A 130,763-nucleotide genomic window follows, 5' to 3' on the forward strand; every position below is an offset into this window, starting at 1 on the left:
GGTGGATCTGAACATCTTCAATTTATGGATGATGGAGGCCATTGTGCTCATTGGGACCTTCAAAGCAGCAGAAATGTTTCTATACCCTTCCCCTGATTTGTGCCTCGAGACAATCCTGTCTCAGAAGTCTACAGACAATTCATTTGACTTTGCTTGGTTTGAATGAATGAATGAATTTATTCGGCACACACAGGTCAGAACAACAAAAAAACTTAAAAAGAAAGAAAGAAAATAATCCCACAGTGCACCCATGCGCCCAAAAGGGCGTAGGCAGAAGCAAAAGCTTGTGAACACCTACCGCTTTAACGAAAAATAAAAATTATACATATGTATATAAAATTATTTATTATTAATTTTATTTCTCCGTGTTTCAGACCAAAGTATCACCTCAAAATATAAGATCCAAGTATCACAAAGTATTATCTCAATGTGTCAGACCAAAGAATCATTTCAAAGTGTCAGACCAAAGTATCATCTCAATGTGTCAGAGCAAAGTATCATTTCAAAGTGTCAGACCAAAGTATTATCTCAATGTGTCAGACCAAAGAATCATTTCAAATGGCAGACCAAAGTATCATCTCAATGTGTCAGAGCAAAGTATCATTTCAAAGTGTCAGACCAAAGAATCATTTCAAAGTGTCAGACCAAAGAATCATTTCAAAGTGTCAGACCAAAGTATCATCTCAATGTGTCAGACCAAAGAATCATTTCAAAGTGTCAGACCAAAGTATTATCTCAATGTGTCAGACCAAAGAATCATCTCAATGTGTCAGACCAAAGAATCATTTCAAAGTGTCAGACCAAAGAATCATTTCAAAGTGTCAGACCAAAGTATCATCTCAATGTGTCAGACCAAAGTATCATCTCAATGTGTCAGACCAAAGTATCAGCTCAACGTGTCAGAGTATCAGCTGCTCAGCCCTTATTTCACGTGTTGAGGAACACATCAGCTGTGTTTGTTGTTTTTAGTTTGGGATAATGATGCTGCTGCACATGAAGCAGGATAATGAAGTGGTTAGTCTGTTGTGCTGTTTGGGGTTTTTGTCAGTCTGAGTCCTGCACATCACATTACCACTGACTGAGAACATTGTGCTTGTTGATGTCACCTCTTAATGATCATCATTCGTGAGTTTGTGCAAATGTGACTTAAAAGTTTCTTTCTAGAGCAACAAAAGAGGATTCAGAGTAAACTGGTCTCTGTGACCCCGTGACTATGAATCACGTTCCGTCAGAGTGAACTCTATGTGATCGATGTACCAACCCAAATACAATACACACCTAATCCTTTGATCCTGATTGATCTGTAATTCCATTTGTGCACTATTTAACTTTGACTTTTTACCTTGGTTGTTGATCTGTGAACCTGATAACCAAGCTCTCGTGCTTGTAACGGAACTCTGACCCGGTCTTTTAATAATGGCCGTTGATCTTTGATCTTGAGCATTGACCTCTGAGTCTGATTAGTGAACTTTGATCCTGATAAGTACACCTTGCTAGTCACCGAACTTTGGTCCTGACCTTTAATTATATGCATTGATCTCTGACCTCTGATTACTTGTCTTTGATGTACAGTTTTGAAATTTGATCCTGTTCTTTGAATGTGAGTTTTGGCATTTGATACTAATTGTTGAACTTTGATCCTGTTATTTAATACTGACTGGTGATCTTTGACCTCTGATTCGGATTGCTTGTCTTTGTCTGGGGAACTGAACTTTAATGTACATTCTTGAACTTTGATCCTGTCTGTTGATTGTGAGCCTTTGATTGTGAGTTTCGGCTTATATATATATATTGCCAGTGGGGATCCACAGGCTCTAGATTGGGTAGTGTTCATAAAACAGGTAACTGACATTTTTCAAAGGTGGTAACAGTTTTTAGAAGCGGAACTCAACCCTTTTATTTCCTGTTAATTATGTCATTTTTAATGTTAATTTACTGTCTTAATGTATTCACAAATTGTTCAGGTTGTTATCATGTACACACTATTATTATTATTATTATCATTATTCTTATTTTGAATGTATTTACAATGATATTATGTACTTACATTGAACTTACTAAATAAAATTACATATGCACTCATGCTTTTAATATAACAATGATTTACCACCCCCTGCTGCAATGACATGTGAGTCCAGAATGTAGTTTTCAGCATCCATTGTTCACTGTTGTTAGCTAATATCCGTAGCGTCTCCAAAAATATTAGTCCTATCAGTGTTCTGTTTAATTCACCCTTGGCCCAAAATACATAAACATACCGAACAGCAAATGTCAACTGTCCTGTTTCTCCATGATCAGTTACACAAATGCACACGCATGCATGCATGCATGCATTATGCTGCAACCAGGTGATTCTAATTTTAGGCATGCACAGAGATGGTGGTGGAAGACATCAAATGCAATAAACTTCTCAGTCATGGTATCAGCAATATGAGACTTAACTAAACTGACTAAGCCAATTGAACTACAAAAACAGGTTGGGTTTGGGGGGTGTTTATGGGATTAGGTCTGTGGGTGAGTGAGTGTGTGTGTGTATCCATGGGTGGCTACAGTATGTGTGGCCCAGGGGAAGAGGCTGTTGGTAAGCCTACTGGTGTGATCCTGTTTTTGATCAAGAGTGTTGGCCTCTGGTTGTGATTAGTTAACCTACATTTTGGTGCTAATTCTTGAATGTTGATCCTGTGGCTGATTGTGTACCTTGTTCTTTGATCATGAGTTTTTGATTTTAATTTTTATTAATGCTCTTTGATCCCATTTGTGTAACTTTGATTCTGACGTTTGAGCATGTGCATTGATCTTTGATCGTATGTTTTGACTTCTGATTGCTAATCTTTCTTCCCGAATGCTGATCTTTGGTCCTGATTGACCACTTCTGGTAACCTGATTACAGGTAATCCTTTCATTCTTATTACAAAATCAAAACATTCAGAATCACAGTCCATCATTAACAAAGTTAGGATCCGCTTCTTGATCCAGATTGAAATTTAAGGAGCCCCAATTTAACGCGCGTCTGTCTTCTTCCTCTCAGGGATTTCTGCTTGGTTTTAATTTTCTGAAATTTTATACAGATTTACCAATACTAATATATACTTTACACTCATTTTATATAAGGTTATACTAATAACATTACATAACTTTATACAAATATATTTATACAGATTTTAATTTTATACAATGTGCACTTTTCTGTGTAATCTGAAGCATTTCCACATTAACATTCAGTTGAACATTTTCTCTCGTAAATGCTTTAACCTTTGACCTCACTTTTGTTCTGTGCTTGTGACTCGTGCACGGTCTCTGGTTGAGTCTGTGGGGCACTGGTTTTGAGACTATGGAACAATGTTTCAAAAACATTTGGTTTTAAAATGTTGATCAAAATATACTAAATATACAAGACTATAATTAGAAAGACTGTGTGTGTCATGCTGGACAATTTGATCAGGATATGAAGCTGCTTTTATCTTTTCAGTGCTTTTATCAACGGATGATTTTTTTAATATTTTATATTCTTTAATATTCTGCTTTTATTGAGCAGCTGTGTTACCATGACAACCCCCTGGACAGGAGATGCTGCTTCATCATGTCACATATTTTGAATTACTGTAATTAATGAAGAAAACTGTCCCACGCAGCTTTTTCTCCACACAGATTTATTCAAAGAAATGCAGCATTTCAGAAAAACAGGTTATACTTTGTAAAAACAAAACAACTTGCATTTGGTCATAAAACCAGTGTTTGCATCTGTTCCACTGGAAATGTCAGCCCGCTGCAGTGCATTCACGGTAACAAAAAGCTTTGCTCAACAGTGCATTAAAAAATGTTTTATTAGCTGATGTGGGTCCTGTTTAATAGCATTTTTTGGACACGAGTTACACATTAGCATCAATCACACATTGAATATGCATGTTTTTTTTTTATTCAAAACAAAAATAAATATTCCCTTTTTAACTGTTAAAATATCTCCTTGTATATGACAATATCAAAAACATAAAGGCTGCAGTTTACAGATAAACTAATCAAACATTGACTATATGATCAGTCGACGTTCTTGGGGCTCTCCAACGGATCCGCTGACTCGGCTCCTTTTCTTTTCTAATTTTTGCTTCCCAGTAAATTGAGCTGGAGACAGAGTTTCAGCCGTGTCTGGCAGGATGTTGTCGTGAAACAAGTTAATGTGAGGTTAAAGTACAGTTTTAATGCCACATTATTGACAGTTGTATTGTGTAGTGTGGGAATTACAACACTTTCTGTATCAGTTCCAGTCCTTTAAAAAGGCCAAATGTATCATTTTTTTAAAACTGTTGCAAATTCTGTGTCCTGAGACTGAAGTCTGAACCCAAAAACATCACCATGGTTGCACATCTTGAGAAAACCTCTTGGATGGTTCTTGGGTTATTGTGCAGGTCATCATGCACTGCCAGTGAGGTTTAAGTCACGTAGCTGAACGTGAGAAGAAAACGCCTCAGAACTGAGCCTCATCAAACGCCAGTGAACCCGACTTTGATTCATCTGGATTTAAGTCTGAAGGTCATCTCCAGACTGCAGAAGTATAACTCCACATGAGGGTGGAGACTAGTTTGGTCTTAAGGTGTCTTCCAGCTGACGTGCCCGGTTAGATTTCTGGTTGCTTAAGCCTGGTTCACACAACAGGATTTTAAAATTATCTTTATGTTTCCAAAACCTGAGAGACCACACACGTGAAGATAAAAAATCATGGATCAAACAGGTTTGGTCGTACAGTGTATGGTGTGCAGCCATACGGTAAGGACAACAACACCACACACAAACAGATTTCACACACGAACATTTACAGCTCAGACAGGAAATCTCACAAAATCTCTCGAGATTAAAGGTGACTTCAGAGTAAATAAACGGAGGTACTTTGTGGACTATTTAAAACAGGAAAAACGATACAAAAAGAAAAGGTGCTCTTTAAAGGAGTGGAGACAATGCGACCACCGGACTTTCTGGTAAGTCAGAACAGCTGTTTTGATTTTATTTTCCGCTCCCTACGTCTGTCACCTCACTTTCTGATTGGCTGCACATCACATTCAGCAGGCTGCTTGCTCGTTTGTGGTCGGAGGACACCACACACGCTGCGATATCGGGCCAAAAAAAATCCAACATGTTGAATATCCTCGATTTGCGATCGGAGCGCTCCTGACGCCCATCCGAGCAGATCAGAACGCTCTTAACACACCACACGACAGGAATATCTGATAAGATTATCTTTAGTGTCATCATGACTGTCGGGGTGCCCTTAAGATTGTCGGAAGGGGAAGATCGGGTCCGATATCGGCCTAATTATCCTGCCGTGTGAACCCGGCCTTAGTTGAAATTTTTCTGTTATTGCAGATTCTAACTGCATTTCTATCGTGATTTTCCTGTTCAACAGGAATTCAAACCAAGGATCTTCTAGACCATCACCTCCATTCTGACAGTTCAGTGTTCTATTTTATTTTGGTCTGGCCAAAGCAGATGGTCACCCCACTGAGCCTGGCCTGGTTGAAGTTTCTTCCCGTTTCTCTCTGAGGCGTTTTTTTTTTTTTTTTTTTTTCTCTCCTTACAATTGCCCTTGCCCATAGAGTAGGTAAGGTCTAGACCTTTCTCTGGTCTAGTACCTTGGGGCGACGTGTTATGATTTGGCGTTGTACACAGTAAATTTTGCAGAGTAAAATTTTCTCTGCTGCGTTAACATTTGGTCCCAGTCCAAATAGAGTTAAATGTGCTCTATCACAGTGCAAAATCAACTCTTACTGGAGTAGAAACACTTGATTTGACAAGACGGTAGAGCTGATTTCACTCTATAATAGAGTGTTTTTACTCTATTTAGACTGGGACCAAATGTTATCCCAGCAGAGTTCATTTTACTCTGCAAAATTTACTGTGTACCTTCTCTGGCCTTCTTGCTTTTTAAACTTACCAGTAGTTAATCCATGGGCTTCTCTTGATGGACCACATCCCGCAGGATGTTCTTGATCTGGCCCACTGTTATGAAAGGACTTTTCTTCACCAGAGATAGAATTCTGTCGTCTGTGTTTGTTAACCCTCCAGGTGTCTTGCTGATCACTGCAGTCTTTCATTTTAAAAACATACTATAACGCTGGTGTAACCACACCTGATGGAATTTAAGCCTAATGATGGTTCGCCTCAGTAGGATCAACAGACAAAAGGAGGAGCCGTGTACAAAAAGTGTTTTAATTCTTGCACAATTTACCCAATAAGGATGGAAACGCCATCAGATGAAAGTCTGAACTTTGGAGTCACAATCTGCCTTTGATTTCATTTTGCTGTGCTAAATGGGCTGCAGCGCTTTACAATGATGCCTCACATTTTACTCTCTCACACTGTCGGCGTACTGCCATGTAAGATGCTCGCTGCACAACATGACACATAATTTTGTCAGCATCCAAATATTTGCAAACCAAACTGCATCTCATGACCATAAGAAAATGTGTAGGCTCAACACTTTGGATAATCTCGTAGCACCATGTAGTAAAAAGATACCAAAAATAATAATTAGGATAAAAAATATGTACAAAGCACTACGTACAGTGCGTAATTGGCTGAACGTGGATTTGGAACAATGAGGACGTTAGCATGATTGACTGCTTGGGATTTGTCTTTGTCCAGTGTAGTGTGTGTTTGCATGTTTCTATCTCCTGGTGTGACCGCCGGCGCTGTTCTCGATGCACAGCACGATGTAGGAGCCCGAGCAGCTGCTGGGACTCTGCTGGAGCAGAGAGCCGCTCTGCAGGGACGAGGTCATACCGGTCAGCGTCTGCTCACCCACACGCCACGTCTCACAGTAGTTGTCCACCTGCCGCTGCCCCACACTGGTGGAACCATGCCATATTATCTTCTCCGGCCTGGAGTAAAACAGCAGTGGCCAAATGGAATGTTGAAAGTGTTCCATCATGGATTGGATTTTTCGTGGATGTGAGAGTTAAATATTTTTTAGCTCACCACACGCTGTCGGTCAAGACATTCCTGCCGTCAAACGAGTAGATCGGGACGTTGTCCTTCATTCTGGCATCAGTGAAGATGTTTTCCCAGCTGTCAAAAAGAACCTCATCCTGACGAAGAAACAACAATCAGTACAAAATGTCTGACAACAAAATAGAGAATTTATACTCAAATCAAAAAAGATGACAGGGGGGAAAAAACGAAAGCAAACATAAGCAAGCATAAACTGACTGGTAAATCAAGAGCCTCGCCTGCTGGCTCTTCAACACAACAAGTCTGAGAACAGTTTCAGACCTCAGATGCAGCACTGGTCCATCTGTTGATCTCACAGTATAAATGAACTGGATTTCTTGCAAATGCAGACTTGAGGTTTATTGGTTACCTTCAGGTTGACGATTGGCAAACGGTCCCTGTCGACTTTCCGTACAATACTATAGAGATCTTGGAGCTTGGCGGACAGGAAGGCCCTGAATGTCCCTTTCAACCCAATGGATTGAGCCTGGGTGAAGCAGAGGAAATCTGCCCCGTGTATGCCCCGCATCGATCCGGTCTGAGGGCTGTTGAGGGCGATCAAATGCAGCTGTGGAGGGATGGGACAACAACATGTCAGTAAAACGTATTGTACCTTCTGTTGGCAGTGTATTGATTGAAAGTGGCTTTTCTTACCGCTGGACCCAAAGTGTGATGGTGAACTGGTAATTGGGGTTCAGGGGGAGGTGGTCGCCTTTGAGGGGTAACTGGGTAACGGCTATCTGGGTAGACTGGGTGTTCCTGGGCTGGATGCGTGTAATATCTGCCATCTGGTTGATCTATCCGTTCAGAGTAACTTGGATATCTTGGATCTGTTGGTGGTGGGTAATGCGGGTCTGGCTGAACAGGGTAGTGTGTCTCAGGTTGGTATCGAAAATCAGGGTGGTGTCTGTCAGGGTGGTGTCGGGAATCTGGGTGGTGTTTGTCGGGTTGGTGTCGGGAATCTGGGTGGTGTGTGTCGGGTTGGTGTCGGGAATCTGGGTGGTGTGTGTCGGGTTGGTGTCGGGAATCTGGGTAGTGTGTGTCGGGTTGGTATCTGGGATCAGGGTGATGTGGGTAATGAGGATCGTAGTGAGCTGGATGAACTGGTTCATGGTGTGTTGTATGATGGGGGTCAGGATCAGAAGGTTTCCCTGAGCTGGGGTGAGACGCAGGTGGCCTTTGGGAGTCATGCCGATCCGGGGAGTAGTGGACAACTGGTGGAGGTTCCACAGCTGCTATCTCATTATCCTAAAAATAATTAACATGATACAGTCTATATTAAAACATGACACATTTCAACATACAAAAATACACAAGAGTTAAAAACAGACTCACATCTACAGCCGGTAAAGCGATGTAACCTCCAAGCTAACAAAGGAAGCGGGGAAAAATGTGTAACATCAGCAAACTGTGCTCCAGATTTACATTTCCAAAAAAGAAAAATGTCTCACCTGGACTTGACGGACTCCTCCTCGGACCCGTAGGTAGAGATCTGTTTGATCTATAACGTAGACCAAAGAGCCTACAGGTTGTCTTGAAGCTGTGGCAGCCATGATGTCATATGACCTCAGCACTGTCAACTACACACAAGAAACACACTCAGACTGAGGCAAACATACTGATTTTCCAGAGTATAAATCACAGCTGTCAAAAAAGCACCTCTTGAAAAGGAAAAAAAAAAAAAAAACATAAGTTGCACCTTTTTAACTTTTTTTTTTCCTGTACATTCAACTCACTTTTTAACAGTGTTTCCCTGGGAGCCAGTTTAAAAATGGACAGGAACTTGTGCACATGTGCACATGACAGCATGCACTGTTACTTAAAATAAGGACTTTAAAATTCCAAAAATAAATCAAATCAAATCAAATTAATTTTATTTATATAGCGCCAAATCACAACAACAGTTGCCCCAAGGCGCTTTATATTGCAAGGCAAAAGCCATACAATAATCACAGAAAAACCCCAACGGTCAAAACGACCCCCTATGAGCAAGCACTTGGCGACAATGGGAAGGAAAAACTCCCTTTTAACAGGAAGAAACCTCCAGCAGAACCAGGCCCAGGGAGGGGCAGTCCTCTGCTGGGACTGATTGGGGCTGAGGGGAGAAAATCAGGAAAAAGACATGCTGTGGAAGACAGCAGAGATCAATCACTAATGATTAAATGCAGAGTGGTGCATACAGAGCAAAAAGAGAAAGAAACACAGTGCATCATGGGAACCCCCCAGCAGTCTAAGTCTATAGCAGCATAACTAAGGGATGGTTCAGGGTCACCTGATCCAGCCCTAACTATAAGCTTTAGCAAAAAGGAAAGTTTTAAGTCTAATCTTAAAAGTAGAGAGGGTGTCTGTCTCCCTGATCCGAATTGGGAGCTGGTTCCACAGGAGAGGAGCCTGAAAGCTGAAGGCTCTGCCTCCCATTCTACTCTTAAAAACCCTAGGAACTACAAGTAAGCCTGCAGTCTGAGAGCGAAGCACTCTATTGGGGTGATGTGGTACTATGAGGTCCCTAAGATAAGATGGGACCTGATTATTCAAAACCTTATAAGTAAGAAGAAGAATTTTAAATTATATTCTAGAATTAACAGGAAGCCAATGAAGAGAGGCCAATATGGGTGAGATATGCTCTCTCCTTCTAGTCCCCATCAGTACTCTAGCTGCAGCATTTTGAATTAACTGAAGGCTTTTCAGGGAACTTTTAGGACAACCTGATAATAATGAATTACAATAGTCCAGCCTAGAGGAAATAAATGCATGAATTAGTTTTTTAGCATCACTCTGAGACAAGACCTTTCTAATTTTAGAGATATTGCGCAAATGTAAAAAAGCAGTCCTACGTATTTGCTTAATATGCGCATTGAAGGACATATCCTGATCAAAAATGACTCCAAGATTTCTCACAGTATTACTAGAGGTCAGGGTAATGCCATCCAGAGTAAGGATCTGGTTAGACACCATGTTTCTAAGATTTGTGGGGCCAAGTACAATAACTTCAGTTTTATCTGAATTTAAAAGCAGGAAATTAGAGGTCATCCATGTCTTTATGTCTGTAAGACATTCCTGCAGTTTAACTAATTGGTGTGTGTCCTCTGGCTTCATGGATAGATAAAGCTGGGTATCATCTGCGTAACAATGAAAATTTAAGCAATGCTGTCTAATAATACTGCCTAAGGGAAGCATGTATAAAATGAATAAAATTGGTCCTAGCACAGAACCTTGTGGAACTCCATAATTAACCTTAGTCTGTGAAGAAGACTCCCCATTTACATGAACAAATTGTAATCTATTAGATAAATATGATTCAAACCACCGCAGCGCAGTGCCTTTAATACCTATGGCATGCTCTAATCTCTGTAATAAAATTTTATGGTCAACAGTATCAAAAGCTGCACTGAGGTCTAACAGGACAAGCACAGAGATGAGTCCACTGTCCATTTGTGAGAATCTACTGAATCTACTGGTACCTTGTTTCCCATGCAACAATAAGAAATATACTCAAAACCTGGATTAATCTTCTTATTCACATAGCACTACTATTATTCTGAACACTACTGTATTATTTTATTTGTGGATGATGGGATAATTTCCTCTCGTTCAGAGAGGATAGCCCGTTGCCTGTGCTAAATAAGCCATTAATGAATGAGGTGCAGTGAACCAACTTCTAGTGCAAAATGCAGCTCATGGAAACGAGCGGAGGGTCTGAACGCAGCGCCACAGCGATTCCACAAACGGATTACCCCATAGCGGACCGAGACACTTAAACACCCACACCAAGGGCTGAAACTCACAACCTCTTGGACAATCTCTGCCGCTGAAGACCTGATCTGAGTTCTGATGGAGGAACTGCAGTGCAAAGTGCCAAAGTCACAGAGGAACTTTTTTTTTCCCAGCCACACAAGGAATATTTTTTCAGTATTTTCAGTGTGTTCTGTTCCAAACTCAGGAGGCTTTGTGTGGATTATTCATCAGGATCGTATGATGATGAATTCCACAAACAGATAAGACTTTTTATTTAATGTGTGTGAATTTTATCCGCGTGATGGACCGCAGCTCTCAGCCAATTAATGGACAGCATTGACGGATGTATTTTGACTTAGTACGAAAATTTCAGGGCATGAGCATGAAAATCCCACATTGAAAGGTTGACATCACGCTGCTGTAAAGCGGTATCGGGTCATGGAGTATCTGACACGTTTTATGATTACAAGTACGAGTAAATGAATATGTGATCAGGCCGATACCCGATATTGGTATCGGTATCAGTGCATCCCTAATTGGCACATGTATAAACACCAGTTTGTGTTTGGGAAAAGGTGCACATTATGGCAGACATTCAACACATTATGGTCACTGTGGACATAATTCACCATACTATGTGTGTTTCCTGTTTGGTATGTGATAACCAGTGATGCCGGTAAAATGTGGTCAGATTAGAGTAACGCGTTACTCTAATCTGACCACTTTTATTAGTAACGAGTAATCTAATGCGTTAATCTTTCCAAATCAGTAATCAGATTAAAGTTACTTCTCCATGTCACTGTGCGTTACTATTATTTTTGCATTGTGGGTCGACAGCAGCATTAAACTTGGTCTGTGGGCAGGAGGTCGGGGTTTGACTGAACTGCCCACTTTAAGCGAGCTGTGAGCTTTTCATCCACGGTTTTTTGCAGCTGCTCGACTCGCCCTCACCTCTTAAAGCGCGGTGATCAGCACACCTGCACTGAGCTTACAAAGAATTTTTATAACTTTTTCCTCCTTTATTTAGAATTCTGAGCTGAGCTGCTTCCGTATCGTCTCGTTAAAAACAGCTGATGCTCCGCGACGTGTCAACAACTAACACTATTTTCCACTCAAATGCACCTAAACTCTCTTCTGAGAACCACATGATGTGAAAACGCAATAAAATTTTCTTACCTGTAAATCTGGTCCTGTTTCTACATAATAAATGTTATCCATTCTTTGTGCTCAAACGCCAAAGCAGGGGCGAATCCAGATGGAATGGGGGCGTGGGGCAGGGATGTGCCCCCCCCACAACACCCCTAGATTAAAGGTCAGTTTGAAGCCGTTTTTTACTACAACTACTAATATTGCTTAAAATAATAATTTCGACAAGTAAAATGTTTAGAGAGTTAGAATTTAATAGTTACATTTCTAAACAATGTAGGTTTGAAATTGCAAGTTTTACTGTTACAGTGCTGTCAACAGTTAAATATGAGGTCAAGAAAGAGGTCTTTATTTTACTTTTTATAAAACAAGTATTTATTTCATTGAAGTCAAGAAAGGGTGACTATAAAGTGAGTTGTTGTCGGCAGCTGGGGAAGGTAACTAAAAAAGTAACTAGTAATCTAACTTAGTTACTTTTACAATTGAGTAATCAGTAATCAGTAATTGGATTACTTTTTCAAAGTAACTGTGGCAACACTGGTGATAACATGCCCAAATGTGTGAAGCACATATGAAAGTGACGCCGCTTGTAGTTAGAGTGTGTTCCCTGTGTTGCCTTTTTAATTCTGGGCATCTTGGTGAGAAGCACCCATAGATGCTCACTTAGCCTCGTCAAGAAACAGGTGGAATATGCCAGAAAGCTATGCATGATGGCAAAGCCACAAACGGAGGAAGAAGGGAGACAAAATTTCCTTCCATAAGTAAAGTGTTTTGGTTATTCTTGTCACTTTGTCCGTGACATTTGGTCGATAAACAGGTGTATGTTGCCTGCCGTACCTGTGTCATCCGAAGACACGGACCATTAACTCTTCACTAATGTGTAGTTGATATTTTCCCCTGCTAGACCGAGTCTAGTTAAAATACTTGTTCGTGATTAAAATTGTTTGACAAGACCGGCGATTTTTTGGGATATTTGGGAATGTGTGTGTGTCAGAGTAAGTTTAATACTTCCTTACATGATTTAATGTAAATTAATTTTACTGACTCGATATCCAGGTGAAAATGATATTTTAACACATATTTTGCGAGCGTTTTTCTGAATGTGTTCAGTCGTGAATCCGCATTAAACATGCATTAACATCTGGGCACTTCGTCAATATTTTGCCCGGTTAGGAGGCGTCATGTCGCTGTCCATGAAGGGACAGCATTGGGAGTGCAGACTGTAGCACTCATTTATAGCCTCTTTGGTCGGTTGCATTTGATAAACACGCTGTGATAAAGACTCGACCTTGCCGACAGGGTGAAGCTGTGAAAAAGTTTACTCACCCCAGAAGAGTGTCCAGGTAGTCCTGGTGCACCAGGGGGTCCTGGGGGTCCAGGAATGCTAATAGCTGTCAATAAAAGGCTGGAATGAGCTTGAATAATAAGTAAGTGTCAGAATTGTATTTGTGAAGATATCTCACTGTGTGTGCCTCGGTGTGGTCCCGTCAGAGCTGGTCCTGGAGGTCCAGGAGGCCCCGGTGGTCCAGGGGGCCCATCATAGCCTCGTCCCGGAGGTCCAGGTGGTCCCTGAGGACCAGAAGGGCCAACAATGGAGTCTCCTTTAGGGCCCTGACAGAATACAGACAGAAACCTGTTGTTGGTGACCGTGAAGCTGTAATGAATTCTGATTGTCTCATGGTACCTCCACCCAAGAGATCACGTGACCACCAGCATTTGTGTCGATAAGATATATTTAAAGCTTCACATCAGTCACCAAAGAAACTCTGGATCTGCATCAAAATCTAACCAGTTATTCAAGAAGCTCTACCTCTATGTAGACTTTCATTCATTCTGTTCATAGCTTCTTGAAATATACCTCTGATAAACATCAAAAAATGCTAATGGGGAAACTGTCCAGCTTTGGCAGAGGTATGCACTCTGTGAATGATTCCAAATGACTAAATGTGAAATCAGACATTTCTGGACTGGAATCTTACTGGAGGTCCTGGAGGTCCAAAGCCACCCGTTCCATAGCGAGGATCGTAATATCCTCCACTCGGCTCTCCCTTTTCTCCTTTTAGACCAGGACTTCCCATTTCACCTTTCAACTCGTTCTGTACAGAAGAAAAGTTTAAACACATTAGTCACAGGTTCCATTTATCATGTACGTCATCAGCGTAGTGACCTACCTTAAAGGTCTGAATGTCAAAGTCTGTGGAGAGACCTGAAGCAGAAAAGACGTTTGTCTTTAACTACTTACTAAAAACAGTTCAACTAGATAACTTTCTGGAAGTCTCGGGTGTGGAAGAACATCTACCTGGTAAACCCGAGATGCCTGGTGTTCCACGATCACCTTTCTCTCCTTTAGAACCTGTAAGAAGACCAATGACGTTAACCACATTTCAAATTTTAACCTTTAATTTACAATAAGATGTGAACTCACCAGAGTAAAACCTGAAAGGATCGTCGTAACCCTAAAATAAGAAAGTTTACTTCTTCACAAAGAACTTTTTTTTTTTTTACCAAGTCAATGTTTTATTTTTTCTACAAAAAAACTTTGCAAAAATTCAAAACTACTTACATATAATTAATAAATTCAATACAGTAAATACAGTGAATAAAAACAATGAGTAGCAAGTAATTTTTTGATGCTTTATGGCAAGTCTGTGCCTTTGTTACATCATAAAACTAGAACAAAAACAGAGACATTCTCTTGCAGATTGTCAGTTTTTCTGATTCTATGATGGCATGTAGCCAGTGATTGGCTACATGATTGGCGGGGGGAAAAACCTTACATGGTAATAATCAGTGGTGGGCACAGCTAACCAAAAAGTTAGCTTTGATAACAGTTAATCCGCTAACTGAAAAGTTATCTTTTATGAAGCTAAATTGCTAAACCCCAAACAAAATTTAGTGGAAGTTACAGATAAAAGCTAAACTGATAACTTTCAGTATTGATTTCAGTACACTAGGAGCTACTGACACAACAACGAGCCAATGCTTCTGTGTCAGATTATCTTTCTCTCAGCCAAAGAGACCTAGTGACTGAGGAGGAGGAGGAGAAAAAAATAAAAACAATTTCTCTTTACACCATAATGACTTGCCGGCATATCACGCAAGTCATCAACAGGCATACAGTTTTAACTTATGGTTAAAACTCAGCCACATGGGGTGTGCAGCCAGTACATTCTGAGTGTCGGTCCCAAGCCTGGATAAATGAGGAGGGTTCCGTCAGGAAGGGCAACAAGCCAACCAACTATGCAGAATAAGAATCGAATTTCCATACTGGATCGGTCGCAGCCCGGGTTAACAACGTCCACCACCGGTGCTGTTGCCCAACAGGGTGCCGGTGGAAATTGGGCTACTGCTGGGCAAAGACAAAGAAGAAGAGGAGGAGAACGTTTCCACAAACAGCGGGAGAAGAAGAAAACTAGAAGGGTGGAAATGAGAGTGGGGACTTTGAATGTTGGTAGTATGTCTGGTAAAGGGAGAGAGCTGGCTGATATGATGGAGAGGAGAAAGGTAGACATATTGTGTGTGCAAGAGACCAAGTAGAAGGGAAGTAAGAGCAGGAGCATCGGCGGTGGGTACAAGTTGATGTACCATGGTGAGGACAGGAAGAGAAATGGTGTTGAGGTCATTTTAAAGGAAGAGTATGTTAAAAGTGTGTTGGAGGTTAAGCGAGTGTCTGACAGGGTGATGAGTGTGAAGTTGGAAATTGAAGGGGTGATGATGAATATCATCAGTGCATATGCCCCACAGGTTGGTTGTGAGATGAAGGAGAAAGAAGATTTCTGGAGTGTGTTAGATGAGGTGGTGGAGAGTGTGCCCAAGCATGAAAGAGTGGTGATAGGAGCAGACTTCAATGGGCATGTTGGTGAAGGGAACAGAGGTGATGAGGAAGTAATGGGTAGATATGGTATCAAGGATAGGAATGGGGAAGGACAGATGGTAGTTGATTTTGCAAAAAGGATGGAAATGGCTGTGGTGAATACCTACTTTAAGAAAAGGGAGGAGCACAGGGTAACATATAAGAGTGGAGGAAGGTGCACACAGGTGGACTACATTCTTTATAGGAGATGCAAGCTAAAAGAAATCAGAGACTGTAAGGTGGTGGCAGGCGACAGTGTCGTTAGACAGCATAGGATGGTTGTTTGTAGGATGATTTTAGAGGTGAAGAAGAAGAAGAAAGTGAGAGCTCAAGAAAGGATCAGATGGTGGAAGCTGAAGGAGGAAGACTGTTGTGTGAAATTTAGCGAGCAGGTGAGAGAAGCACTGGCTGGAGGGGAAGCAGTTTTGGACAACTGGAAAAGTACTGCAGATGTGGTGAGGGAGACAGCTAGGGCAGTACTGGGTATGACATCTGGACAGTGGAAGGAAGACAAGGAGACTTGGTGGTGGACTGAAAAGGTCCAGGAAAGCATAAGGAGAAAGAGGTTGGCGAAAAAGTTTTGGGATAGTTGGAGAGATAAAGAAAGTAGACAGGAGTACAAGGAGATGCGGCATAAGGCGAAAATAGAAGAGGCAAAAGCGAAGGAAAAGGCATATTGCGAGCTGTACAAGAAGTTGAATAGTAAGGAAGGAGAAAAGGACTTGTGCCAATTGGCCAGACAAAGGGACAGAGCTGGAAAGGAGGTGCAGCAGGTTAGAGTGGTAAAAGATGCACATGGTAATGTGCTGACAATTGAGGAGTGTGTGCTGAGAAGGTGGAGGGAATATTTTGAAGAGCTGATGAATAAAGAAATGAGCAAGAGAAAAGGCTGGATGATGTGGTGAGAGTAAATCAGGAAGTACAAGAGATTAGTAAGGAAGAAGTGAGGGCTGGTATGAAGAGGATGAAGAGTGGAAAGGCAGTTGGTCCAGATGGCATTCCAGTGGAGGCATGGAAATGTCTAGGAGAGACGGCAGTAGAGTTTCTAACCAGATTGTTTAATAAAATCTTGGAAAGTGAGAGGATGCCCGAGGAGTGGAGACGAAGTGTGCTGGTTCCTATTTTCAAGAACAAGGGTGATGTGCAGAGCTGCAGTAACTACAGAGGCATAACGTCGATCAGCCACAGCATGAAGTTATGGGAAACAGTAGTAGAAGCTAGGCTTAGAAAACAGGTGAAGATCTGTGAGCAGCAATATGGTTTCATGTCGAGAAAGAGCACTACAGATGCAATGTTTGCTCTGAGAATACTGTTGGAAAAGTACAGAGAAGGCCAGAATGAGTTACATTGTGTGTTTGTGGACTTAGAAAAAGCTTATGATAGGGTGCCAAGAGAAGAGCTGTGGTATTGTATGAGGAAGTCTGGAGTGGCAGTGAAGTATGATAGGGTAGTGCAGGACATGTACAAGAATAGTGTGACAGCGGTGAGATGCGCAGTCAGAATGACAGACTCATTCAAGGTGGAGGTGGGATTACACCAAGGATCAGCTCTGAGTCCTTTCTTGTTTGCAGTGGTGATGGACAGGTTGACGGATGAGATCAGACAGGAGTCCCCATGGACTATGATGTTTGCAAATGACATTGTGATCTGTCGTGAGAGTAGAGAGCAAGTTGAGTCTAGTCTGGAGAGGTGGAGATATGCTCTGGAGAGTAGAGGAATGAAAGTCAGTAGAAGCAAGACTGAGTACATGTGTGTGAATGGGAGGGAGCCCAGTGGAATAGTGCAGTTACAAGGAGCAGAAGTGGTGAAAGTAGATGAGTTTAAATATTTGGGGTCAACTGTTCAAAGTAATGGAGAGTGTGGTAGAGAGTTGAAGAGGCAGGCAGGGTGGAGTGGGTGGAGAAAGGTGGCAGGAGTGATTTCTGACTGAAGAATAGGTGGTTGGTGTGACAGAGGAAGATGCAGAGGACAGGGTGAGATAGAAACGATTGATCTGCTGTGGTGACCCCTAACGGGAACAGCCAAAAGACGAAGAAAAAGAAGAATATATTCACGAGAGTTTTGGGCACAACCCTAACCCATACAAAGAGTTTAATGCAGTTGTCCATGTGCAGCAGTTAAAGTGCAGCCTGTTCAGAGCATCTCAATACAGTTCTCCTGTCGTGAAAGGTTATCCATAATGCACTGCAGCATGTGTGGTCCAAACACTAAAACCTTCAAAATTAGTGCATTACTTTAAAACATATCATTGATATTTTCACTTTATAAATAAATATAAATAATTTAAATAACTTGTCTGGAATTAGTTTGGTTAAAATTTTAACCATAAGTTAAAACTGTATGCCTGTTGATGACTGGCATGACTGGTGTGATATGCCAGTGAGTCTATATGGTGTTAAGAGAAATTATGTTTTCTCTCTCACTGCCTTTCTCTTCTGTAACCAGCTCTGTCTGTTAGGAAACATTTAACAGGTAGGTGCTAAAATGTTTGGCTTCAGACTTAACAAATGTTTTTAGCTGTTAAACTTTATTCGCTATGCCTGCAAAAATATGTTAGCGGTCTAAAAATGATCACACCTAAATTTATCGGAAGCTAATTGTTCCGCTGATGGTTTTCAAAGTTATCTGAAAAGCTAATCCGATAATGAAAACATTAGCTTGGATAATTAGCGATTAGCAGCTTAGCAGAACTCTGCCCACAAGTGGTAGTAATCCTGCTATTTGTGTAAGAAGTTGCATAATTTGTTTTTATCTGAAAATGTCACAGTGGTATCTTGCTGCAAAGTGCATTGTTTGTTAAAAATAAAATTTAAGCCGTGACTCACTCTGAATCTGTCAAGTGGAGAAGGTGGTCCGGGGGGTCCAGGTGGGCCCGGAGGACCTGGAAGACCCTGGGACATGACAAATTTTACTCACTATGAGTTGATGTGCAGACTTTATAATTGTTTATCATTTTAAAGTTGTCAGTGTGCATTACTGACGGGGTGTCCGTATCCTGATCCGCTGCCCGATTCTCCTTTTTCTCCTTTGGCGCCGTTCAGTCCTGGTCGACCCTACAAACAGACACGCATTCAGATTTTTGTGATGAGTTTTATTCTCTTCACATGAAGTACTCGAGAAAATGTAAAGCGTTATTGTACATATTAAAACATTTACGACTTCTGATCCACATTTCAATGTTGTCTTTTTTTTTTCTTATTGTTTTAAATATTTCTTTTGAATTACTATAGAGGGAAGGGGGGAAAATAAAAAATAAGAAAATGTTTTTTCACTTGCATGAACTAAATACATACTCCTGACCAAGGTTGGGTAGGATTATTTTGAAAGAATACATGTGGATTACATGTATGTATGTACATACATACATTTGGATTACTTGTAATCTGATTACTTTGGATTACATTTCCAAGTAATCCTACCCAACCCTGCTCCTGACATTTGATCACATCTAACTTAGCTTATGAAAAGTCACTTCTAACAGAACTTTGACCTTAAAAATTTTGTCCAAGGTAAAATGTTTTGGAACTGGGAACCAGTGTTGGCAGAGGTTTGCACTCTACGAGCATGGCGCCCTAGTTTCCATTGTGATCCATTTAAAAATCAAATGAGAAAATAGAAGTAATATAATAATAATAATAATAATAATAATAATAATAATAGTGTGTCTATGATATCAAGATCCAAACAATTTATAGATACATTAAGACAGTAATTTAACATAAAAAATGACATAATTAACAGTACGTAACAGGGTTGAGTTCTTCTATTGAGGTCTAAGGTTCTAAAAACATTCTGGACTCACACACACACAGGCTTTTTAGTTTTTCTCAGTCACTTGGTCGGTACAAATGTGTTTTCTTAATATGGGTGCATGACAGAAATTAACTGTTTTTTATTGTCTCTTATGCTCCTGATAAAACAGATTAATAATAATAATAATAACAACCAATACCAATAATATAACACTATTTAGAACATGTATGGTAAACAAATCCAGTATTTGCCTCACCGGTCTGCCTGGAAGACCGATCTCTCCCTTCTGACCCTGTAGACCAGTCTGACCCTGGAGGAAAAAGGTTGATAAAAGCTTGTTGTTGTTCTGATGTCATTCTGTTAGCTAATAAACACAAGCATGACACTCCAAAAGTGAGAAGATAAACACATGCTTACCGGAGGTCCTACAGGGCCAGGAGGTCCAATCTCACCCTGTGGAAACAAAATATTAACCAAACTCCTTTAAATCATTCACTCAATCAAATAATGGATCAGTATTTATCACTGTTTATGAAAATAAAGTGTAAATGAAGTGTGTGAGTTCTGGAGCTTTTCACCGGCTGTCCTGCCAGTCCACCCAGGTACATCGGCCTGCCATCAGCCCCTAGGATGATACCAGGCTCTCCTTTCTGACCCTGAACACAAAACCCATAGAAAATGAAAGCATTGCACAAAACAAGATTTGTGACCGGTATCTCAATTCTTTTTCAGGACCTAAGTAATTAATTTGATCTCCTGAATCGAGGTCATTTGAGGGTCAAAGTCAAAACAAAAAGTAAACACAAAGCCACAGACCTTCCCATGACATTTGGTACCCAGATCTTATTTTGTATCACGCACGGAATGAAGGAGTCGTGTTAACTAAAATACCAACCCATTTCCTCAAAATTGCACATCTTAATGTCCCACATCAAAGTCATTTTGAAGGTCAAAACAAAATGTGAGGCACAAAACTACAGACAAAGTAACAATATTGCTTTTGTATCTGTAGCCATCTGGGATGGAGTCACATGAAAATATGACACAGAACGACAAACTGACACACCCCAATCCTCCAACTCCCACACTGTGTTCCTGTGTAAGATAATTACAGTGAATTATCTTACCTTAGCTGCATAACCTGGAATACCTCCATCTCCTTTTTCTCCCTTTGGTCCCATAGGTCCCTGCATCAGCAGAAATGACCATGTAGCTTCTTTACAGTTTGTTGCATTGGTTGGATTTCATTACAGCTGCGCTACATACCGGGAATCCTGCTCTGCCTGGAATACCAACTGCTCCCTAAAGAAAAGAAAATGACATAAGAAATTAAAAACTCAAATGTTCAGCGTCGACATTAAATCAGTTTGCTCCGTGAGGTTGCAGCAGCAAATTTTCCACATGCACTGACAGACGTGTTATTTCTTGCAATCTTCGTTATATACAACCCCTGGCAAAAATTATGGAATCACCGGCCTCGGAGGATGTTCATTCAGTTGTTTAATTTTGTAGAAAAAAAGCAGATCACAGACATGACACAAAACTAAAGTCATTTCAAATGGCAACTTTCTGGCTTTAAGAAACACTATAAGAAATCAGGAAAAAAAAAAAAAAAATTACGGCAGTCAGTAATGGTTACTTTTTTAGACCAAGCAGAGGGAAAAAATATGGAATCAATTCTGAGGAAAAAATTATGGAATCATGAAAAACAAAAGAACGCTCCAACACATCACTAGTATTTTGTTGCACCACCTCTGGGTTTTATAACAGCTTGCAGTCTCTGAGGCATGGACTTAATGAGTGACAAACAGTACTCTTCATCAATCTGGCTCCAACTTTCTCTGATTGCTGTTGCCAGATCAGCTTTGCAGGTTGGAGCTTTGTCATGGACCATTTTCTTCAACTTCCACCAAAGATTTTCAATTGGATTGAGATCCGGACTATTTGCAGGCCATGATATTGACCCTATGTGTCTTTTTGCAAGGAATGTTTTCATAGTTTTTGCTCTATGGCAAGATGCATTATCATCTTGAAAAATGATTTCATCATCCCCAAACATCCTTTCAATTGATGGGATAAGAAAAGTGTCCAAAATATCAACGTAAACTTGTGCATTTATTGATGATGTAATGACAGCCATCTCCCCAGTGCCTTTACCTGACATGCAGCCCCATATCATCAATGACTGTGGAAATTTACATGTTCTCTTCAGGCAGTCATCTTTATAAATCTCATTGGAACGGCACCAAACAAAAGTTCCAGCATCATCACCTTACCCAATGCAGATTCGAGATTCATCACTGAATATAACTTTCATCCAATCATCCACAGTCCACGATTGCTTTTCCTTAGCCCATTGTAACCTTGTTTTTTTCTGTTTAAGTGTTAATGATGGCTTTCGTTTAGCTTTTCTGTATGTAAATCCCATTTCCTTTAGGCAGTTTCTTACAGTTCAGTCACAGACGTTGACTCCAGTTTCCTCCCATTCGTTCCTCATTTATTTTGTTGTGCATTTTCGATTTTTGAGACATATTGCTTTAAGTTTTCTGTCTTGACGCTTTGATGTCTTCCTTGGTCTACCAGTATGTTTGCCTTTAACAACCTTCCCATGTTGTTTGTATTTGGTTCAGAGTTTAGACAGAGTCTGACTGTGAACAACCAACATCTTTTGCAACATTGCGTGATGATTTACCCTCTTTTAAGAGTTTGATAATCCTCTCCTTTGTTTCAATTGACATGTCTCATGTTGGAGCCATGATTCATGTCAGTCCACTTGGTGCAACAGCTCTCCGAGGTGTGATTACTCCTTTTTAGATGCAGACTAACGAGCAGATCTGATTTGATGCAGGTGTTAGTTTTGGGGATGAAAATTTACAGGGTGATTCCATAATTTATTCCTCAGAATTGAGTGATTCCATATTTTTTTTCCCTCTGCTTGGTCTAAAAAAGTAACCGTTACTGACTGCCACAATTTTTTTTCCTGATTTCTTATAGTGTTTCTTAAAGCCAGAAATGACTTTAGTTTTGTGTCATGTCTGTGAGCTGCTTTTTTTTCTACAAAATTAAACTACTGAATGAACATCCTCCGAGGCCGGTGATTCCATAATTTTTGCCAGGGGTGGCATCACTGATATGAAAAAGTTGCTCCGTGTTTATTCTCGCTCTGAATCATGATATACGTATATACTGCACAGCTTTGTTCTTCCAGATTTAAGTGAGGGAAAACCTTTTGGATGAGCTTCATAGAATTTGACAGAAAGCGACACTGTGAAGATGTGACAACATTTCAGACTGCGTTCCGATTTGGTAGCGCAAGCTAAAATATTGAAAAATAGGAACGGCCCATCTCATTTAAAATCCTCCGGAACAAAACAAAACCATGTTAATTTGGTTACTTTGCAAAGAAATGCAAGATGCACAGCGCGGAGGTGAGCAGAGATGCTCTAGCAGGACATGAATATGACAAAAATCCAAACAAAACAAAGGTGTATAAATCTGTCCCGTCCTGTTTAAACTGGAAACCCAACGGATGGACTTCATTATAAACCCGTCCTGACAGTTTTTGTTTAGTTACTTGGGAAAGAAATGCAAAGGTGAGCAGAGATGCTCATGAATAACCATGGCAACAATCCAGACAAAATAAAACTGTATTCTTATTTCCAGCTTGACTTGTTTATGAATCTGTGCCATTCTGGTGCAGAAGAGAAGCTAACATGCACCAACATGACATAATGAAAGTGATCAGACAGGACGCACCTGTAACGATCCGTCCTGCTCCAATCTGGTGGAACCACATTTTAATCCAGTCTAAATTGGTTCGAAATATAGTTGCATCTAGTTTGGATAGAATCTCCCCCGGGTCCAAAAAAAATCTAATTCCCACTCTCACGTGGTTTAGACCTCGTGTGATTTCAGACTCTGTGTGATACATTTAGCAAATACAGAATCTGTTGCCAAGACGTGTGGAAATGTGAAAACTGTGCTGTTGCTGGTTCGACCTTCGGTAACCAGCTCCACATGGGTAAAGTGGTTAATGAGTTACCAGGGGGGTGTGTCCACTCACCTGCCCTTCATTCCAGTAAACGTCGTTGTACTATAGCAAGACAAAGTTAGCTTGTTAGTACGCAGGTGAACAAGTTATCCAGCAAGCAGTGACTTTTAATGAATGAGTAAATCAGAGAGACGTGATGAATGAGTGATTTAGTGAATGAAAGGTTAATTTTAGGCTGCACTGTGGGTTCATTTAAGTATGCATGTTCAGGATCTATGACATCATCTTCCACTCACGTCGCTTGTTGGTTGGTAAATGACTTGGCCTGGAGGTCCAGGAGGACCTGGAGGTCCAGGTAGCACACCATCACGACCTGGTAGACCCTGTGAAGACCCACAAAAAAAAAAAAACAAACATGCGTAGAGTAGTGAAATGTATCCTGATAAACTGAGAAAATTATATTTCTATAAGTTCTAGGTGCACCACAGGTAGCTCAGTGAGATAAGGAGGTTGGCTACCAATGTGTTGACTTGGGTTCAATTCCCAGTCACACCTCCTGTTTGTGTCCTTGGACGAGACACTTCATGTGCATTGTTTCAGTCCACCCAATAAAAGGGCACTGGCCTCACCTGTCTGAGTAAACGTGCATCAGACTGACATCCTGTCCTGGAGTCATACACTCTCCTCTGGTAAGGTTAGACCTTACTTGTGTGAAGCACCTTGAGGCAGGTTTGTTGTGATTTGGCACTGTGTAAATGAAATAAATTGAATTGAAATCTGCTTCATGCTATGGAGTCTTGGGACAAGCAATGTCTATGCAACACTTGTTCTTCTTCTTGTTGTAAGTGATTAAGGTGGTAACTGATGGTACAAGAAGAAGAGCTGTACAGTTTAGCTCTGAATGTTTACACAGTCCAACATCGACAATTTCTCTTGGTTTACTTGTCCAGATAAATGACCTTTGAAAGTCAACAATTCTTACAAAATTCTGATGTCCTTAAGTCGTTTCTACTCCAGTCTAAGTAGTTTTTTTTTTGTGGTGGCTATAGGGAACACTCTTACCCAATCTTGGTAAAGAAGTGGTTTGTCAAAGTCAAATAGGAGGTAGGGGTGATGGGGTGGGAGGCGGGGGGGTCTTCTCTTCACAAAGACCCGCCACTGTCACCATACAGAAGACTATTGGACATGTCCATGAAATCACCTTGGCCAAAACAGCAAAGCACCTGGAACGTATCTATGACATCTACCATGAATTCCAAATGAAACGACCAAACTGGATCTCAAAGTTTGTTGGATTGGCTCAAAAGCAGGTTCACATCACAAGGTAATCTTATCACTTTTGGGGTTGCTGCTGGTGGATGAACTGCAAAAAGATCACAGTTTTCTCTGGGGCACACTGCACTGCTCTCTTGAGAATGTTATGGCAGAAGAATTGGTGCAAAAAAAGTTCACTGATGCTGGTACTCTTCCACCAGGACAACGTTCTGACCTATGCACAAATCCACGGTACTTGCGGCCACCATCTGAGAATTACCTGAACTACAACCTGGCATGACACCCTAAAATGAATGTTGTCAATGTTTTTGTGGCATTTGTGACATAGATGGTGATGTCACTGATGATATAAATGCCTTTCTAGAAGCTCACAATGCCAACTTCTAGAACATAGAACATAGAGTTCTGTGTGCTCCCCGGCTGCTCGACTAAGTGTGCAAGAAGAAGTAAGTCCTATATAGACCCTGAGGTCCATTGGTGCCTGTGCTTATCTCTAGATTTTGTGGGTTGAAGTGGATGAGAGTCTATGACTCCCCCTGGACAGGACACCAGGCCAACACAGGTTACTTCCCCAGCCAAGGCCGGTACCCATTGACAGGTAGGTGGACTGAGACAATGTAACTTAAGTGCCTTGTCTAAGGACACAGACAGGTAGTGTGAACGGGATTCAAACCCAGATATACATATTAACAGGGCAACTTCCTGTCAACTCAGCTACCTGCTCTTGTACCCGCTTTGATGAGCATTAGAGAGAAACGGGGGAGACCTCCATGCCAAATGCTTTAAATAAAGTGTCTTATACCCCATCATGTTGCCCATGGGGATCCATGGGCTCTAAATTGGGTATTGGGTAGTTTTATAAAATAGGTAGCTGACATTTTTCAAGGGTGGAAATAAATTATGCAAAGATTTGAAGTGAAGGTAAAATGTCTAAAAAAAAAAAACACACAAAAAACACAAAAACTCACCATATCTCCTTTCTGTCCCCTTTCTCCCTTTTCACCCTTAAAAAAAGCAACATAAATGTTATTTTTTGACATATGCTTTTTCAAGAAACGTAACCACAAACAACACAGGTAACTTGGTGTCGTACTGGTGGTCCCGGTAACCCATCCAAGCCTGCGATTCCTTCCGGTCCCGGCGGTCCCTCTGCTCCTTTCTCTCCATCAACACCTGGGAGTCCTGGATTACCCTACGAATAACAATTGACCAAAAAACAGATTGTGGTAGTGCGGTTTGAGCTATTCTTAGCAGGATGACTCAAAGTCCAAATAGATACTAGATCTTTGCCTGAGTGATTCTGCTAAATGTCCACCAAGCAAGAAGATGTTGGGGGGGGGGGTACAGCTGAGCTACAATGTGACAACCTTTTACAGAGACGGCCAGGTCGTTCTAACATGGTACTCACCGGGAGGCCTGCAACACCAGGTGGACCCTGGAACAAATGATAGAGAAGAATGAGGCGGTGCACAAACACTGATGTGTCACAGGACTGGCTAACAGGGTACCTGTGGTCCAGGTGGACCTCTGAGGCCAGGTAAGCCATTGGGCACCTCATCATCCTCCTGGTCCCCCTGTGGACAGAGCAGCACAGGGTTTGAGATGAAGACCCGCCACAACAAAACCCGTCTGTCCCAACACCTTAGAGAAAAAAAACTCATCACTGTTGGTGACATATTCCACAACTCATCAGCAGGAAGGGAAGCAGGAGTGATTTCACAATGTAGGTGGGCGTGTCTCACAGAGCGAACGGGGGTTCTGATATGGAGTTCCATGACATATGTCACACAACTCCAATACAAGATGTTTGAGGTTGAAATTTTGTACACAGTAGAGGCATTTTTACATGCGCAGTTGAAGAACAGTGGGACAAGAAACTACAGTAACTCCACAAAGTAGAGTAAAACGTGACTTCACACAATATGACCCCTTTTAAAAAGGTCCTGTAAATTATTTCATGACACTAGATGTTGTATTTTAGGGCTGGTATCTCAGACTAAACCACTGGCTTCTGTTTGGATAGCTGGAGTCCTTATGTAGCTCAAAGGCCTCTCTGCATGTGGGAAAAACCAGACCTATGTTGCCTCCTGTTCAACCACATTTTTGGTCACAGGCATTTTTAGACTCTGAACGAGGTTTCTTGGGGGGTTTTGGTTTGTCGAACGTTGCTGCTGTCCACCGTCTTGCACAGTGCTGTGTGGACTCACATGCACTGATGATGAAAACAAGGAACAAAAAAGCTTGACTTCCACACATACAGAGGGAGTGTTGCAGCATTAAATCTTTAAAAAGAAAGTGGTTGTTGACTGCTACATTAACGATTAAAATGTTATGTATTACACCGTGAAACAAAACCATTGAGTGTTCTCGCTGTTGCAAGATAAACAAAATGTGATTTAAAAAGTATCGCTCTTGTACAAAGAACTGAATGAGGCATTGTGATGCAACATTAAAATCACGGCATATTTTCAGGATGAGATTTGCACTAAAAATCTCAAATGATGTTTTCATTTCCTGTGAATTTTAAAAAATGTAAATTCTTCTTACAGTGATGCTGAATATTAAATAAATGCAGTCAAAACACAACAAAATATGACGACCAAATTATTTTGTTGTTCATTTTTCTCACACTTTGTCTTTTGTGATAATACAACACTTGTACTGCCTTTGTGGTACTACTATGTCTTCTAATATTAAGTTTAATCACTGCAGTACTGTTATAGTCTCTGGGAGTTATAACCTTAAATATCGTAACACATTTTTCAGGGAAGTTTTACACCTATTCTTAAGAAACATGTCAAAAATCAAAAAATCACACAACACGCATGGGGAAAATTATAACCTTATTGCCTATAATGATGTAAGAAGTTTCTGATCCGTTCTCTGAACACATATGTATTGAGCCTGTACTCACGTAACCAACACGGTACGCTGGCCCTGGTGGTCCAGGAGGACCTGGGGGTCCAACAGGTCCCATCGGACCCGGCAGCCCTGCCAGCCCAGTCTGCCCCGGTTGACCTGGCTGTCCCTGATCACCCTGTGCACCCTGGGAAATGCAGAAAAGGTAGTGGTTCAGTTAAAATTAGGGCCTTATATATCTGGACATGAAGGGTTTTTTTTATGTTAGCAAAATAATCTGATGTGACAGAAAGTTAAAAGAATAAAAACTCAAAATGTGACATGCAGATGAGTGACAGTTGAGACATTGTGCTTAAAGTGAAAGGACACAAAAAATTGAAACCATCAGTATATAAGCAAATCATCTCTGACATGTTCATGCTTATTAAAAAACACACACACACAACTCATCATATTAAAACACTGTTAGTATTTAAGCCTTTGATTGTTGTATTCACCTTTGACAAATATGCAAATTTTTTTAATTGTGGGGAAAAAAATTCAAAAAATTTTTTATTTTGCAGAAAATTAATGAATAGGAGTCATCAGCGCAACTATTCAAGAGTTAAAAACAAAATCCATTGTACACTTAAAATTGTAACAAAACAATGGTGACAAACTTCTGTTCAAAATCAGTGGAACAGAACGTGAAGAAATTCAGCCACAAATGACTGATTGTTCCTGTCACTTTACTTAGCACGGATGTGCACTTAGTAAATACTCCCTATATTCAATTTATTAAAATATCATCAGATTATATGTTGTAAGCAAGGCTTAGAACCACTTCCAGACAGAAAAATGTAAATCAAACACAACTGTTACATCATCTAGAATGGGAACATCGCTCTGTCAGAGCTCCAGCTTTCCTCTGTGGTGAGAGGAGAACCTTCCAGAAGGACAACCATCTCTACAGCAATTCATCAATCAAGCCTGTATGGTAGAGTGGCCAGAGGGAAGCCACTCCTTAGTAAAAGACACATGGCAGCCCACCTGGAGTTTGCCAAAAGACACCTGAAGGACTCTCAAATCCATGTGAAACAAAATGAAACAAAGATTGGAATCTTTGGCATAAATGCCAGGTGCCATGTTTGGAGGAAACCAGACACCATCTCTACAGTGAAGCATGGTGGTAGCAGCATCATGCTGTGAGGATATTTTTCAGCAGCAGAAACTGGGAGACTAGTCAGGATTGAGGGAAAGATGAATGCAGCAATGTACAGAGACATTCTGGATGAAAACCTGCTTGAGAGAGCTCTTGACCTCAGAATGGGGTGATGGTTCATCTTTCAGCAGGACAATGACCCAAAACACACAGCCAAGATATCAAAGGAATGGCTTCAGGACAACTCTGTGAATGTCCTTGAGTGGTCCAGTCAGAGCCCAGACCTGAATCTGATTGAACATCTCTAGAGAGATCTGAAAATATCTGTGCACCGGCACTCCCCATCCAACCTGATGGAGCTAAATGGGCAAAACTGCCCAAATATAGGTCCACCAAGCTTGTGGCATCATATTCAAGAAGACTTCAGGCTGTAATTGGTGCCAAAGGTACATCAACAAAGTATTGAACAAAGGGTGTGAATACTTATGTACACGTGATTTCTTAGTTTTATTTTTAATAAATTAGCAAAATAATAATAATAATAATAATAATAATAATAATAATAATAATCTTTTTTCATGTTGTCATTATGGGGTGTTGTGAGTAGAATTTTGAATGAAAAAATGAATCAACTTCATTTTGGAATAAGGATGTAACATAACAAAATGTGGAAAAGTGTAGCGTTGTGAATACTTTTCGGATGCACAGTACCTCGTTCAGGAATGATCATTTTAAGGTGGAACCCAAAAGCAGAAAAAAAAAAATTCTACTTTGAAGTCCAGGTTGTGTTAATAGCTACATTCCAAACCTTAAAACTGCAGTTTGAGTTTGTTTATAGCTCAATCACAGGTGCCCCATTGATACCCATCGATTTCTTTTTCAACACTTTGTGGAAAAATGGATTTACTGCACAACAACAAGACTATCAAAGGTGAGTGCAGCACACAGTGTTTTAAAGATGTTAAAAAAAAGGTTAACTTGACTTTTTATCGTAGTAATCACAGCCAGACAGATGTACAAACAGGGTTAGTGAAGAAATGACAACCGAGGATAGAGAAATCACCAAAGCAGAGACCTAATACCTGCGACCCGTTACACACCGGAGGAGATGAAGTAAAGTAAGAGAAGAGGCCTGAGAAAAAATCTGAGTACTGCTGGAAGAAGAAAACATGAGAAAATATATCTGCATGTATTTCACACTTAGGCTGAGGAGCAAATATTATCTCCTGTCAAATATTTCAACACATAATTTTGGGTTTATATATATATATATATATATATATATATATATATATATAATAACATCTGACCTTTTGTCCAACTGCTCCAGGCAGACCGAGTTCACCACAGTCACCCTGGACAAAACGAGACGTTACATTGCCAACAATATAAAGCAGCCTGTGCTCACATACGAGAACCTACTCCCAGAAAGTACTGATATTTTTACTTTCCAAGTGATTTGAAGGGCTCGAGCTTTGTTCCACTTTTATTTACCATTTATAGTTAAATAGGTTTGAAATTTTGCATTAAACCTTGACAGTCCAACTTCTGTGACATACAGTTAGGAGCGTAGGTTTACATACACCTTGGCTAAAAACTTTCAAAGTCAACCGCACACTTCAGACGTTAACAAGTAATGTGTGTTAAATCTATTTTCGCATGAAGTTATTTAATGGTCATAGTTACACTATAGATTTATATCAGTGGGCCATCACTTTACATTCAATCCGGTTATGGATCACCTCCCAAATTCAGTGGAGTCTTCCATACCCTAATATCTATCTGTGGTGCAAATTTGGTGAGAATCTGTGAAGTAGTTAAATGGACTGCATTTATATAGTGCTTTTCCATCTGCATCAGATGCTCAAAGCGCTTTACAATGATGCCTCACATTCACCCCAAAGTCAGGCTGCTGCCAAGCAAGGTGCCCACTACACACCGGGAGCAAATCTGGTAAGAATCTGTGAAGTAGTTTTGACATAATCTTTCAAAGTCTATATAAAGTGAATTATTTATCCAGAATCCGGATCTGGATTACCTCCAAAATTTAATGGAGTCTTCCATGGCCTAATATCTATCTGTGGTAAAAAAATTGTCAAAATCCGTGCAGTAGTTTTGAAGTAATCCTGCTAACAGACAGACAGACAAATAAATAAACGCCAATAATTTTATTACGTCCTCCAAGGACGTAATTATTTGCAAAACCTTCTTAATGACTAACGGGCATAATTTAGGATTACTTGGGAACGGTTAGGTGAATCTAAGATCTTAACTATAGAACCAGTACATCCAGCGCTTAGGAATATCAAAAGAAGTTAGTCAAGAATTCTAGAGTAAATTTTAGATCTCAACAAGTCAAGCACCTTCTCAGAACCCATCTCAAAAAGACTCCTGGTGCCAAGAGTAACTATACAAACTATAGTACAAAAATATATAAAGCTTGAGACCATACAGACTTTACACTGTTGAGAAAGGAAACCTGACGCAACACCCAGGATCCACTGATGGAACTGGTAAAGCAGTTGGAGACATCAGATGGAAATGTGACATTGTCCACCTTAAACAGAGAGCTCCCTCACTAGGACCTAAAAGGCCGGTGACCAAAGAGGAAGCAATCAGTCCAAAACTAACACTAATAAAAGGTTTAGCCTTCATTCTGGTGATCCTCTCTAAACCTGTCAAGTTTTCTAATGTCTAATTCTGATTAATGGCTTCCTTCATAGTCAACAACCTTTTAGGCCGTGATGATGGAGCCTCCAACTCCATCAGTTCCTTACTTGTGATCCTGAGGTTCTGGTGTACCTTCAAAACAACAGTTCCCTAATTCCTAGGTGTTAATTTGAGACTCCTTCCTCAATGATGGAAAGTCTGTATGGTCACAAGGTTCTTGCATTTTGTGTAATAGATTGTACTTTTTTTGTGGTACCACCAGTCTTTTTGAGGTGGATTCTAAAGAGGAGCCTGACTTGTAAAGATCCAAAATTGAGCTCTGGAAGCCATTGCTTTTTTGGTTTGCCCCTGCTCTTGTTTTATTCAGTGAGGTCCTTAAGTACAAGTGCATCTAAAAAAAATTACAATGTCATGGAAAAAGTTCATTATTTTTTTGTAAGTTTTGTCAGAAAGTGAAAATTTAATATATTCTAGACAACACATATAAACTGATTCAAGTATTTAAAAAAAATAAAATTGTGGCCTTCAGCTCTAACAAGAAAGAATGAAAATAAAATAAAATCATACCGTAACTGAAAATTTCACAAGTTCAGTTTTAAAAAAAGATTTCTCAAACGTACAGAAATGCTGACTTTGTGAAAATGCACTCAGTACTTGGTTGAGGCTCCTTTTGCATGATTTATTGCATCAGTGCAATGTGGCGTGGAGGTGATCAGCCTGTGGCACTGTTGAGGTGTTATGGAAGCCTAGGTAGCCTTCTGAGAGGCCTTCAGTTCGTCTGTATTGTTGGGTCTGGTGTCTCCCATCTTCCTCTTGACAATACCCCATAGATTCTCTTTGGGGTTCAGGTCAGGCACGTTGGCTGGCCAATCGTGTGCAGCAACACCATGGTCAAAAAACCAAGTTACTAGTAGTTTTGTCATTGTGGACAGGTGGCAAGTCGTGCTGGAAAAGGAAATCAGCATCTCCGAAAAGCTTGTCAACAGATGGAAACATGAAGTGCTTTAACATCTCCTCATAGATGGCTGTGTTGACTTTGGACTTGATAAAACATAGTGGGCCAACTCCATCAGATGACATGGTGCCCCAAGTCATCACTGACTGTAGAAACTTCACACTGGACTGCAACTTGGATTCTGTGTCTCTCCACTCTTCCTCCAGACTCTGGGACCTTGATTACCTCCACCAACTTCATTTGTTTGTTGGTTTGTTTGTCTGTTTGTCTGTGAACAGCCTGGAGCCCACAATTTTTTGTATATCACCAATAATTTTTTTTACTGAAGATTGACATCCTGACAGGCAAGAATTGATTCAATTTTCAAGGTCAAAAATCAGAAAAATCTTGGAAAACTGGAAAAACCAAAATTTTTCCAAGTAGTTATCTGGAAGGTTTTATAATAATCCCATCAGTTTAAAATATGAGTAGTAACTATGTTTTTTGCCAAGGTGTATGCAAACGTATGTCCCAAACTGTATGTGACAGTTGATTATTTTATGCACTCATTAAATGTTAATTTTGAAACTATCCATTGACCAAACTGATAAAACCACAAAGTGTTTCAAAACCCCAGACTCATTCTTTGATCTCACCTTCTCTCCTCTGGAACCAAGTGGACCCGGTGGCCCACGGGGACCAGGAGGTCCCTATAGTAGTAGATAAGATGCACAAAAACTGATCAATATGTGGAAGACTGGAATCATTCTACACATTTACTGAGTGAAACAGCTCTCACTGGTAGACCAGGTGCTCCGTCCTGTCCAGGTGGTCCAGGAGGTCCAAAGGCTACTACACCATCAGATGTCAATGCCACTGAAGTACCAGGAGGTCCAGGAGGACCTGGGGGACCTGGAAGGCCTGGAGGACCCTATACAAGAAAACTCAAATTGATCAAGTTGTACAACGGCTGATTTTAACATGTTTTCGGACAACTCAGTGCATATACTGTACCCTGATTTTGTCTAAATCTGGGAATCCTGAGCCCTCCATGTCAACAAATGTCTGTAGTGATAAAGATCAACAAAGACCAGTCAGCTGTATGTCTTAACAAACTGAAAGATAACATTGTGTGAACTGTGGACCTACTGGATGGTCGCCACTGACATGTCCTGGAGGTCCTGGTGGACCTGGAGGGCCACGAGGGCCGGGTTGTCCCTCTCCACGCTCACCCTGGAAATAATCAGATGTAACACATTACTCTGCCATAACCAAGCAGTCCTCTGTCCTCAAAAGCGATGGTGGGGAGCTGTTTCAACAAACTATATATAACATGGCAACCAGTGGGACATACAGTGAGGAAAATAAGTACTTGAACACCCTGCGATTTTGCAAGTTCTCCCACTTAGAAATCATGGAGGGTTTGAAATTTTCATCTTAGGTACATGTCCACTGTGAGAGACATAATCTAAAAAAAATAAAAATAAAAAAATAAATCCATTAATCACAATGTATGATTTTATAATAATTTATTTGTATGTTACTGCTGCAAATAAGTATTTCAACACCTGTGGAAAATCAACGTTAATATTTGGTACAGTAGCCTTTGTTTCCAATTACAGATGTCAAATGTTTCCTGTAGTTCTTGACCAAGTTTTCACACTCTGCAGCAGGGATTTTGGTCCACTCCTCCATACAGATCTTCTCCAAATCTTTCAGGTTTGGAGTTTCAGCTCCCTCCAAAGATTTTCTATTGAGTTCAGGTCTGGAGACTGGCCAGGCCACTCCAGGACCTTGAAATGGTTCTTACGGAGCCCCTCCTTAGTTGCCCTGGCTGTGTGTTTGGGGTCACTGTCATGCTGGAAGACCCAGCCATGACCCATCTTCAATGCTCTTACTGAGGGAAGGAGGTTGTTTGCCAAAATCTCGCAATACATGACCCCATCCATCCTCCCTTCAATACAGTGCAGTCGTCCTTGTTGGGAAAGTGTAGGTACACGGACCCACAACAGGGGGCGCAAATGAACGGACAATGGAGGAAGTCAAATAACAACACTTTACTGTTGTGAATGGGCACAACAAACACAACAGATTACAACAATAGACAACAAGTCAAATCACAGAAGGTGTCGTGTGGGCAGGCTCGAAGATAGAAGACGTCTGTCCAAAGCAGAACCGGAACCACACGATTTCCTCCGCCACCAGACCCCGGGAATACTGGAGCCGCCAAGTCCCGAACTCCCAGGTGGCCACTGCCTCCGCGTGTCGGACCTGGTACTGCTGGCGAGGAACAAAAAAAAACAATTAAATGTGGGCGCGTTTACACCCAGCAATCCACACAGCAGGAAAACTACCTCCACCTCTCATTGGAAAGAGTCTGCTATATAATGCACAAAAGTCACAAAAGGTTACTGAAAAGATCTCACGGTCAGCTGAGAACGTTACCTTCCAGGTAGAACGATATCTCGGCAAAGAGGTGGAGACGTCGTCCTGCTGATGTACCCCTGCTGATCAGGTGATTGGTAACAGCTGTTGCAGGTGATGCGTGACAGCTGTCACCCTGGTTGCTCCTGTGAGGCGGCTGCGCCCTCTGGTGCCTGGAGCCCGCACTCCAGACAGGGCGCCCTCTGGTGGTGGGCCAGCAGTACCTCCTCTTCTGGCGGCCCACACAACAGGACCCCCCCCTCAACGGGCGCCTCCTGGCGCCCGACCAGGCTTGTCCGGGTGGCGGCGGTAGAAATCGGCCAGGAGGGCCGGGTCCAGGATGAAGCTCCTCTTCACCCAGGAGCGTTCTTCGGGACCGTACCCCTCCCAGTCCACCAAATACTGGAAGCCCCGGCCCATCCTACGGACATCCAAGAGCCGGCGTACAGTCCAAGCCGGCTCGCCATCGATGATCCGGGCAGGAGGCGGTGCCGGACCCAGAGTACAGAGGGGTGAGGTGTGATGCGGTTTGACACGGGATACATGAAACACAGGATGGATCCGCAGTGAGGCCGGAAGATGAAGCCTCACTGCGGCTGGACTGATGACCTTAAGGATCTTGAAGGGGCCGATGTAACGGTCCTGTAGCTTGGGGGAGTCCACTTTGAGGGGAATGTCCTTTGTGGATAACCACACCTCCTGCCCTGGCCGATACGCAGGGGCCGGGGTCCGCCGACGGTCTGCATGGGCTTTTGCCCTCATCCGGGCCTTTAGCAAAGCAGAACGGGCGGCACGCCACACCCGACGGCACTTCCGTAGGTGGGCCTGGACCGAGGGCACACCGACCTCTCCCTCAACCACCGGAAACAACGGGGGCTGATACCCCAGACACACCTCAAAAGGGGAGAGGCCGGTGGCTGAAGACACCTGGCTGTTATGGGCATACTCGATCCAGGCCAAATGGGTACTCCAGGCCGCCGGGTGCGCGGCAGTCACGCAGCGCAAGGCCTGTTCCACCTCCTGGTTTACCCGTTCTGCTTGCCCGTTGGTCTGAGGGTGGTACCCGGACGAGAGACTCACCGTGGCCCCCAGTTCCCGGCAGAAGCTCCTCCAGACTTGCGAGGAGAACTGGGGACCGCGATCGGAGACGATGTCTGTTGGAATCCCATGCAGCCGGACGACGTGGTGGACCAGGAGGTCCGCTGTCTCCTGGGCTGTTGGGAGCTTCGGGAGGGCCACGAAGTGGGCCGCCTTGGAGAATCGGTCCACTATCGTGAGGATGGTGGTGTTACCCTGGGACGGCGGGAGGCCCGTGACAAAATCCAGGCCGATGTGGGACCAGGGGCGATGAGGCACAGGCAGCGGCTGGAGTAGTCCTGATGCCCTGCGATGGTCAGCCTTGCCCCTGGCGCAGGTGGTGCAGGCTTGGATATAATCCCGGACGTCGGCCTCTAGGGATGCCCACCAGAAGTGCTGCCGGACAACTGCCACGGTTCTTCGCACCCCTGGATGACAGGAGAGCTTGGAGCCGTGACAGAAGTCCAGGACTGCAGCCCTAGCTTCTGGTGGGACGTATAGTTTGTTCTTCGGCCCAGTTCCAGGGTCCGGGCTTCGTGCCAGGGCCTCCTGGACGGTTCTCTCTACGTCCCAGGTGAGGGTGGCCACGATAGTGGACTCTGGGATGATGGGTTCCGGTGGATCCGACAACTCCGCTTTGACTTCATCTTCATGTACCCGGGACAAGGCATCCGATCTCTGGTTTTTGGTCCCGGGACGGTAGGTGATCCGGAAGTCAAAACGGCCGAAGAACAGTGACCAGCGGGCTTGCCTGGGGTTCAGCCGTTTGGCGGTCCTGATATACTCCAGGTTCTGGTGGTCAGTGAAAACCGTGAATGGCACGGACGTTCCCTCCAACAGATGTCTCCACTCTTCAAGAGCCTCTTTCACCGCAAGGAGTTCTCGATTGCCGACGTCATAGTTCTGTTTGGCCGGGGTCAACCTGCGGGAAAAATAGGCACACGGGTGAAGGACCTTATCGGTCTTCCCGCTCTGGGAAAGCACAGCTCCTATCCCTGAGTCCGAGGCGCCCACTTCAACCACTAACTGGCGACTAGGATCGGGCTGCACCAGAACGGGTGCAGACGAGAAGCGCCGTTTCAACTCCTTGAACGCGGCATCGCAACGATCCGACCAGGTGAAGGGGACTTTTGGTGAGGTCAGGGCTGTCAGGGGGCTAACTACCTGACTGTAGCCCTTAATGAACCTCCTGTAGAAATTTGCAAAGCCGAGGAACTGTTGCAGCTTCCTACGGCTAGTGGGTTGGGGCCAGTCTCTCACCGCCGCAACCTTGGCCGGATCAGGAGCGACGGAGTTGGGGGAGATGATAAACCCCAGGAAGGACAAAGATGTGCGGTGAAACTCACACTTCTCGCCCTTCACAAACAGCCGGTTCTCCAACAACCGCTGCAGGACCTGACGTACATGCCGGACATGAGTCTCAGGATCCGGAGAAAAGATGAGTATATCGTCTAGATATACGAAGATGAATTGGTGCAGGAAATCCCGCAAGACATCATTAACTAATGCTTGGAACGTCGCGGGGGCGTTTGTGAGGCCGAACGGCATGACCAGGTATTCAAAGTGACCTAATGGGTTGTTGAATGCCGTCTTCCATTCGTCTCCCTTCCGGATCCGAACCAGGTGATACGCATTTCTAAGATCCAGCTTAGTAAAGATTTTGGCTCCATGCAGGGGGGTGAACACGGAATCTAATAATGGCAACGGGTATCGGTTGCGAACCGTAATCTCATTCAGCCCCCTGTAATCAATACATGGACGAAGTCCGCCATCTTTCTTGCCCACAAAAAAGAAACCTGCCCCCATCGGGGAGGTGGAGTTCCGGATCAGCCCGGCAGCTAATGAGTCCCGGATGTAGGTCTCCATTGATTCGCGTTCAGGTCGTGAGAGGTTGTACAGCCTGCTGGACGGGAACTCAGCGCCTGGAACCAAATCAATGGCACAATCGTACGGACGGTGCGGGGGAAGGGTGAGTGCCAGATCCTTGCTGAAGACGTCAGCAAGATCGTGGTACTCAACCGGCACTGCCGTCAGATTGGGAGGGCCTTTGACCTCCTCCTTAGCCTGGGAACCGGGAGGAACCGAGGATCCTAAACACACCCGATGGCAGGTTTCGCTCCACTGAACCACCACCCCAGACGGCCAATCGATCCGGGGATTGTGCTTTAACATCCATGGGATGCCCAAAATCACGCGGGAGGTAGAAGGAGTTACAAAAAACTCAATCTCCTCCCGGTGGTTTCCAGACACCACCAGTTACTGGTTGTGTCTTGTGTGTGAGTAAAGAGAGGAGGGTGCCATCTAGTGCCCGCACCTGCAATGGCAAAGGAAGCGCCACCAGAGGGAGCCCTACCTCCTTTGCCCATCCGCTGTCTAGCAGATTCCCTTCTGACCCCGTGTCCACCAGTGCTCGGGCTTGAAGGGTTAAATCCCCGCTCAGGATTGTGACTGGGAGTCGTGTGGCAATTTGTGTGTGTCTCACTTGAATGTCTTGACCCCCCCTTAGCCCAGTCTCTAAGGGCGAGTGTTGACGTCTTGGCCGTTTGGGGCAGTCTCTCTGTGTGTGCTCTGTTGAGCTGCAGAGAAAACACTCTCCACGGATCAGCCTCCCCATTTTGGCCCTGTGCGTTTCCCTAACAACGTCAACAGGGGGAGCTGTTGCCCCACAAAGCGCTGCGGCTGTGGAGCGTGGGGAGGGCGGCCCCTTTTCGAACCCGGAAGGGAGAGGGGCGGCGCGTATCCGGTCACGTTCTTCGCCTCGCTCCCGACGGCGTTCCTCTAACCGATTGTCTAATCGTATAACGAGATCAATAAGTCCGTCCAAATCCCGCGGTTCGTCCTTAGCCACCAGGTGCTCCTTCAGGACCAATGATAGTCCGTTTACGAAGGCGGCGCGGAGGGCAGTGCTATTCCAGCCGGACCTCGCAGCCGCGATGCGGAAGTCGACTGCATAAGCAGCTGCGCTCCGGCGCCCCTGTCTCATTGACAGCAGCACGGCTGAAGCGGTCTCTCCTCTATTTGGGTGATCGAACACTGTTCTGAACTCCCTCACAAACCCATCATATGTCAGAAGGAGCCGTGAATTTTGCTCCCAGAGCGCTGTAGCCCAAGCGCGTGCCTTGCCGCGAAGCAGATTAATCACATAAGCTATCTTACTAGCATCAGTCGCGTACATGACGGGACGTTGTGCGAAGACGAGCGAACACTGCATAAGAAAGTCCGCGCATGTCTCCACACAACCCCCGTACGGTTCTGGAGGGCTTATGTATGCTTCAGGGGAAGGTGGGAGGGGTCGTTGAACGACCTGTGGAACGTCACTATTGCGCACAGGATCGACAGGAGGGGAGCCGCAGCAGCGCCCTGAGGGCACGCTTCCACCTGCGCGGCGAGAGCCTCCACCCTGCGGTTAAGGAGGACGTTCTGCTCGGTCATCAGATCCAGCCGAGCCGTAAAAGCGGTGAGGATTCGCTGCAACTCACCGATCATTCCTCCTACAGATGCCTGTGCGCCCTGCTCTTCCATTGGCCGTTCAACGGCCGGTCGACGCCCCTCGGGGTCCATGACGTTGGCCGAGATATCCTGTTGGGAAAGTGTAGGTACACGGACCCACAACAGGGGGCGCAAATGAACGGACAATGGAGGAAGTCAAATAACAACACTTTACTGTTGTGAATGGGCACAACAAACACAACAGATTACAATAATAGACAAAAAGCCAAATCACAAAAGGTGTCGTGTGGGCAGGCTCGAAGATAGAAGACGTCTGTCCAAAGTAGAACCGGAACCACACGATTTCCTCCGCCACCAGACCCCGGGAATACTGGAGCCGCCAAGTCCCGAACTCCCAGGTGGCCACTGCCTCCGCGTGTCGGACCTGGTACTGCTGGCGAGGAACAAAAAAAAACAATTAAATGTGGGCGCGTTTACACCCAGCAATCCACACGGCAGGAAAACTACCTCCACCTCTCATTGGAAAGAGTCTGCTATATAATGCACAAAAGTCACAAAAGGTTACTGAAAAGATCTCACAGTCAGCTGAGAACGTTACCTTCCAGGTAGAACGATATCTCGGCAAAGAGGTGGAGACGTGGTCCTGCTGATCAGGTGATTGGTAACAGCTGTTGCAGGTGATGCGTGACAGCTGTCACCCTGGCTGCTCCTGTGAGGCGGCTGCGCCCTCTGGTGCCTGGAGCCCGCACTTCAGACAGGGCGCCCTCTGGTGGTGGGCCAGCAGTACCTCCTCTTCTGGCGGCCCACACAACAGTCCTGTCCCCTTTGCAGAAGAGCACCCCAGAGTATGATGTTCCTTCATGGTTGGGATGGTTTTCTTGGGGTTGTTCTCATCCTCTAAACATGGTAAGTGGAGTTGATTCCAAAAAGCTTTATTCTGGTCTCATCTGACCACATGACCTTCTCCCATGCCTCCTCTGGATCATCCAGATGGTCACTGGTGAACTTCAAACATGCCTGGACATGTGCTGGCTTGAGCAGGGGGACCTTGCTGCCCTGCAGGATTTTAAACCATGACAGCATCATGTGTTACTAATGTAATCTTTGTGACTGTGGTCCCAGCTCTCTTCAGGTCATTGACCAGGTCCTCCTGTGTAGTTCTGAGCTTTCTCAGAATCATCCTTACCCCACAAAGTGAGATCGTTGTCTTCTACCAAGCTGCTTGCCTGTTGTCCTGTAGTCCATCCCAGCCTTGTGCAGGTCTACAGTTTTGTCCCTGGTGTCCTTAGACAGCTCTTTGGTCTTGGCTATGGTGGACAGGTTGGAGTGTGATTGAATGAGAGTGTGAACAGGTGTCTTTTATACAGGTAACAAGTTCAAACAGGTGCAATTAATACAGGTAAAGAGTGCAGAATAAGAGGGCTTCTTAAAGAAAACTTAACAGGTCTGTGTGAGCCAGAATTCTTGCTGGTTGGTAGGTGTTCAAATACTTATTTGCAGCAGTAACATACGAATAAATGATTAAAAAATCATACATTGTGATTTCCGGATTTTTTTTTTTTTAGATTATGTCTCTCACAGTGGACATGCACCTAAGATGAAAATTTCAGACCCCTCCATGATTTCTAAGTGGGAGAACTTGCAAAACCGCAGGGTGTTGAAATACTTATTTTCCTCACTGTATAATGTACATTTGTCATATTTTTATTGTCTCCAGATCTGGATCAATTCCGAAATCCAATTCACTTCAGGAAAAACAAAAAACAATACTGTTGAGAAACTAGTAGTACCTTGTCCCCTTTTGGGCCTGGGGTTCCTGGAGTTCCGGGGATACCTGCTGGCCCAGGGGGTCCCTGTGCATGTACAACATGACATTGTCAATTCTTCAGCTTGTGTAGATTGATTCTGACTTCATAAGCATATCTCAATAGGTTTGAAGAAAAAGAAGCTTACAGGTTTTCCATCCTCTCCTGGATCACCCTAACCAATCACAAACATGGAATGATTCACATGCTTCTAAACACAGGTTAAAAAAACTGAGGATTAAAACAAATTTCTTGGTCGCACTTACGGGCTCCCCATCAGCTCCCGGGGGTCCTGTCACCCCATTCAGCCCAGGTGGCCCCACTGGCCCTGGGGGTCCAGCCACCTGCTGCACAACAGAGCCATCCCCAATATGGATCACCTCAGCTGCAGGTCCTGGAGGACCAGGGGGCCCCGGAGGCCCCTGAGGCCCACGCTCTCCTTTATTACCAGGGTACCCAAACCCAGAACTACCCTGGTGAGGGAGCAAAAAAACTGTTTCTGAAGCGAGTAGAGGAGATGCAGGGATTTCGCTTAGAAGACCTGATTTATGATGTCACACTCACAACTATCACATCCACAGGAGGCTGCACTGAGTGGACACATGGGCCAGAACCTCCAGAGACAGTAGGCCGATATTATCAGTCAACTTATATATCGGTCGGGCTCTAACTTTGATTTCTTAGTTTTTATTTTATATGTTTTCATCCCAAAAATACTGCAATACTGCAGTACTGAAAAATATTGCAAATACTGCTGACAGATAAATTAAAAATATCTTTTTACGAATGTCTAATGAGAAACCAATTTGGAGAAAACAGCATTTTTCAAAATTCTTTCAAAATGTTCCTGATTTGCCCCTTATCCTGGACGAGACCCCAAATTTTATATTTTCTATTTCAGGCTGGATCAAACATTCTTCAGTTTTTCAGTAACTGTATGAACAAATTTAGTAAAAGTACAAACGGCTTTTTAGAGTTACAGAGTTAGAGTTGTTTTTATGATTCCAGTCTGCATGCAGACAGCGCCACCCCATGGAACAAATCCCAACCTCTGAACCCACTATATCAAGTTACTTTTTGTTCCTGACATTTTTGTTCCAAAATAAAGCAAACTAAGAGAAATATCTTAACAATTCAAAAGCAACGTGTTGGCTTGATGACTCTCAGCTGATTTGATGGTTTACCTTCGCACCTTTTTCACCCTGAAAAATGGGGGGGAAAATGAGAACATTTTAGATGAAGAAGTAATTATTCTGTAAATTGGGGATTGCATCAGTCCATTTTTTCTACCTTCTGTCCTCGTTCTCCAGCTTGTGAGGAGAAAGCAGAGCCAGAGCTCAAACCTGGATCCCCCTTTGGCCCCGGGGTGCCTCGGTCCCCCTTTGAGCCTCTCTCTCCTCTGTCACCTTTCTCACCTTTTGCTCCGCTTGGGCCTAAAGAACGCATCATGTGCAAAAAGGTCGCAAGTTACCAAGCAGACGCTGACATTATTTACAGCTTCAAGCCACTGAGACTTGATTTCAGTTAATCATTTTGCAATTGAGCCACTGATAATTACAATTTATGGTAATTTCACCATCTCCTCATCATCAGATTTTTTTGAAAATATTTGGATAGGAAAAGAAAAAACAAACAAACAAAAAATAAAACAAAAGCACCAATAACCCCCCCCCCCACACACACACAACTACGGCTGAAACAGTGCAAAAAGACAATACATTCTCATGTGTTCAGTCTGTGCACTTTGCTGCCACCTGGTGGACATGACAGGTGTGATTTTCTCAGCGGACAGAGTGCAGAACTCAAACCTGTAGAGTTTCAGTCCACCTGCTGCAAAGACTAGAGTGCCTTAATTGAGAGAGTGGCGTCAGCTCAGAACATGGCGACATTTTGGTTCCAACTGCACTGAACTACTGAATGAACCTTTAATGTTTTCAACGTTTTTTAAAATCATTTAACCACATACAGCAGCAACACATCCAGGTACAGGTGCTATCAAATTAAAGGGAATCTGTACATCTTGAAGCCCTTGTTGTGTTTATTTGTGCATCCAAATGCACAACAACCCAGCTTTTTCATCAAATAAATAAATAAGATTGCTGATAGATTAACAGTGAACACAATTTTGGAACCCAAGGTGGCACCATGAGTCACGTGACCATTTTTCTTCCAATTCGTCATGTCGTTACTTTCTCAATCAAGGGACTCTAGCAGAGACCAAACTGTTGGTTGATGTGTGCGTGAGCAGACGTGCAGATTTCAACACTTTCAAACACAATAACTGCAAGGGTTGAACAATGCATAGTATTCGACTTCAAAAGTATCCTTAAATTTCAAACAATCATGTTTTTAAACATTTTGAAAATTGTTATCTTGTTGTCGGGCAGCACGGTGGCTTAGTGGTTAGTACTGTTGCCTCACAGCAAGAAGGTCATGGGATTGATTCTCACCTGTGGCCTTCTTGTGTGGAGTTTGCATGTTCTGACCGTGTTTGCATGAGTTCCTTCTGGGTTCTCCAGCTTCCTCCCACATGCAACTTAGATAAATGGGAATCTTTAAGTTGTCCGTCAGTGTGAATGTGTTTGTTTGTCTCTATGGGGCCCTGCGACACACTGGCGTCCTGTCCAGGGTGAACCCCGCCTCACGCCCTGTCACTGCTTCGATAGGCTCCAGCCCACCATGACCCTTAATTGAAGTAAGTGGATATAGAAAATGGATGGATGGGTTTGTCAAAGGTCAAAATTTAGATCTTACTTTGATATCCGCTAAACATGTCACATATATGTGCTGTAGGTGGGTTCTGGAATTGTCCAGGTGAGATCAAGTTAGCCATTTTTTTTTAAGTTGAAGATGAATGAATGAGTTATCTTGTTGTCTTGATGTTCGTGAACAGCCTACTGTTGCAAGTGAATGTTTCCAAACACTGACGTCAAACCCTGAGGATTTCAATGTGGTCTTAAAAGATTGATCTTGGGTGTGAACGTTATTAATTCTAATGTGTCATTTTACTGATAACTAGAATAAGAAGTCAGAACTGGAATGCTTCCTTGAAAGCTGGTATGTTTGACCACCCTTCACCGACAAGCCCAAAGAGCAACAACAGGAGACACATTCAGTGACACACAGCCAGCAGCCAGAAGCCCAACGTTCACTCCGTGCAGTGGCACTAATCTGCTTTTCTGCTAGATGCACGTAAGATGGAGAAACCCACCTCTGGGGCCTGGTGGTCCAGGCCGCTGGTTCACCATTGGCAGGTAATTCTTGATATCTAAACACAGGTGTGACACATACACAACTTTACCTGCTGTCCTCTACTGGGCCTGCAGAGGGCGACATGGAGCCAGTGCTGCCAACATGATGCAAAACAATACTGTAATTTTGTTCTTCACAATTTTGTCATTTCTAACATATTGGTTGACTGATTTATAAAACTGCTCAGGCTTTTTCTTCTGAATCTGGACCAGAATTTGGACTTTAAATGGACTGTTAGTTTTTACCTTTTAGATTTAGGGACATTTTTGACATTTTAGTGAATCTGCAAAGTCTAAATATTCTTGATGGGATCTTTAAATCCCCCCAAAATTATAATCTTCAAATGCACATTGCAATACAGTGGAACCCAGGATATGACCATCTCAGCTCACCCACCTACTTCAGCAGCCATGCACCCCCCACCCCCCTTTGGGGGTCCTTTTCTGAGTTAGAAGGGTGCCTTTTTACAGGACACCCCACTTATGTTAACAAGTCTCAGAGCTATGTTAACATAGCAGGGACATTTTTGACATTTTAGCAAGCGTCTCCAATGTCTAAATCCCCCCAAATTAAAATTCTAGTCGATATTTGAAGAATTTATAGCTCCTGGTCATCAACCACAAATGTGCTTCTTCTTCAACAACCACCAGGGGGAGCTAAAGAGTTACAGGACACTTGAACCAGTGCAGGAAAACTCGGCCAATCTTCATGTCCAGACACGTGTTGCTGTGTGCATATTTACAGCAGCACGAAGCTTCTTTGGCACCAGTTGTTGTTTGATTAAAAAAAAAAAAAAAACTTCCATGAGAGTTTCGTTATTGTGTTTGGCTTCGATCAGAATCTGCGTCGGGTCTGTTTCCAGCCGTAAAAAATTCCAGTGATGGAAAATAAAAGTGGGCTTTTACCTGTTTCCTCAATCAGGACGTTTTCTGAGGATGTCAGCGGGGGTTCGGCTACCGGGCGCAGTGATGGAGGCGTGGCCTGGATGCAAAAACAGAAGAACAGAAACTTTTTATGCACCGTATCAGAACTGTGTTATATGTTCTCAAACAATTCAACCTGTAATATGAGTTAAACAACTTTTACATTTGGGGTGAATCTGCTAATAGCTGCATTTTTATCCCATTTTCAAGTATTGAAATCTTAAAATACAAACTGAATTTCATCACGGGGGACCATTACTGAAATTTACTGAAAAATCACATGTAAAGTTTTTGCAATGTACGTACAATTATTGACCATTTATCAATTAATCTAAATGCTGAACTCATCACTTTTTTAATGTTAAATGCTGCTGTGAGCAGCTGTTGGTTTAACACTTTTTTAAAGTAATTTACTGAAATGTCAGTTTTTTTCATGTGTTTGACATAATTAAATTTTTCTGTTTTATGATTTGTGTTTATTTCACTTTTAGAGCAAGCCACACCCTAAGCCCCTCCCCCACAGTTTAATTTGACAGTTAGTGTTTTCATATTTTTCGTTAAATGATAAAGACCAAACATAACATATGTTGAGAAGCAGCACTTCAACACCAGCCTCATGAATTTTACAACTTTTCTGGAGACAAAATATGAGCAAGTCAGTTATTTTTACCCGAGGCCAAAATATGGTCATCGGGTATTGTGAGGACGTTGCGTCCATCCGTCCATCTGTAATCCAGTCCTATTACTGCCAGGGTCTTCAAATTCACAGGGACCATTCTTGGGTGACAGACCTTGGATAAGTTCAAAGATGGCTAACCTTGACCTATTTTAAAAGGTCAAAAGGTCACATTCCTTTTCCTATTTTTATGGTCACACGGCTGAAGGTATTTTAGCATTCTGTTATATTTGTGAAATTTCCAGCTCCAGAAACTTGCTGGTCTGGAACCCAAAAATCATTATGTTCAAGTCAGAAGAGAGGAGGAGAGGTGAAAAAATGAAATAAAATAACAGAACCACCCCCGATCAAAATGAAAATAATGTTTCAGTTATATAAAGCATGAAGCCACGAAGTATACATTCTTGGCCGATGATCACGAATGTGATGATTTGAGGCAGAGGCGTTAGGTGTCCTCAGGAACTGTTGCAACCTGTTACCACGCATTATGATTAATGGCACATGTTGCTGGAGAATTATCAGGAACCATTACGCACGTTCAAGAATAATGTTCCGTCGTTAGGTTCTGTCACATTGTGAATGAGGTGAATTGTCTCCACACACGCACACCCATATTCATCCAACCGTCAGTTACTGAACAATTTGGATCACTCCAGTTTGCTCCTCAAAATCCACAGCAGAAGAACTTTGTGACTGCATGCTTAGTTGGGCTTTGTGCCATGGAGTGGCACAGAAAGGAGGAGGAGATGGAGAGAGCCAGATGTGTGGCTCCACGCAGCTCTCGTCTCGTTTTCCCAAACATCAGGCACAGCAGCAGGTGGAACACCTGCATGAGCAGGCTGAGGAGCACTGGAACAAGACTTTTAGCCAACTTGGCGTCACTGTCCTTCTTCAGCATACTGCAGCAATAAAACTGAATGCGGTGCAGCAGGGTTTAATTGTGCGCACGTCAGAGAAGAACGCTGTCACACTCTATTAAGGATCACCACAAATCAAGACGGATCAACACGCTGAGTTGCGACCTCCACGACATGAGATGAAATGAGGGTGGTGCGTGATATTCGTGGAAGATTTTTTGACAGCCAAAAACATGCTCCACGAAAATCACAAATATCACACACCAACACGCACTCTTAAGAAACCTATTCAGATGCATTAAGTCACGTTAAGAATGTCAGGAATGTGATGACGCAACTATGACATTCGTAACGCGTCTTAAAGAAAACCTGTAACTGCACATATTTTAAATACGTGTGTAGCATGTAATTTTGTTTTAATTTTAATGATATGTTTGTGTCATACATCAGTATTCATTTAAAGCTACATGAAAAACATTTTATTGTGTATTTTTAAATGTGAATGATTTCAGCGGCAAACTGGACTGTGCAGAAGTTTAATTTCTGAGGATGATCACAATGACCTGCACTGTGTGTCCACTCTGCCTCCCGTCGCCTTCACCGCTGCCAAAGTCTCCCGAAGCCTGAGGAAAGAAAATTAAAAAAAAAAAAAAAAAAAATCACATAATCAAAAGTATTTTAACACAAACTTTATCTGAGATGTCAAACAGCTGAATACTCACGGAGTCGGAGTCGTCTTCGTCTTCACACAATCGCTCTGCTGCCCGAGGATCTCCCACTAGTTTCAGATCCACAATCTCACCCTGAACACACACACACACAGACACACACTCGCTGTGATGACAAGTCGCAGGGTTGGCGGTGAGCTTCCTGTTGCCAAAACGTGTGAAATAAGAGAGAAACCGTTCACACATGTATCAGCTGCTTTTGGGGATTTTTATGGACGTCATGAGAACAGACCATGGAGAATCCTTTGAACCTTCTGATCATGTGACCACAAAAATGTTATTTTGGATGAATAATCACAGGAACGTGTCAAAAATAACGTTTTTGTCATCTTCTTCAAAAGCTATGTGATCACCAAATGTAGTCATCTGGATCCTTCTTGTAAACTTAAGGTCAGAGGTCAAAGGTGAGAGAGGTTAAGTACTAGATTTACTTGGGATGGAGATGTGACCTGACGTCGAGGTCAGGAGTGCACGTGCAGACACACCTGCTCCGTTAGCTCACAGTGGACTACGCTGGCATCTGCACGTCCCTGATGGGACGTTAGCCGGAATATTCACGCCTGTTTTTCATTAATTCCCCTCAAAAATGTGACCAACAATCGTCTCTTCATCACTTCAGTATTTCCTCTGCTGCCCTTGAGTTTACACTCAGAAAACAGCAGTTCACTCATCTATAGTCACTAAAACATAAACTCTGTGAAACTGGATAGTTTGTTATTAAACACCTAAAATATATGAGTCTGAGGAGTACTGAATTCACACAGTGATGTGGAAATCTGTGTTTAAATGAACTAAGAAGCAAACTACACATATTTTGTTTTTTTCAAAATGTTTGACGAAAGTAACCGATTAGCTCTGATTCCTGTCCACGACTGGAACCCTCAAACAACCAGCAGGAGTTAGAATGGTGTTTCTGCCTGGTAAACTAAAAAACTCATCTGTAATTTCACTAAATCACCAGACGGTGGCACTACACGGAACAACAAAATCGTATTCCGGTGCATAGTACGAGTTTGAACAGGATAAGGCATGCTAACAGCCTTAAACTGCTCCCGTTTTGTTCAGGGTCGCCACAGTGCATACAGCCAGATCCGCATTGGTATTTGGCAGCATTTCCTGTATGTTTGTTTTGTGAATTGTTTAGTAATTTGTGTCTGTAGCATGGCCCAAGCAGAGGGTCACCCCTCTGAGTCTGGTCTGCTTGAGGTTTCTTCCTCTGAGAGAGTTTTTCCTTACCACTGTTGCTCTGGGGGTTAGTAAGATTAGACATTACTTGTGTGAAGCGCCTTGAGGCAACTCTGTTGTGATTTGGCGCTATACAAATGAAAAATAAATAAAAATGAAGAAATTTGGCACAAATTTTACGCTGGATGCCCTTCCTGATGCAACTCCAGTTTTACCTTGAGAAATACACACAGCCGCCGGTGTTCCAAAGAGGTCTCCCATCCAAGTACTAACCAGATCCCGCACTGCTAAGCTTCTGAGATCTGACAGGATTAGGTGCTTTGGTGTTTCAGATGTAATTCCACAAAATTTCCAGATGGGGGCAGAATACAGGTTAACAACCCAAGATTCCTACATAAAGTGCAGGGGTTGGAACTAGACCCACTTCCAGTGTGTGAGGCGTCCTTGACGGGGGGTGGACCAAACATATTGGTGGCACACACCCCTTCTGAGTGTGGCCATCAGGGGGCGCTGCAGAAACAGTGATGGAGTTGTTCCATTGCAAAAGCTTCAACAAAAGCTTTTTGTTTTTTAAATATTTGTATGGTGCGTGATGATCATCAACACTGTCGTACTCTACGACAACACGGGTATTCACCCGATGTTCAGAGTCAGGATTCAATGACTCTGTTGCCAGTTCATAATTGATATTTTTATCCAGACTGGGCAAATGATTTCTCAGCTGCAATACCAACAAGTGGTCAGATAATGGCAGTAAAAACTCAGGCGGACACATACATTAGTGTGGTTTTTGAAAGGTTTTCCCGATAAATTGGTATCATGCCCACTTTTAAAATAGTAATTTTTGCAACACACATCAAGACATGAATAGTTACTAACATCACTCACAACAGGGATTGATAGAAACATCACAACACATCCAGTGGAACGCCTGCTGAGATCTATCTCCAGACAGACACAGGGGCCAGTCAAATGTACTAACTAATGGAAATTAAGACTAAATTTTCACATCCCGAAAGCAGTGTCTTACCTTTTTGTATGCTAAACGTCCCAAAACCAAAAGTATGACATCTTCTCTGATTCAACGAGTTGGAGAATTAAAAAGCAGGTAGTTGGTTTCCGAACAGGTTTTAAGAGTCTCAGCCCCAAAGTGAACCCAATCTGCTGCTCAAATCAACCTGAATCCTCTTGTCCAAACATTACCTGGAACTTGTCCCCATCAGCTCCTCCTGCCTGACCCACGAATATCCCCGCCCCGACGTCCAGCTCCATGGGGTCTGGCGAGCGCTCGAACGTCACCACCTGAGGCTCGGACTCACAGCCCTGGTAGAAAGACACCTGGTCCTCGAAGATAGACAGAGAGAAGCGGGTCCAGCTGTCCACCAGGCTCGGCACGTCAAAGCTCGCCGCCTCATATGAGGACTCGGAGTCGGGCTCGGTGTAGAAGAATTGCACCTTCTGGCGGCCGGACTTGACCTCGCTGAGCTTGACACCGATGTACATGATACTCTGAGGTCCATCGGTAATGGAGAAGAGGACGGAGGAGGTGCTGGTGGTGGGTTTGAGGTAGAAGACCAGAGAGAAGTGGCGGTAGAAAGGGTTGGGGACGTAAGCCAGAGCCGGCTGACCTGACAGCACAGCAGGGGTGAAGATGTAGGCTGTGGTCCTGCCCGGCCCGTAGTCCATGATGACCTCTTCTGGTGGTGGGTCACCAATCAGCTGGAGCAAAGAGACGCCGCTCTCCTCTGCAGGGGAAATGGAGAAAGACGGATCAGCAGACTGAAGAACAATTTTGAAGAAACTTTGCTTTCACGTACTGATATGGATGACATGAGTAAGATGAACGTTCGATATGAAACAAGTTCATCAGAAGAACCTTTAATTTCAGTTTGTCAGTATTTATCAGAACGTCAGGAAGAGGTTTTTAGTTATCATCTGACCAAAAAAAAAAAAAAAAAGTGATCTTCCACAGCAGGTATTGTTAGCATTTGTGTGTAACATCACGAGCATTTAGTGTATTTAATACTGTGAAAACGTTTTAGGCACACTCATTTTTTAAGAAAAAATGAATAAACACACACACAGACAAACCTGAAATGTTTACAAACTCCTGTTCCAACAGAAATCAATTGTGAGATTTACTTTTATTATTTGCATGTAATTAAAGATACATAGAACTACACATAATATTTTTTTAATTAATAACCTAGAAATGATTTTTAAATAAATATATAACTAATGTTTTATCTTAATTTATTTTTGTGGCTACAAAGGCACCTGCTGGCAGTCACTCAGTAAATAAAATCCAATTAAATGCAGCCTGATTTTCTTTTTAAAAAATTGCTGGACACGACCTCATTAAAACATTTTAGGGTGATTCTTTAACTACGGGCACTATTGGCCTTGTAAATGTAATTTCCACCACACCATTGCCTTACAATATAAAGTGCCTTGGGGCAACTGTTTGTTGTGATTTGGTGCTATATACATGTGCTCTGATGTCACTGTTTATCTCCATAGAAACTACCCAAACAATGTTTCATACAAACTGTTTAAAGGGACATTACAGTGTTGTGGTGGAAAATACGGCAATAGTGTGGGACAACTACATTTTGTTTAAAAAAATCACAACAGTTGTATGACATTGAATACCCCAATTATGTTTTGATTATTTTACTGATATTTTATTCAGAGATATTTTAAAACATTAAAAAAACGTTTTTTTTTTACCATTCATTTTTATCATTGAAGATCAAAAGTCTGGGTGTGGGACAAGCACAAAACGGCAATATTTGCATATAATAATGCTGAAAAAAGGTGAAAAAGTCATCATAGACTACTAGAACAAATTTCTTAACACACTTTCATTGTAAAGATAACTATAAAAGTGTGAAATGTCCCCTTTTTTTCTGTTTTTCATATGATCAAAGGACATAATAAGTGCCCGTAGTCTAAGAATCACCCTTTAAAGGTGAAAACTGGTGACATTGAGCAGCATTTCATTTTTTTTTAAGTTTAATGGACCTCAAAACCTGTGCACGTTTAAAATTAGAATCTAATAAAATGATAGAAAAGATCAGTAAATTACAACCTGTTTGAAAAGAAACATTCAAAAGCTGGTGTTTGCTCACCGCATATTTTTTGTTGCATTTTAATATTTAATGCAGAGCTTCTTCAGTGCAATAGGGGACGCTGTTTTGAATTTGAACTCTTAAGGAAAAACCCAGTCAATGGTCAGTACGTTTAAAGAATAAAACGGATGAATTTATTCATGACAAACGCTGTTATGCAAGTTGGCAAATTATTTGCAGAAACAAAATTAAGCAGCAGTTCTGGGAATGAACATTTCATTCTCATAACTCGGCACCAGGAAGGAGAAACTTTTGGAGGTTGGCGGTACAAATCCACCCACTGGTCTCCTGAGGCTGATGTGTCATCTCAGACCCTCCAGAGAAACTGACCACAAATCAGGGTTTGTGGATTAAAGGGGCACAAGGGAGCGGAAAGCACCAAGTTTCCCAAACTCTGCAGATTAAAATGTCTTAAAGCAGCGCTGTCATACACACAGGGGACAAACAAAGGATTGTAATTTAGGAAAGGATATCTGTCAGTTTGATCTCTTGCAACAGGACAAATCAGTGTTTATCACATGAAATAAACAGACTATACAAATGTCTCCAGACTGTTTAGATGAGGGACAAAATACATCAACACTGGCAGAAAAATATCATTTATGATGTGGGAATATATATAATTTTTATCCGAGGCTAAAAGATGGCCATTGGATATTGAGAAGACTTTGCACCTGTCTGTCCATCTGTCTGTCTGTCTGTCTGTGCTCAGCATAACTCCAGTCCTATTACTGCCAGGGTCTTCAAATTCACAGGGACCATTCTTGAGACACAGACCTTGGACAAGTTCAAAGATGGCTAACCTTGACCTATGTTAAGAGGCCAAAAGGTCACAATCTGTTTCCTATTTTTACGCTCCTATGGTGGCAGGTATTTTAGCGTTGTGTTATTACACTTTACCTGTGTGAAAATGTATTTTAAAGCTACAGTGTGTTAGATATGCTCCCCTCCCCTCCCCTCTCTGCTCCCCTCCACAGCATGTCTTTTTCCTGGTTCTCTCCCTCAGCCCCAACCAGCCCCAGCAGAAGACTGCCCCTCCCTGAGCCTGGTTCTGCTGGAGGTTTCTTCCTGTTAAAAGGGAGTTTTTCCTTCCCACTGTAGCCAAGTGCTTGCTCACAGGGGGTCGTTTGACCGTTGGGGTTTTACATAATTATTGTATGGCCTTGCCTTACAATATAAAGCGCCTTGGGGCAACTGTTTGTTGTGATTTGGCCCTATATAAAAAAACTGATTGATTGATTGATTGATTGATTGATATAGTGTCATCTATTGGTGAGGTTGTCAATTACATTATATCATGTGTCACAGTTTTGTCAACCTTCATGTTTTCATTTTCTTTCATCTTTGGTGATGGAGATTCAGCAACATGGACACTCCTCAGTTTCACAAAAATGAGGGTGTCAAACTTGTTAACCTACGCTACCAACCAACAGGCAGTGTATTGACAAGCAATGACTACTTCTCTTTTTTTCAGTCTTCCATCGGTGCTGCAAAATGCAAAAGGTGAAGTAAGTTTGTCCCATTTGGGCTACTGTATCAACAAGGTGGTGCAACATGGTGGTCTCCATGAGAGGACCCCTTCCCACGCTGATATGAAGGGCTCATTCTAAGCACATTTATTCATTGCTGCAGGTAATTATACATTAATGACTACATGATTATGAATGCTATGTTCCATTTATGCTAATAGACGCACCTAAATCCTGCATACTGTAGCTTTAAAGTCTATCTTGCTGCTGCATTCACAAATCACACAACCATCACTGCCAATGTGATGAACACGTGTCTTTGACCTGCAGGATGAAACTCATGCAAATATAAGAAAATGAAATAAATAAATAAACCCACAAGCTGGGATCAAACCCCTGACCGACGTTCTCGCTGAGAAGGTATTTGTGTACTGACTCGTTGTTCTGGCATGTCATGGCTGACACGGAATCTTTGCTCCAGACCAAACATCAATTACAGAATGCTGAGAAAACAGATTAAGTGGCGGGAAAACAGACGGATACTTTCTTTGGCTTTTTACTCTGAAACTGAACAGAAAGTGATGCTGTATCACTGCGCTAAGACCAGTGTAAATTTTTAGAGCTGTGTATTTGGAATAAGCATCTTGCTTAATGCTGTTCTGAAGAGTCACAAGGTCACCAAACACCCCTGTACTCTGACCTCATGACTCCAAAAGCTCTTCCCAGGCTTCTCTCCATCTCAAAGGCCAAGCAACCAGAGACACGAATGCCACTGCAAAGACAAGCGAATATCGCTACAACTTCAGCACCTTCATCACAAACAGAAACAAGTTAGTGAAAGCCTGGATCTTCGTCTTGATCCAGTACAATGGCAAACACTGCCAAGGAAATCATTAAGGACATTACTGATCAGTAAATCACAAAATATCAGCAAAGTCCCTCATTTGTTAAATTACATGGTTAATTACTATCAGATTTGTAATATCTAGACTTTAAAACTCAGGATTGTAAGTAGTTGGTATGATATCATTTGCGCTGGTGTGTCAAAGAACATCTCGGTTGTGGCAATCCCTTAGTGGTGAGGAAGATAGTCTCTTGATCAATTCCCAAACGGGATATCTAGACCCAGGATCGATGAAGAGACACCTGTGTGTGTGGAAATGTTGTTACATGCTGACAAACACATGCTCCTTGACAGATCCTTAATCAAGCCCTGGTTACTGTAGCAGCCACTGGGCACACAAGGTCCTCAACATATTTCACCCCAACAGGTAATCCCCTACTAGATCCATTATCCAGGTGTCACAACGCGGACGAGGGGCTGGATTTTGACACCCAAAGAACATCTACTACTACAAGCAACAGGTTGGTCGTCATTGTGTCTCAAGGTTATGGAAATAGAGCAATATCTTCACCTGGTGGACATTTACCATTACTGCACATAGAATAGAATTAATGCAGGTACAATAGAATTTCGCCAAGACCTACATTTAGAAAATAGCCTGAATTTTACAGTTTTGGTATTGGATTTTTGACTTTGACTTTCCAGTCAAATCACTGTGGAGAACAAATTTGTATTTAAATGATGGAGTTTACCAGCAAAATGGATAAAACGAGCTGTTTTTCAGTTTCAGCTGTTTGTTTCAGAAACATGTCTCCAGTGAATGGAAGACCAAATGTGTTCCCCAAGCTTTGTGAAACTCCATTTTTGAGGAATCCTGGTAACGAACTGACCCTTGGTTGCAAACACGGCCTTACTGGTGGACGGGAATTAAATTCAAAGGTTTACGACATAATTGAATTTCAAGCCGAGCTCTGGTGCAGACTGTGAAGCTCTTCATCACTTTGGCTGGAAGTCAGAGATCAGTCAGCTGTTCTTCCAGCTCAGCTGTTCTCCAGAGCACAGATGGAAGCTGGCATTGACTTCCAAACGTGGGAACCCGGCTTACAAACTCCATCGTTATCCAAAACCAGATGGCTGCTCCTGGCTTCTTGCCCCGTTCCTGCGTCCCCACTGACCCATTTGTCCATGTTAGCTGGACCAGAACAACACACGGCAATGTTTCACAGTCCAGAGGGCATCAACGAACAACAATGACCTCATGTATTCTGTTACAGAGGATTAACTGGCATGTCGGTGTTTTCCAACATGGAACCGCAACGCCTGTTTTACTGGTGGAAAAAAAGAGATACTGCCAGTGCGTGTGTGAGAGACAGATGGATAGGAGGTGGCAGAGGAAGGAAATAAGTGTCAAATGTTCATGGGAAAGAAGTTCATGAAGGTCTCCAAGAGGCTGAAGCTGACAGTCCGTCCCAAAAGCCCGAGCTGAGCCAAAGTGCCAGTTTAAACATGCTGAAATATCTTCCTGAGATAAAAGGACTCCTCCAGAGGTTTCAGACATGAGGACAGTGGGGGTTTAGATGTGTGTGTGTGTGTGTGTGTGTGTGTTCCTTAAGCAACTGACCGAAGCTATGATAAAAAAAATGGGAATATGCACTAATTGTGCATGCACAATTAGTTAGTACAGTGCACACCTCAGCTCATTTGACTGAAATCACAGTCCTTAAATGTCCTGTGTTTACAATAAAAAACAAAACTGTGTATTAAAAATTCATGACTAGCAAATTAGTATTTGGCTTCCTAGACTGTGTTAAAATGCAGGAAAACGGCTATGGAGTTTTAAAATTTTCCGGGGGGAAGTGTGCGCCTGGACCTCCCATGTGTGGACGTGCATTCAACACATCCTAAATCCTCAAGACTTCCGCCCGACCCCCCAACCATTAGTTACATCCGCCCCCTGGAGGACAAAAAGCATGCACCAATCTGACTTTATCCTCATCCAATAAGAAACTCTTGGCATCAGCATTAAAACTTAATTTGATTCGTACCGCATCCTGGGTGTCCAGCAGGTCTCACAGTGGGATAAGGAGGTGGGGCTACCAATACGTAGGCCTGGGTTCGATTCCAAGTCATGCCATCTATGTCATCTGTATTTTCTTCAGCCCACCCATCTGTAAATAATGCTGGACTTGTCTGGGGAAGAAACGTGGCTATCATCTGCTTGATTATATATTATATACTGTATTTCCTTGATTAAAAGCTCAGGCTTTTATTTTTTTCAAACCATGCTCAGACCCAGCGCCTAAACAAGGCAGGCCTTTATTCAGAGCCAATTTTTATTCAGGGTCGACGATTATTAACAAAATACTGCCTGAACTGTAATATGGTGTTAAGTTTGACACATATAACCGGATGTAGCAAACCAAAGACAACCGCTTTAGATCAGAGCCCTCTGAGTGGCTGTAAACCCTCTCAGTAGCCCGGTTGAAATGATGGAGATTGCAAGGACTGTGATTTCTCACTTTTCCAGTTTCACTCCGTCCTCTCCCATCATATTTTAAACATTTTTGCAATGCGGTTGCTGATTACAATTTGATCATTGATCAAATACGTTTGGCAGAAAAGTCTGCAAATATGACTCACAATTCATGGAGAGAAAGTGCACATACCGTACTGTTGGTTTGGAGGTTGATGATTGTATAAAGAAGTGGAGTTTGTTGGGGGACAAACTGATCCAGAAAAAGCCACTGTTCCTGTGGTAAATTGTAATTGTAATTGTAAATTGTAATAAGTGTACCAACCAATTGTAATCTTTTTAATGCACATTATGCCCGGCGCATTTTTAAGGCAGGCATTTATTTTTTTCAAATGAGCCATTAAATGAGGCAGGATCCTATTCAAGGTCAGGTGTTTAATCAAGGAAATAGGTAGATCTAATTGGTGCTGATGATTCCCCATAGATCGTTTGGTGACTCCTGACTGTAATCAATCCATTACATACATATAACAGACTTTGCCCGCTTTATAAAGTCACAAAGATTACATTAGTAACACATGACGCCGTCATGGTTTAAGGCAGCAAGGTCCCCCTCCTCAAGCCAGCACATGTCCAGGCCCGTTTGAAGTTCACTAGTGACCATATGGATGATCCAGAGGAGCCATGGGAGAAGGTCATGTGGTCAGATGAGACCAAAACAGAGCTTTTTTGTATCAAATCCACTCACCATGTTTAGAGGATGAGAACAACCCCAAGAGCACCATCCCAACCGCAAAGCATCGGGGTGGAAACATCATTTTGGGGTTGCTTTTCTGCAAAGAGGACAGGACGCCTGCACCGTATTGAAGGGAGGATGGATGGGGTCATGTATCTCAAGATTTTGGCAAACAACCTCCTTCCCTCAGTAAGAGCATTGAAGATGGGTCTTGGCTGGGTCTTCCAACATGACAATGACCCCAAACACACAGCCAGGGCAACTAAGGAGGGGATCCGTAAGAAGCATTTCAAGGTCCTGGAGTGGCCTGGCCAGTCTCCAGACCTGAACTCAACAGAAAATCTTTGGAGGGAGCTGAAACTCCAAACCTGAAAGATCTGGAGAAGATCTGTATGGAGGAGTGGACCAAAATCCCTGCTGCAGTGTGCAAACTTGGTCTAGAACTACAGGAAACATCTGAGCTCTGGAACTGCAAACAAAGGTTTCTGTACCAAATATTAAGGTCTGTTTTTCTAGTGGATCAAATACTTATTTCTAAATGCAAATTAATTATTTAAAAATCATACAATATGATTTTCAGATTTTTTTTTTAGATTCTGTCTCTCACAGTTGAAGTGCACCTACGATAAAAATTACAGACCTCTACATTATCTGTAGGTGTGAAAACGTGCAAAATCGACAGTGGATCAAATACTTATTTGCCTCACTGTACATATAGCTGGTTTTGACTTTAACAGACAAAATTCGAGTTTTACTGTATATCTCATCCAGCTACATATCCTGTGTTCCTTTTGTTCCATTATCTCAAAATCAGAAATGGAACTATTTAATGACTGCATAATCTCATAGTCATCATCTGAAAAATGGTCGCATGTAAAATACCAAGTGACTTGCATTTGTCCGGTTGCGTCACATTTCCATCATTTAGGGTGAAATCCCACAAGAAGTTTGATTAATGCACAACTTTTTTTTATGCCAGCGGTTCACATGGATGTTTTTGATGTGTAACTTTACCTAATTGGAAATGCACATGACAAAACTAGATAAGCACATGACAGAAGCTGCCTTATACACAGTTCAAACTGTAGAATTTAGACTTCCAGAATTCTAGACTTTGGACAAACAGTCAATGACAACTCTCTCTGGAAAAGACTTATTTCAGACTTATCTCAGGCAATCACAACGAAAGGCTAAATAAAGTAAAACAAAAATGGCATCACTGAAAAATCTCATTTCAGTCATGGTTCTGGGTCAGCTTCAGACTATAATGACACATAATTGTGACACACCCACAATGAAGCTTCACAGTTCTAAAGAGATGCTGTGTTTTTCTGAATACTACAAATGTGGATCATTCTGGCCCACAATTTGGGTAATTCCCCACTGCCAAAAACGTCTCTCTCACACACTGTGACACTCCATCCCCACTCATCTTCTAATGGTTGTCTGAATACTTAATTGCCACCCATCAAGCATTATTGGTTGAGATGCAGGGTGACCGAGTGCGCACTCTGACCTCTGGTAGACGTGGCGATCCGCCCCGTCTCATGTCTGTCACAAGAATCCCTTTTTACCAACCGCGACACTGCTGCCCTGTCTCCAAACCCGAAGACACAATTGCCACACTCTTTGCTTCGACCAGACAACTTTTCCGCCCACCATCACTATCATAAATACCATCTCCACCCTCCGCAGCTCCCTCAGACTGATCAGATGCCCTATTGTTTCCATCGGACTGTAGATGCAAACACTAAATTCAAAAGCGTCTGATCAGAAATTGTAAAATGTGATGGAAAGCATAGTGCAGGACAGAAATGCAAGACTGACATGCAAAAGTGCAGTAAGCCTGATGGACAGTGGAGCAGCGAAGTGGTTTTCATCTGCTCAATACAATGCTGCATGTAGAAAATTCACTTCGGTCTTGTCAAATCAAATCAAATCAAAATCAAAAAATCAAATCAAATCAATTTTATTTATATAGCGCCAAATCACAACAAACAGTTGCCCCAAGGCGCTTTATATTGTAAGGCAAGGCCATACAATAATTACGTAAAAACCCCAATGGTCAAAACGACCCCCTGTGAGCAAGCACTTGGCGACAGTGGGAAGGAAAAACTCCCTTTTAACAGGAAGAAACCTCCAGCAGAACCAGGCTCAGGGAGGGGCAGTCTTCTGCTGGGACTGGTTGGGGCTGAGGGAGAGAACCAGGAAAAAGACATGCTGTGGAGGGGAGCAGAGATCAATCACTAATGATTAAATGCAGAGTGGTGCATACAGAGCAAAAAGAGAAAGAAACACTCAGTGCATCATGGGAACCCCCCAGCAGTCTAAGTCTATAGCAGCATAACTAAGGGATGGTTCAGGGTCACCTGATCCAGCCCTAACTATAAGCTTTAGCAAAAAGGAAAGTTTTAAGCCTAATCTTAAAAGTAGAGAGGGTGTCTGTCTCCCTGATCTGAATTGGGAGCTGGTTCCACAGGAGAGGAGCCTGAAAGCTGAAGGCTCTGCCTCCCATTCTACTCTTACAAACCATAGGAACTACAAGTAAGCCTGCAATCTGAGAGCAAAGCCCTCTATTGGGGTGATATGGTACTATGAGGTCCCTAAGATAAGATGGGACCTGATTATTCAAAACCTTATAAGTAAGAAGAAGAATTTTAAATTCTAGAATTAACAGGAAGCCAATGAAGAGAGGCCAATATGGGTGAAATATGCTCTCTCCTTCTAGTCCCCGTCAGTACTCTAGCTGCAGCATTTTGAATTAACTGAAGGCTTTTTAGGGAACTTTTAGGACAACCTGATAATAATGAATTACAATAGTCCAGCCTAGAGGAAATAAATGCATGAATTAGTTTTTCAGCATCACTCTGAGACAAGACCTTTCTCATTTTAGAGATATTGCGCAAATGCAAAAAAGTAGTCCTACATATTTGTTTAATATGCGCATTGAATGACATATCCTGATCAAAAATGACTCTGATTTCTCACAGTATTACTAGAGGTCAGGGTAATGCCATCCAGAGTAAGGATCTGGTTAGACACCATGTTTCTAAGATTTGTGGGGCCAAGTACAATAACTTCAGTTTTATCTGAGTTTAAAAGCAGGAAATTAGAGGTCATCCATGTCTTTATGTCTGTAAGACAATCCTGCAGTTTAAGTAATTGGTGTGTGTCCTCTGGCTTCATGGATAGATAAAGCTGGGTATCATCTGCGTAACAATGAAAATTTAAGCAATGCTGTCTAATAATACTGCCTAAGGGAAGCATGTATAAAGTGAATAAAATCCTTCTAGTCTTGTGAGTATGTGGTGTCAGAAAGTGGATAACGGCGTTACGTGTTCCCTACAGGCCAATATTTACAACCAGTGGTAAGTAACCACCCATCATAAAGTTTTCATCTTTCGCAACAGTGTTGTGTGTCTATTAGCATAAGCCAGGGGTTTTCAAAGTGTGGGAGAGTGTCCCCCCCAACAGAGAACAAATGAATAGCTGCCCCACCGACACACATACACACAATTTCAACATCTTCGTGTGTTTCTTTTTATTCCTTGAAACATCTTAAACACATTTTAAAAGTATTTGTGTTTTTAAGGAACTGTCTATGCATTTACACATTTTACAGCCTCTGTAAACATTTTAAACATGTTTTTAAAGATCTTTCTATTCTTTCACAGATTTTATACCCTTTTCAAACATTTTAAATGTGTTTTTAAAAAACTTTCTATTCTTCTGTTCTTTACCTTTTGTCAAATTTATACATCGTTTTTTAACATTTAAACATCTCTGTGTGTTTTAAATGTCTTTGACATAACTAGCACATTTTAACATAAATAATATTAATTCAAATTTTAACAGGGATGGGTACTGATAAGATTTTATCGATATCAGTGCCATTATCAATTCTGCTTATCAGTCTAATTCCTTATGAATTCCTTTATCAATCGGGTTGTTAAGTGTGACGTAACGCATCATGTGATTTTCAACTTCCGGCTCCAAACAAAAAAGGCGCTGTCATTAACATTGAGAACTGCACTGAGACGCTCTGATCAGGCTGCACTTACACCGTTGCACACGGACAACAGCATTAACATCGCAACATAAAACTCTTTGTATATTGTGCCTAAAACTCTCCTGGATATATTAACTGGGTTTTTAGACGTTGTTACTGCGTTTGTTTTATGTAAAAATGTCAGACACTCAGGTTGTTTCTCAGTTATTTTCAGTGGGAGTTGCTGTGAGCTGCGATCGCTTCCTGTTCATGTCGTTCGGGGAGAAAGTGAAGTTTGCACTTTAACGTCCTGTTTATTGTAATAAATAATTTTTTATTTACAAATAGACATGTATATTTTACCTGTGCATAATAAAATATGTAAAGTAAAAGAAAAAAAAGTTTTATTAAGTGTTCTGACCATAGAACCAGACGAATGCGGTTAATGGAGGTGGAGGCGGAGAAGGGAGGGACGGAGGTTTGAGCACAATGTGAACACAAACTAAACTTAAACTGTAAATCCTTAAAAGGATCAAACAGACATAACTTTAATTGTAAACTTGGAGGTCTTTGGACCCGGAAACAGATTATCACGCGATGCGTTACGTCAGCGCTTAACAACCGGATACCTCCTGTGAATTTTCTGTGTACTAAAAGTAGGCTTTACAGGTTTTCTATGTCAATAACATTTTATTGAGTCTTAAAGTAAATAAATATGTAATTAGTCATGGCATCCTTGATATCTGGACATAAATAAATATAAATAAAAACTGTAGTTTTTCAGACATTAATGGCATGAATGTCTTTCCATACCTCTGAGCTGAGCTCAGCCAGCTGAGCTGCACGTCAGCATCAGTGTAATTCATAAAGAATGCAGGACGTCTTTTTTGGGAGGAAAAAAATGTTTTAGTCTGTTGTCTGTCTTACAGCGTTTGGAAAGAGGTGCCATTTGATTTAAAACAGTGATTCGCTTTGAAGTTATTAATTCCGGCTGGACTCGGCAGAGAGCGGCGCAGCGTTTGGAGCTGTGCGAACGGAACAGAGAACAATTCTCATTTCTTACCCGCAACAAGACAAGAGTCCCAGTTATGGACTTCGAATCCACACAAAAGTGACTCATGATTAACATTTTTGGCTTTAAGAGGGATTAAGAAGCGGACGTGCCGTTTCTGAAAAGCAGCGAAGCAGTGAGGCAATGAAGCAGTGAAGCAGTGGGTTGGACCACTGCTTTGTTGCTTCAAGCTTCAAGAATAGCTGCTGCAGAAGCGGTTGATTACAGACCCACTGTAGGGTCTGTGATCAATGTAAAGAAATGATCATTTTCCCAATAAACACCCTCAAAAACAACGGCCGCTCTTAATGACCGATAAGGGAATCGTTAAGCAAAAAAGGCTATTGATGTCGATGGATCGAATAATTTCTTAATGATTTTTGAGAAGAACCAGTTCTTGATACTCATCCCTTGCACCTCACAGTTTGAAAACCACTGGCATAAGCAGCTACAACTAATGACACATGCCAAGGAAGAATTGCAGGTTTCTTTCTGCAGCCCAACAACAACGATTGTTAGCTTCACAAATAAAAAAAAGACTACTACGCTGAGGATGATGTTCAAGGGGCTGATTTTTACATGTTACAACCAACAAAGTAATAGCTCACTCAAGTCATTGATTACCAAATGGGAGCCAAAACTAACCGCCATAATCACCTGATTTACTTGTTGGCAAGCTAGCAAGCTAACTATGAGGGCGTGCTCACTGCTAGGGTCTCCATGATAGAGATGGCTATTACAGCTATGACACATCATCTGATTGTATAAACAGTTTTAGTGGAGTCTAAACTGTTCACAGATCCATGTTCTCAAATAATATTTGGTACTAAAATACTCCCTTCATGTAATTGTTAATTTATTTTCAAGGCAGTGCTGATTTAGCCATATTAGCATGTAGCTGCGGCTCAGAAACAAGTTTGTTACTCTCACATGTAAGCAAATAATGTACTGTATTCTGGTATTTTTATTGATGACAGCTACCCAGTTAGCGATCTTTGGAAGTCACTGCCAGAGGGTCTTATGGTTAAGCATTGGGCTTGAGATCAGAGGATCCTCGGTTCAAACCCCAGTCTGACTGGAAAATCATTAAGGGCCCTTGGGCAAGGTCCTTAATCCCCAAGTTGCTCCTGATATGTAGTGAGCACCCTGACATCAGTTTGTGTGTGTCTGTGTGAATGAGTGAATGTGAGGCATAATTGTAAAGCGCTTTGAGCGTCTGATGCAGATGGAAAAGCGCTGTATAAATGCCGTCCATTTATCATTTATGAAAGAGTTTAACCTTGTAACCTTTCATACTGCGATACAATTAGCTCTACACTGAAACACAATAGCTGTGGCACTAAGCTTCCAGTCCCATTTCTAGAAAACAAGTTTGCATTGTCAATTCCTAATGTGACTACAATGTTAAAGAAATACTTTGATGGAAAACTTCCTTTCATCTGTTAAGCATTTGCATTTAAGTTGTGATGTTAAAGCATTTAGCACTTTGTAATGTTGACATTACTCCTGAAAACATTTCAAAGACACTCTGGTATTAAGGATACCTATCAATATCGTGGGTCGGGTTTTTATTTTGTCCCATTCTTACTGCCAGCACATCTTATGGCCCTTTCACACGTAGTGCAAAGTTTGGACAAAAACGGCAAAACAGCGCGAAACAGTTCAAAATTAGTGCACGAAACATCGCGCCGACGGGCAGGCGTGCACAAACCCGGTGCGAGAGTTCATGCAGGCGCCGGTGTACATTGAGCAGAAACAGTGCCAGGTGTAGCACATGGCGCCACTTATGTGGAAGAAATAAAAAGCAGCTGGTACGTGTGGAACCACATCGCACTGCTTATGTGGAATAAATAAAAAAATAAATAAAAACCAGCCAGTACCTGTGGGACCACTTCACACCGCTTATGTGGAATAATAAAAAAATATGAAGAAAAAAACACACTACTCTGGACACGAACTCGCACCATTCAAAACCTCTGATTCCCAGTCAGAGACTTTACCACTGAGTTACGGAGCTGTTGTCTGAAAGCTGTGGGAAGCTGCCTCATATCAGGAAGGACATGGAAGTATTATAAAAAAAAAAAAAAAAAATTAACATCCCACACCATATAAAAACACTGCATTTATCAAGTGAGCAATACAAATATGATCCGTATGTTCCTCTGCTTATGACCCATGGTCAAAGACATACAGTCATAAAATGACATGAATGAGCAGTAGTGTGCTGTCATCATGTCCACATCTACTGGTCAGGTGCGTCCAGTCGGCCGCACACGTGTTCTGCCTGACACACGTCTTGTGGATGGCGTGCCACAGCACAGACCGTGTCATGTGGAACAGAGCTCACAGAGCTAGATGTGACGGTCAAATCACCCGCTGCGTGTTCTGATCTGATCCATTTCAACCTGGACGGCTGTCAGTGTCTGCTCCGTGTGCGCGCTCACTTGCTGCAGGTGTCGCCACCATGTTTTTGTTTATGCCCACATAAATACAGCAATCAGACACCCGCACCTCACAGTGGACAGTTGTCAGTCCATGACTGTCCAAACACAGTAGGTGTTGTGTAGCTGGAATGTCCAGAATGACAGATCACCACAGCAGCTTCTGTCAAAAGCCACGCCTCCCATAAGTGAGCGCACACACCCACGTGTCAGTGTGTGTGTTTGCAAAGTCACACTCGTGGGGAACGTTCAAAGCAGTACAACAGTGATTGTCTGCAGTCTGTTGCGTGCCAAGAGTGCGACTGGCCACACATTTTCTAAGTGCCATGCGAGCGATGTTAAATGTTCGTGCGTGTCACCTGAATTTGACCGGCACCTGCCGCGAGAGGGTGCGATGGATTCGCACAGTGCACACTTTGTCTTTCAGGCGCTTGTGTGCACAAATAGTTGTAGCAACAGGTGTACGAGGTGTTGGAGGCAGGGACAACATTACACAGTTTGCACATGATTCCTGCGTAATGTGCACTAAGTGTGCATGTCATCCAAACTTTGCACTATGTATGAAGGGGCCCATAAGGTTTGCAACAGTATGAGGTCCTCATCTTTGCACTTTTCTTTTTAAAATTCTCCACACATTCTCTATTGGAAACAGGTCAGGACTGCAGCAGCAGTGTGCGTACCCTCTTCTCCAGCAGCCATGCCTTTGTAATGTGTGCAGAAAGTGGTTTTGCATTTTCTTGTTGAAAAATGTATGGACGTCCCCTGCCATCACACAAGTATAAATTACTTTTGCCAAGAGTACTGCCACACCCCAAACCATGACAGACCCTGTCTTTTGGACAATCTGGATGGTCATTTTAATCTTTGGTCCTGAGCACACAGTGTGCATTTCTTCCAAAAACACTGATTAGTCTGACAACAATACACATTTCCACTATGTGATGGTCCAATCCAGATGCCTCAGAACCCAGACAAGTCCATGGCTGTTTGGGACAAAAGTAACATAAGGCTTCTGTTTTGCACAGTAACATTTAAGTGGCATTTGTGAAAGTAACACCATATTGTAATGCTTGACAAAGGTTTCCCAATGAAATCCCTTGCACATGTAGTTATATCGGCTATTGATGACTAATGGTTCTTTATGCACTACCGGTTGATGGCTAGGAAATCACGGGTGTTCAGCTTAGGTTTGATTCCTTGTCCTATATGGACAGAAATTCATATAGATTTCAAACTGTTTAATGATATTATACACTTTAAATCAAATCAAATCAATTTTATTTATATAGCGCCAAATCACAACAAACAGTTGCCCCAAGGCGCCTTATATTGTAAGGCAAGGCCATACAATAATTATGGAAAAACCCCAACGGTCAAAACAACCCCCTGTGAGCAAGCACTTGGCAACAGTGGGAAAGAAAAACTCCCTTTTAACAGGAAGAAACCTCCAGCAGAACCAGGCTCAGGGAGGGGCAGTCTTCTGCTGGGACTGGTTGGGGCTGAGGGATCAATCACTAATGATTAAATGCAGAGTGGTGCATACAGAGCAAAAAGAGAAAGAAACACTCAGTGCAACATGGGAACCCCCCAGCAGTCTAAGTCTACAGCAGCATAACTAAGGGATGGTTCAGGGTCACCTGATCCAGCCCTAACTATAAGCTTTAGCAAAAAGGAAAGTTTTAAGCCTAATCTTAAAAGTAGAGAGGGTGTCTGTCTCCCTGATCTGAATTGGGAGCTGGTTCCACAGGAGAGGAGCCTGAAAGCTGAAGGCTCTGCCTCCCATTCTACTCTTACAAACCCTAGGAACTACAAGTAAGCCTGCAGTCTGAGAGCGAAGCGCTCTATTGGGGTGATATGGTACTATGAGGTCCCTAAGATAAGATGGGACCTGATTATTCAAAACCTTATAAGTAAGAAGAAGAATTTTAAATTCTATTCTAGAATTAACAGGAAGCCAATGAAGAGAGGACAATATGGGTGAGATATGCTCTCTCCTTCTAGTCCCTGTTAGCACTCTAGCTGCAGCATTTTGAATTAACTGAAGGCTTTTCAGGGAACTTTTAGGACAACCTGATAGTAATGAATTACAATAGTCCAGCCTAGAGGAAATAAATGCATGAATTCGTTTTTCAGCATCACTCTGAGACAAGACCTTTCTAATTTTAGAGATATTGTGCAAATGCAAAAAAGCAGTCCTACATATTTGTTTAATATGCGCATTGAATGACATATCCTGATCAAAAATGACTCCAAGATTTCTCACAGTATTACTAGAGGTCAAGGTAATGCCATCCAGAATAAGGATCTGGTTAGACACCATGTTTCTAAGATTTGTGGGGCCAAGTACAATAACTTCAGTTTTATCTGAGTTTAAAAGCAGGAAATTAGAGGTCATCCATGTCTTTATGTCTGTAAGACAGTCCTGCAGTTTAGCTAATTGGTGTGTGTCCTCTGGCTTCATGGATAGATAAAGCTGGGTATCATCTGCGTAACAATGAAAATTTAAGCAATGCTGTCTAATAATACTGCCTAAGGGAAACATGTATAAAGTGAATAAAATTGGTCCTAGCACAGAACCTTGTGGAACTCCATAATTAACCTTAGTCTGTGAAGAAGATTCCCTATTTACATGAACAAATTGTAATCTATTAGATAAATATGATTCAAACCACCGCAGCGCAGTGCCTTTAATACCTATGGCATGCTCTAATCTCTGTAATAAAATTTTATGGTCAACAGTATCAAAAGCAGCACTGAGGTCTAACAGAACAAGCACAGATGAGTCCACTGTCTGAGGCCATAAGAAGATCATTTGTAACCTTCACTAATGCTGTTTCTGTACTATGATGAATTCTAAAACCTGACTGAAACTCTTCAAATAGAACTCTTCATATTTAAGATCGAAGCATTAATTAATGGTAGGGCTTCCTTGAGCAGCCTGGTAGGAATGGGGTCTAATAGACATGTTGATGGTTTGGAGGAAGTAACTAATGAAAATAACTCAGACAGAACAATCGGAGAGAAAGAGTCTAACCAAATACCAGCATCACTGAAAGCAGCCAAAGATAACGATACGTCTTTGGGATGGTTATGAGTAATTTTTTCTCTAATAGTTAAAATTTTATTAGCAAAGAAAGTCATGAAGTCATTACTAGTTAAAGTTAAAGGAATACTCGGCTCAATAGAGCTCTGACTCTTTGTCAGCCTGGCTACAGTGCTGAAAAGAAACCTGGGGTTGTTCTTATTTTCTTCAATTAGTGATGAGTAGTAAGATGTCCTAGCTTTACGGAGGGTTTTTATAGAGCAACAGACTCTTTTTCCAGGCTAAGTGAAGATCTTCTAAATTAGTGAGACGCCATTTCCTCTCCAACGTACGGGTTATCTTCTTTAAGCTGCGAGTTTGTGAGTTATACCATGGAGTCAGGCACTTCTGATTTAAAGCTCTCTTTTTCAGAGGAGCTACAGCATCCAAAGTTGTCTTCAATGAGGATGTAAAACTATTGACGAGATACTCTATCTCACTTACAGAGTTTAGGTAGCTACTCTGCACTGTGTTGGTATATGGCATTAGTGAACATAAAGAAGGAATCATACCCTTAAACCTAGTTACAGCGCTTTCTGAAAGACTTCTAGTGTAATGAAACTTATTCCCCACTGCTGGGTAGTCCATCAGAGTAAATGTAAATGTTATTAAGAAATGATCAGACAGAAGGGAATTTTCAGGGAATACTGTTAAGTCTTCAATTTCCATACCATAAGTCAGAACAAGATCTAAGATATGATTAAAGTGGTGGGTGGACTCATTTACATTTTGAGCAAAGCCAATTGAGTCTAATAATAGATTAAATGCAGTGTTGAGGCTGTCATTCTCAGCATCTGTGTGGATGTTAAAATCGCCCACTATAATTATCTTATCTGAGCTAAGCACTAAGTCAGACAAAAGGTCTGAAAATTCACAGAGAAACTCACAGTAACGACCAGGTGGACGATAGATAATAACAAATAAAACTGGTTTTTGGGACTTCCAATTTGGATGGACAAGACTAAGAGTCAAGCTTTCAAATTAATTAAAGCTCTGTCTGGGTTTTTGATTAATTAATAAGCTGGAATGGAAGATTGCTGCTAATCCTCCGCCCCGGCCCGTGCTACGAGCGTTCTGGCAGTTAGTGTGACTCGGGGGTGTTGACTCATTTAAACTAACATATTCATCCTGCTGTAACCAGGTTTCTGTAAGGCAGAATAAATCAATATGTTGATCAATTATTATATCATTTACCAACAGGGACTTAGAAGAGAGAGACCTAATGTTTAATAGACCACATTTAACTGTTTTAGTCTGTGGTGCAGTTGAAGGTGCTATATTATTTTTTCTTTTTGAATTTTTAGGCTTAAATAGATTTTTACTGGTTATTGGTGGTCTGGGAGCAGGCACCGTCTCTATGGGGATGGGGTAATGAGGGGATGGCAGGGTGAGAGAAGCTGCAGAGAGGTGTGTAAGACTACAGCTCTGCTTCATGGTCCCAACCCTGGATAGTCATGGTTTGGAGGATTTAAGAAATTTGGCCAGATTTCTAGAAATGAGAGCTGCTCCATCCAAAGTGGGATGGATGCCGTCTCTCCTAACAAGACCAGGTTTTCCCCAGAAGCTTTGCCAATTATCTATGAAGCCCACCTCATTTTTTGGACACCACTCAGACAGCCAGCAATTCAAGGAGAACATGCGGCTAAACTTGTCACTCCCGGTCCGATTGGGGAGGGGCCCAGAGAAAACTACAGAGTCCAACATTGTCATGGGTCCGACACTTTAGAGCAAGGAATATGCAAATCCCTTTCAATATTTCTTTGAGAACCACTGTTTATAAATAATGATATGATTTTTCCCATGAATTTGTTGATATCTTGGGTTTATACTGTCTAATGAAATAGAAGTCAAAGTAAATGTAAGAATCACTGCTTTTGTATTGCATTTTTCATATTGTCCCATAATGTTGCCAGTTTCATTATGCTAAAAATGTAATGAATAAAATTAGATAAATCCTTCCTGCTCACTGCGCAAGTGTCTCTGAATAAATGTAAAGGAGAAACAAGGTCTAATTTTTTACAAAACTTTGTTTGGCAATAAAAGTCTAATATACTCATGGAAAACATAAGTGTGATTAAAATTTACTTATGTTAAGTCTACTATTGTAATTGCATTCTAAACTCAAAGAAAGCCTAACCCAAAAAGAAAACCTGTGTACAGCTTATTCAAAGATAAGTTTATTTGAATTTCATGCATCTTTTTATATTAATAGAAGACAACCAGCTGTGTGGTAGGTAAATAATCATTCAATAACATTAATGAGTGAAGGATGAGCAGTAACTGTAGTTTCCTGCAAAAACAGTTTTCCAATAAATATTTAGACGTTCACTAAGCAGACTGATGCTTAGAAGTTCAAAGTAAAAAGTACAAGCTTCCTCAGTGTCCCATCATAATTTCTAAATATTCACATTTAATTTGCTAATTTCCTATTTGTGCAAATTTATGAATGAACTGAGGCAGGTGTTGAAAAATTCCATCCAATTTAAAACAGCATAAAGACAAGCACATTGATTTTTCATGTCATGCAAGTGTAGCAGCAGCGATATATAAATTGTCCATATGGAAAGAATTTCTCCAGAGGACATAAACATGAACAAAAACTGTTCGGTATCTGGGGCAGTCAGTCAAGTGAGGAGAGCATAAAATAGTCCGCATGCATTACTCCTTTGAAGCCAATGTGCTGTCATGACTTTGAGAGTGTGGTTTATGCTCGACTTCAAAGGTTGTCCAAACAAGAACCCTGCTTGGTAAAAGTGGTACATGGAACAAAATATTCTGCTCTAACCCAGAACGCAAAACGATAAAAATATCATTAGGTAGCAGACTATCCAGTGGATGCTCTGCTACAGGGTGAACTGGGTCCAGTTAACTCTGACAGAAGACACACCAATTAGAAGAATCCAGACTGCACACTTCCAGAAGCCAGTCAAGACGCTGACAAAGGGCCTCTGGTACCGGAGAATTCATGCTCCAATTTTGCAGAATTTAATGTAAAAAATGTTCAGTGTTTTGGCTAGCTATTACAAGCCATGAACTAGGTCAAGTGTGTTTTTATATAATGCAAAGGATTACAAACAACATTTCGTGTCAAATACTAGTCACGGTTTTAGAATATCCCAGAATCCTTTGCGCGCTGGGGAGGGAGGTTTGATAATGGCTCAGCTTAATGCTAACTTTAACATTGAAAATGCCATAGACATGCTAACGCATTAGTATCTGTCCCGTTTTTAAGTTATAAAATACATCTATCAAATGTTTCAGAAGACGATAACAGGTCGGTTTAACATAAAAAAGGTAAATATTACTCACAGACAAATAAAATAAAGCGAAATAAAACAAAGAACCAACGAAGCAGCAGATCGAAGATCGAAGCACTGCTTCATTGGTTCAAGGTTCAAAGCAAAGCCGCGCTGCAGAAATGGTTGATTATACAGACCCGCTGCAGGTTCTGTAATCAATGCAGAGAAATGATCATTTTCCTGACAAACACCCCCAAAAACAACAGCCACTCTGAAGGACTGATAAGGGAATCGTTAAGCAAAAAGGCTATTGATGTCAATGGATCGAATCATTTCTTAAGGATACCCAAAAAGAACTGGTTCCCAACCCTAACAGCAACAAGCTTTTTATTTATTTATTTATTTTTAAAATAAAACTCACAATAAGGACTCATGATTATCTTAAAAACCTAAATACATATTTTGGTTGAACTCACCTCTATAACGACACAATGCTGCAAACAAGTTGCTGCAAATGCTTGTTTATACTGACAACGAAATCTCAGCCTCCCCAGCAAGAACGTGATTACGCGCAAGATTTGACACCGTAAAGGCGTCTATACAAAAGATAAACCTTTGTCCTGCGATATCGCTCTACCTAGTCAATAAGTTCTGATGTAACAAGATAAAGTGTGGTTCTATATATATGATAGGAATGGTTAAACAACATATATCAAAACATCAAGTTAGAAATATTTGCTCTACTAACTATTGCAAGCCGTGAGCTAAACCAAGTATGGTGTTATTAAAGTGTCTCTGTCAGTGCTACAAGCCAACAGCTAAGCAGTCATTTAACCTAATAGAAGGGGTAGAAAAAAAAAACATTTTTTCTTGTATATATCATAAGACAAGCTTCCAACTCACAATAATGCTCTGCTAGCTACAAGCTACTAGGCCAAACATGCTTTTATAGGCCTGTGATTTTAAGCGTTGAAAATTATGTTCTACAAGTAATGTCATTTTAAATCATAAAAGGATGAGAAAAACCTTTTTTGTTGTACAGTAGATATCAAAATATAAACATCCACCCCATGATAATATTCAATGAACTGACTCCATTTTAGTTGTTAATTGCTCTGCTACCTACACAAGCTTCCAGATAATAAAGCTGTGCATTTAAAAAAATAAAAGGGCTAGAAAAACTTTTTTGTTGTAGATATCAAAATATAAGCTTCTAACCCACATAAAGCTCTACTAGCTCTACTAGCTCTACGATAACTAGCTCCATCATGCTTTTATAGGCCCTAGAAATGACATTGCTCTGCTAGCTATACAAGTCACCAGCAGGGCTAGAAAAACCTGTTTGTTGCTAATATCAAAAAAGAACTTTCAGCTAATTCAATCTTACTGCTAGCTGCTAAAAGCCACAAGCTAATAAGGTCACATCAAATTTTTTATAAGTGAAGGATTAAGAAAACCTTTTTTTGTTCCATATTCATATCAAAATATAAACTTTCCAACCCATGACAATGCGCTACTAGCTATGAGCTAACCATACCAAGCATGTGTTTATATGATTTTAGGCGTTAAAAATTACACTGCTCTGTTAGCTATACAAACCAGCAATGTACAAGTTAAAGTGTGGTTTTAAACAATAGATTGGCTGGAAAAACCTTTTGTTTATTGCACATATCAAAATATAAAGTTTCAGTCTGTTCAGTCTTACTGCTAGCTACTACATCCCGCAAGCTAATAAATCAAGTCTGGTTTATATACAACCCAGTCTGTCTTTTTTTGTGATACCGTCGCATAATGTAGTAGATTTTTATGACGCGGCCAGATGTCTCTGACTAATTTAACAGTCTAACCGTAACACCATCATAGTTTTGTAATGGTATCACACAAATCTGCTACATTTCTTAAACGCTATCACAAAATAATAAATTAAATCACTTTTTGTGATGCAGTCACAAAGTGGCGTGAGATTGCATTGTTTTTATACCAAGGGACATTAGAAGAGACTTTTTTGGTTGTGACATACATCAAAATATAAACTTTTCACTCCTCATAATTCTACATTAGTTGCTACAAACTGTGCTCCAACAACATAAAGTGTGGTTTTAAATGACGGGAGGAGTTAAACACTTTTGTTAGATACACTTTCAACCATGCAAACCACAAGCTAACAAGTGTACAGTTATAGGACAAGGGGTTAATCTTCAAAAGACAAATACTTCTTTCAGTATACGGCAAATATTTTGGATTACTTTAAGATAACTTGTGTCCATATCTGAAGTTGTGATGTAAGCAATAACCAGCTGCAGTCTGCAGTTATCAGTTTACTACTTCCAGAGGATGAGTCACGTTGCCTTTGCGTGCCATTACTGATTTATCAGGTAAAACGTTTTAAGATGCACTCTTAAAACACACAGCCAGTGGCATCATACATGCATGATAAAATACCATTTCTCAGCATGTGCAGCTGACACTGGGTGACAGCAGCTTGCACAACAGTGAGACATACATAGGTTTTTATTATTATTATTATTGCATTAACATCTTGCTTTGTATAAGAGCCACATTCTGTTTCCAAACTAGTTTTAGTGTATGCCATCATGTTTTGACAAATCTTACTTAAAGGGGATCATACTGTGCAAAGCTTTTTAATCTGTTCTTTACAATTAAATAATGTTGGCGATTCAAAATTAAATAGCCTCAAAGATTCATAGTTTTATATCCGCTTGCAGAAACAGTCCCACTACAAGCACAATAAGGTCTGGAACGACTAACTTTAGACTTCTGTGACATAAGTCACGGAAGTCTGTATATGCACTCCTGCCTGCTGTTTCAGACACAACCTATGTGACACACCCACACATTTCCTGAGCAAACGGAAACAGACTAGCTGCATTTGGAAGCGTCACCTCAGGTGCTTGGGGTATTTTTGCTAAAAAACTTTGGTAGCTGTTTTAAAGACACTTTGTGTACCATTATGGTTTGTTGGGGAAAAACAAAAACCTTTCACTAATCTCTTACAGTGGTGGTCATGGTCTAGTTTCACTCTCATCACACATGCAACTGATGTGAAAACTCCTCACACAAAGTGAGCACGGCTGTACGGCGATACTAAGATGACTAAAACATGCAAAAACAGTTTTAAAGTGGCTGATGTGACAGGCAAAGGTGTCCAGAACAGTAACGTGGAAACACTGCACACTCGGCACAGGCACATGCACAAGCTAATGCATAAACATTGATGACGAAGAGAGGCGTGGCATCGGATTCAAAACGCATCACCGCACAGGATACATTTGAAGCCGCCGGTTACCTTTCCAGTTAGTAACTGGCGCGCACAGAGGATGCTCGAGCTCCTGCACTTGTTCCGGCAGGAGGTGACACTCCACCGGGAGCCGCCCGTTTTCTAGGGACGCCCAGCAGCTGTCTTGCAGTACGTGGCATGACCTGCGACAGGGCAGGTGCGGGCTGGCGGCACGTGCTTTGTCGGCCGCCGTGGGGCACCTGGGCACCAGCAGGAGACAAAGGAACCACTCTGTGCTGTGGTGACACCCCACCCTCGTGAGCCACGCCCAGTCCTGTAGGACTACCCCCACCTCCTCCACAGACGTGTGGTTGAAAATGTTGGGCAGCATGAAAAACCTTGGCTGTTTGCTAGAGCAAATGGGCCAATCAGGGGGCATGGGAAGACAAGGAGGGTCAGAATCATTGAAGCGAGTTTTGAGTGAAGCTAACGTGGAATCCAAAAAACCCCAAGTCGTCCGATTGATATTAGAAACATCATCTATAATCCTGGTTAAATTGTTTTGAAGGCCTTCTAGATCTGATCCTGATCCAGACCCCCCCTCCTCCCTATCCCCTTTGAGCTTGTCTATATTACCCGTTGCATTAGGATTAGCGCTCTCCGCCTTCTCTATCAGGCTTCCATTTGTCGTTCCAGCAGTCGGGGTCACATCCCACGTCGTGACAACCTTCTGCATTTCAGTGGCCACACTGATCAAGTCCTCCCCACTCCCAGAGAAGTTGTCATCTTCTTCCTCCTTTGTGGCATTGGCTGTCGTAGCGTTCCCATACGCCGATGTTACTGTCCATGATGTGACTGTTGGGCTCTCACTGGTTCCTGGATCAGGAAGAGAAACTGAGGCATCCAACCTCCAAGTGCAGAGAACCAAGAGAAGAAACCATGCCCAGATCTGAAACATGCTGCTTGCTCCTGCAACAGTCTTCAAAGCGTGTGCGTGTGCATGGACAGCAGCAGTACTCCAACCAGAGCTCCAGCAGTTTCTGAAGTACCACCTGTTGGCCTGTAGGTCAGCACTTAAATCCAAGCTGTTCCAAGGCCACTGAGAAACCAGTGAATGAAATCAGACTCATAGAAACTGAGCTCACGCTCCAAAGACCCTCCCTCTGGAGTTCTCAGTGCATCCACTCTGGCTGCTGCAAACTCCTGCATCACAACACAGACTTACAAGGACAGAGGAAGACGGGAGTGAGGAGGCAGAGCCACCGACCTGAAGCCATTGGTTAACCAGGACGGCACGATGAATTACAAACTGCAGCTCCTCCCCCTGTCAGAGATTATAAGTGGGTCCCTTTGGCTCACTTCCACAGTGAGCTCAAGAAGAACGTGGTGTAGCTCATCTAACTTTAACAGTATTGCTTTCCGAACAAAACTAAAAGGTTCTGGTTCTTGACTCAGTTCCATCTGTTAACAGCGGAATCAAGATGTTACAAACAGTGCGTCCATTCCAACACATTTATGTCGGGAGACTAAACCAGGTTGTTCATCATCGTGATGATGAGCAGAAAACTTTTTGTCTAAAAGCTGAGGTCATCTCAAAGTTAGGTTTTGTGAACAAACAAACAAACAAGTTCCATCTTGGCACAAACACGAAGCAGTAAACTTCCAAGGTCTCTGATGAAACTGCAAAAAGTTGCAGTTTCTTGACTGGTCGCTTGAGGCTGGCTTCCAAAGCAAACAGGTTCCAAATCAAGTCCATGTTAAAATGTCCAACTATAGAGCAGAAATAAACATGTTTACAGCCTGGTACAAACTTGATAATTGTCTCCTCCGTGACAACTTTCTGGGGGTGAATTTTTAATTTAAGACATTTTAAGACATAAAGTTATGCATAATTAGGGGCGTGGGCACTTTGAGTAACAGCAGATGAGCCCAGTGCCTCTGCATCTTACAGTGTCTTTAATTCAGAGGCCGTGTGATGCGGCCGCTAGCTATTTCCGCTGTGTCTGTCATTTTGAGGGTTGTATAACAAATACCGGGGCTAATATAACTTCTTGTGTGGTGAAATGCCCTAATGGATCATCTAAGATGTGACATTCTCATCTCACTTAATGTTGTATGCTAACAGCGTTAGCAATTTTAGCAGCTGTCTGTAGCTTCATCCGTTAAGTCCTCTTAAAGCATGATTACTGAGAAAACAAGCAGCCGACCAAAGTAAACCATTATAAGAACCACAGCACAGTCCCTAAAACTACGATTGTATAAACACCCAAACCAAGGGTAGCCTGTTAGCTTAGCTGCTTTAGACTCAAAAATATGGGCGTGTTTAGGGTTCTTTCGTCATACAGTGAGTCAGCCACGCTCCACCTCTTTATTCATTTATAGGTTCATCTTGCCATAACCAGAGTCTGCGCTGCTGCTGCCGCCAACGTAGCGACAGCTGGGTAACATTAGCTACATAGATAGTGCCTTGCCCATCATAATTTTTAATTAGCCATTCAGGCCAGAGCCCAGGTTCTAGCCGACTGGACAGAGCATCTGTCTCCCGTGCCAGAAAATGGGAGTTCACGTCCCATGTGGAGCGAGTGGAAGAAGAGACAACAGTGAAGAGAGAGAGTAAGCCACTACACAACCAACAAAATGTTAGCAAAATATGTTAATCGCCAGAACCCAGTTTTATGTCTCGTTAGCCTCAGCAAGCTTGGTAACTTTGAGATCGGCAGGTATGTATGGGTTTCATTCCTCCCAGCCAGCTCATGCTGGTCTTCCCTATGCTGCACTGGGCAGAAGGTAGGCGGAGTCATGCAGTACTAAGATGGCGACATCTTGAATCACCCCATTTGAGCTTCAAACCAGCTATGGGCGACGTCTCGGAGAGTTTTTCCCAGTAGGTCTATGGTTTTATTGCCATGTTTCCAAGATGGAAAAAAAGCCATGTAAGATGCGATACTGGAAGCAACTACATGTAAATGATAAAAATACATGCTGCAAAGTCCACTTTTGGGAAGTTATAGTATATGTTGGAGTTCTTGATTAATGATTAAAAGCTTTTGAATGAAACAAAAAGTTGCATGACAAACAGCAGTTCATAAGAACAGGGATAACAACGGATGGATGGCAGTAAAGTAAAACCAGCTGTACAAACGGGAACAACATGAGGGATGACTAAAAAGTGGCAGCTGAGAAAGTGTAGTTTGGGGCGGGGGGGGGGGGGGGGGGTAGCGGATTGGATCAATGTCTTAAGCTCCGCTCCGCAGGGATGACTCCACTGCCTCATTGGAGAAAATCCCAGGACATGCATTGCTTCCACTTTCTCACAGATGCACGATAAGCGAGGAGGTTCCCTCCCAAATCCTATCCCACCTCCTCCATGTGGCCCCGGATGCCCCCATCATCCAGTTAACTGCCTCATCTGCCAAGTTAGGGCCACCAGCTGTTCCACATTCCAGCACACAGACCTCCCACACCCACGCTGTATGACATTTGGAGGCTTGGAAACGGCCACATCACGATCATTTGTGCATTCACGCAACCATCAGCGCTGTCGGCACCACAGAGCACTGATGTGTTGCACTTATGAAACGTTAAAACCTTCGAGAAACGTGGGACACCAGTTGCCACAGATAATGGGAAAGTGATGAGGCGTGTTGGCGGAAAGATTAGACGTTATGTGCAAATGCACATTTGAAGCCTCAGAACAGTTTATTGTGTCTTTTTAACTTTTTATTATGGATATTTTACAGTTCTCTTACATAAACGCCGATCATCAATGGAAAAATCAGAAACAATTGTCCTGAGCTAATAATTTTAGATAAATTAGACTATTTTGGAAGGTTGCGTAGCCATGGTTGGCAGATTTTCTGAAGATATTTTTTAAAAAGATGAAATGATTTTAAGGTAGAGAATAAAGAAGTCCGAGAAGCACATGCAGATTTTTAAAATCATATTCCATAAGTTACATAAAACAGGCGCATTAGGTTTTCCATCTACCGACATACATCAGCTTAAGTGGACTTAAGATCCTCCTTATATTTTGAAAAAAAAAAAAATCAAAATTGGAGGTGAAAAGTAGTCACACACGTTGCTTCCATTCGTCCTTCTGTCCATCCATACGACAAAACCTTCTGCGTTATAAAACACAATAAGTGTAAAACTCTCAAAATTTAAATTTTTTACATTAATACTGTGAGGTTAAATCACGCATTTCTAATATTCATGAATGCCTTTTTTTTTATTGAATTTTGGGTTTCAAGTAGGAAATGTACAGAAGCCCTTAAATGCTCACATTGGCCACTAGATGGCGACAAAAGCTTTTGTTGGGAAAGTGTAGGAACACGGACCCACAACAGGGGGCGCAAATGAACGGACAATGGAATAGGTCAAATAACAACACTTTACTGTTGCGAACGTGCACAACAAACACAACAAATTACAACAATGGACAAAGTTCAATTCACGAAGGTGTCGTGTGGGCAGGCTCGAAGATAGGAGACGCCTCTCCAAAGTAGAACCGGAACCACACGGTTTCCTCCGCCACAGGACCCCGGGAATACTGGAGCCGCCAAGTTCCGAACTCCCAGGTGGCCACTGCCTCCACGTGTCGGACCTGGTACTGCTGGCGAGGAACAAGAACACAATTAACGTGGGCGCGTTTGCACCCAGCAACCTGTACGGCAGGGAAGCTACCTCCACCGCTCGTTGGGGAAAAAAGTCTGCAATCACTCACAAAAATCACAAAGGTTACTGTCAAGCAGTCAGCTGAGATTATTACCTTCCAGGTAGAACGATATCTCGGCGATGAGGTGGAGATGCCGTCCTGCTGATATACCCCAGTGATAAGTGCCGTCAGCTGTCTCAGGTGATGGGTGACAGCTGTTACCGAGGCTGCTCCTGTGGGGCGGCGGCGCCCTCTGGTGGTGGTGGACCAGCAGTACCTCCTCTTCAGCGGCCCACACAACAGGACCCCCCCCCTCAACGGGCGCCTCCTGGCGCCCGACCGGGCTTGTCCGGGTGGCGACGGTAGAAGTCGGCCAGGAGGGCCGGGTCCAGGATGAAGCTCTTCTTCACCCAGGAGCGTTCTTCGGGACCATACCCCTCCCAGTCCACCAGATATTGAAAGCCCCGGCCCATCCGACGGACGTCCAACAACCGGCGCACTGTCCAAGCCGGCTCGCCATCGATGATCCGGGCAGGAGGTGGTGCCGGACCGGGTGTACAGAGGGGCGAGGTGTGATGGGGCTTGAGCTTCGACACATGAAACACAGGATGGATCCGCAGTGAGGCTGGAAGCTGAAGCCTCACTGCGGCGGGATTGATGACCTTGAGGATTTTAAACGGTCCTATGTACCTGTCCTGTAGTTTAGGGGAGGCCACTTGTAGTGGGATGTCCTTTGTGGACAACCACACTTCCTGCCCGGGGCGATACGTAGGGGCCGGGGTCCGCCGCCGGTCTGCATGGGTCTTCTCCCTCATCCGGGCCTTCAACAAAGCAGAACGGGCGGCGCGCCACACCCGACGGCACTTCCGCAGGTGGGCCTGGACCGAGGGCACACCGACCTCCCCCTCAACCACCGGGAACAACGGGGGCTGATACCCCAAACACACCTCAAAGGGGGAGAGGCCGGTGGCTGATGACACTTGACTGTTGTGGGCGTACTCGATCCAGGCCAGATGAGTACTCCAGGCCGCGGGGTGCGCGGCTGTCACACAACGCAGTGTTTGCTCCATTTCTTGATTGGCCCGCTCTGCTTGCCCGTTGGTCTGGGGGTGATACCCGGACGAGAGACTGACCGTGGCCCCCAGTTCCCGGCAAAAGCTCCTCCAGACATGCGAGGAGAACTGGGGACCGCGATCAGAGACGATGTCTGATGGTATCCCATGCAGGCGGACGACGTGGTGGACCAGGAGGTCCGCCGTCTCCTGGGCCGTAGGGAGCTTCGGGAGGGCCACGAAGTGGGCCGCCTTGGAGAATCGGTCCACTATCGTGAGGATCACGGTGTTTCCCTGGGACGGCGGGAGGCCCGTGACAAAATCCAGGCCGATGTGGGACCAGGGGCGATGAGGCACAGGCAGCGGCTGTAGCAGTCCCGGAGCCTTGCGATGGTCGGCCTTGCCCCTGGCACAGGTGGTACAGGCCTGGATATAGTCCCGGACGTCGGCCTCCAGGGACGCCCACCAGAAGCGCTGCCGGACAACTGCCACGGTTCTTCGCACCCCTGGGTGACAGGAGAGCTTAGAGCCGTGACAGAAGTCCAGGACTGCAGCCCTTGCCTCTGGTGGGACGTAAAGTCTGTTCTTTGGTCCAGTCCCGGGGTCCGGGCTTCGTGCCAGGGCCTCCCGGACGGTTCTCTCTACGTCCCAGGTGAGGGTGGCCACGATAGTGGACTCCGGGATGATGGGTTCCGGTGGATCCGACAACTCCGCTTTGACCTCGTCTTCGTGTACCCGGGACAAGGCATCCGACTTCTGGTTCTTGGTCCCGGGCCGGTAGGTGATGCGGAAGTCAAAACGGCCGAAGAACAGTGACCAGCGGGCTTGCCTGGGATTCAGCCGCTTGGCGGTCCTGATATATTCCAGGTTCCGGTGGTCAGTGAAAACCGTGAATGGCACGGACGTTCCCTCCAACAGGTGTCTCCACTCTTCAAGAGCCTCTTTCACCGCAAGGAGTTCTCGGTTGCCGACGTCATAGTTCCGTTCAGCCGGGGTCAACCTGCGGGAAAAATAGGCACACGGATGAAGGACCTTATCGGTCTTCCCACTCTGGGACAGCACAGCTCCTATCCCTGAGTCCGAGGCATCCACTTCAACCACTAACTGGCGACTAGGATCGGGCTGCACCAGAACGGGTGCAGACGAGAAGCGCCGTTTCAACTCCTTGAACGCGGCATCGCAACGATCCGACCAGGTGAAGGGGACTTTTGGTGAGGTCAGGGCTGTCAGGGGGCTAGCAACCTGGCTGTAGCCCTTAATGAACCTCCTGTAGAAATTCGCAAAGCCGAGGAACTGTTGCAGCTTCCTACGGCTTGTGGGTTGGGGCCAGTCTCTCACCGCTGCAACCTTGGCCGGATCAGGAGCGACGGAGTTGGGGGAGATGATGAACCCCAGGAAGGACAAAGAAGTGCGGTGAAACTCACACTTCTCGCCCTTAACAAACAGCCGGTTCTCCAATAACCGCTGCAGGACCTGACGTACATGTCGGACATGGGTCTCAGGATCCGGAGAAAAGATGAGTATGTCGTCTAAATATACGAAGACGAATCGGTGCAGGAAGTCCCGCAAGACATCATTAACCAATGCTTGGAACGTCGCGGGAGCATTTGTAAGACCGAACGGCATGACCAGGTACTCAAAATGACCTAACGGGGTGTTAAATGCCGTCTTCCACTCGTCTCCCTTCCGGATCCGAACCAGGTGATACGCATTCCTAAGATCAAGCTTGGTGAATATCTTGGCTCCATGCAGGGGCGTGAACACCGAATCCAACAAGGGTAAGGGGTATCGGTTACGAACCGTGATTTCGTTCAGCCCCCTGTAATCAATGCATGGACGTAATCCGCCATCCTTTTTCCCCACAAAAAAGAAACCCGCACCCATCGGGGAGGTGGAATTCCGGATCAACCCGGCAGCCAAAGAGTCCCGGATGTAGGTCTCCATTGATTCGCGTTCAGGTCGTGAGAGGTTGTACAGCCTGCTGGACGGGAACTCAACGCCTGGAACCAAATCAATGGCACAATCATACGGGCGGTGCGGGGGAAGGGTGAGTGCCAGATCTTTGCTGAACACCTCCGCAAGGTCATGGTACTGCACCGGCACCGTCCCTAGATTGGGCGGGGCTCTGACCTCCTCCCTGGCCTGGGAACCGGGAGGAACCGAGGAACCTAAACATACCCGATGGCAGGTCTCGCTCCACTGGACCACTACCCCGGACGGCCAATCGATCCGGGGATTGTGCTTCAACATCCAGGGAAAACCTAAAATCACACGGGAGGTGGCCGGAGTTACAAAAAACTCGATCTCCTCCCGGTGATTCCCCGACACCACCAGAGTTACTGTTGGTGTCTTGTGGGTGATTGGAGGGAGTAGGGAGCCATCTAGTGCCCGTACCTGCACAGGCGAGGTAAGCGCCACCAGAGGGAACCCTATCTCCCTGGCCCATTTGCTATCAAGCAAATTCCCTTCTGAGCCCGTGTCCACCAGTGCTGGGGCCTTCAGGGTTAAATCCTCATAAAGGAGTGTAACTGGGAGTCGTGTGGCGATGTGGGTGTGTCCCACGTGAACGTCTCGGCCCCCCCCTAGCCCAGTGTCTAGGGGCGGGCGTTGGTGTTTAACCGTTCGGGGCAGTCTCGTACCTGATGCTCAATCGAGCCACAAACAAAACACGCTCCGCGGGCCAGCCTCCTTTGTGTGACCGGTGCCCTAAATGTTGCCCTACTCGTTTCCATAGCTTCGTCAGCAGGGGGAGCTGTGATCGCACGGAGCGCAGGGGCCGTGGAGCGTGGGGAGGGCGGAACGCGGTCGGAACCGGAAGGGAGAGGGACGACGCGTGCCTGGCCACGCCCTTCGTCTCGTTCCCGACGGCGCTCATTTAACCGATTGTCTAATCGTATGACAAGATCGATAAGCCCATCCAAATCCCGCGGTTCGTCCTTAGCCACCAGGTGCTCCTTGAGGACCAATGACAGTCCGTTTACGAAGGCGGCGCGGAGGGCAGTGCTATTCCAGCCGGACCTCGCAGCCGCGATGCGGAAGTCGACTGCATAGGCAGCTGCGCTCCGGCGCCCCTGTCTCATTGACAGCAGCACGGCTGAAGCGGTCTCTCCTCTATTAGGGTGATCGAACACTGTTCTGAGCTCCCTCACAAACCCATCATATGTCAGAAGGAGCCGTGAACTTTGCTCCCAGAGCGCTGTAGCCCAAGCGCGTGCCTCACCACGAAGCAGATTTATCACATAAGCTACTTTGCTAGCGTTGGTCGCGTACATGACGGGACGCTGTGCGAAGACGAGCGAACACTGCATAAGGAAATCCGCGCACGTCTCCACACAGCCTCCGTACGGCTCTGGGGGGCTTATGTATGCTTCAGGGGATGGTGGGGGGGGTCGTTGGACAACCAGTGGAACGTCGCTGTCACGCACAGGGTCTACGGGAGGGAGAGCCGCAGCGGCGCCCGGAGGGCGCGCTTCCACCTGCGCGGCGAGAGCCTCCACCCTGCGGTTCAGGAGGGCGTTCTGCTCGGCCATCAAGTCTAACCGAGTCGTGAAAGCGGTGAGGATCCGCTGCAACTCACCGATTACCCCTCCTGCGGACGCCTGTGCGCCTTGTTCGTCCATTGGCCGTTCAACAGCCGGTTGACGCCCCTCGGGATCCATGACGCTGGCCGAGATATCCTGTTGGGAAAGTGTAGGAACACGGACCCACAACAGGGGGCGCAAATGAACGGACAATGGAATAGGTCAAATAACAACACTTTACTGTTGCGAACGTACACAACAAACACAACAAATTACAACAATGGACAAAGTTCAATTCACGAAGGTGTCGTGTGGGCAGGCTCGAAGATAGGAGACGCCTCTCCAAAGTAGAACCGGAACCACACGGTTTCCTCCGCCACAGGACCCCGGGAATACTGGAGCCGCCAAGTTCCGAACTCCCAGGTGGCCACTGCCTCCGCGTGTCGGACCTGGTACTGCTGGCGAGGAACAAGAACACAATTAACGTGGGCGCGTTTGCACCCAGCAACCTGTACGGCAGGGAAGCTACCTCCACCTCTCGTTGGGGAAAAAAGTCTGCAATCACTCACAAAAATCACAAAGGTTACTGTCAAGCAGTCAGCTGAGATTATTACCTTCCAGGTAGAACGATATCTCGGCGATGAGGTGGAGATGCCGTCCTGCTGATATACCCCAGTGATAATTGCCGTCAGCTGTCTCAGGTGATGGGTGACAGCTGTTACCGAGGCTGCTCCTGTGGGGCGGCGGCGCCCTCTGGTGGTGGTGGACCAGCAGTACCTCCTCTTCAGCGGCCCACACAACAGCTTTACTTGAATTGATAAATATTAGATATTGAGCAGTTTCTCCTTTGTTAAACATACGTATTGTACACACAGTAAATGCACCTACACTGAAAAAAGAGAATGTTTGAACCAACTTAAAAAAAGTGTTAAAATTTGTAAAAATCTGAATGAATGAAGTTGTTTGAACTTAAGTTTGTAAGTTAGAGTTGATTTAACTTTCAAACTTAAGTTCAAACTACTTCATTCATTCATTCACTTAAGTTTGTAAGTTAGAGTTGATTTAACTTTCAATCTTAAGTTCAAACAACTTAATTCATTCAGGGGTTTTTTTACAAATTGTAACACTTTTTAAGTTGGTTCAAACATTCTCTTTATTCGGTGTATAATGTTTGAACCAACTTAAAAAAGTGTTACAATTTGTAAAAATCTGAATGAATTAAGTTGTCTGAACTTAAGTTTGTAAGTTAGAGTTGATTTAACTTTCAAACTACTTAATTCATTCATTCACTTAAGTTTATAAGTTAGAGTTGATTTAACTTTCAAACTTAAGTTCAAACAACTTAATTCATTCAGGTTTTTACAAATTGTAACACTTTTTAAGTTGGTTCAAACATTCTCTTTTTTCAGTGTATAATGTTTGTACAGTGCTATATGTTATTTCTGGATGTTGCACAGGATTATACAGAATTGTGAGGATACAGAAGAAAGAATTCTACACTCTTTACTCGTGTCCACACTCTGCACTCCTGTTGGCTCTGCACAGAGGGGACAGTCAGAGAGGGACAGACGTGATTTGGCTTCTTCACTTCTTAAAAGTTTGTCCAAACTTTGGAAACCTTCTGTATTTCCAGCATTTTTGCATGCCTGGTAGGGTTGGTTGGTTGTACAGTTCCATCGTGCATCACTGATGGCTGACTGACATCCTGATGCCACGCTCCAATTTTCCCTTCTATAATGTAAATATATACTAATGCATTTGTTGGAGTGTGCACAAGCAAGGAGTGTTTATCTCTGCGTGAAACAGCTGAGATGTTCTCTGACTGCAAGTGAGCCGGTGGTCTCCTCCGGTCCAGCTAAATGTCACGTCGCAATGAGGCCGTTGCTAATCTTTTGGGCACTGTCTATTTCCTGCAGCACATTGGATTTTATTTACTGTATGAATTACGTGCATTTCCAGCACAGGTGCACGTGTCTCCGTTTGCTGTGCTGCAGCTGCACATAAACGCTCCAGTGAGAGTTCAATGTGTGTGTGCAGAAAGCATGCTCACACTCAGAGGTTTGTAATTTTTTATTTTTTTAACCACGTTCTTTGCTGTATGAATGTAGAATACTTGAAGAATGTGTCTGAACATGCCCGTTTTATTTCAGATAGGAGCCAGGACAACTTTCTTTTGCACGATTTCATGAAAACCTGTCCTCATGATGAAACTGAACTAAGCACATTTTTAAGGCAGAAAACTGACCCTCCCCACACCACCACCACGTGACCAATCAGAGACATCGGCTGAAGTCCAAAACACAAATGGCAGAGGTTCAGTTTGGGGGTTTATGTAAAGAACTGGAAACCCTTTATCTTGTTCTGAAAGTTTCAACTTCTTTTCCAGCTGTTTTTAAGCGACAGAGACAAAAGTCCTAAAGGGATGCAGTTCCTCCAATAACCAGCAGATGACAGCACAGAGACAAACCTACTGAAAATGACTGAAGTGGCAAGTTTGTTTCAAAGTTAAAGATAAAAGAACAAACAGCACATGAAAAGTTGTTGCTTATTGTTAAATTAATTTTTCTTAACTATGATTGCAAAACATCTGAGTGCCGAAAGTGAATCCAATATTTTTTTTATTCACTGTAAAAACCTAATAAATCACATTTTGGTCTTGTGTACATTATCCCACATGAAAAGTTGTTGTTGTTAAATGAAATTTTCTTAACTATGACTGCAAAACATTTGAGTGCTGAAAGTGAATCCAATATTTTTTATTCACTGTAAAAACCTAATAAATCACATTTTGGTCTTGTGTACATTATCCCACATGAAAAGTTGTTGTTTATTGTTAAATGAAATTTTCTTAACTATGACTGCAAAACATCTGAGTGCTGAAAGTGAATCCAATATTTTTTATTCACTGTAAAAACCTAATAAATCACATTTTGGTCTTGTGTACATTATCCCACATGAAAAGTTGTTGTTTATTGTTAAATGAAATTTTCTTAACTATGACTGCAAAACATCTGAGTGCTGAAAGTGAATCCAATATTTTTTATTCACTGTAAAAACCTATTAAATCAAATTTTGGTCTTGTGTACATTATCCCTCTACAGAGGATAAACCACCAAATTTTGCATTTTGCATCACCACTTTTAGCTTCATAGTGGAGTACAGCGGAGAAGGATTTTCTTTCACCAAACAGATCAAATCTAGGCTTGCATCTCAGATGTACCTTCTGGCAATGTTTAGCTAAACTTTCATGTCTTTTAAGAAATTCCTCCTCTATACCACTTCATCATGAAGCTGAATAACTGCTGATACAAAATGCAAAACGTGCACTGTGCAAGTATTCAGCATGAACAAATTCACCAACGCAGGATTGATATAAATTGGTGAGTTAAAAAAACTGCTCAGTCCAAAACAATTTTTTAAAGGATTTTTTTTTTTCAAATTAAGCAATCATCAAACATAACTCAAATGCTTGATGTATTAATATGATTTGTGTATCAAAAAAAGTGAACAGATCTTAAAAGAAACAAAAGATGAACTGCTGCCATCTAGCGCCCAATACCAGGAGTACATGATGAGAGGGTGGACTAAAACTTGCTCTGATGGTTTGTATATATAAATGTTCCAACACTCTGTTTTGTTTATTTATTTATTTATTTATTTTCTTCCTGTACTTTCCAGTTATCAGTCAGCTCAAATTCTTCAAAGTGTACAAGCTGAAACATCACCGCAGGGCATCTTGGCAGAAGCTCGGAAGAAATCACACCAGAGACGAGACACTCGCCCTCCTCCACCCTGTGGTATGCCGGAGCGGCTCTTTGGCACAAAGGAAAGCACCGCCTTTTCACACAAGAGGGTATGATTCTCTGAAGACACAAAACAGTTGAGTCCTTGTTTGAAGAATTGTGTCTGTGAAAACCCGGCGTGAAACGCACATTTTAAATAAATATAAAAACTGGCACGCCAATCACACACACACACTCACTCATCCTCAACCACTTACTCCAATCAAGGGTCACGGTGGGGCTGGAGCCTATCCCAGCAGTCACAGGGCGTGAGGCGGGGTACACCCTGGACAGGACACCAGTCTGTCGCAGGGCCACATACTGACAAACAAACACAGTCACATCCACACGCACACCTACGGACAATCTAATTTGTCCAGTTCACCTAACCTCCATGTTTCTGGATGTGGGAGGAAGCCAGAGCAACTGGAGGTAAACACGGAGAGAACATGCAAACTCCACACAGAAAGGCCACAGGTGGGAGTCGATCCTGTGACCTTCTTGCTGTTGCTGCGAGGAACAGTGCAAATCACTAAGCCACCTTGCTGCCCTCACAACAATCAATATTTGTCTGATTTTCCTCACCTGTTAAGAGGGCGTTTTTTTGCAATGTGACATACAACATGATATTGGACCTGAGTGCAGCAGATCTGATAATCTGGAAAAAATAAATAAATGCACTACAGTGAGTATGTAGGATTTAACGCCATCTAGTGGTGAGGTTGCTCTTGCAGGTCACGATTTTGTTTCATTTAATGTTTTTGATCTCGTGTGCCAACCTGTCCATCACCACTGCAAACAAAAAGGGGCTGAGAGCTGTCACACCGTCCTTGCACATATCCTGCACCACCCTCACATACTTCTCTGATACTCCAGACTTCATCATACATTACCACAACTCTTCTTTTGGCACCCTGTCATAAAGTCTCTCTAAAATCACAAACATAGAGTCCAACTCCTTCTGGCTTTTTCCATATTTTCCATCAGTGCACGCTGAGCAAACATTTCACCTTTTTCCACTATGAAACCATATTGCTGCTCATTGATCACCTCTTTTCTAAGCCAAGGTTCCGCTACTCTTTGCAGTGGAGTTCTGAAGCAATAGATGTGCATGTTAGTTTATCTTAGCTAACAATATAGTCGGTTCAGTTCTGTTTGGGAAGGTAACGTTAATACAAACTTTTGTTTAAATTTGTTTTTATATGTATTTCTTAATACCATTATTTTAGGGTTAAACTACGCTATTGTACCTTATACGCAAGTTACTGGCTTTGTTTACCTAAGGTAAGGTTGGCTTATTAACAGCTAATTTAACGGTAGCTCATCTAGCTATAGTTAGCTTATTTTTGTGATTTACAAATTTATTTTACATGGTGTAGATGTTTAATATTCTTCAGTTTATGGGTTCTTTAATAGATAATAATATATAGTATGGGGGTTTCCGTTAGATAGCATATAGCATATGTATTTTGTCTTCCTATAGTAAACTAGTAGGGTGAACTTTAGATAGATACCTAAAACATGTTACATCATAGCTTTTGTTTCTATAATAAATTGACTATATTTATAGCTTAGCCTACTAGCTATAATTTATTTTACTACTAGTCTACAGACTAGGTATACATACAATCAGTGGTGGGCACAGATAACCAAAAAATTAACTTCGATAACAGATAATCAGATAACTGAAAAGTTATCTTTGATAAAGATAAACCGATAAACCACCCAAAAATGTATGGGAGTTACAGATAACCGATAAATTCCAGTATTGTCTCTGGTACATTTGCAACTACTAATAAACTGAATTTGAGTTTTAACACCATGATCACTTTTGGAAGCATAAAAAACGATGAAAGACCCAAACAATGAGCCTGCACTTCAATGTTTGAACATCCTGCCCTCTGCTGGAAGCTCTTGTTTACTACATAACACATACGCAAGCTAAAAGCGGCCACAAATCACAGCTCTCTACTCAATCACAATGCTCTGGTCAGGCGGAGGTCTTGGAAAATAAAGTCATGCTGACTTATGATTTGGTGTGAATACTGATAGAATAACTCCATTAATGTCAATTCTGTCATTTGTACAAAGTTAAAATATAACATATATCTTTTAATGTTGGAGGAAAACATTGCCACGAACAGCGGGAGAAGAAGAAAACTAGAAGGGTGGAAATGAGAGTGGGGACTTTGAATGTTGGTAGTATGACTGGTAAAGGGAGAGAGCTGGCTGATATGATGGAGAGGAGAAAGGTAGACATATTGTGTGTGCAAGAGACCAAGTGGAAGGGAAGTAAGAGCAGGAGCATCGGCGGTGGGTACAAGTTGTTGTACCATGGTGAGGACAGGAAGAGAAATGGTGTTGGGGTCATTTTAAAGGAAGAGTATATTAAAAGTGTGTTGGAGGTTAAGCAAGTGTCTGACAGGGTGATGAGTGTGAAGTTGGAAATTGAAGGGGTGATGATGAATATCATCAGTGCATATGCCCCACAGGTAGGTTGTGAGATGAAGGAGAAAGAAGATTTCTGGAGTGTGTTAGATGAGGTGGTGGAGTGTGTGCCCAAGCATGAAAGAGTGGTGATAGGAGCAGACTTCAATGGGCATGTTGGTGAAGGGAACAGAGGTGATGAGGAAGTAATGGGTAGATATGGTATCAAGGATAGGAATGGGGAAGGACAGATGGTAGCTGATTTTGCAAAAAGGATGGAAATGGCTGTGGTGAATACCTACTTTAAGAAAAGGGAGGAGCACAGGGTAACATATAAAAGTGGAGGAAGGTGCACACAGGTGGACTACATTCTTTATAGGAGATGCAAGCTAAAAGAAATCACAGACTGTAAGGTGGTAGCAGGAGAGAGTGTCACTAGACAGCATAGGATGGTTGTTTGTAGGATGACTTTAGAGGTAAAGAAGAAGAAGAGAGTGAGAGCTCAACAAAGGATCAGATGGTGGAAGCTGAAGGAGGAAGACTGTTGTGTGAAATTTAGTGAGCAGGTGAGAGAAGCACTAGTTGGATTTTGGACAATTGGAAGAGTACTGCAGATGTGGTGAGGGAGACAGCTAGGGCAGTACTGGGTATGACATCTGGACAGTGGAAGGAAGACAAGGAGACTTGGTGGTGGAATGAAGAGGTCCAGGAAAGCATAAGGAGAAAGAGGTTGGCGAAAATGTTTTGGGATAGTCGGAGAGATGAAGAAAGTAGACAGGAGTACAAGGAGATGCGGCGTAAGGCGAGAAGAGAAGTGGCAAAAGCAAAGGAAAAGGCATATTGCGAGCTGTACAATAAGTTGAATAGTAAGGAAGGAGAAAAGGACTTGTACCGATTGGCCAGACAAAGGGACAGAGCTGGAAAGGATGTGCAGCAGGTTAGGGTGGTAAAAGATGCACATGGTAATGTGCTGACAAGTGAGGAGTGTGTGCTGAGAAGCTGGAGGGAATATTTCGAAGAGTTGATGAATAAAGAAAATGAGCGAGAGAAAAGGCTGGATGATGTGGTGAGAGTAAATCAGGAAGTAAAAGAGATTAACAAGGAAGAAGTGAGGGCTGCTATGAAGAGGATGAAGAGTGGAAAGGCAGTTGGTCCAGATGACATTCCAATGGAGGCATGGAAATGTCTAGGAGAGATGGCAGTAGAGTTTCTAACCAGATTGTTTAATAAAATCTTGGAAAGTGAGAGGATGCCTGAGGAGTGGAGATGAAGTGTGCTGGTTCCTATTTTCAAGAACAAGGGTGATGTGCAGAGCTGCAGTAACTACAGAGGCATAAAGCTGATCAGCCACAGCATGAAGTTATGGGAAAGAGTAGTAGAAGCTAGGCTTAGAAAACAGGTGAAGATCTGTGAGCAGCAATATGGTTTCATGCCGAGAAAGAACACTACAGATGCAATGTTTGCTCTGAGAATACTGTTGGAAAAGTACAGAGAAGGACAGAAAGAGTTACATTGTGTGTTTGTGGACTTAGAAAAAGCTTATGATAGGGTGCCAAGAGAAGAGTTGTGGCATTGTATGAGGAAGTCTGGAGTGGCAGAGAAGTATGTTAGGGTAGTACAGGACATGTACAAGAATAGTGTGACAGTGGTGAGATGCGCAGTCGGAATGACAGACTCATCCAAGGTGGAGGTGGGATTACACCAAGGATCAGCTCTGAGTCCTTTCTTGTTTGCAGTGGTGATGGACAGGTTGACAGATGAGATCAGACAGGAGTCCCCATGGACTATGATGTTTGTAGATGACATTGTGATCTGTAGTGAGAGTAGAGAGCAAGTTAAGTCTAGTCTGGAGAAGTGGAGATATGCTTTGGAGAGAAGGGGAATGAAAGTCAGTAGAAGCAAGACTGAGTACATGTGTGTGAATGAGAGGGAGCCCAGTGGAATAGTGCAGTTACAAGGAGTAGAAGTGGTGAAAGTAGATGAGTTTAAATATTTGGGGTCAACTGTTCAAAGTAATGGAGAGTGTGGTAGAGAGGTGAAGAAGAGAGTGCAGGCAGGGTGGAGTGGGTGGAGAAAGGTGGCAGGAGTGATTTGTGACCGAAGAATATCAGCAAGAGTGAAGGGGAAAGTTTACAAAACAGTAGTGAGACCAGCTATGTTGTATTGTTTAGAGACAGTGGCACTAACAAAAAGACAGGAGGCAGAGCTGGAGGTGGCAGAGCTGAAGATGTTGAGATTCTCTTTGGGATTGACAAGAATGGACAAGATTAGGAATAAACATATCAGAGGGACAGCTCAGGTGGGACGGTTTGGAGACAAAGTCAGAGAGGCGAGATTGAGATGATTTGGACATGTGCAGAGGAGGGACCCAGGGTATATAGGGAGAAGGATGCTGAGGATGGAGCCACCAGGCAGGAGGAGAAGAGGGAGACCAAAGAGGAGGTTCATGGATGTGCTGAGAGAGGACATGCAGGTGGTTGGTGTGACAGAGGAAGATACAGAGGACAGGGTGAGATGGAAACGATTGATCTGCTGTGGCGACCCCTAATGGGAACAGCCGAAAGACAAAGAAGAAGATCTTTTAATGTTGAATAATGCACTAATTCTGAGGTTTTGTAACAAACACAGACAGATCGCAAAGGATTCTGGGTAAAAGTGCCTCTGCTAAACACTGATTGGTTCAGTCATTCATTATGTAAACCAACACGTTAATGTGACGTGTGTCGTGTGTTGGTGTTTACAGATAAATGTTCTTTTGTAAAAACAGGCATTTTTACGGAGCCCTGGAAGTGTCATCGCAAAATGTCTTGCATGTGGAGAGAATGTGCGTACGTTTTATTAGTGTTGTGTGCACGTTTTATGATGTTGTAAAACATGCACTCAATATTGTCTTGACATAAATGTTGGCTTTATACTGTGTGAGTTTTGGCCCTTTTTCAGATGATGTTTCATTTGTGCGAGAATTTTTTGGACCGAGTTTCAGGTTAATCGCATGTCCTGCATCGTGTAGTGTACATGGAGTAACAAGCTGCATTTAACATCTCAAGACCACCTCCTGATCGTCGATCGTATGGTTGAAGGAAAATCAAACCTGTTTGATATTATTCTGGTTGGCCATCGTGAGGGTATCCTGCTGCTGAAGAGCTACAAGTATCCAACCGCTCGCACTGTGAATGTGCAAACACCGCAGACCTGTCTTGTAATGTTTTTTTTTTTTTGTCGTTTTGTTTTGTTTTTAAACTTTGATGTCTCCCATCAAGAGTTTTTGTAAATTAAATTTGAAAAAACTTAACTTGTGATTAAAAATATCATACAGTGTCTGCCCAGTTTCAGGCGAATACTGCTATGAACTGCCATGAACACTACTGGCCAGTAGATGGCAGTAGAGGCCTTGAAAACTTGCCAAAACAAAATTCCAGATAATCCGTGTCTGGTACATTTAAGATGCGTGGAATTTAACAAACACAAATACAATAATGTCTATAAACCCAGAGAATATATTCACAAGAGTTTTAGGCACTAGAGTTTAATGCTGTTGTCCGTGGAGCCTGAACAGAGTGTCTGAAATGCATTTGTCCTGTCGTGAACATACTGAGATTAAATTCAAATTCAAATGTATTAATTTATATAGCGCCAATTCACGACAAAATCGTCTCAAGGCGCTTCACAACATAAAAAACAATTAAAAATTTAAAACACAATAAAAACAACCATAAAAGAAAGACAGCAGTAAAAGAATATAAGATTAAAACACATCATAACACTAATGATAAAACAGGGAAAATAAATGAGTCTTTAAACGTGATTTAAAGGTCTCCACAGTGTCCGACTGCCGAATGTGTGCCGGCAGATCGTTCCACAGAGCTGGGGCACGATAGGAAAAAGCTCTGTGACCGGCAGACTTTTTATTCACCCTGGGAACACACAGAAGTCCTGCACCCTGAGAACGCAGGGCCCGAGCTGGTACATAGGGGCTTATCAAGTCAGCCAGATAGGGAGGTGCAAGTCCATGAACAATTTTATAAACTAAAATCAGTACTTTAAAATCTGATCTTGCAGAAACAGGAAGCCAGTGCAGGGACGCCAAGATTGGCGTAATGTGGTCAAACTTTCTGCTCCGTGTGAAAAGTCTGGCAGCAGCATTCTGAACCAATTGAAGACCCCTGATCCTGGACTGCGGTAAGCCAGAGAATAGAGCATTACAATAGTCCAATCTAGAAGAGACAAACGCATGAATCAAAGTCTCAGCATCAGCCATAGACAGAATAGGACGAATCCTCGCTATATTTCGCAAATGGAAGAAGGCAGTCCTTGTAATGTCTCTAATGTGGAGATCAAAGGACAACGCAGGATCAAAAATTACTCCAAGGTTCCTCACTTTATCCGTATGATGTATAACACACGGACCTAAGCTAAATGCTAGCTGATCAAATTCATGCCGATATCTCGCATAGATTACCCTATCCTACCCATAATGCACTGCTGGGCACAGCATGTGCTCACTAAAACCTTAAAAATTAGCACATTACTTTAACACTAAAACATATCTGATATCTGATATTTTCACTTTATACAACTTCAGACATGACAGTAATTTTAAATAACTTGTCCAAAATTAGTTTGGTTAAAATTTGAACCATAAGTTAAAAATGTATGCCTCTGGATGACTTGGGTGATATTGCCAGTGTTTTTTTTTTTTTTTTTGTGACCAGTTCTACTTTGCCTGTAGAGGATAGAGTGGTTTCTCCTGGAAGCAGCTCTCTTCTGTTTGCAGAGGGTGGAACTATACAAATATTAGGACACTTTTAACAGGTAGGTGCTCAACTGATTTTAAATTTTAAAAATGTTTGCTGCTGTTCGGCTTTGTTTACTACGTTATCGGTTTAAAAGTTATTGGACAACAATTTATATTAGTCCGATAATGGTTTTTAAAGTTATCTAAAAAGATAATCCGATAATGAAAACATTATCTTTGATAATTATCTGTTATCGGAATATCGGAACTGTGCCCACCACTGCGTACAATACTATCTTCTTCTGTATGAATATTTAGGTTTTAGAAGCTAACTCCTATAATATTATGTAGTACTATATTTCTTTGTATATGTTGTTTATTACCCTTATTGTGTAAATGTCACTTATATACATGATGCCCATATTCATGAGCCGCTTAGGTGGGTAGGGAGAGTTCCCATGGGATAAAAAAGCTTTTCAACCTACCATCCCTGGGACTCAAGACCAGGCACCTAAGTGGCTCTACTCTACTCTATTCTACTCTTCTATTCTACTCTTTTTTTAGATATTTAGATATACCTTAGTATACACTAGTAGAGTTCTACTTTAAAATTGGAATATATTATACAACCCCTGGCAAAAATTATGGAATCACCGGCCTCGGAGGATGTTCATTCAGTTGTTTAATTTTGTAGAAAAAAAGCAGATCACAGACATGACACAAAACTAAAGTCATTTCAAATGGCAACTTTTTGGCTTTAAGAAACACTATAAGAAATCAAGAAAAAAAGATTGTGACAGTCAGTAACGGTTACTTTTTTAGACCAAGCAGAGGAAAAAAATATGGAATCACTCAATTCTGAGGAAAAAATTATGGAATCACCCTGTAAATTTTCATTCCCAAAACTAACACCTGCATCATATCAGATCTGCTCATTAGTCTGCATCTAAAAAGGAGTGATCACACCTTGGAGAGCTGTTGCACCAAGTGGACTGACATGAATCATGGCTCCAACACAAGAGATGTCAGTTGAAACAAAGGAGAGGATTATCAAACTCTTAAAAGAGAGTAAATCATCATGCAATGTTGCAAAAGATGTTGGTTGTTCACAGTCAGACTCTGTCTAAACTCTGGACCAAATACAAACAACATGGGAAGGTTGTTAAAGGCAAACATACTGGTAGACCAAGGAAGACATCAAAGCGTCAAGACAGAAAACTTAAAGCAATATGTCTCAAAAATCCAAAAATGCACAACAAAACAAATGATTGATTGATGATATGGGGCTGCATGTCAGGTAAAGGCACTGGGGAGATGGCTGTCATTACATCATCAATAAATGCACAAGTTTATGTTGATATTTTGGACAATTGAAAGGATGTTTGGGGATGATGAAATCATTTTTCAAGATGATAATGCATCTTGCCATAGAGCAAAAACTGTGAAAACGTTCCTTGCAAAAAGACACATAGGATCAATGTCATGGCATAGGGTCAATGTCAACGAGCAGATCTGATTTGATGCAGGTTTTAGTTTGGGGGATGGAAATTTACAGGGTGATTCCATAATTTATTCCTCAGAATTGAGTGATTCCATATTTTTTCCACTGCTTGGTCTAAAAAAGTAACCGTTACTGATTGTCACAATCTTTTTTTCTTGATTTCTTATAGTGTTTCTTAAAGCCAGAAAGTTGCCATTTGAAATTACTTTAGTTTTGTGTCATATCTGTGATCTGCTTTTTTTCCACAAAATTAAACAACTGAATGAACATCCTCCAAGGCCGGTGATTCCATAATTTTTGCCAGGGGTTGTAGAAGACATACCTTACTGAATTTTAATGTGTGTGTTTGGTGCGGGAGACTTGAAAATATTCCTACCTACAAAAGAAGTTGGGCTGTAGAAGATGTTTGGTAACCACAGCCACATTCTGTTTCTGCTAATAAACACCACTCAAACCTACACACTGTATCTTTATAACAGCAAAAGGTAGCGAAGCCTGATCCAGAACAGTGCCTGTATCAGCCAATTCAATTTACTTTATTCATACAGCCCCAAATCACAACAAAACACCACCCAAAGGCACTTTACATGGGTAAAGTTTAAGTCTTATCCATCGCATGAGCAAACACACTGGTGACAGCAGTAAAAGGCAGAAGTCACTCGCAATTTTTCATTATGGGAAGAAACCTCAAGCAAACCAGACACAGTGGGGTGACCATCAGCTGTGGCCATACCAGCAAATAAAAGAAAACAACAGAGCTGTCAGAACATACAGTGCAGTGTTCACAATGACAGATGGCCTAACAGGACAACCCAGAGGTGAAGACCAGAGTCCTCAACAAACCAGCAGTGAAAACCACAATTATCATCAGATGTCACCCAATGGAAATCACTTTCCCCATTATAACCCACAGGAAAACCAAAATATTAGACTGAAAAACTCAAATTGTTTTTAAAAAATTGTGTATGTTGCCTTTTCCATAGACGAGAACATAAAGAGAGAGACAGAGAGAGAGAGAGAGAGAGAGAGAGAGAGAGAGAGAGAGAGAGAGAGAGAGAGAGAGAGAGAGAGAGAGAGAGACAGTTGTCTCATTAATACAGCAGTTTTTGTTTGTTTGTTTTAATGAAACCTACTGAAAGGTTTGGGTCTATCCTGAAAAAAAAATAAAAATAAAAATCATAAAGTTTTTAAAAAATGTCAGGATAATGGGGCACTACTGGAATGATTTAAAATTCTACTACAATATTACTAAATAAGCCATTTTACTCATTATAAAATGTAACACTGTATGTTAATAAGGAGCTCTATAAACAGGTGGAGACAATAAATATGAGATTTTTTTTCACAAAATTTGGTGAGCAGATTAGGTTGATAGTAGAATACAGACATTTATATTTAGAGGCGGAATCACAAGAAGGGGCGGAGCTTGGATATATTAAAAACTAACACTGCTACATGAATGAGTTGCACTGCTAGTTTTAATTTACCATTTAGCTTTTAGTCATTTTTTTTCCCAGGCGTGATATCACATTTTTGTTCATTTTGTTGAACACGGTCACTCAAATCACTTCAGAACTGCTGTGCATGCATTTTCTGAGCTGCCTTTGTCTATGTTGCTCTACGAATCATTGAGGAGCAGCACAAATCAGTCGTAGGAGGTCTTGGCGTCTGGTCATCCTCTGGGAGGCGCAGCTGGGTCGGTCAGCCAACATATTTGCAAACATATGCATTTCTTCCTTATGTTGCTTCCCTCAGCTGATCTGATGTTCTGCCCTGATTGTCACCTTTGCCTCAGATGAGAAGCAGGTCAACATCAGTGTTGGAAGAAAGACCAAGATTGCACCGTAAAGCAGATTCACAGCCAGTAAACCTTCTCCAGAGGCTAGAAGCACAGAGTCACAGATTAATGGTTGTCGGAAACAAAAAGCATCTGTTTCTCAGGGTTGGGCACAGCGAGTATAATCATGGAACATAGTTTTACATCAGCCAACCCTCAGGCTGCTGAGTCATTGCTAATAATGGATCTTTAAAGGTCCCACAATGCTTCAAAAGAAGCAGAAAATCAGAGCAAATATGCCTTTCATAGCTCCAGCCACAATGATTAACACTCATTCAGTGTTCTCTGTGTGGGTGGCTGAAGAGAAGTTTGTCAAATGTATTTTTATAAGAACCACGACTCATCAAAATGTTGCTAGCATGCTAGTACTAGCAAAACATCCCACGTTTCTGGGCAAAATTTCTAACTTCTCACCTACAGTTACACAATTTATGAAAGCTGACTAAACCACAGAGACAGAAAGAAGAACTAGAAGGCAGATTCAGACTCAGGAGCGCCTAACCTACACATTTTCCATTTCTCCCTGCTCTACTCCCTTTCCTATGGCTAGCATACTGGCATAGTATAGTTCTACGCTTTTCACTCTTTTAATTCATTTTATTAGGAAACGGAGCGTGCCGCGGCCTCAACCTTACCTAAATTCTGGGTCTTTTAGTGAAGCTCAGCGCTAGTGGCCGACGATCACCTTAGTATTTCCTGTTTTTCTTGTTGTTTAATGCTGACAAATTATACTGTATTTCTTGTCTTTCTGATGCTTGATTCTGTTTTTTCTGTCTGTTTAAGATGCAGCTCCATCCAGAGATGGGTGTGGTATTTGTGCTGGAGACCCTCCTGTCCTGTGCACCAACAGCTTTTCCTGTATATTCGTTTTGTGAATTGTTCTGTAATTTATGTCTGTATCATGGCTCAAGCAGAGGGTCACGCCTTTGAGTCTGGTCTGCTTGAGGTTTCTTCCTCAGAGGGAGTTTTTCCACTGTTGCTCTGGGGGTTAGTAGGGTTAGACCTTACTTGTGTGAAGCGCCTTGAGGTAACTCTGTTGTGATTTGGCGCTATATAAATGAAAATAATTTGAAAAAAATTGAAATTACTCCACTAGCTGATAAACTCATTTGGGTGTCTGTTAGAACTTGATTGGTTGCACATCAGAATGGGCTAATCAGCTTGTGGCAGAGTGTGTAGAGATGGAAAATCTGCAGGTTAGGTGGTACTTGAGGACCGGTGTGAGAACCATTGGAGCTCTAAGGCCATCTGATTTGGTACCTCCAGTTAGAGCGTGGGTGTCTCTATTGATAATTAAACAGATGTTTCAGGTGAACAATAGTTGGCAATGTTCTAAACCCCCTACTGTTAAATGTTCTATTTTCACCACCAGAATTCGACCTGCTTCCCAGATGTCATGAACGTTTATGGGAGCGGTCCTGTAATTGGTCTTCCCAACTCTCTGTTGTGGTGAAGACCCACCGGGCTCTTGTAGCTAAGTATGCAGGGACATAATAATTGTGCAACAGTTTCAGCCGCAGTGTAGAGTTTCTCATTCCTCTCTCACAGACTCAAATCCTCATTGGACCTTGTCCGTCAAGAAGAAAGATAACAAACACCTGTACCTCCTTATCAGTCTGCCTGTTGCCTGTTGATATATTCTGATTCAGTTCTTTTCTCTAGTCTGACAGGGCACATATTTGTTGATGCCTTCTCCAGTCAGCACTGAGCCACATCTAACCGTTTTTCAGAGCAGCTCAGGCATACCTACCCTGGAGCAGGGACTTATCTCACCCACGAAAAAGGCCTTCAAGATCACCTTTGAGAAACGGTCACTGCGGTGGAAACAGGCCATCGATGTCAAACAGGAAATCCTCTTTTCTCAACCAAGGTGCGGGTCATTAGATGTCCACAGTTTACAAAGATATTCTTTCATCTCTCCATTGGGAGAAGACATTTCTATCAAGGAAAAGAAAGGCAACAACCCACTTGGAGAGGGTGATGTGTCCTTAAAGGTCTGCAGGACCAGTGCCCTTTACGGGTCAGTTAAATGACACTAAAACTGACACCGAGGCTAGAACTTACTAAATCAATTTACTTCCAGCTGAAGAAGAGCCCTGGATGAAGAATAGCTAAGACTAAACAAGAAGGCTTTGTCTAGATCAGGATGTCTTTCTTTTGACTAATGTCTAGATCGGGATGTCTTTCTTTTGACTAATGTCTACGAGGTCTGTCAATAAAGTATCGTACCTTTTTATTTTTTTCAAAAACTAAATGGATTTCATTCATATGTTTTTACGTCAGACATGCTTGAACCCTCGTGCGCATGCGTGAGTTTTTCCACGCCTGTCGGTGACATCATTCGCCTGTGAGCACGCCTTGGGAAGGAGTGGTCCCGCCCCCTCGTCGGATTTTCATTGTCTGGAAATGGCGGAATGAAAAGGACTTTTTTTCCATCAGAATTTTTTCAGAAGCTGTGAGAGACTGACACCTGGAAACCATTCGAAAAATGTATCTGGCTTTCGGTGAAAATTTTACGGGCTTCACAGAGAATAAGGTCTGTTACTACAGCTTTAAGGACTGCTTTAAGGACTGCTTTAAGGACGGTCGGTGCGCCGCGCTCCAAGCTGCGATGACGCGGCACAAACCACTGGATCATTTCTAAACGGATGGCTCTGTGGATACGAGACCGTCATGTGCTCTTTCTCTGGTTATCACAAGAGCTGGACATCAGCCATTTTCTGGCAGATTTCACTTTTAACAAGAGATTTTGTCATGGAAAGCCGCGCGGAGGCTTCATGCGTCACGACGGAGCCGCTGATGAAGCGAGACAAAGGAACACCTCCGTTTCGGAGTGTTAGAGCACAAGTTGGGACATGTCCAGCTCTCCACAATTTCTCTTATACTCACTTGACTGATAAGCACTGAAAGCCGAGATAGGCATGGTCGCACCGACCGTCCTTAAAGCAGTCCTTAAAGCTGTAGTAACAGACCTTATTCTCTGTGAAGCCTGTAAAATTTTCACCGAAAGCCATATAAATTTTTCAAATGGTTTGCAGGTGTCAGTCTCTCACAGCTTCTGAAAAAATTCTGATGAAAAAAAGTCCTTTTCATTCCACCATTTCCAGACAATGAAAATCCAACGAGGGGGCGGGACCACTCCTTCCCAAGGCGTGCTCACAGGCAAATGACGTCACCGACAGGTGTGGAAAAACTCACGCATGCGCACGAGGGTTCAAGCATGTCTGACGTAAAAACATATGAATGAAATCTATATAGTTTTTGAAAAAAATAAAAAGGTACGATACTTTATTGACAGACCTCGTACATCAGGATGTCTTTTTTTTGACTAATGTCTAAATTGGGATGTCTTTCTTTTGACTAATGTCTAGATCAGGATATCTTTCTTTTGACTAATGGCTAGATCAGGATGTCTTTCTTTTGACTAATGTCTAGATCGGGATGTCTTTCTTTTGACTAATGTCTAGATCAGGATATCTTTCTTTTGACTTATGTCTAGATCGGGATGTCTTTCTTTTGACTAATGTGACTAATGTCTAGATCGGGATGTTTTTCTTTTGACTAATGTCTAGATCAGGATATCTTTCTTTTGACTTATGTCTAGTCGGGATGTCTTTCTTTTGACTAATGTCTACATCAGGATGTCTTTCTTTTGACTAATGTCTAAATCGGGATGTCTTTCTATTGACTAATGTCTAGATCAGGATGTCTTTCTTTTGACTAATGTCTAGATCGGGATATCTTTCTTTTGACTTATGTCTAGATCGGGATGTCTTTCTTTTGACTAATGTCTAAATCGGGATGTCTTTCTTTTGACTAATGTCTAGATCAGGATATCTTTCTTTTGACTTATGTCTAGATCAGGATATCTTTCTTTTGACTTATGTCTAGATCGGGATGTCTTTCTTTTGACTAATGTGACTAATGTCTAGATCGGGATGTCTTTCTTTTGACTAATGTCTAGATCAGGATATCTTTCTTTTGACTTATGTCTAGTCGGGATGTCTTTCTTTTGACTAATGTCTACATCAGGATGTCTTTCTTTTGACTAATGTCTAAATCGGGATGTCTTTCTATTGACTAATGTCTAGATCAGGATGTCTTTCTTTTGACTAATGTCTAGATCGGGATATCTTTCTTTTGACTTATGTCTAGATCGGGATGTCTTTCTTTTGACTGTCTAAATCGGGATGTCTTTCTTTTGACTAATGTCTAGATCAGGATGTCTTTCGTTTGACTTATGTCTAGATCGGGATGTCTTTCTTTTGACTAATGTCTACATCAGGATGTCTTTCTTTTGACTAATGTCTAAATCGGGATGTCTTTCTTTTGACTAATGTCTTGATCGGGATGTCTTTCGTTTGACTAATGTCTAGATCAGGATATCTTTCTTTTGACTAATGTCTACATCAGGATGTCTTTCTTTTGACTAATGTCTACATCAGGATGTCTTTCTATTGACTAATGTCTAGATCAGGATGTCTTTCTTTTGACTAATGTCTAGATCGGGATATCTTTCTTTTGACTTATGTCTAGATCGGGATGTCTTTCTTTTGACTAATGTCTAAATCGGGATGTCTTTCTTTTGACTAATGTCTAGATCAGGATATCTTTCTTTTGACTTATGTCTAGATCAGGATATCTTTCTTTTGACTTATGTCTAGATCGGGATGTCTTTCTTTTGACTAATGTGACTAATGTCTAGATCGGGATGTCTTTCTTTTGACTAATGTCTAGATCAGGATATCTTTCTTTTGACTTATGTCTAGTCGGGATGTCTTTCTTTTGACTAATGTCTACATCAGGATGTCTTTCTTTTGACTAATGTCTAAATCGGGATGTCTTTCTATTGACTAATGTCTAGATCAGGATGTCTTTCTTTTGACTAATGTCTAGATCGGGATATCTTTCTTTTGACTTATGTCTAGATCGGGATGTCTTTCTTTTGACTGTCTAAATCGGGATGTCTTTCTTTTGACTAATGTCTAGATCAGGATGTCTTTCGTTTGACTTATGTCTAGATCGGGATGTCTTTCTTTTGACTAATGTCTACATCAGGATGTCTTTCTTTTGACTAATGTCTAAATCGGGATGTCTTTCTTTTGACTAATGTCTTGATCGGGATGTCTTTCGTTTGACTAATGTCTAGATCAGGATATCTTTCTTTTGACTAATGTCTAGATCAGGATGTCTTTCTTTTTACTAATGTCTAGATCAGGATATCTTTCTTTTGACAAATGTCTAGATCAGGATGTGAATCGTGGTTACAAGTGGAAACTTCAGCTGGTGTGGAAGGTGAGCTCCAACACATCAGACAGATATTACTCCTAATTTTAGAAAGCCGATGCCTGCTAAACTTCCTGAATCTGCCAGGTATTCAAGCTGTCTGTTTGCTGATAACGTCTGGTTAAATTATGTTATTGTAAAGAGCTGAGCAGGTGGCTGGCGTGAGCCACAGCCACCATTCAGGAGCACCTCAAAGCCGCCTGCACTGCAGCTGCAAAACAAAGCATTCCACACCATCAGGAAAACCTACTGAAAGACCACCTCAGATGGGAGATGAGATATTCTGCATAAAACCATGGAGAAGAAACCAAAACATCCTCTCGTCCCTCAAAATGAGGTCACCTCCTATGCCTCAGCAAGTCTCAGACAGCTATGAGCTTCAGTGGCATTCTAAGTTGTTTAAAAGACACTTAAAAATTAGCCTTTTAAAAAGCTGAGCTTAACAGACAAACAATTGAACGGACACAAGCTGCACAATGGTCCAACCTGAGGCCATGAAGAGTCAAGTAAGACTGTTTGGAAAAAAAAAAAATGTTAAAACATCTGGGAGCACATGTCTGGGTCATGTGTCTCCTCATCTATCTGAGTCTTGGATGGCAACCATTCAGGCAGAGAACTGGTCCATCTTCATCTCTCGAAAGTAACCATCTACCCACTGCAGTCAGGTGAAATGTGCTTGTCCTTGGCCTCCTCCAGCTGCTGCGGCCCTCAAGACTGAGGCACCTGTGCACTGGATCATGACCAGAGAAATGTTAGTACTCCTTGTCCAAGTGTCTTTTAGTAACCGTTCGTTTGACACAAAGTCATTCCAGAGGTACCCAAAGATCCTCCATCGAGACCAAGTACCAAAGACATTCAGTCGTCACGGCAGATCACTGGTTAGTGTCCAAAACACACAACCATACAGGAAGCAGCAGGATCCTAAAAACTCAGCAACCTAAACAAATAAACACAAAAAACTAATCAAAGTTTGAGTCCAACCTGATGGTGGCAGATTGCTTACAGTGGGGTAAAAAAGTATTTAGTCAGTCCCTGATTCTTCAAGTTCTCCTACTTAGAAAGATGAGAGAGGTCTGTAATTTTCATCATAGGTACACTAGAGACAAAATGAGAAAAAAAAATCTAGGAAATCACACTGTAGGATTTTTTAAGAATTTATTTGTAAATTATGGTGGAAGATAAGTACTTGGTCAACCACAAACAAGCAAGATTTCTAGCTCTCACAGACCTGTAACTTCTTCTTTAAGAAGCTCTTCTGTCCTCCACCTGTTACCTGTATGAATGGCATCTGTTGGAACTCGTTATCTGTATAAAAGACACCCATCCACAGCCTCAAACAGTCAGACTTCAAACTCAACCATGGCCAAGACCAAAGAGCTGTTGAAGGACACCAGGAAGAACATTGTAGATGTGCACCAGGCTGGGAAGAGTGAATCTACAATAGTCAAGCAGGTTGGTGTGAATAAATCAACTGTAGGAACAATTGTAAGAAAATGGAAGACATACAAGACCACTGATAATCTCCCTCGATCCGGGGCTCCATGCAAGATGTCATCCAATGGGGTCAAAATGATCATGAGAATGGTGAACAAAAATCCCAGAACTACACGGAGGGACCTGATGAATGACCTGCAGAGAGCTGGGACCAAAGTAACATAGGCTACACACTATGCAGAGAGGGACTCAAATCCTGCATTGCCAGGCGTGTCCCCCTGCTTAAGCCAGTACGTGTCCAGGCCCGTCTGAAGTTTGCCAGAGAGCATATGGATGATCCAGAAAAGGATTAGGAGAATATCATGTGGTCATATGAAACCAAAATAGAATTTTTTGGTAAAAACTCAACTCGTTGTGTTTGGAGGAAGAAGAATGTTGAGTTGCATCCCAAGAACACCATACCTACTGTGAAGCATGGGGGTGGAAACATCATGCTTTGGGGCTGTTGTTCTGCAAAGGGGACAGGATGACTGATCTGTGTTAAGGGAAGAATGAACGTGGCCATGTATCAAGAGATTTTAAGCCAAAACCTCCTTCCATCAGTGAGAGCATTGAAGATGCAACGTGGCTGGGTCTTCCAGCATGACAATGATCCCAAATACACCGCTCGGGCAACGAAGGAGTAGCTTCATAAAAAGCATTTCAAGGTCCTGGAGTGGCCTAGCCAGTCTCTATACCGCAATCCCATAGAAAATTTGTGGAGGGAATTGAAAGTCCATGTTGCCCAGCAACAGCCCCAAAACATCACTGCTCTAGAGGAGATCTGCATGGAGGAATGGGCCAAAATACCAGCTACAGTGTGTGCAAACCTGGTGAAGACTTACAGGAAACATCTGACCTCTGTCATTGCCAACAAAGATTATGTTACAAAGTATTGAGTTGAACTTTTGTTATCGACCAAATATTTATTTTCCACCATAATTTACAAATAAATTTGTGAAAAATCCTACAATGTGATTTCCTGGATTTTTTTTTTCCTCATTTTGTCTCTCACAGTTGAAGTGTACCTATGATGAAAATTACAGGCCTCTCTCATCTTTCTAAGTAGGAGAACTTGCACAATCAGGGATTGACTAAATACTTTTTTACCCCACTGTATTTTGTTTGAAAATAATTCAAAACCCCAAAATAATTTATTTACAATGCCATAAAGTAAAGAGTCAAATCATCCCATTTCAGGTGTAAAGGCCATCAAAAGGCCTTGTCTCAAGTTTAGTTATGAAAACCAACTCACTACCTAATCCACCAGTTATTTCAACACAAACATTAATCCAATAATTTCTTGTGAACATTGAAACAAATGTAAAAGCTATTCAATGAACATCATATAAAGTACCATAATTCACGTCTGTATTCAAAGTTTATGCTGTATGACATGAAAAAAACAGAAAGCTGAATTTTGCATGTGCATGAGCATGCGTGCACACACACACACACAAACACACACACACAAACAGACTAAGTGTGATAAGAACTAAACAGGAACAAACTGTTAAGAGTGACTTTTGTGTCCAGTAAACAACTGAGTGATGTCATTGATGGTGCACTGTCTAGTCCCTATTTATTTCACCCACTCACACTTTATAATTTATAGATAATAGCGTTAATCGGAAAAAGGGACACATGGAAAGCATATGTTTTATCTGGTAAGAGATATACAGTAAATCTTAAAAACAGATCACAGCAATAGATAATAAATTTTAAGTGTAACTGTATGCTGATGATACCATCTTGTCATGTTAAGTTTTACTGATTTTAACTGTAATTTACAATTCTTAGATCATTAAAATAAGAGACACACCATCCTTGGGACATTTTCACAAAAAGTCTTGCATGCAGATGTAAGATCTGAATAAAACTGTTCAACAGCATATCAGCAACTCACATGTGAGGTACACGTCTCCCGAGGACACAAAAAGATCACATCTGAAAAAGCTGAGCCAGACATGCTTTCCAGCAAAGCCCAAACAGTGAGACTTCATTATGGTTTAAGTACAGCACACTTGTTTACATCATAATTATCAGTTTACCTGAGAGGAACTGTGGTGGAAGCATTCCAAGCTGCTTACAGTTATAATCTGTTTCACTTTGATGTAAATAAACGCCTGATTTGCTTCTACGACCTAAAAGTGATTTCAGAAGACAGTTATTTAACATTCATCCATCTGTTATCAGTGTAACTTGTCAACTATACTTTTGTGTGCATCCATGAGGTACACCATAAATGATCTAGGCCTGCAGCTCTTCATGCATTTGCTATTGTTAGCATTTGTTTGCTAAAACCTCAACACAGGACAGTTTTGCAATAAAACTCAATGCTTACATCACAGTAGAAAAAAGTTACCGTAGACTTCGTGTTCAGGCAGGCAGAATCAGCTGTGTATCCAAAAAAGAAGCAATAAAAACCTACAAACCAAATGTCTCATATGCTGATTCCTGTGTTTTAAACCCTGTTCTGTATTTTAATTACAGGCTTGTAGACCATCCAGTCATGTACACAGCTACTGACTAACAGTACGCTGCTTTTATTAGCTCCATTTGTCACCTGCTTTGATATAATGCAGGATGAAATATGATTGTAACAGGCCGTTGGGCCACCCAGAGGTAAATCTGCAGCTCACTTTCAGAACCTCCTTACAGTCCATGCTGAGTAAGGACAATAAATCTGAGAGGAGACAGAAATACAGTGAACGAATTATAAATTGTGAAGATGTTAGGCTGTAAATCATCAGTTTATGGTGCTACGTGTACGGCAGAAAAAGTAATTTTCCTTATTTGGTGCAAAACACATTCAAAGAGGGTGGCTTTAGATCCCGGCTCTGATTTCCTTCTAGGTGCAGCTTTCAGCACAGCAATGGCGGAAATATGTGTGTCAAAGTTCATGAAATAATATTGGCCTTTTTTTTTTCCTATTGTTTATCTATTCTGTGAACAAAAGCATATGTGATAATTACTACAGCCTGGCCAATATGGATTTTTGTTGTAGACTGACACAATGTAGATGTCAGACAGTAAAAAAAAATTACAATACCGATATATCTGCTAATATAAACATCAAAATGGCTATTGTTTATGACAAAAGAAGAAGGTACCGTGCATCCAGAAAGTATTCACAGTGCTGCACTTTTTCCACATTTTGTTATGTTACAGCCTTATTCCAAAATGAATGAAATACATTTTTTCCTCAAAATTCTACACATAATAACTAAGAAATCACATGCACCTATGTATTCACACCCTTTGCTCAATACTTTGTTGATGCACCTTTGGCAGCAATTACAGCCTCACGTCTTCTTGGATGTGATGCCACAAGCTTGGTGCACCTATGTTTGGTTATTTTTGCCCATTCCTGGTGCACAGCCATTTTCAGATCTCTCCAGAGATGTTCAATCAAATTCAGGTCTGGGCTCCAGCAGGCCACTCAAGGTCATTCACAGTTTTCTTGAAGCCACTCCGTTGACATCTTGGCTGTGTCCTGTTGCTCTGGAGCAGGTTTTCATCCAGGATGTCTCTGTGCATTACTGCATTCCTCTTTCTCTCAATCCTAACTAGTCTCCCAGTTCCTGCTGCTAAAAAACATCCCCACAGCACGATACTGCCACCATCATGCTTCACTATAGGATGATGTCTGGTTTTCTCCAAACATGATGCCTGGCATTCACACCAACGAGTTCAAGCTTTGTCTCATCAGTACCTTTTGGCAAACTCCAGGTGGACTGCCGTGTGCTTTTACAATTTATTACTATTACTATTTATTTTTAATAAATTTGCAAAAATCTAAAAAAGAAAACTTTGCTCACATTGTCATTATGGGGTATTGTGTGTAGAATTTTGTGGGAAAAATTTATTTCATCCATTTTGGAATAAGGCTGTAACATAACAAAATATGGAAAAAGTGAAGCACTGTGAATACTTTCCAGATGCACCGTAGCTGTGGGCATAGTGGCCACTTGTCTGTTGTCACTGTAAAATACCTACTCTGACTGACAATAAGTGGCAGCTGGTTGCTTTACTGCGTCTCTTGTAGCTCATGTGACCAAGGGGTTATGGAAGCCCCAGCTACGCTTGACTGCATGTACAATGCAGTCAAGCATTGTCATTACATAATTTGTCCTACCGGACAAACTATGTCATGACCAAAGTGTTTTTTTTTTTGTTTTGTTTTGTTTTTTTTGCATTGCTTATTCAGTAAAATATGTTTTCTTCTTTGTCTTTCGGCTGTTCCCGTTAGGGGTCGCCACAGCAGATCAGTCGTTTCCATCTCACCCTGTCCTCTGTATCTTCCTCTGTCACACCAACCACCTGCATGTCCTCTCTCAGCACATCCATGAACCTCCTCTTTGGTCTCCCTCTTCTCCTCCTGCCTGGTGGCTCCATCCTCAGCATCCTTCTCCCTATATACCCTGGGTTCCTCCTCTGCACATGTCCAAACCATCTCAATCTCGCCTCTCTGACTTTGTCTCCAAACTGTCCCACCTGAGCTGTCCCTCTGATATGTTCATTCCTAATCTTGTCCATTCTTGTCACTCCCAAAGAGAACCTCAACATCTTCAGCTCTGCCTCCTGTCTTTTTGTTAGTGCCACTGTCTCTAAACCATACAACATAGCTGGTCTCACTACTGTTTTGTAAACTTTCCCCTTCACCCTTGCTGATATTCTTCGGTCACAAATCACTCCTGCCACCTTTCTCCACCCACTCCACCCTGCCTGCACTCTCTTCTTCACCTCTTTACCACACTCTCCATTACTTTGAACAGTTGACCCCAAATATTTAAACTCATCTACTTTCACCACTTCTACTCCTTGTAACTGCAGTATTCCACTGGGCTCCCTCTCATTCACACACATGTACTCAGTCTTGCTTCTACTGTCTTTCATTCCCCTTCTCTCCAAAGTATATCTCCACTTCTCCAGACTAGACTTAACTTGCTCTCTACTCTCACTACAGATCACAATGTCATCTGCAAACATCATAGTCCATGGGGACTCCTGTCTGATCTCATCCTTCAACCTGTCCATCACCACTGCAAACAAGAAAGGACTCAGAGCTGATCCTTGGTGTAATCCCACCTCCACCTTGAATGAGTCTGTCATTCCGACTGCGCATCTCACCGCTGTCACACTATTCTTGTACGTGTCCTGCACTACCCTAACATACTTCTCTGCCACTCCAGACTTCCTCATACAATACCACAACTCTTCTCTTGGCACCCTATCATAAGCTTTTTCTAAGTCCACAAACACACAATGTAACTCTTTCTGTCCTTTTCCAACAGTATTCTCAGAGCAAACATTGCATCTGTAGTGCTCTTTCTCGGCATGAAACCATATTGCTGCTCACAGATCTTCACCTATTTTCTAAGTCTAGCTTCTACTACTCTTTCCCATAACTTCATGCTGTGGCTGATCAGCTTTATGCCTCTGTAGTTACTGCAGCTCTGCACATCACCCTTGTTCTTGAAAATAGGAACCAGCACACTTCATCTCCACTCCTCAGGCATGCTCTCACTTTCCAAGATTTTATTAAACAATCTGGTTAGAAACTCTACTGCCATCTCTCCTAGACATTTCCATGCCTCCACTGGAATGTCATCTGGACCGACTGCCTTTCCACTCTTCATCCTCTTCATAGCAGCCCTCACTTCTTCCTTGCTAATCTCTTGTACTTCCTGATTTACTCTCACTACATCATCCAGCCTTTTCTCTCACTCATTTTCTTTATTCATCAACTCTTCAAAATATTCCCTCCACCTTCTCAGTACACACTCCTCACTTGTCAGCACATTACCATGTGCATCTTTTACCACCCTAACCTGCTGCACATCCTTTCTAGCTCTGTCCCTTTGTCTGGCCAATCGGTACAAGTCCTTTTCTCCTTCCTTACTATTCAACTTCTTGTACAGCTCGCAATATGCCTTTTCCTTTGTTTTTGCCACTTCTCTTTTCGCCTTACGCCACATCTCCTTGTACTCCTGTCTACTTTCTTCATCTCTCCGACTATCCCAAAACTTTTTCGCCAACCTCTTTCTCCTTATGCTTTCCTGGACCTCTTCATTCCACCACCAAGTCTCCTTGTCTTTCTTCCACTGTCCAGATGTCATACCCAGTACTGCCCTAGCTGTCTCCCTCACCACATCTGCAGTACTTTTCCAGTTGTCCAAAATTGCTTCCCCTCCAACTAGTGCTTCTCTCACCTGCCCGCTAAATTTCACACAACAGTCTTCCTCCTTCAGCTTCCACCATCTGATCCTTTGTTGAGCTCTCACTCTCTTCTTCTTCTTTACCTCTAAAGTCATCCTACAAACAACCATCCTATGCTGTCTAGTGACACTCTCTCCTGCTACCACCTTACAGTCTGTGATTTATTTTAGCTTGCATCTCCTATAAAGAATGTAGTCCACCTGTGTGCACCTTCCTCCACTCTTATATGTTACCCTGTGCTCCTCCCTTTTCTTAAAGTAGGTATTCACCACAGCCATTTCCATCCTTTTTGCAAAATCAACTACCATCTGTCCTTCCCCATTCCTATCCTTGATACCATATCTACCCATTACTTCCTCCTCACCTCTGTTCCCTTCACCAACATGCCCATTGAAGTCTGCTCCTATCACCACTCTTTCATGCTTGGGCACACTCTCCACCACCTCATCTAACACACTCCAGAAATCTTCTTTCTCCTTCATCTCACAACCAACCTGTGGGGCATATGCACTGATGATATTCATCATCAATTTCCAACTTCACACTCATCACCCTGTCAGACACTCGCTTAACCTCCAACACACTTTTAACATACTCTTCCTTTAAAATGACCCCAACACCATTTCTCTTCCTGTCCTCACCATGGTACAACAACTTGTACCCACCGCCGATGCTCTTGCTCTTACTTCCCTTCCACTTGGTCTCTTGCACACACAATATGTCTACCTTTCTCCTCTACATCATATCAGCCAGCTCTCTCCCTTTACCAGTCATACTACCAACATTCAAAGTCCCCACTCTCCACCCTTCTAGTTTTCTTCTTCTCCCGCTGTTCGTGGCAACGTTTTCCTCCTCTTCTTCGTTGTCTTTGCCCAGCAAAAATATGTTTTCAAATGTGCAAAAATAACACAGATACCAATATGCTGATGGAAGGATCATATCGGCTGATATTATCGGTTGATATATTGGTCAGGCTGTAATTCTTACATATACCTTGAATTTTACTTCATTCCAGATAGTATGAACACAAAATATGTCATATTTTATTGCATCAACTTCATTTTATTTGTTAATACCCTGTCACACTAGAGCACAAATGAGCCCGAATGCCATACGAATGACGATTCGAACAACAGCCATGCAAATTCGAGCTGCACTCAAACGCCTCGTACAGCATTCGTACAGCAGTCGGCATATTCGTGTGGACAGAGCACATGCACTCTGGCACTCTAAATTCGTGTTGCATTCCTGTTGGAAACCATTCGAACAGCGGTTGAGTTGAAGTCATACCGCAATCTGAAGGCCGTACGAATGTGGTACGACATACGTATGCAATTCAAACCATTCGAACTGCATTTGAGGGGTTGGACGAATTGTTCGAGCACGTCAAATCCTGGCCGAATGATCTCGACCACCCTCCCTGTCACACTAGAGCATGAATGCCATACCAATGGGCATTCAACATTCGTGCAATTCGAGCTGTATTCAAGCTGCATTCAAATTTGTTGTACCGCATTCGTGTGGCACTGAACAAAATGTCAAATTCACATGGCCAGCCCGAATGTAGAGAACATGCACACCACTGTCATGCTGCATTCAAACTGAGGAATATTTGAACATCGGTCGAAGGCCGGTCGCACCGCATTTGGGCTGCATTCGGAGCATTCTGATTGCGTTCAAGGGAACCTCGAAATGGATCAGGCATGCCAAATCCTGCTGGCATGTCCTGATTGTGCCCCTGATGAGTCAGAAGCCCCGGTGCTTCCTGTTCATGGTGCGCAAAGGAACTGTTGTGATAGGCAAAGTCTGTGGCACACAATTATTATGTGCACTAAACGTGAACATTGTGCAATCACACGAATACACTGTGTGTCACAGCAGTCAGCGTGCCTCAATGAAGTGCTGATGCGCAGTGCAGCTGTCTGGACAGGGTCTGACTGCCATGTTAACATGATATTACAGATACATCCTCTGACACATGCGATGAACTGACAATGGATCTGTGATATCTTGCACATTATGGTCGAAAGTGGCACACCGCGCAGAGCCTTTGACTCATCATGGGGTAGGGCGCCGTGCAGATTCACGCAATGTTACAGCTATGAAGATGATCATAAACCATATATGTAACCCATGAGAAGGCATGGCCATGTATCTGTAATAGCCCGGTTAGGTGAGCTGCGCAGCGAGTCAGTGCGTCTCAGAGGCACACTGCACCATGCACAGCACCACATATCAACATATGAAGGAGTGACATCCCAACTGTATTACCAAGCCATCACAGTATCAACAGCATATATAGTCACCTTTGGAACAGCTCCAGATGGCCTCACTCGGCACACGCCAGCCAGCCTGCAGCCAGGCTGGACTGAAATGTGTAGCAGGGGTGCAGGTGAGCAAACGCTCAATCATCTTTATACTTTTATTTATCCCCCTTTTGAGAGATATGTGTCAGAAATCATTACATATGGATCAGTAAAGCACTACAGTGATGTAGTTGGCACCAGCTAATCAAAGTGCTGTGCATGCGTGAGGCTGGAACACGTGGGCTCAGCTGCGTGTGTGCGCTCATAAACAGCTGATGGCTTCCCTGCACTGCGCCCATGCCAAAATTTTCTGGTGGGTAAGAAAGGCGGGGGGAGAGTTGGAGGAGGGGTTGCTGCATTAATGTCAGGACCTGCCTCACCTCTCGCATTTTATCCAATACATGGACTGTTGTGTGTCATAGGGTCCCCTCTACGTAGATTCACTGCATTGCACCGCGACCGTTGGCTATTACCGGTAATGATGGCTGTGAGTGTGCACGTCAGTAACCAGATATCTATAATAATCTGATCAAACATGCATTCCAGTGATGGTCAGGGGACCCTGATTTACATGTAACCGGTCCATGGGTTGGATGTCATTTGAACCTCAAAAGTGTGACATGGCAGGTCTTCAACAGAGCAGACTACAGCCCGCGCCCTGCCATGCCCTCCTTGCTTGCCTTCCACCCAAACCTTGGGTGGTACATACGGCATTGGATGGGGCATTCAGCAGGTATTGTGGGGTTTTGTGCTGTGTTCTTTTTATTCTTTGCCTTTTTTATTATATTCTGTTTTTATTTTTTCATATTGCATGCTGTGTTGTGTCATTTGACCTGCACTCTGGATAGTTGATCCAGATTCAGGAGCTGCTGCCTTCCGAATGTGCACAAATCATTCGAGCCAGCTTCATGCCACATTCTAGGTATTTGAACGGCATTTGTATACGGCTGTATGAATGTCTGTCCGTACAAATGCAGCTCGAATTCTGTTTTGTTTTTCCAATTCGTGTAATTCCTACGACATTCATGCTCTAGTGTGACAGGCCCCTGATATATGTCCATTCCTGCATTTCAAGCCTGCAATACAGTCCAAAAAATGTTGGCATCTACCACTTTGTAACAATACCATTCCTTCTCAAAATAGTTAGAAAATGTTCTGGCATTGAGCATACCAAGCGATGAAGCATTTCAGGTGTTATTTTGTCCCACTCATCCTGCAAACATTTCTGAAGGTTTGGAACAGTACAGGGTCATTGTTTTTCATTTCAAAATTTTCCACACATTGGCTCCATCCAGAGATGGGAGTGGGTGTCTTCTTCTGTGGGCCTCCTGTCCTGTGCACCAGCATGGACTCCAAAAATTTCCTGTATATTTGTATTGTCAACTGTGGCGGTAGCATGGCCCACGAAGAGGGTTAACCCTTTGAGTCTGGTCTGTTTGAGGTTTCTTCCTCAAATCATCAGAGGGAGTTTTTCCTTGCCACTGTTGCCTGTGTGCTTGCTCTTGGGGTTGGTAACGTTAGACCTTACTTGTGGGAAGCGCCTTGAGGCAACTTTGTTGTTATTTGGCACTATATAAATGAAATAAAATGAATTTGAATTGAACTGATTCTGTACTGGGGACATTTCAGAACAGCAGGAAGGCCAGTCCAGTATCTGTACCCCGTTAATTCTGCAGCCCTGCCATTGTAATGTGTGCAGAATGTGTTTTTTTATTATCTTGTTGAAAAAGCATAACTGTTCCTGGGAAAGGTGTTGCCTTGAAGATAGCATATTTTGCTCTACAATTTATATGCACTTTTATGCATCAATGGTGCCATCAAAGGTAAATTACAAGGGCTGAATGAGAAGTTTTGAGCTTGTCCCAGAAAAAGTAGGACATGATTCTCCATCTTTTGCACTTTAAGAAACCAGCATTTCTCAAGAATGTGTGAAGTTTTGACTCACTGGGTGCTACTACCCTAGTATTTCTGGGTCGGGCTCAAATCTTCTCAATCGGCCCTTGTACCATTGCCATGGGCACCGACCCAACCCCATACCATAACAGAACCTGGCTTTTGGACTTCTCGCTGGATGGTCCATTTCACTTTTGGTAACACACTGTCCATTTCAATATTCCAAAGATTTGGAATATTGATTTATCTGACCATAATAAACATTTCCACTGTATGATGGACCCACCCAGATGCCTCTAGGCCCAGAGAAGTTGGCACAGCAGGTTAACATAAGGCTTCTTTTGTGCAGTGAAGTTTTAAGTGGAATTTGTCAATCAGAACTCCATATTGTAGTGCTTGACAAAGGTTTCTCAAAGTAATCCATTGCCCATGTTGCTATATCAGCTATTGATGAATGGCGGCTCTTCGTGCAGGGCCATGTAAGGGATTGGAGGTCATGGGTTTTCAGCTTAGGCTTGCGACCTTGCCCTTCACGCACTGAAATTCCTCCAAATTCTTGAATCATTTAATGATCTTACTGTGGAGAGAAAAAATATGCAAATCCTTTCTAATCTTTCTTTGAGAACATTACTTATATTTATACATTTGTTGACAACCTGGAGATTCTCTGACCATCTTTGCTCCTCAAAGACTCAACCTTTCATGGCTACTGCTTTTGCACCAAATCATGATGACCATCACCTGTTTGATAAACATCATTATTTCATTTTCTGTGATTTTCTTTCTTTCTTTCTTTCTTTTACTTCATTATTTGTCCCGTCCCAATTTTTTCTTTTTTTGGAATGTATTGCAGGCCTAAAATGCAGGATTGGATGTATATGAACAAATGAAATGAAGCTGACCTGACAAAACTTGAAATATCTTGGGTTCAACGGTTTGTAATGAACAGAAGTCAAATTAAAAGTAAGAATCACATCAGGGTTTTTTATTTGCATTTTCCATACCAACCCAGCTTTTTTTCTGATTTGGGGTTGTAATTAAAACACACTTTGATAAAGACCGTTTTTTTGTTCCACTTGTGTCAGCAAAACAGGTCAGTGCATGACTAGAAGAAGCAAACTGCTTTTCTATGTTCACTTTTCTAAAGCAAACAGCCAACAGAGTGACATCAGAAGAGATGCTATGAGCTGTTCATAATTCCAAATAGACAAGTCCAGACACTTGCATTCAGCATAAACTCCTTCCAGACTCAAAAACCAGACTTTGACATCGCGGGTCACCAGAAAGACAGATCAATATTAAATCAACCATTTCCCCAATTTCCCCATTTTCCAATGTTAATGGATTTAATATTCACTGTGCAACCAGTTTAATGACAGGAAGTCACCACAACACTCATGTTAGGAGTCACATTCACGTTTTCATTTTCACACTCATTATTAAGTTGCACATCCTCATGACACTATGAAATGCAGGGATAAAATTAGGAAAGAGAGAATCCACATTATGAGATACTAACTCTTGTGACTAAACATGGAATAGTTACAAGCATCAAATACTGTTTGTGATGCAAAGTCATATTATAAGAGTAAGTCACACTTATGGCATACTGCAATAAAATTATGATGCATTTACATAAATTAGCACTGCATCACATAATCCCTAATCTCATGATCATAGCATCTCATAAACAAACTATTTCATATGTCATAGAGTCTTACAATTATGACTCACTATGCTAATACTATGTCAGGATTAGATGATTTAAGTCATGTGGCAGTAAGGCAAAATTAGCACTCAATAAGTCATATTGAAAACATACTAAGATGAAATATTTGGTGATTTAGCATCTTTATGACTTATTTTCAAATAATGGGTTTTGTAAATGTGACTCCCCAATATCGAAGATGAGCGCCTTGCATGGCAGCATGCTGACATCGATGTGTGAATGGGTGAATGTGAGGCATCACTGTAAAGCACTTTGGATAAATGCAGTTCATTTACCATTACCACTATGTCATAATTACAAAACTGCAGTCCATTTACCATCCATTCATTCTTGACACCACCTTACTCCATTAAGAGTCATGGGCGGGCCAGAGCCTAACCTATCCCAGCAGTGATTGGGAGAGAGGCAAGGTACATCCTGTCCGTGGCAGAGCATGACATAGAGAGGCAAACACATTCACATGCTCACTCACACAAATGGTCAATTTAAAGTTCCAGTTCACCGAACTGACATGTCTTTGAAAGTGGGAGGAAACCAGAGCACCCGGAGGAAAGCTACATAAACACATGAAGAACACGCAAACTCCACACAAAAAGGATCAGCCTGGAAGCAATCCGCGGCAACCATACTAACCATGAAGACACCATGCTGCCAATTATGCGAAATGATAACAATGTTAAGTCATAATTACAATGTGTTAAATATTACAAGATGGTGACTCACATTTGCAATTTAGGAAGTAATTATTATGATGTTGTAAGTTACAATTATTCGACAGTAATTTTTAATGTTAAAAGATTATTATGTGATTCCAAGTTATAACAAGATGCTAAGTTATAATTACAATGTATTAATAATTACAAGACTGTGATTCAAATGTACAACTAAGAAAGTTATTATAATTTAGCACATTACAGATATTACACTGATTCAAATGTACAACTAAGAAAGTTATTATAATTTAGCACATTACAGATATTACACCTTAAACTAATTTTGTAATGCTAAATCATTATGATATACTAAATCATAACAATGTTAAGTCATAATTACAATGTGTTAAATATTACAAGATGGTGACTCACATTTGCAGTTTAGGAAGTTATTATTATGTTGTAAGTTACAATTATTAGGCAGTAATATTTTTATGTTAAAAGATTTTTATGTGAGTCCAAGTTATAACAAGATGCTAAGTTGTAATTACAATGTGGTAATAATTACAAGACTGTGATTTAAATGTACAACTAAGAAAGTTATTATAATTTAGCACATTAAAGATATTAGACCTTAAACTAATTTTGTAATGCTAAATCATTATGATATACTAAATCATAACAATGTTAAGTCATAATTACAATGTGTTAAATATTACAAGATGGTGACTCACATTTGCAGTTTAGGAAGTTATTATTATGTTGTAAGTTACAATTATTAGGCAGTAATATTTTTATGTTAAAAGATTTTTATGTGAGTCCAAGTTATAACAAGATGCTAAGTTGTAATTACAATGTGGTAATAATTACAAGACTGTGATTTAAATGTACAACTAAGAAAGTTATTATAATTTAGCACATTAAAGATATTAGACCTTAAACTAATTTTGTAATGCTAAATCATTATGATATGCTAAATCATAACAATGTTAAGTCATAATTACAGTGTGTTAAATATTACAAGATGGTGACTCACATTTGCAATTTAGGAAGTTATTATTATGATGTGGTAAGCAGGGGTGGTGGCCAAGTGGTTAATGCGCTTGGTTTCAGTGCAGAAGGTTCCGGGTTCAAATCTCACCCCTGCCACATTTCTCCATGTAATGTGGAGTTGCGTCAGGAAGGGCATCCGGCGTAAAACCTGTGCCAATTCAACGTGCAGATCCACCTTGGATTTGCTGTGGCGACCCCGAGTGCAAACAAGGGAGCAGCCGAAGGGACTTACTATTATGATGTTGTAAGTTACAATTATTAGACAGTAATTTTTTAATGTTAAAAGATTATTATGTGATTCCAAGTTATAACAAGATGCTAAGTTGTAATTACAATGTGTTAATAATTACAATACTGTGATTCAAATGTACAGCTAAGAAAGTTATTATAATTTAGCACATTACAGATATTAGACCTTAAACTCATTTTGTAATGCTAAATCATTATGAAATGCTAAATCATAACAATGTTAAGTCATAATTACAATGTGTTAAATATTACAAGATGGTAACTCACATTTGCAATTTAGGAAGTTATTATTATGATGTTGTAAGTTACAATTATTAGGCAGTAATTATTTAATGTTAAAAGATTATTATGTGATTCCAAGTTATAACAAGATGCTAAGTTGTAATTACAATGTGTTAATAATTACAAGACTGTGATTTAAATGTACAACTAAGAAAGTTATTATAATTTAGCACATTACAGATATTAGACCTTAAACTAATTTTGTAATGCTGAATCATAATGTTAAGTCATAATTACAGTGTGTTAAATACAGTGGTGGGCACACTTCCAATAATCCGATAACAGATAATTATCAAAGATAATGTTTTCTTTATCAGATTATCTTTTTAGATAACTTTAAAAACCATTATTGGACCAATTATCTTCCAATTAATCTTTGTCCGATAAACAAAATAAACAAAGCTGAACAGCGACAAGCATTTTTAAAATTAGTCTAGCACTCACCTGTTAAAAGTGTTGTAACAGACACACAGCAATAACCCCTTGCAAATAGAAGAGAGCCCCTTGCCTAGAAAAGCATCTCAATCATGTGCAGACAAAAGAGAAACATGCATCCAGCAGCATACACGCTGCTGTCATAGACAACTGTCTGTAAAGTTTTTGGCAAGTTATAACTTTCTAAACAGCGTAATTTGTAATGAAAGCCGCTTCATTTGTGCGGCTCTTTCGGCGCCATGTTTGTTTTTTCAGAGACAGCAGTAAGCTCCTCCTACCCCTCCAAACGGAGGGATTTGTAGCCCTTCGCCTTCCCCTCCGCCTCGCTCCAAAAAGAGGCACTTTTACCCAGAATCCTTTGCGATCTGTCTGTTTGTTACAGAACCTCAGAATTAGTGCATTACTCAACATTAAAAGATATATGTTATATTTTAACTTTGTACAAATGACATAATTGACATTAATGGAGTTATTCTATCGGTATTAATGTTATTTATAATCAAAACCATAAGTCAGCATGACTTTATTTTTCAAGACCTGCACCTGACCGGAGTGTCATAATTGATAGAGAATTGGCTATCTGTAACTTCTGATACATTTTTGGGTGGTTTATTTTTTTTTATCTTTATCGAAGATAACTTTTCAGTTATCTGATTATGTTATCAATGTTAATTTTTTGGTTATCTGTACCCACCACTGGCTAAATATTTACAAGATCGTGACTCACATTTGCAATTTAAGAAGTTATTATTTGATTATGTAAGTTACAAATATTAGGCAGTAATTTTGTCATGTTAAATGATTATTATGTGATGCCCAATCACAGCAAGATGTTAAGTTGTAATTACAATGTGTTAATAATTACAAGACTGTGGCTCAAATTTACAATTTAGGAAGTTATTATAATTTAGTGCATTACAAATATTAGACCATAAACAAATTTTGTAGCGTTAAGCCATTATGAGGTGATGCTCATGTAGCGGCTTGCCCTGCTTTGTGTTGTTGTGTTTGACTCCTCCCATTCGGCTAAAACCCGGGCTCTGGCCTTTGTGGGCAGAGTATCCTTTGGCTGTCCAGGGAGTGAGGCCTTGACTGCCATGTTCACAGCACACCAGCTTGCCTCCATCACACTAAGTCATAATAAGATGATGTACAAATAATGAATGTTTATTAGTGCAATGGTAAAAATATTTGCGTGAGTTCAAAATGGAACATACCATTCAATGATGACCTGAATTGTACATTCCATCTTTCAATAACTGAAAATATTATTTTCATTTCATAAATGAAAACCATTCATTATTTGTTTTATATGACACTTAAATCTACGCCATTTGATATTTTAGAACTTGTCCAATTCTTCATCTGACAGTGGTTCAACCGCTGCTAAAATTGTCCCCATGAACACTGTGGCTGCTGGATTCTATTTCTTCATATCACAGAAGCATTTTTTACAAAAACTAATGGATGCATAATAGAGTGAAACGCATGGGGCAAAAATGTAAAGTAAGTAGTACAAAAATGCACAGTAGGGACATCACTCATAGCACAAATGATGTATGTGACTTACAATCCACAAAGCAAACAAGGATCTATTTGGGTGTCATATAAGTCATAATAAGAAAGAAATAATTATGAGAAAAATATTTAATAATACTAAGATTTTTTAAAACGTGCTGCGGTTTATAAAATAAAATACATAGATAAATATAACTGTTTGTGTGTAAAATGGTGTAACGTTTTCCAGCAAAATTCCATTGGAATATATATGTTCAGCATGCAACAACAACACGGTTCTTTAAAGGATGTTTGTCTGTTTGTTTGTTTGTGTTTATTTTGCATGCATCCTCTCACCTATGCGCTGAGTCTTTAGGTGTGACGCCGCCAAAAGCAGGATGGCGCAGACCAACATCGACCACCTTACGCGTCGGCGCATCCTGCAAACGACCAAAACGTGAAATCAGGAAAAATATATATATATATTTAAAAAAAAAAAAGTCATATCAGAGGCTCTGCAGAGGAGAATTTCTCATGGCCAGCTCCTACTTTCAGCAGCTCCTGGAGGAGAACAAACGCTCCCCGTCCCCCGTCTACCTGTGACAGGCTGAGGGCACCTTTACGCACAGCTGCGCGCAAAAACAGCCTCTACAAAGTCAAAAGCAGTGAAACAAACCAAACTTCTTCTAACGGTTTTCAAAGTAAAAGTCCACCTAAGAAGATTATTGTGCAAACGTCCACAGAAAATATAATTAACCTAATCTGGATATAGAATTTTCTCAACATCATCCAAATCCAATTTTTACCACCACTCAAAAAACAAACAAACAAACAAAAAACTTTATTCAAAAGATAATACACTGAATATCACAGAGCCTGGACACTTTGGGGTAAAATAGTCAAATGTCCTCCAATGTATTGATGAAATGTTTTTTGTTTGTTTGTTTTTCAAAATTGTTTGTTGTGATTTGGCGCTATATAAGAAAAAAGTTGATTGATTGATTGAAAATTATGAAAATGTTTTGTCTTGTGTGGAAATGCTCCCCGCCTCCCCATATTTTTTAAGATGGACCTGGATAAAAATCTTAGAAACATGTATTAAAAGCTTTTGTTTGTTAGTTTAACTGCAGCATGCAAATACAATGTTTATGAGATTTGTTGAATTGGTTTGACAAATATTAAAAGAAATTTCATGAAATTTGAGGGTAGGACTCAGGCCATGTTTTAATCTATTCTTTCTTTAAAAAAAAAAAAATTCAAGATATACTGTTTTAATAATAGAGGATATTCAGATAAACTGAGCAAATTTAAATTTTTTAATAACGTGAGATGGGGCACCCCAGCAGGACTATACACACCGAGTGTCATTCTAGTTTTACAATGTATGGTTAAAATCACCAATGTGAATAAAATAAATAAATTATTTTATTTTAATTATTAATTATTTTATTTTATGAATTATCTCTTTATTTGCACTTTATCAGCACTGAGCTGAAGTCCAGTTTTTTTGTGCTGTTTTGCCAAAGTACAAATTACATTGAAACAAAAGCAAGACTTTGCAAAAATTTTAACGAATATTTTTTATCATAGTTACAAGTCCTCTTAAGTTCCAGATTGAATTTTATTCAATGACCTGAACCCAATCAGTTACCTATGGTAGTTATCTTAAGTCATGCAGTTACTATGATTTTGAAGTTACTTGCCTTTGATCAATGATCAAATGCAAGCTCTGCCCATTGATCTGGATCCACGTCCAAATCAATGATCAAATGCAAGATCTGCCCATTGATCTGGATCCACGTCCAAATAGAATCCGATATCTCTTGGCCCAAAGACCCAACTGTGCACCACATTGTACTGAAGTTGGATTGTTTTTTTTAAAATATCCTGCAACAATATATGCATATTGGTGGAAGAAAATATAGACTGGGGGAAATCCAGTTTCTATTTTGAAACGATTATACTTTTATTTTGAAGACTTACATTTCCTCCTGTCGGATTTCTGTTAACTTTCCACATTTCCCACAACAGCCAACAAGGCTTCAGGTCAATAATTTCACGGACTTCACAAACTTTCACTTCAGTTAGAATTTATCTTTCAGTCTCACAATTTTAACACCCAGAACAGTAAGGTCCTTGTTAGAGTAAATACACAAACCTTTAGGCCTTTTACACATTTTAAATTTAAACAATACCAAAGTTACGCCACATCTTTGCAGATGTTTGAGCCCTGTTACAGGCTGAACTTCATCAGTTTTCCTGAATTTGACTCTGTTCAGACACGTCAGCTTCACAGTGACACCTGTCTATAGTGTGAACTTAAAACTACATTCCACAAAGAAAGTCATAGATGTTCACACAAAGGGAAGAATAACTAACAAGTACCACCAATGTTTGAAAAAACACTCATTCTGTCAGACTAAAAACAGCAAACTATTTGTACAACCATTACATGTATCAACAAAATAATTTTCTTGTCACTAAAATATAAAAGAAACTCATTTCATCACACAAACTACAGAGGGATGAAAATTCAATAACATTTGTATGCTTGCTAATGCTAATCAAACAGGCTACCGTTAGCTTTTATACAATTTGATTCACAGCTTTTAAGATGGAAAGAAAGCAGTTATCTATTTATACATTTTAATCACAGGGTTTCATTTATTTATTTTGACTTTTTTTGTAGCATGCCTCCACAAGCAGATAAATATGTACGCCACATTAGCATATTTTTTCACATCAGTTTCACTTTTGATTCAAAAGGATCAAAAGATTGGGGCTAGAAATGGAATACAATTGAATAAAATCAGTTGAAGGTTCTAATGCTAAACAAAAGGTTAGCATTAGCTTGTTTATGCTAACCTAGTTGACTTACAACTTTTGAGAAGGGGCTAAAGTTGAATCACTCAATAAATACGGAGACCGCTGAACTAAAATAGGAGCTAAAAAAAAAAAGACAGTTTTTGACGTGATTTTTTTCCTGGACTGAGGAAGTACACAAAGATGGATCATGGACTACATCGTCAGAAATATTTTTGAGCTATCTAGCTGTTTTTCAAAGTTGACTAAGAACAATTTTGGACTCCTATTTAAAGTTTGTGTTGGACTGTTGATGTCAAGGCAGCAGTGACACAAACTAAAATGTAAGTTCCGCTTCTGTTGTTTATAAATTAAAATAATATCAAATGACAAGGATCTATTATAGAATTTAATAGATTTATAATTTATAATATAATAGATTATAATTTAATAGAATTTAAAATTCTTCTTCTTACTTATAAGGTTTTGAATAATCAGGTCCCATCTTATCTTAGGGACCTCGTAGTACCATATTACCCCATTAGAGCGCTTCGCTCTCAGACTGCAGGCTTACTTGTAGTTCCTAGGGTTTGTAAGAGTAGAATGGGAGGCAGAGCCTTCAGCTTTCAGGCTCCTCTCCTGTGGAACCAGCTCCCAATTCAGATCAGGGAGACAGACACCCTCTCTACTTTTAAGATTAGGCTTAAAACTTTCCTTTTCGCTAAAGCTTATAGTTAGGGCTGGATCAGGTGACCCCGGACCATCCCTTGGTTATGCTGCTTTAGACGTAGACTGTGGGGGGGTTCCCATGATGCACTGTTTCTTTCTCTTTTTGCTCTGTATGCACCACTCTGCATTTAATTATTAGTGATCGATCTCTGCTCCCCTCCACAGCATGTCTTTTTCCTGGTTCTCTCCCTCAGCCCCAACCAGTCCCAGCAGAAGACTGCCCCTCCCTGAGCCTGGTTCTGCTGGAGGTTTCTTCCTGTTAAAAGGGAGTTTTTCCTTCCCACTGTAGCCAAGTGCTTGCTCATAGGGGGTCGTTTTGACCGTTGGGGTTTTTCATAATTATTGTATGGCCTTGCCTTACAATATAGAGCGCCTTGGGGCAACTGTTTGTTGTGATTTGGCGCTATATAAAAAAAAAGTTGATTGATTGATTGATTATAACCATTATATAAAGCAAATAATGAATGTTTTTACATTCTTTCAAAGGAACGAATATTTAATTTGGTGAAAGCTGGAATATACCATTCAACTCGGCTTCTCCTCATTGAATGGAACATTCCATCTTTCACCTCATGTAATATTCGTACCATTGAACTCATAAACATTCATCATTTGCATTATATATATACAGACAGAGAGAGAGAGAGAGCAAGAGAGAGAGAGATATCAGTCAAACACTCTGATGTCACCCCATAGGGTTTATGAAGTGCGGCTTTGAGCTCAAATGGGGCGCTCTTGATGTTGCCATCTTGGTAGTGCTTGACTCAGCCTAACCCATAGCCAGCCAGTCAATGGTTAAAGGGGCGGAGCATATGTAAGATCAGCATGGCCAGGATGAGTGAATATAGCCAATATGGCCACCTGTCTCATAGTGAGCCAGCTAACTAACAGGGTATGTAACTTGCTTACTTTTGTGGACTGGATGGTGGTTTTTATAATGACTTTCTTGGGTGCAGATATTAAAAACTATGACCGGCATATTGCCTCATTAACCATGGAGCCATCTTCATAGCTAATGTCACCATTGATATCTGCTAGTGCTGATACAAATTAAATAATACTAAAATTTTACTGAATGGAAATACTATAGTACAGCCTTCTTCGATGGTCTCTGCTTGCAGGGGCTCGACGTCTAATATATGAGCGGTCACGCATGGCAATCACAGCCCTAATTGTTCATAAATTGATGGCTTAAGACAGCTTAAACTGGGGTGGGCAATTAATTTTTACAAAGGGCCACATAGGGAACCTGAATTATGTTCGAGGGCCACACCATTGATAACTTGGCTGTCTCCCATTACAAATTTTACAAAAAAATTACCTATTTAATAGTTTTTATAGGTAATTTTATTATTGTAATAATATGTAAATATTTAAATATACCTAAATAAACCTCTCTAATGATTTGCAACACACAAGCTTGACATTTTTAATATATGTAATAATAATCACAGACCTCATGAGGGCCGGATAGAGACATGCAAAGGGCCGCATGTCTCTGTCTCTGTAAAGTTGGAGAATTGAACATGAGGCTCTACGGGGATTGACTCACTTTTGGAGTCAGCTTCAAGTAGCCATTCAAGGAATTGCAGGTTTTGGACACTTCATGTTGGCTTGATTTTTCAGCAATGAAGTATGGCGTTTGTTGAAAACATAGAATAAATAAAGAAAGAATTTTCAAAGATGTTACCAGTAGGGGGCTCTACTCAGCTCTCAGATGGACACAGCTATTAGAAGTGAATAGAAGTGTGATTTAGGGGATAAAGAGCAAACACCTGCTTTTTGTTGTCCACGTTGCAGTAAGCAGAAGAAGGCTGAATGTCAGAGCTGTGTAATGAGGCTTTTGTCAGAACACGTCCAACCTGAGAGGTGAACCAGGCAGCTGAATAGAAAAATCTGTTTGACACATTTCTTCCTATGGAATCTGGGAATGCCGTCTGGCTCTGCGCCTCCTTATTTCAGGCTAAATCCTGCCTGCACATGTGAAGATACAGCTACATTTCACCAACCCCACTCTGTCAGTTTGGCTGTCAGGTGGATTATTCTCAGGGTTTGTACTGTAAGTTAAAACCCTCCTCTGTCCTCACTTCACACCTAAATTCTATTAACCTTCCATGTTGTCGGGATGTTAAAGGTTAGGAATACTCATTCTGAAGACAGAAAGTGTGCCGTAACCTGGAAACATCTGTCAGGTTTCTCTGCAGACAACAGAAGAAGAATGTCCTTCCCCCAACAAAAAAAGTGAATTTGATCCCTGTATCACTTTCCAAGAGGTATTATTCACCCAGCGCAGTCGGTGAGGGTGGAGCCACGGAGGAATTTTTTTGAGCCTGCTATCCTGCTGAAAATAAAAACCTTGTTTAATCTTTGGGATAGTTTGACTCTATGCAAAACCACTATGGATTAGAGGTTGTGCTAAATGTCTGGGCAGATTTGAAAATGCAAGAGGAAACAACTACACCAACTTCAATCAAGAATGCAACAAGACCAAACATCATGACCATGGATGCAAATAGAGGCCTGGAAAAGACAATCTGGGGTGTTGCTACTGAACATGAGTCTCTTGAAGGCACCAGTTCTGTTGCCTACTGTTTGGATGGGAGTGTTTAAAAGAAGAGTGTAGAAACTTATAAGAATCTGAGGCTTAGGTTTACCAGACTTTGGTCAGGTCTGGGAGCATGTGCAGATACCACACATCACTGCATCCATCACACCGTGGAACCAACTTTGATCCTGCTGGCAACTACCTACATAATCAGTCTATCTGAAGAGACCTAGTAACACAGACATCTACTGTTGGCCTTACGTAACTGGTTAGTGTCCATGTCGCACAACCATCCAGTAAGACAGGAAGCACCAGGAACCTAAAGACTTGGACCTTTGTTTACTTGCAAAGGTATATCAGCATCACCTAACACCTCTCAGAGGTTGAGGACCCACAGACATGAGTGTCACTGCTGAGATAAGTGAATATCTTCACAAGTTCAACATTTTCGAAGCACATGGACAAGTCCAAGAAACCATCAAAAGTCTTAAAACAGGATAGTCACAAATCCAGACAGACTGCAGCATCCTCCGTGAGATCAGTCCAACACGAGCACTTAAATATGTGACTCTCTGCTGTCAGACCTCCAAGCCTCTTCCAGTGACAGTTTTGAGCCACACAAATTGAAAACCTTTGTGTTGTGTTTTTTCTTTGTCCATTATCCCTAATGAGGTGTCGATGTAAATCTTAGAACATCCATGTGGATTATTTCTACCTGCCAACATGTCATAGCAAAGCAGTGGAAGGACATGGATAGCGCATGCAATTCATGCTCCATGTGGCCGCTTTGGCCTTCCTGATGTATGTGAATAAAATGAGGGTGGCACAGTCCTCCTTTGAACTGATAGGTTGCCAACTTTCTTGCAATGGCAATGCTAGTTTGTGGACTTGCTTAAAGAAGACCTCATCCTCTTTTTTTGTAGAACAATCTTTAATGTGTTTCATCATGTGTTTGTTGTGCTTATCTTCTCAAGTTTGTGCTATACCATGACAAAGTTCTCTTCTTCTATGGATATCAATTTGTAAACATCCCAGTCCCCCCCCCCCCCCCCCCCCCCCCAGAACCGTGCAGACAAGCACTACAGTGCAATTAACACATCTGTTGCACTTAAACCCAAAATGTAAAAAAAAAAAAAAAAAGAAATCCATGCAACTGCATTGCTTCTGCACCATTTCCAGCCCTGATGGCTCCATCTGGTGGTGTTTGGTTGAAATTGCAAGTACTTCATAATTGATTCAAGAGTCAATACTGAAAAATCATACATCTTGTATAACTCTTAAACATAATCACATATTGGCTTGTGGGTATTAGAAAACTATCACAGTAGAGCTGGGTTCATTGGGATCTGAATCACCAACCTGATAAATTTGATTGGCATTGGGGGAGGTGATGGAGGTGATGGTCTAGTGGTTAAAGCATTGGGCTTGAGACCAGAGGATCCTCGGTTCAAATCCCAGCCTGACTGGAAAATCACTAAGGGCCCTTAGGCAAGGTCCTTAATCCCCAAGTTGCTCCTGGTGTGCAGTGGGCGCCTTGCATGTCAGCAGCCTCACATTGGGGTGAATGTGAGGCATTTATGTGTAAAGCACTTTGAGCATCTGATGCAGATGAAAAAAGCACTATATAAATGCAGTCCATTTCCCATTATGTTCAGAAGGCTGTGATTTTGAGATCATCCATCATCAACTTTTACTACTGAATTCCATCCGGACTGAAAAGTGCGGCACTATGTGGCCATCACACCAAACAGCTGCAGACATGACTGCAGGGATTAAAATGTTTCGCACAATGCCAGCCTTAAATGGGGCCGACCCTTGGCTGCGACTCCTCTATTCGTGAGGTAAACCGTTTACCAACACATGCTTGTTCGCTGACATCACTTGTTTCTTTTAACTTCTTTGTTTCTTCTGAGAACATCTAGAAATATCACACCAAGTGCTGTTAGCGAGCAGCTGGGACAAAGGGATTAAACCTGTCTGACCTACGCAGTAGGTCAAATATCCATGGCGGCATTTTGCAGTTTTTATCTACACCTCAGCAGTCCAAAACCACTCCACTTTCAGCGATAGCTTAAGGAGCTGTTTGTCTGTGACTGCAGGAGATGAGTGTCAAGGCCGGAATCACATCTGTCAGTTACTTTAAATAAAGCCCAACACATTTTGTTCTTCTGTGGATTAGCATCCGCAGCTCTAATTTTGGCACAGCCTGAAGGTATGACATGTTTTGGTCATGTATACATGCAGCAGGCAGACTGGTGACACTGAACATTTTGAGTTTGGAGGGGTTTGGGAGCATCACCCACCGCATTATGGAACTGGCAACAATTTAGCCAGAAATAACCTCTCAAAAGTAACCAGGTGCCATGTGGGCGATCACAGTTCCTGGGATCCTCTGCGGTGAGGTATCTGTGTGTGGAATTATGTTCAGGGAAACATGTCACGTGGTTATGGCGCAAACACGGAACAGACCTTACAATTGGTGTGAAGTCATTGCTGTGGCAGCCATTCTCCAGACAAACCCTGCAGTAAAAACGTATGCGCAAAGCAGCACACAGTACAACACAAGTGTCACTGGTAGTGTGCAAAAGATGCAGTTATACATTTTCATGCCAAGTGCCCATATCCTTTAGACCACAAGTTAGAGGTGGGCGATACCAGGAAGTTTGGTATTGATCTGATACCAAGTAAATACAGGCCCAGTATCACCGATACTGATACTTTTTCATATTTAAGCTTCATAGATCCAAAGGATCCAAAAGACCTAGGATAGAATTTCGCCAAACATTGTACGTGACAAAGAAATACTTTATTATCACAATCAACATTTTTGTTTAAAAAATATCATTCAACACAACTTAAAATCTCCTGAGGTAGAGGGCTGACAAACCACAATACAAGGGTGCACTGCTCCATGTTGTGTGACACAACGCAGTGCTGCTCTTACAGACAGAGAGTAGACTTTGATGAATCTGCATGCGCAGCAGTCAGTGCATGTGGGAGAGAAAAAAAGCTTGAGTATCGATCTTTTTACACGAGGATCGTTCATTATCAATACCAGCGTTGGTATCGATATTATTAATATTATGATCGAGCCGACCACCTCTACCACAAGTTACCAGAGCTCATCTGTGTGTGTTGGTCTAATGATGAGGTGTGTTCAGGCGCAGCGCCCATGCATTGCTATCTTGTGGCAGCAGAACACGTTTGCACCATCGACCTGCAAAAAATTGGTCCAAAGTGGAATGAAGAATTGTTCTAATATTTCCAATATTCAAATATGCCACACGTGGGCAGGTTTACGATGCGCCAGCACCCATTAGCGCATGATTATGCCACAAAACATAAATGGGTAGAATAACTAAATAAGAATTGGGGCAAAGACCCTGAAGTCCTTTGCACAAAGAAAGAGTAGTTTTCACCAAATATGGGGAAAGTGGTGTTAAGTTGTTTATATATATTTACCTGAAATTGTTTAATTCTTCTGGGGAGTCCTGGGGGAGGGGGGGCTATGGGGTTTCAGTCAAAAAGTCCAACTTACCATGGCCAGATAGTCACCCAAGGAATGTTTGCACAAAATTTCATTCCATAGTTTCTGAAAAAACAATAGAGGGTGATGTTTTTTTGTTTTTACCCTTCTGGGGGGCCATGGGGGACTTTAAAATGTGTCTTTGGCACAGAGATTCGATCAGAAGAGTG

At 42.0% G+C, this 130,763-nt stretch overlaps 1 protein-coding gene across 7 annotated transcripts; it reads right to left on the reverse strand.

Annotated features, from left to right (window-relative positions):
• Positions 1–6,652: 6,652 nt before the first annotated feature.
• On the reverse strand, positions 6,653–121,589 carry LOC117517175 (collagen alpha-1(XVIII) chain-like). Of its 7 annotated transcripts, XM_034178152.1 has the most exons (44): positions 121,541–121,580; positions 121,349–121,431; positions 49,916–50,457; positions 47,522–47,602; positions 47,363–47,422; positions 45,249–45,324; positions 44,303–44,359; positions 42,382–42,524; positions 42,276–42,293; positions 41,358–41,564; positions 41,240–41,266; positions 41,077–41,139; positions 33,485–33,568; positions 33,350–33,400; positions 33,135–33,266; positions 32,992–33,045; positions 30,042–30,086; positions 29,814–29,885; positions 27,646–27,777; positions 26,240–26,305; positions 26,140–26,166; positions 25,825–25,923; positions 25,700–25,735; positions 23,753–23,839; positions 23,529–23,558; positions 20,732–20,767; positions 20,593–20,652; positions 20,044–20,121; positions 19,883–19,918; positions 19,722–19,775; positions 18,694–18,765; positions 18,538–18,603; positions 14,285–14,315; positions 14,159–14,212; positions 14,031–14,065; positions 13,839–13,955; positions 13,323–13,470; positions 13,186–13,250; positions 8,430–8,558; positions 8,314–8,346; positions 7,633–8,226; positions 7,349–7,546; positions 6,967–7,076; positions 6,653–6,869 (listed from the first exon to the last, which is right to left on the reverse strand). In XM_034178152.1, exons 2-44 carry the CDS (start codon positions 121,428–121,430, stop codon positions 6,656–6,658), a joined length of 4,401 nt encoding a protein of 1,466 aa, XP_034034043.1. In that variant the 5' UTR covers position 121,431; positions 121,541–121,580; the 3' UTR covers positions 6,653–6,655. The 7 variants fall into 7 exon arrangements, with proteins under 7 accessions (XP_034034043.1, XP_034034037.1, XP_034034005.1 ...); XM_034178146.1 differs by having other exon boundaries at positions 121,349–121,589; XM_034178114.1 differs by lacking the exons at positions 121,349–121,431; positions 121,541–121,580 and adding an exon at positions 75,041–75,620 and having other exon boundaries at positions 29,814–29,882.
• Positions 121,590–130,763: the final 9,174 nt, after the last annotated feature.

The sequence above is a fragment of the Thalassophryne amazonica genome, chromosome 1 (assembly GCF_902500255.1).
Source record: "Thalassophryne amazonica chromosome 1, fThaAma1.1, whole genome shotgun sequence".
Taxonomy (NCBI): Eukaryota; Metazoa; Chordata; class Actinopteri; order Batrachoidiformes; family Batrachoididae; genus Thalassophryne; species Thalassophryne amazonica.

Bases quoted from the DNA above. Each gene is read 5' to 3' on its own strand.
- LOC117517175 (XM_034178107.1), bottom strand. From the start codon at position 75,362: ATGTTTCAGATCTGGGCATGGTTTCTTCTCTTGGTTCTCTGCACTTGG. The intron at 33,267-33,349 runs GTACAGTATATG...TTTCTTGTATAG, and splicing joins CAGATTTAGACAAAATCAGG to GGTCCTCCAGGCCTTCCAGG. The intron at 14,316-18,537 runs GTGAGTCACGGC...TTCTTATTTTAG, and splicing joins CTCCACTTGACAGATTCAGA to GGTTACGACGATCCTTTCAG.